The 102,930-nt window shown below is 53.0% G+C and overlaps 6 protein-coding genes across 8 annotated transcripts; 2 read left to right on the top strand and 4 right to left on the bottom strand.

The window, feature by feature from the left end:
- Positions 1-18,613: 18,613 nt before the first annotated feature.
- Positions 18,614-75,146, bottom strand: MTMR4 (myotubularin related protein 4). 2 transcript variants are annotated; one of them, XM_071447597.1, is made up of 19 exons: positions 75,065-75,146; positions 54,431-54,504; positions 44,041-44,130; positions 41,449-41,565; positions 40,727-40,809; positions 40,366-40,532; positions 38,458-38,554; positions 32,866-32,979; positions 27,464-27,660; positions 27,131-27,259; positions 26,019-26,130; positions 25,380-25,575; positions 24,744-24,929; positions 23,792-23,962; positions 23,529-23,683; positions 21,977-23,177; positions 21,534-21,644; positions 21,200-21,288; positions 18,614-20,823 (listed from the first exon to the last, which is right to left on the bottom strand). In XM_071447597.1, exons 2-19 carry the CDS (start codon positions 54,431-54,433, stop codon positions 20,646-20,648), a joined length of 3,396 nt encoding a protein of 1,131 aa, XP_071303698.1. In that variant the 5' UTR covers positions 54,434-54,504; positions 75,065-75,146; the 3' UTR covers positions 18,614-20,645. The 2 variants fall into 2 exon arrangements, with proteins under 2 accessions (XP_071303698.1, XP_071303697.1); XM_071447596.1 differs by lacking the exons at positions 54,431-54,504; positions 75,065-75,146 and adding an exon at positions 46,434-46,685.
- A 4,316-nt stretch (positions 75,147-79,462) lies between these two features.
- On the bottom strand, positions 79,463-82,499 carry ABHD11 (abhydrolase domain containing 11). Its single transcript, XM_071447911.1, has 6 exons — positions 82,339-82,499; positions 81,387-81,522; positions 81,116-81,289; positions 80,539-80,709; positions 80,261-80,442; positions 79,463-79,979 (listed from the first exon to the last, which is right to left on the bottom strand). Exons 1-6 carry the CDS (start codon positions 82,419-82,421, stop codon positions 79,841-79,843), a joined length of 885 nt encoding a protein of 294 aa, XP_071304012.1. The 5' UTR covers positions 82,422-82,499; the 3' UTR covers positions 79,463-79,840.
- A 1,046-nt stretch (positions 82,500-83,545) lies between these two features.
- LOC139599948 (claudin-3-like) lies at positions 83,546-84,190 on the bottom strand. The gene has a single exon (XM_071447700.1). It carries the CDS (start codon positions 84,188-84,190, stop codon positions 83,546-83,548), a length of 645 nt encoding a protein of 214 aa, XP_071303801.1.
- Positions 84,191-87,658: 3,468 nt separating this feature from the next.
- On the top strand, positions 87,659-95,587 carry LOC139599907 (claudin-4-like). Its single transcript, XM_071447623.1, has 2 exons — positions 87,659-87,809; positions 94,803-95,587. Exon 2 carries the CDS (start codon positions 94,812-94,814, stop codon positions 95,454-95,456), a length of 645 nt encoding a protein of 214 aa, XP_071303724.1. The 5' UTR covers positions 87,659-87,809; positions 94,803-94,811; the 3' UTR covers positions 95,457-95,587.
- On the top strand, positions 90,928-92,745 carry LOC139599903 (claudin-4-like). The gene has a single exon (XM_071447619.1). The coding sequence runs from the start codon at positions 90,999-91,001 to the stop codon at positions 91,929-91,931; it is 933 nt and encodes a 310-aa protein (XP_071303720.1). The 5' UTR covers positions 90,928-90,998; the 3' UTR covers positions 91,932-92,745.
- A 395-nt stretch (positions 95,588-95,982) lies between the features above and the next one.
- METTL27 (methyltransferase like 27) lies at positions 95,983-98,815 on the bottom strand. 2 transcript variants are annotated; one of them, XM_071447622.1, is made up of 6 exons: positions 98,586-98,815; positions 98,389-98,517; positions 98,076-98,211; positions 97,862-97,954; positions 97,109-97,372; positions 95,983-96,302 (listed from the first exon to the last, which is right to left on the bottom strand). In XM_071447622.1, exons 1-5 carry the CDS (start codon positions 98,691-98,693, stop codon positions 97,134-97,136), a joined length of 705 nt encoding a protein of 234 aa, XP_071303723.1. In that variant the 5' UTR covers positions 98,694-98,815; the 3' UTR covers positions 95,983-96,302; positions 97,109-97,133. The 2 variants fall into 2 exon arrangements, with proteins under 2 accessions (XP_071303723.1, XP_071303722.1); XM_071447621.1 differs by having other exon boundaries at positions 95,983-97,372; positions 98,586-98,812.
- Positions 98,816-102,930: the final 4,115 nt, after the last annotated feature.

Below are 102,930 nucleotides of genomic sequence, written 5' to 3'. Positions count from 1 at the left end.
TAGAGTCACTCACGGAAATGAATAAATTATGCCAACGAGAAGTCGGTCCCCTCTTTTGTAGACTTGTCGCTGTGCTATTTGTCGTGACAGCCACAACTACTGAAACACGACGCATGTTTTCAACTACAACACTCGATTATCTGCAATTAAAACACAGAGAAAATGCAATTCAACACCCATTTCTATTAAAAAACTTACTGCAGATTCAGTATAAAATGTCAAGTTATCTATTTAAATATCTATATACTTATCTAAATATCAATACACCTATGAAATGTCAATATACCTACAACTATATACATATAACCATATATGTAAATCTAACTATATACACAATATAACTATACACATATATCAATATAACTATATATAAAAATATAACTATCCTATAACTATAGACATATATATAACTATAGCTACATACACATATATAAATATAGCTGTGCACACATATAAATATAACTATATACATAGGGAGCCCAGCTGGCAGCTGCTGCACATTTTCACATGCTCTCTCTTGTTCCTTCCTTTCCAAAGCACCCCCACTTGAAAGGCACATCTGCCAGCAGATGGAGATCTAGGAAGAAGCAGGAATGCTGAGTAAATCTGGGGCCTTGTGTGTGTCCCCTGGCACACATATGGCGGGTGTGCTCCTATCAGGGACTAAAAAATACAGCTCCAAATTGGGAATCTGAGGCCTGCAGTTCAAAGTACAGGAATCCTTCTAGTTCTTCAAACTTTAAATGTAAAACAACAGCAACAAAACAAATTATCAGCAAAGTCCTCCCATGCTCCAAGATCTTTGCCTTGCCTTCCATGGGTACCAGCTGCCCACCGTTAATTAATCTAAAGGCTGGCAGGACCTGCAGGAATGTCCCACGTGGGACACACACACCTTCCCCAATCCATGAAGGGCTTGACTGCCTCAGCATTGCCAAGGCTAGTGCTAAGATCCTACGGAAAACTTGAGGTGTGACAGAGAGCACAAACAAGAGGCTCCTTTTTTTTGTAAATTATCCTAATTCAGGGCAATATAGGGATATTTCCAATGTCTGGTCAAGAAAGTGAACACACACCCTTAAGTCCCCACAGCAGCCCTGGGAATGGCACCCAGGAGAGCTTTAATCTTTCAGCAGAGACATTCACATCTGAGGCAAAGAACTGCAGCCCTTGTTCTTTCTCTGTACTGACAAAGACACTTCATTCTTCCTTAAATGTTTCAAACTGATGGGCGTTATGAGCTGAATTATTAACTAGCACCATTATCTGGAATCTACAAACTCCCCTTTGAAGTGAGCAACAGCTCTTCCAACTCCACCACCAGCTCCTGGATGCACAGCTGGGAGGGAAACAGCTTCCTACAAGGCCGAAGGTGGCTTTGGCTCTAAAATGTATCCAGAGGGCTCCTGGTGTCCTCTTATGTCTCACTAATCTGCGGACATTTAGGTTTCTCTTTTCATTACTAGATTAGAGGATTGTTTGCCCTCAGATATTCTGCTGCTGGTTTTTCTCATGTACTTCAGCATAGATATCAACAGGCTGGTACAACATTTACTTTGTGATTTGAGATGAAATATTTGGACTTCTACATCAACTTCATCAGTTTGGTGGGTTTTTTCCCAGTTATTTCCCGAGTCATCTCATTACTCAATGTTTCCCTTAGAGGACCGTTGCCTTCAGCAAACACATCTGTGGACATCGGCTCCATATTGTGACATCCAGGTTTCTGACAACTCCCAGAACTTCAGGTTTTAAGTACTAATTTAATTAATACCTTTTCCATGGAAGAGGAATTAGTGTTAGCATCTCTGCAGAAGCGTGTTGGTGAGAACACTAAGAGGCTGTACAAGTGTAATATCTTAACTGTAATATTTTAGGATTAACACTGCCATCAATAACTAAACTATTCCTATCTCCCCTTTCTTTAATAATCTCAAAGTAGTTTTCTTGGCAATCTCTTAAAAAAGTAAAATCTCTTTTTTACCAAGGGAGAGGAAATTGTTTCCGCTAGGTTTTCCTGCTGACTCTGTCCCTTCTAGAGATTCAGTCAGATGCTGAGTCTCTGAATATTCCCAAATCACACTGATGTTCTCCTTTAAAAAAAACTGAAAAAAACAAAAAAGGAAGGTGGGAAGGCGGGCAGGAAGGAAGGAAGGAAGGAAGGAAGGAAGGAAGGAAGGAAGGAAGGAAGGCCAAACATCACTCAATATTTCCCTGTAATCACTTCAGCATAAAATAATAACTATTCTACTCCACCCCAAAAGGGCATCTAAGCTGAGGTGAGCACTACCTGGATATGTTACATAATACATTAATAATTAGTAGTAATACATTAGTAACTCGGGACTGAGGGTGCCAGATGGAAACTCAAGCTCTTACAAAATTAAGCCCAACACAAAGTCAGAAAAGTAGAATTCACAAAGTTAGAGTACATGTCCTCACAATCTGAACTGTGCCCTCAGCCATCAAACTGGCCAGAAGAAATAAGCCAGAATCCCAGAATGGCTCAGGCTGAATGAGACAACAGAGGGTCACTGGTGCCACCTCCCTGCTCAGGCAGGGCCATGCCAGAGCACAGGGCACAGCATTGTGTGCACAGGGCTCTGCAGGATCCCCTGTCCCTGTGTGCAGGGAGGGGCAGAGAAGGGCCCAGGCTCTGTCCCTGGGCAGGGCCTGAGCCCAGAGCTGCCCCTGCCCAGGAGGCACAACTTCTGCCCTGGGCAGTGCCCAGCCCTGAGCAGGCTGCCCAGGGAGGGGCTGGAGTCTCCCTCAGCGGGGATCCTGCAGAGCCCTGTGCACACAATGCTGTGCCCTGTGCTCTGGCATGGCCCTGCCTGAGCAGGGAGGTGCCACCAGATGTGTCCCACTCATAAGTCCCACCAGATGAAACCAGTGTCCCAAGTTCCTTCCAACTTTACTAATTCTGTCATTCGGTGAGTCTGCTCAGTGTTAAATATATATATATATTGATATAATATGTGTATCATATTAATAGAATTACATTTGCATTATTTAACAGTGTTATATAACAATATTCCTAAAGACCTGTACAAATATAGTAACTGAATACTCCAGTTTGGGAAGAGAAGAAGAGTTAGAGAAAGGGTATTTCTGAAAAAAGAGAGAATCTGTCAAACAAAAGGGCTGAGAGTCCCTGAATTGCCCATCAACACAGAATAAGCTCCAGTCATTGAACCAGCTCATGTCCAGGACCACTGATCAGCCTTCTCAGAAGTTACCCAAGACATGGGCCCTCAAAACCAAACCATCTCTCCCCAAAACAGGGGGCTCACACACCTGATCCTTCAGTTCCTAGCAAGGAAATTTGGGCCCCAAACTCCAAACACAGAGAAAAAGCCCAGTATCTGAAGGAGCCAACAGGAGAGATGGAGCAAGAGTATTGCTGAGGGATAGAGGGACAGGATGAGGGGGAATGGCTTCCCACTGCCAGAGGGCAGGGTTAGATGGGATATTAGGAACGAATCTTTGGCTGTGAAGGTGGGCAGGCTCTGGCACAAAGGTGCCCAGAGCAACTGTGGCTGCCCTTGGATTCCTGGCAATGTAGGCCAGGTTGGACAGAGCTTGGAGCAGCCTGGGACAGTGGAAGGTGTCCCTGCCCATGGCAGGGGTGGGATTAGATGAACTTTAGGGCCCGTTCCAGCTCAAACCATTCCATGATTCTGTGACGTAGTTCTGTAGCTGCAGCTCAGGAGCTATCTGAGCTGGCAGTGTTTGGGGCTGGCCAGCACTGCACACAGGGAAGGGAGGCTGAGGGAAATCCCACCAGCTCCAGCACCAGCACAGGGACAAGCACTCTCCTGGAGCCTGCGTTTGGTGCCGTGTCAGGGACACCCAGCACCACCCCACTGCACAGGGCACTCCAAACCTTGTGTACAGGAACAGCAGGCACAGGTACACAAAATGCAACTGCAACTTGTCAGGCATCACCAAATATAAGCCTGTGAGGATGCTTTGTAACAATCAAATGTTATTAAATTATCATTTCCACAGAAAACACAAACATAATATCTGTTTAGCAGAAATAATCTGACCACTTATGCAAATTTTCAATTAAAATTTTTGCCTTCAGTGGCAAATCTCAAAATACTCTTCTATATAATATTAATACAACTTCTAAAAGCTTCCACTTCATCACCATGAATTCACCTGCACTCAGCTACCTGCCAAAAACATTTTCTTCCTCTTCAAGGATTTGTCCAGGTTTACAGGGGGATGACTCCCAAGGATGCTTTTGCCATTACAGAGTAGGTCTGAAAGCTGCTGAAATGTTCTCCTGTGATCACAAGCTGACACGGCACAGTCACCTCCAATGGCCTTTTTCTTTAGTAGAATTCATATAGATCAAACAACCTTCAGAGCAGAAAGAAGACAAGGAGAAGTTTCAAAACCAGCAAGTCCTACCCAAGGGAAACAATGAATCCCATTTTTACAACCAGTGTCTGTCCTGCTTCTTCTTCTGGAGATAAATCAGAGTTAAAGGACACTGGAAAGGTAATTTCTTTTGACAAAGATGAGTCATATAAATATGATAAAGAGAAACTCAGGTATACTTAAGATACATGTTTATTTTGGAAGAGATTTAGGGATGAAGGATTAGTCCTTAGTGCCTGATTATCCTCAGACTTTCTGGCTGAGATAATGGTTAATAAAAAGCTAATTTCATAGATGACTTAATGAAAACATGAAGCCACAGGACCACAGGATCACCTACAAGGGAAGTCAAGTCTTGCTGTGACCCATGCAGATGAGCCAGCCTGCAGACAGCCATCACCTGTGGAGGGGGGGAAAGGGAGGGGAAGAGAAAAGCTGGAATTGGAGAAGTTTAGAGGTGAAGTTAAGCAAAGTCTGTCCATTAAAGGCAAGCCGCTTTTATATTTTTGAAGTCTGGGTTTAAATGTAGTTCTTTTCATTTAATTTTTTTTCAGCTGTATTTTTTAAACGACAAACAAGGTGTTTCTCATTTACTTCATTGGCTGATATTATCTGAAGCAGCAGGATTTTAGTTAAGATCCTGGTTCCCAATTCAACTGTCCAGGGATGGATGAGCTCATCCTGCCAAAACCAAACCCATCCGCACTGCAACTTTTTCTGCCTCTTCTCAGGGACCTCAGCTCACACCTGCAGTATGACAGGTCATCTTCTGGGATGCAATACAGGATCTCACATGCATTTCAAACCAGAAAAAGTGCTCAAAGTGCAATTTAAATTCTTTCCGTTTCTCTAGCTAGGACAGACAAGAAGGGACAGGGGCAGCAGTAAAACAATGAAAAGGGACAAAAGATGGAGAAGTCAGGACTCAGAAGTCAGGACTCAAAAGACTGATGGTTTGCTATTCACTTGAGCTCAGGAGTAAAAATGGTCAAATTTAGCCAAAGCGGTGAAAGGGAAGATGGGAGTTTCATTGACAACCAGCCCTTTTCAGGGACTGCCATGACTAAACCAAAAGCTTTGGAATAATTTTCTATCTCAAACATCCATTCTGAGATTTGTGATTTGTGATTGTGACTCCCACCATTCTGATCCTTAAGTCCTGGATGGAAAAGAAGCTCATGATGAAAGCCAGAGGACAAAGGTGGACTGGGTGAAAAATAAATATTGGAATATCAATGGCTTGACTGGCTGCTGGCTATTCCCATCCTTACACCAACACATTATCCTAGCCATACCCTGGCCAAGTTGGATATGGTTGGATAAACTTGGATAAGCTTATATTTTAAAAAGAAATCATGAATAAAAGACAAAGGTTGATATTTGCAAGGTAGGAAACTGGATGATCAAGCTTGGGTAGGTCAAGCCTTTTTCAACACACATAAGCATAACTTGCTTTGCTTGTCCTTTGTGAGGGGAAAAGAAAGGATAAGCTTTATGCTGTAGTAGAAAAGGAAGCCCTTGCATTTTCACTTCAGATCTTTTGATATCTGATAAGCCAGGCCCTCCAAGTAAGGAGCACTTTCCTTACTTGGAATGATATAAAGCATTTAGAGTAAGTCCTGTTGTTCTCTTTAATAAGGCACCTTGGAGGTGGAGCTGATTCCAAAAGTCACCATAATTTTTCTCATTCATCAAGTGAAACTCAGGGCTGCAAAAAGCTGTCTGGGAAAAAAAGTGGAGCTATTTCCCAGTCTTTTTATAATAATAAAGAATCTCTTTTTGTCCAGGCAAGGACATTCTTCAAAGATAAACATAGACTCGTTAACTAAGATAAATTCTGGTGAAGTCAAGCAAAAAACTTTTGAAGAATAAACCACTGCACTGATGAGGACACCCACTATGCTGCTGCCCTGGAACCTCACTTGAATTACAGAACTGCTGTTTCATGTTCAGGGCTTCTTTGAAATAGATATTTGTAACCCACAATGCTTTCCCTTTTCTCAAGCAGATCCATTTTCAAATTTATAGCCTCCATTGCAGAACCAGAAGCCTCTAGTTCTCTCCTGCAGTCTCCCCTCTCTCCCCTCCTCCCTGGGCTCTCCTGGAAGGTGCTGCTGCCATGGCAGGGGAGCTGCAGAACCAGCATGGTCACTGAGAGGGCTGGGGGCTGAACAACCCCATGGGGGGGCTCAAGGATCTGAACACAGCCACCAGACTCCTAAAATCTGTGCTCAGTTTGCAGAGTGCTATGGCTTACTTTGATTTAACATTTCAAAAGTCACACAGTAAAATAAATTCCAGAAATGTGTTCTTACACAAGTGATTTGAAGACTGATTTCTTTGTCTTCAAAAACATTTATTCTAATATATGTTATATATTCTATTTATTGTATGTATATATATATATATATATATGTAGTATTTATTTTATATCTATTCTAATAAAAATTAAATTGGAAAATTGATCTACACACATATAGAAACTCCATAACCACAGTCCACAATCTTTAGTGTTTTACTATCAGCCTTTTGATTTAGCTGCTTGACTTTATCATCACAGCAAGCCACAGAAAGTGGATTCACATAGGAATGTGAATTCACAGTGAAACGAAACACTGATTTTATTCTAAAAATCAACTTTGTAGATGAGGCACTTTTCTGCAGGTATTACTTGGAGATACACAGAGATAATTTAAAAGCAAAGGCATTATTTGCAGGGCACACAGTCTTTATACTCTGCAATTGTTCTGAGCAAGAGAGAAATCCTTGATGAAATCAAATTTAGTCCAATGTCAATAATCAGTAAATGTAACAGGTATAACTTGAGATGGCAAACAGCTCAGATAATTAACTTGCAATGCCTGACACTTACATGAGATTTTATACGAGATCATTGCTACGATTACCAAGAAGGTTTTTAGTATCTCTGCCTATTGCCCTTTTTTATAGGATGTTGCTGTATTTTTGGGCTGTTTGGAGCAACAAACCGGGGAGCTGAACTACACAGAAAGAGCTGGTGGCCATCATTCCAAAGCAGCAGATGTGGGAATGACTCACATTACCCAAAAGCTAATTCTGAGCAGCTTTATGATGAAATCTGGGCATCTTTGAGAACATTCTGTGACCTGTGAACAGAACACAATTCTGGATACTGCCAAAACCCCTAAACGATATCTGTGAATCTCTCACTGCAAACTCCAAAATGTGTTTGTACCAGCAAACCTGAGAAACCAACAAAAGAAACCTTTGAAGGGCTCCAGTGAAGACAAAGTGAGTGAGCAATAGCAAGGGAGAAATTTCTTGTCGCTTGTTGGAATGATTCCAAGGGAAAACAAACAGATACTACAGAAAAACCCAATCTTCTAAGAAAAGAAAAGGAAAGATCTGAAGGGAAAAAGTGCTTGTGGAATAGGAGATAAGTGTTAGACATCAAATCCAGATCATATGGTATTAAAATCTATAAGTAAAAAGTCAAAACCACTGAAGGAAGTGTTTGCTGAGGGCAGAGATATCAAAGGGGAAGGTGGCAATTCATTTCTGACTTCAAGATTGAAGCAAGAGTCAACAAACAGACCCAGGAGACTTCACTCACATGCTCTCATCCTGCCCTCTTAATTTGAGAGAAGTTTCTAAGCTCTTTTGTCTAAGAGCTTGTGGTTGATCCAGACCTACCCAGGAGAAATTACCAGCTACAGCCCATTCTCTCACCAGCTGTCATGAAATACCTGACAGGGAACAATGATCTCCTTTGAGTACTATGGAAACAGGGATGAATGGCATTTTATGGAATAAATCAATATTTACTGATAAATTACAGAAAAAAACCTCAGCCCCTTCCTTCTTCCAGACAAAACAGATCATCCTTAAAACAAATTTGGTTTGGGTCAGAAAGGAGATGTACTTGGGCCCACAGAAGCTCTGGATGGACCCTGCATCTCAGCAAGAACATACCAGGGAAGGCACATGGATGGTGGACAGACCACTGTCCCGAAGAACAGCAAAGTAGGGCAGGATCTCCATTCCAGAGAAAATGCAACTGAGGGAACTGAGACAGAAGTGTTTAAAATCATGGGCCATGAGAGAGACATGGATGGAGACCCAGTCACACCAAAGCCAAGTGGCAATTGAATGCAGGAGGCTCAAGGGACAGGGGAAGGTGGCTCTGGGCACAAGAGCCCCATGGTGAAGTCCTTGGCACAGTCGTGCATGTGCCACTGTCCACATCAATTGGGACAAACAAATTCATGGAAATTAAATACACCAAGGGCTATTACATACAACTTATGGTTTATTAATTCCCTTAGCCCACATGGAATCACAGAATCATTTGGATTGGGAAAGCCCTCCCAGACCATGGAATCAAAGCTGCACCCAATCCCCACCTTCTCCCCAGCCCAGAGTGCTGAATGTCATGTCCAGGCCTTCCTTGGGCACCTCCAGGGACGGGAACTCCAGACCTCCCTGGGCAGCCTCTTCCAGTGCCTGACCACCCTGCCAGTGAGGAAATACACTCTGTTGGAGGTATTTTGGGAATGCATCAGTTCCCACTTGCTGTGCTCCTGCCTCCTCCTTGGGCATTGCTGTCCAAAGAGACAGTGAGCTTTGGGATGGGAGTTTGGTCTGACCAAGGCCAGAGTTCTTATCTTCAAAGAAGAGATCTGTTCATTGGAGAATTATTCAGACATTCACTAAATTCTGCTTTCTCAAAACTGGAAAAAACTGGATTAATTGGATAGAAATAAGCATGTGAAATCTAGCTGGAGGGTGATAACACTAACACCACATTCTTACAGACACCTTCCTCTTGAGACAACATTATTTTGTGTCTCTCAGTGTTCCAGTAAAGAACAAATCAATCATCACTTCAGCTGAAGACACAAAGGCTGCAGCTTTACCAGTGACTGTATCCAGTTCCACTCTCTGGCACAGAGGCTGTTAATACTGGGAAAATCTCTCACTCTTCCATTTTAGAACTGCCACATCCAAACAGCCTAGTGGGAATGGCCCCATGCCAAGCACTATACTAAGCGCAGCACTTTTGGGGAGAGCTCTCGCCAGTCCAATGGTCCAGTGATGAGGCTGAGCAAGATCCCCAGGCACTTCTCTTAGTGGAGTCTGCACTCAGGAGGGGCCCACATCGTACTGAGGGCTTTTCACAGGTCCCAGGGCTACCTGCAAGCTTAGGAAACTGGAAAGCCCAGAAATCCAGCCTTGGGGTCCCAGCACAGCAAGGACATGGACCTGTTTGAGCAAGTCCAGATGAGGCACCAAGATGATCAGAGGGATGGAGCAGCTCTGCTGGGAGGAAAGGCTGGGAGCGTTGGGATTGTTCAGCCTGGAGAAGAGAAGGCTTTGGGGTGACCTCATTGTGACCTTCCAGTGCCTGAAGGAGACAAGAAAAAAGATGGAGAGAGACTATTTACAAGGGCCTGGAGTCACAGAAGAGGGGATAATGGCTTCCCACTGCCAGAGGGCAGGGATAGATGAGATTTTGGGAAGAAACTTCTGGCTGTGAGGGTGGACAGGCTGCTCAGAGACATTGTGGCTGCCCTATCCCTGGAGATGTTCAAGGCCAGGACAGGGCTTGCAGCACTCTGGGGTAGTGGAAGGTGTCCCTGCTCATGACAGGGGTGGAATGGGATGAGCTTTAAGGTCCCTCCCAAATCAACCCATTCCATGTTTTTATGGTTCTAAATAATAAATGCAAATCCAACATGACCGGCATCAGATGTGTTCCAAGCTCAAAGTAGCACGTGCTACCTCATTTCTCCAAAGATCTGGAAATTGAAGGAATGTCCAGATCATTTCCAGGCATCGTGGGTAGGAATAGGCATAAAAAGGGATTATCACAGGCTCAACTGGGCCAAAGGACACAAGACTGACCCTCTCCAGCATCCCCCATCCCACTCGAGCACACACTACATGGGAAATACTGAGGAAGCAATTTAAGACCATCCTTTCACTGGGAACTTATAAAGTCAGGCCCAAAAGTTATGCTTAAGGGGAGGTAGTTACTCATCTGGGATTAACAGAACTCAAAGCTGTGCAGGAAATTAGGGAATGCAGCTGTGCCTGTTCCTGCCTGATCAATGAACACTCAGAATGGGTCTGCATACAAAATCTGCAAGCTCTGGTTCTATACCAACCAAAGGACTGATGAAAATGAAAATTATCTCTTCACTGAAATGAAGAAAGTCTCTTCAAGAAGAGAAAATGGGAGAGACAGTGTTGTCTGCACTTCGACAGCCAGGTGGGATTAATGCCTTCCTGCCACAGCCCCAGCGGTCTGGTAGCTGTCAACTCCCTGCACACTTGATGAATTAATAGGCTCATCAGAAAGAAATTAATTGTCTTCCAAAGGCATCCATCTAAGAAAGTTGGAGTGATTCAAGCTCTGGGAGGTGCCTGTTTCTCTCCACCGACTCTCTGTGCAATCTCTGTGCAAGCCCAGGCACATCCAACTGACTATTACACATTCAGATGAATCTTAGGCAAGATGAATCCTACAACGAGTTTTGCAAGTGCATTACTAATGCAGCTATTCTGCTTTTCTCAAGGGAAAATGTAGTGCTCTTCACGCTGTGTTAAAGCAGATGTTTTCAGCTGCTTCTTATTTTAATAATCCCCTTTTGGCCATGTGAATTTTAAGCCCTACATACAAAGACAATTATTTATCTTAGCAGGGGTGTATCACTCAGAGCACCACGACTGCTCTGAGGTTACCACTCACCATAAAGGTGATCATGGGCAAAAGAACCCTCGTCCACTGATGCATTTGAAGGCATGACTGGACTTGCAAGGTCAGGTGGAACCAATAACTCCAATTTCTCACATAGCCTCCTTGACTGATTTTTCGTTATTCTCTGATAATAAAGCTTCACTGCATTTCTCTGATCCAGCCCTACCTCTAGCAAAGGTTTTGCCAATAGTAGAAAGCAAACAGAACTAAATCCTTCAAATAATTATGTTCTAAAAGACCCAGGTAGGCATCTTTTGTTTTACTGCTCTCACAGTGAAAAACCCAGAGAAATCTTCTTGTTGCTGAAGTCAACAAAGAAATTTGAACACACATAAAAAGAAACCTTTTCACAAAGTTCTACTCTGAATTAATTTACTGAGACTTCAACAGTGATATGAAAAGAGTCAAGAATAAGATTGAAAAGATATCCTTTAGTCCCCTCACTTAGGAAATACAAATTTGAAGTATCACTTTGCAAATAAGCTAATTTTGGTGCTGTGCCCTTAAAATGAAGGGAATCTGGTTTTATGTGAACACAAGAATTAATAAGCTTTCAGCATTCTGTGTGTAACACTGCAGAGAAGGAAGGAGAGCTGAGAGATTAAGGGATACATGAAATCACAGAATTAAAAATGGTTTGGGTTGGAAGGGACCTTAAAGCCCATCCAGTTCCACCCATGCCATGGGCAGGGACACCTCCCACTGTCCCAGGCTGCTCCCAATGTCCAGCCTGGCCTTGGGCACTGCCAGGGATCCAGGGGCAGCCACAGCTGCTCTGGGCACCCTGTGCCAGGGCCTGCCCACCCTCACAGGGAAGAGCTTTTTTTTAGTAACTTGCTTCAGCTTCTCTTCTGAAGAATAAAAATAGTTCAGTGAGACTGAAAATTTTAGCAGAACCATTTTGGATGAAAGAAGTCATTATTTTTGTACTTTCTGCTCTTCAGTGCATAAAAAATACAAAAAGAAGTTAGACAAGAAAAAGAAATATTAGCAGAATGAACTGTTCCACATAATATTTTTGACTAATCTTTGCCTTTAAAAACATAACCTGGGAAAACATGAGACCAAGAACTCTTCAACATGTCATCAGTTCTTTATTGTCCTAATTTTGCTTAATTAAAAAAAATATTAATGTTAGCCTAACAGTGACTAGTTGTGGACAAATGTTTTTCTCCTTGCCCTTAATCCTCAGCAGGGACTGTCTGGAAATCACCAGGGAATGATAAAAATCTGGAGGTCCCGATGTTTCCAGGTGTGGGGTGCCTGGCTTCGTCTGACCCTTGCTGCTGGGCAAAGGCGGCAGCTGTGGCGTTTTCACCTCAGAGATACCTTTGGCCGGCTGGGTGCTGCAGCTGGGCACTCGGAACAAATCCAGGCAAAGTAGGAACTCAGTTTACCTGTGGTGGAAAAGGTTCAGGTGACAGTGAAGAGAAAGGAGAGGGTTCTATCGTGGAGTCTTAATCCAGAGTTTTATTTCATGGTAGACCTCTGAAACAGCTCCCAAGTAGAACACCAGGCTGCATGGTCTCGTGTCCTTTTAAGCCCGGGGACAGGGGGAGGGGAAGGGACAGGTAAGGGCCAACCAGGTGTGAGGAGGGGAAGGCTCAAGGGATATAGACTCTTGGACAGGCCAATGAGCCCGGACCTGAGGGGCATCTTTTGAACTTCTGCCAACCGCACAACGCCCTTGCTGGAATGTTAAGATTGATGGACAGCTCTTTGCAGGAGGGCAAAAGGGGAAGGGGGAAGGTTGGGACACCTGAGAGGTTGGGATAGGTGAAACAGGAAATCACACTGCAACATGGAGGAAGGACAGGAACACCAGAGAACCTTTTGGCTTCAAAGGTTTCTCTTCTGTTTAGACTTTCCACTTTCTATCCAATTCTCACTTGATATACACATGACAGAGCATTGCAGAAATATATGCAAAAATATCACTTTTAACTCTCTTTTTGACAAGCAAGTACAGAAATTGTTTTCATACCTGATGGGCCTGAGTCCTGCCCTGAGGATGTGCAGGGCTGGAGAACAGAAGTGGAGATGGGCTGAGCCTATTGCTGAAGCACAGCCGGAGTAGAAACTCCTTTATCTGGAAAAGTTTGGGAATGTTCCTGTCTCTGGGATGAGGTTGTTACGTAAAAGCATGGAAAGAAAGGAATAAAAGCGCCCTGAGCCCACAGTGCTGCAAGGGGTACACGAGCCAGTGAAACGAGTGCTGGGGAGAGGACTTTTCCCAGGCAGTGAAAGGCAGCAAGAGGAGCTGAGGCTCCACCAAGCTTTGGGGGAGCAGGAGCACCTTTGCTGCAGCTGACCCAGGACCAGGCTGTGTCCCCACCCTGAGCACATGGTGCTGCTGCAGTGGCAGGAGGGCAGTGCCAGCCCACCTCTGTGCAGCACTCAGTCTCCTCCAACCTCAGGAACAAGTCAGCAGTACTCAGAAATGCGCTGAAAATCCCACAGTGTAGGAGCCACTAAACCAAAGCAGTCATTCACAAAGTGATGGGTGTTAAACCCGACAACGTGGTAAAAACCAATTGAAATCACAAAGCCAGGCTTCACCAGAACACCAGTGCTAGCAGCTCCTGGACAACTTCAGGAAGAGCAATGTCCAAATCCTCTGGGTGACCCTGACAGCACTTTATGACAAAGCAGTTTCTCAAGAATAAAAATTCAAAGTCCACTTTTTTTCCAGTCAGCTCAACTAGTTCAGTTTAGACAAAAATATCCAAAACTTTGCAATTTTGTAGATACTCTCTTTATTTTTCTCTTAACCTCCTCTCTTGCTGATTATTTAATTAAATTAGCTCATAATCTGTGACACTTTGATTCCTATAAGAGGCTGTAGTGAATTTGTTCAGTCACTGACAGCAACACCCAGGATCCCTGTGCTTGCTGAATTCCTGCAAACACACCTGCATTCGTGCCTTTTCTGCAGAGATGTCACATGCCAAGTACGAATTTCAGGATAGTTTACACCAAAACGGTTCATCCAGCAGCTAGGCTTTCTCACCCTGGAGTTTTAAATGAATTTTTAAAAATAGCCTCACGTTTACCTCTATCTGTCCTCTGATAGGCCAGGTTAGACGGGGCTTGGAGCAACCTGGTCTAGTGGAAGGTGTCCCTGCCCATGGCAGAGGGATGGAACTGGATGGGCTTTAAGGCTCCTTCCATGCCAAACCATTCCATGATTCTACAATGGGAACTAACTCAAGATGGACAACTTACAGTCATCATTCTGCAAGTTCACATTAAATCATTAAAATTCACTAAATAAATAGAACTTGGTCCTGAAAATCTATTTAGAGTTAACATTTAGGACTGATTATTTCCTGCTCAGAAAGAGCAGAAAGTAAACATTTTTATTTCAATCAGTATTTTTACTATATATTAACAGAGAATGACCAGACATCTGAAAATCCCCTTGTTTATATTTTTCTTTTGGATAGGGAAATTATGATTGTCTAGTTTTAGCATATCAACAAGAAACCACAGGATGCCAAGCTAGGAAGAACAGTTGCTTGACAGGAGTTGCTCCTGGATGTTTAACAGAAAGTTAGTTCCATGTTGCAAGACATTTGGAACAGACTGACACTTTGCAAACAAAAATATCTTTTATCTCTCAAATTACCTCACATTTACAGCAAAGCCATGCCTAAATCATCAGGACAGGGAACTGTCAGCCTGTCAGAACTTGGCTGCGCATGAAACCCAATGTTTGCCTTGTTGTGTCTTTCTAGAAACTGTGACTCTGAGAACCAAAGCTCCCTAAAGCTGCATCCCATAGAAAGAGAGGCCAAAAAATCAAAAGACCCTGTCATAGGGTTTGCTCGACCACTGCCCTGCAGTGCATCAGGCAGAGCAGGCGGCACTGAAGTCTCTAATGACTCATCTTCATCTTAACAATGTTAATATCAAATCTTAACTTAAATTCTTCCTAACTTGGTATTGAGGCTAGTTTTTTGCTTTCTCAAATGCTTAGTTCTATTTTCTTGATATTACAGGTGAAGTCCCACATATACCAGAGAAAATACCTCAGGAATCAGATGGCAATTCCTGCTCTTAAACAATAACCAAAATTAAGGATTGGGATACTCTGACCAGTCCTAAAAGTGGATGGTGCTGCAGGAAGCAGGACGAAGGTGTCACAGCAGCACACGGACCTGTAGGGTACAGACAGACTGTACCCGGTAACCTGCACATCCACCTTCATGAAGAACAACTCCTTCCCTTCCCCGGGTGACCCGAGCAGCCCTCACAGCCCCGCCATACCCTCACAGCCCCGCCATGGCCTCACAGCCCTGCTATCCCCTCATAACCCCGCCATCGCCTCACAGCCCCGCCATACCCTCACAGCCCCGCCGTCCCTCACAGCCCTGCCATGGCCTCACAGCCCTGCTATCCCCTCATAACCCCGCCATCGCCTCACAGCCCCGCCATACCCTCAGAGCCCCGCCGTCCCCTCAGGCCACATCGCCCACATCGCCCCCCCCCCCCCCCCGCGCTGGCCGAGGCCCGGGGGTGCTCAGCGCCCTGAGGGAGGGGCTGAGGTAATATGGCAGGAAATGGGAGCTGCCATGAGGAGCGGCTGAGAGAGCTGGGAAGGGGCTGAGCCTGGAGAAAAGGAGGCTCAGGAGGGACCTTGTGGTTCTGTACAACTCCTGACAGGAGGGGACAGCCGGGCAGGTCGGGCTCTGCTCCCAGGGAACAGGGACAGGAGGAGAGGACATGGCCTCAGGCTGGGCCAGGGGAGGCTCAGGGTGGATTTTGGGGAAATTCCTTCCTGGAATTTGTTGTCCGGCCCTGGCACAGCTGCCCAGGGCAGGGGTGCAGTCCTCACCCTTGGAGAGGTTTAACAGCCGTGTGGATGTGGTACTTGGGGACATAGGTCATTGGTGGCCTTGGCAGTGATGGAGAACAGTTGGAATCAGTGATCTCAGAGGGTTTTTTTCAGTCTTAATTATTCTGTGATTCTGAAGCTGCATGAGCAGCCTAAGCTTGGTGAGGCTGAAGCTGTGCACTGCTTTTGTCAACGTTTTTTTGTTTCAATTAAACATACTGGAGGATGCATGCAGCATCTTTCATCTACAGACAATTATTTTATCTAGGGACACACAGAGACACCAGAGGTCCCATAAACAAATGGCAGCACCCCAAGTTCACTTTCACAGAAGCCCAAGATTTTGGGAGTGAAATGTGTGAACTATCACTGAAAGCGGACACACACTTCAGAAAGTTTGGAAATCCTTCCTGCCTGTGTCCCTCACTTTGAACTGTCTCCTGCACAGGACTCCCAGAGTTCGTTCACAAGGCCACACATCACCTTCCTCTTCCTCTTCTTCCTCCACATCCCCAGCCATTTCAGTGTTATCCATTAACACACCTGAGCAACCCCAGCCCTTGCCAGCCTGACCTGGCTTCTCACTACACTGAAATGTGTGTTTATTTTGTTCAGAGGCTGCTGAGATAGTGTGGCACATCACACGCAGCCCCAGTTGTTAATTCACCAAGGATTCCTGGCAGTTGGTGCATGGATGGGGAAGGCTTTGATGTCCCTGTTTGTGCTGGGTTCAGACCCATTTCAGCAGATATTGATTACCTCAGGTTGAACGTGTTGGCAATGAGGGCTTTATGTTCCTGTAGTGATAACACTTCCCTCCATGCTTAATAAGCAGGAGAGTTCAGTGCCCTTCGCTGGGGTGGCCAGGCTGACGTGACACTAGCCACAAGTGTCCTAGCAGCTTGTTACTTAATAAATACTGTTTATAAATAATGATTTATCTTTTAACTGTGCATGGGGGAATTCTGCTGTGGTATTTTCCCTGCTGGGGATAAGAAGCCAACAGGTCCCAGCAGTCAGCCTTTCGCTGACTCTCCAGATGACATTGGGACTGCTAAAGATGGAAGTTAATAATAAATGGCCTTTTCCTGCAAAAACGCTGGTCATGACTAATACTGAGCAGTGTTGCTGTGGCAGAGCACCCACCACAGCTGGGACCAGCGCCTCCAACAAGTGTCCTGCCACAGGCAATCTCAATGTGACCAGCCTGTCACACCTGTGGTGGCTGTGGTGGGCAGCAGGTCAAATGCTGGCCAGCCATGGTTAATGTGCCTGTTTGACCACACATCAGATTGGACTGGGCTGGAGCCCTGCTGAGGGTCAGCAGTCAGGGATTCTCTCTGAGGGTCAGCAGCTGCCTGAGGGAATTCCTCAAAGCCGAGCCCTTGCCTCCCTGGGGCAGTGACTGCACATTCCATAGAGAGGCTACCCCTCTAAACTCTCCATAATTCTCATGTCAGTTGGGTAGTACCAATTCCGTTTTACATCACAAATCTGTATTCAAGGGTTTGCAGGGCTATAATTTCACCGATTTATCTGGTTTCTAGAAATAATCTCATTTAAACACCTTCTTTCTCTCAGTTTTACAATCTCCAGCAAAAGCAGCTTCCTGAGCTGACCTCATGTGACTATGAGGAACAATGGTTCACATTTCAATGTGACAAACTGTCCTGTTCCCCACATTTCTGATACAAGGCCTTTAGGTATCACCTGTCTGACAGGAACACCTGAGCCGAATTGAGGGAGTAGTTTACCAGGGATCTGAATTTCAGTATCCCTGGATCTTTGAATTGAGGACAGACTTTCCAGGAGATTCTCTCTGGCTCCATCACAAAGTATAACTGACCTGCAGCACCATCCAGCTGACAAAGCACAACTCTCCCACCCACTATCCTGCACAGATGAACCACCCACACACCCACCTGGAACAGGTGGTAGAAAAACATCAGTAAGGAGTGAGGGGATCATAGAATCAAAGAATGGTTTGGTTGGAAGGACCTTGAAGCCCATCCAGTGCCACCTCTGCCATGGCAGGGACACTTTCCACTGTCCCAGGCTGCTCCAAGCCCCAATGTCCAGGCTGGCCTTGGGCACTGCCAGGGATCCAGGGGCAGCCACGGCTGCTCTGGGCACCCTGTGCCAGAGCCTGCCCACCCTCCCAGGGAACAATTCCTAATTCCCAATATCCCCTCTATCCCTGCCCTTTGGTAGTGGGAAGCCATTCCCCGTGTTCTGGCCCTCCATCTCTTGTCCAAAGTCCCTCTCTTGGAGCTCCTTTAGACACTGGGAGGGGCTCTATGGTCTCCCTGGAGTCTTCTCTTCTCCAGGTGAACAATCCCAACTCTCTCAACCTTTCCTCATAGCAGGGAATCCTGCCTAACAATGCTTCCTTAGAAAGAAAACAACTCCTTGAGTCCTTATAGGAGAGGCTGGAAGGCCCTGGTTATCCTGGGAAGGACATCCTGCAGGTTTGTTTGGAAGAGGGCAGAGGTGTTCTGTGCCCTACCTGTGATTCTGATTGTGAGAAGGGATATTAAATCCCTAACACACCTTAATCAAGGGAAAAGGTGGTGAGTAACAGCAGCTTGAAACCCCCTGGGCAAGCAGAACTCCCCACAGAGGAAAGAAGGGGCCAAACCCAGCAGCACTAATATAGAGATTTTATTTCGACTGTATCGAGTTGTACAGCACATTTTGTTTGTCACAATGCCATCAAACTGACTGGAGTTTTTGGCCAGCACATTGTGACGCTGAGACTCACAAGAGCTAAAAGCAGTTTGGACTAATGGCCTGAATGGGAGGGCCAGCAGTACCTGGTTTCTGGCTTCCTCATCACTTGCAGTCATTCCAACATGTGCAAAACAGGAGCAAATCCATGTTCCTTCTGCCAGGCCAATGATCACGCTTCCATGTCCAGCAACGACTGCAAGGTACAAGGCAGGGGAGAATCTGAAGCAAGGTGCCTTCTCTTCCCAGAGCCACGATGTTTGTTCCCAGTATGGAAAAGAAGCAGAGTCTAAGTACAGGGTCTTCAGAAGATGAGCTTCACTTACACAAAACCAGAGGCTGACAAGTCAAAGTGCAGGAAAGGGTCCTTATTTAATTCCTTCTGATGGAGATGATAAACCATTACTGAAAGATCTGGGAGATCACAACAGAGTCAAGTCCTTTGCCTTGTTAGCAGACCAAGGTCCTCCCTGCCACAAACCAAGTCTCAGCTCCTGAAGTGCAGAATATATTGGAAAGAAAACCTACATTTCTGCAAAGAAATGCTTCACTTTCAAACTCTTCTTCCTGACTAGTATCCACAGATGCCTTACAGAGGAGGCAGGATGGATGCTCCTCAAGGGATCCAGGGATTACAAGCCCACTGAAACCCACTTTATAAACCATTCTTCCTTTCTAAACCCAGTTCTTTGTCCTTAGGATGAGTTGGGATTCCTGCTCTCTAGTTTAAAGAAGAAGCAGAGAGGCATTTACAAGTTGGCAACTCTGAACTTTGACCACTGTACAAGGAGACAAAAAAGAAGTCAAATTCAAGAGGCATTTCAGGTAGCACTGGGGCAAGTCAGAGAGATTGTTTCCACCACTGAACAAATGCCACATGTCATGGTTATCACTGCAGCTGTACATCCTAAAGTGAAAAGCACAGACCGTAGTGTCTATGTCAGCCAGTGTCCTTCCCCACCCCCAATTTGGTATCGATGCTTCATTCTCCCTTCTTCGGGTTACATTAAGTGCACAGAAATATATAGCAGCATTTGGACTGAAACCCTCACATACACCAGACAGCACATTCCAGGAGGTAAAACAACACATTATGGCCTATACCCTCAAGGTATCAAGTTTTCAGGATAAAGAGCAGTAGGAAGTGGAGAGCTGAGGGCAGAAAAGGGGAGGAGGAGCAACACAGGAACATGAGTTCTGTTTCCATGCCAGGAGAGGATCGGGGTGCCATTCCTGTGTTAGCACCAGGCTGTGCACAACCGCAGACAAAGCAAAGGGGCAGAGCAGAAGTGAAAAGCCAATCTCTCATCTCCCCATGGTGTTGGGGGCAGGGACAAAGTCCAGTGCGACACTGATCCCAGCGGAGCCTGAAAATGGGCACGATCTGCTCAGCCCTTTTCAGCTGGAATGAATTTCTCTCCGGAGCCCGAGAGAAAATCAATTAGTGATGGCTAGTGAGTCTTGTTCACCAAGCTGATCGCAAATCACACTCATGGGAAGAAAATCTACAGATCTGCTCCAGGCTGAGGCCCTTCCAACGCCCATGGGACCATCAGGAGCTTGCCCTCTTCCTTCTCACACAGCAGCCTGCCTTTGGAGGGGGAGGTGGTTCTAAACATGCCTTTCTATTGCTCTGGGGGGACTTTGCACAGGCAAACAGCTGTGAAAACGTTGCTTTCCAGACCACAAAAGGAAGAGGTTGTGATCTTCTCTCAGCCCTAGGCCATCAGGGCTACAACACACGGGCCCACCAGCTCCAGGGTGGGGACACAGCAAACTTTGATCTGAGCTCCTCTGCTCCAGCCTGGCAGCGAGGCTGCTGCAGACAGTGCATTCCAGCTTGGTGTTCAAGTGTTGCACCAAAGGCCTTCACAGTTACCCTGGAGGCAGAGTCACCCTTCAAACCCATGAGAGAAAAGGCTGGGCTTAGACAGGTCCCTTGTCTGGCATTCAGCTGGAAGCTGTGGCAATGGGTTTCTTCATATGTTGGCTCATGAGCTCCCTGGCACGAGACACTTGGATATGGTCAAAACAGGAGTTACAAACGAGGACAGGGTCGTACAACTGCTGATCAGGGATGGGCAGCTTCAGATGGCAGCAGGTAGCACAGAACACATTCCCACAGTTCCTGTCAAGGAGCAAGAAAACCAGTGAGAAGAGAGCTGAGACCACCACAGCAGAACTTCAGCAAGTTCTGGTCCAGGTCAGGTCAAAGCACCAGCCTGACTGAGGATTGTAAATGTGTTTTTTATACTGTGGTCAGCAGTGCAAGCAAACTGCTAGTGCTGACAGGGACTCATTGCTGTCCCAGAAAGGGATCAAAGGCCTTGGAAAAATAGAAACAAGAACAATGTAGAATGGAACTGCAGGAAACTGATGAGGCCTAGCATGTAGTGGAAAGACCTAAAAGCTTCTCCTGGGAGCTGGAGGGAACAGACCTGGCAGAGGGGCATTTTGTGACACCAGGCTGAAAGGAGGATGGGCCAGAGCGCTGACATTTTTACCTGCAGTGGTGCCTCCGTTTGGCCAGCCAGAACTCACAGTCACAGTTGAAGCAGTGTGAGGCCATGTGGTCTGGGACCCACCGTGTGACCTAGGGCAGACACCAGTTAGCTTCCATCTGTAACACCCCCAGTGACAGCTCTGGGCAAACTGGGGGTGGCCTTGGGCCACACCTCACAGTGAGCCTACCCCACCTGAGCCATTAGCAGCAGAGGATGTGTCAAGGACATGCTCACTGCCTCACTTCCAGACCACTCTCTGCAGCTGTGCCCACCCAGGTCAGCTGCAAAAAATATTCCCTCCCACTGCATCACAGCTCCATCATGGGACACATACCTCAGTCTCCTTCTTATCCACAGGTTCCCAGCTTGCTTCTGACAAACAGTCCTCACTGTGGTCCGAACAGAAATCCTCCGTGTCACTGCCGTCTGATTCCTTAAGACACGTCTGCAAAACGAGACCAGGTCACCAAGCCCCTCTGCTGCTGGGCACACACTCCAGGGCATGCCCTGCTCCACACACTCTGTGCTGGTGAGGGGCACCCAGGTGGCTCTCGAGCCTCCAGACATGGGGCAAAGCATCCAGGAGTGTGTAGGAGTTTGGTCCTCGAGCAGCAGAGATACCTCTGGGTGGAGGAGGACATGGCCAGGACAGGGACACGACTGACAGAGGAACAATCTTTCCCACCCCCTCTCAAAGGTATGGAGAGCTGTGGGTTGGAGAGGAAGGTGTACAGAGGTACAGGGACCCGGCATGGGGTGTGAACGGCCTGTACTCACAAAGTCATCCTCGTAGTCCATGGGGGGCTCGGCTGGAGGGGCGCAGAAGTGGCGAATGTCCAGGCGCAGCTGCAGCTCCCGCACCTGCCGGCGCAGCTGCTCCACCTCCTGCTTGTAGCTGGCCTCGATCTGCCGCAGCCGGTGCTGGATCACATCCGTGGGGAAGGGCAGCCCATCGTCATCCGGGTAGACAGGAGGCACAGGAGAAGGACATTTTGGCGGCAGGTGCTTGGGACCAGAGGCTTGTTTCAGGTGACAGGGCAGCCACAAACGGCTGGGCTTCCCGAAATGTGCACTCACATGGCCAGCACAGGCCGAGGGCTTCCCACCTTCCCTGCCAGACCATGGGCCACTGAGGCACAGGCCTGGGGCCCGCAGGGGTTTGCTGCTCAGCCTCTTGCTGCAGCAGCCATAGGAGAGGAGGTGTCTGGGGGTGGGCTCCCCATTGGGGAGTGATGTCACCATGCCTTGAAAACTGTCCCAATTGCACCCCAGGAAGGAAAACTCGCTGCTTTGGCTCTGGGAAATGGGCTTACGCCATTGCTCCAGCGGGAGCCTCCCCGGCTGGCCAGGCTCCTCGAAGGGCATGCTCTGGCCAGCATCACCTCTGCCCTTGTCTGCATCTGGGCATGGGATACCCAGGGCAGGGCCTGGGACGTCCTGAGAAGGGGTGCCTGGTGCCAGGGACTCCTGGCTGGAAATGTCTGGGCAGGTGGTGATTCTTCTAGGACAGCCTCCTCTGTTGGACACAGTGCCAGCAGCCTTCAAAGGTTCCTGAGGACAGGTTTCCAACTGCCTTCCAGAACTGGTGGAAACCTTGTCACTGTTTTCCTGTCCAGAAGGATTAGGATCTGGACCTCTGCCATCCAGCTGCTCCATGAGTGTTCCATTTCCCTCTTCCACCTCCACAGGGACACTGCTGGCTGGCACAGCAGACTGGCTGCCCAGCTGCCTGCTCGGTCCTTCATGCTCAGCATGGCTGCTGCCTTGCACGGGAGGGTTCTCCTCCTCCCTGGGCTGTGCCTCTCCTGTGGTCACTGCAGCACCTTCACCCCCTTCAGTGTTGGCATGCCGGGCTTCCAGGCCCACCCGCACCTCCTGACAGTGGTTGTTCAGGTTGGGGTCACTGGATGTGCGGGTCAGAGGGCTGCTGGAGTCACAGGCTGAGAGCAGGTCATCCATAGATCTTGTCTTTGGTAATCTAGAACCCAAAAGCAAAGCAAATCTCACAATAAACCCCCCAAAACTTCCCTGGTTTCACTCAAAACTGAGATGAGGACAGGGAAATATTCCCCATTGCAGCTCCAGCAGTCAGTGGAGATGGGCAGTGCAGCTACAGGAGCTAAAATGCAAAACACCACAGTGTGGCCTCCTGCCTTTGGGGTGCAGTAGGGACCTCAACTCTTTCTCTAAGTGGCTGGGGCACTGCTACAGGGCTCTTGCTCCCACAAGGAAGATGAGAACAACAACAGAGAAACTACAAGAAACTACAAGAAGGGCAGGAAGATCTGTGGGTATGCAACATCTTGAGCCTGAAGCTTTAAGCTCTTACCTGTCCAAACACCTGCCACTGAAGTCCTGGCTCTGAGATCCGGGGGGCATGTAGATGTCCATGTCCTCCTGTCCCAGAGGATGTGGTGAGGAGGCCGGGAGGTACACGGCTGTCCAGAGGTGCAGAGCGCGCACGTGGCACACGGGATGCAGCACCTGCGACACCGCCCGCGTCAGAGGCCGATGCCTCGGAAACCCCTTCAGCCCCTCCCCAGTGCCTGCCAGGGGAAAAACCTGGAAAGCGGGGTCAGGAGCTCTACTGACCTGCTCGGATCCGGGCATGTAGAGCAGGTTGTGGAAGTTCTTGTTGCCAGCCCGCAGCAGGGACCACACGGAGCACGTGCGCTTGTAGATGTTGTGCATCTCACGCTCGCAGGGGCTGTTTCCCAGGAAGGTCCCATAGAGGCAGGAATACGTGTGCTGCACCAGCTTCACCTGTGGCAGGGAGGGGGAGCCACACTCAGAGCCACGGGCAAAAGGGGGCTCCTGCCTACAGGAGACATATCTTCCCCTCCTCTGGGATGACTCATGCACTGCCTTCCCTGGGCAACCTCACTGCTATCCTTGCTTCCACACTGGGCAGGACAGGGATCACTTCAATTGAAGGGGCAGTAATACTCAGCTGATACCAAACCCACCCCTCTAGAACCAAATGACTCTCTAGAACCTTGTTCCACATTTTTTGGTAAGACAGAGATTAATTCTTTTCCCCTATTTTTTAAAAAATATTTCAGACCCATATGGCTCTGAGGTATGCAAATCAAACCACTGCTGCTGCTGGCATCTGAATTCCCTGGGGGAAAGTGACTGGAGAAGGGATTCAGGAAAACCAGAGTACACAAACCCTCCACCACCCCTTCACGAGAGAAAAGATTTAAACTAAAAGAAAACAAATTTAGATGAGATGTTACAGAGAAATTGTTCCCTGTGAGGGTGGTGAGACCCTGGACCAGGCTGCCCAGAGAAGCTGTGGCTGTCCCATCCCTGAAAGTGTCCAAGGCTGGACAGAGCAATCTGGATTAGTGGAAGGTGTCCCTGCCCATGGCAGGGGATGGATGGAACAAGATGGGCTTTAAGTTCCCTTCCAACCCAAACCATTCTGGGATTCTGTGATCACATCACGATGTCCCAGGTTCTGCAGACCTCTTTTCTTTCAACTCCAGAACTGTCAAACATCACGACCTTCCCTCTGTCTCTGCTCACATGTATTTCTTACCAGAAAAGCTTCATTAAATTCGAAGAGGCAGGGAAATTGCTTCAAAAGCTGATGAACAGCATCCAGCCACTGGAGAAAAACTGGGCACTGCTCGTTCTGATCCTCCACCTTTTCCTGGTGTCCACAGCGATCCCCAAACTTGTGACCAAAGTCCAGCCAGTCCGATTCAACAAGCACCTGGAAGCCCTGTGATTAAAGGAAAGAATAACTGCAGAGACTTTGCCGAGGACATGTGGCAGGACAAAGCAAGCCCCATCCACGAGTAAAGGCTGGGAAGGAGGCTACTGCGGTGCCTGGCTTGGGAGCAAAGCTCACCAGGGTTGAAGGTTTCCACACACAAACTAACAGTTGTTATGTCTATGCAGTAACCAGCTCAGAGAATTCAGAGTAGGGAAGCAGCTGAACTTTGAGCACAAGAAGGTATTTCCCACAGCACTTCCTCAGTCTGGGCAGAGAAATGAGGAACAGTTCACCCAAAACAGGCAGGAAGAGAACAGGGAAAACTCAACACCCACCACAGCAGCTCAAAAACACCACTAAGCTTATTCCCAAATGCAGTGCTGCTCCTTTCCACGGGGATTCCAAGATAAAAGCTGCCTTTGAACAGACATGAACTGCACCAGAGCACAATCCTACCTCCATGGTCCTGTAGTAAGGGTCCAGGAGAATCTTTGCCAGTGCCACAATCTGCGGAGTCCTGTCCCAGCCGTCGGAGCAGTGAACCAGCACCGGACGCCCTTCTCTGTCCACGGCACTGGAGACCAGCACTGCTGCCTTCAGCATGACAGACAGATGCTGCAGCCACTTGGTGCTCTCCAGGGCTGAAAGCCAGCTGCAAAGGGGAAAAAAGGCAAGAATGGTTGCTTAGCTCTCTATTGTAGAAAAAAAATACATTTTACCTTCAGTTTTCCTGGAGTCCTCAGCAAAAACCAGTCTTTTCTAAAACATGTCCCAGAGGAGCCAGAGAGCCTCGAAAGAAGGGCAAAGAATCCAACCCCAAATTTAATTTTTCTCAAATACACCCACAATTTAGAAACCCCCAGAGGATACACACAACCAGGTGATGCTGAGACAGTGCCACAATCCCTTCTGGATTAATGGATCGAAATTAGCAGCATTCAAGCACTGTGAACACTTTCCCATCCCTCCATTTTCTTAGTTAGAAACCGGGGATAAAAAAAGGAAAACAGAGTGGAAACCCGCCCCCCCCCCCCCCCCCCCCCCCAGGTCACTGACAGATATGGCATCAAACTCAGCTAGAGAAGAGTTACTCACTTGCTGGGGTCTGGCACTTGACTGCAGACAGCACGCAGATACTGGAAGCTGTTCCGGATGGAGTGGATGTTGGCCATGCCCATGAACACGACTTCACAGTTGGGATAATACTCTGACACAAGAGACAGGAACATTTAGAGAGAGCTAAGGAGCTACAGAACATTCTGAGCTGGAAGGGACCCACAAGGGTCATCAAATCCAACTCTGCTGCTACTGCAGCAACTGCCTCCACACCCCAGTGCAGCCACCCCTCTCACACTACCCCTGGCGCTCATGGAGTCACTAAGGTTGGGAAAAACCTCCAAGGTCATTGAGTCAAACCATTTCCCAGCACTGCCAAGGCCACCATGTCCCCAAGTGCCATATCCATGGACCTGTTAAACCCCTCCACAGAGGGGGACTCTTAACACTGCCCTGGGCAGCTGTGACAGGGCCTGACAACACTTCACTGAATAAATTTTCCCCATATCCAACCTAAACCTCCCCTGGCACAGTTTGATGCCACTTCTGCTCATCCTGTGCCTTGTTCCGTGGGAGCAGAGCCTAACTCTCACCTGGCTGTCCCCTCCTGTCAGGGAGTTGTGCAGAGCCACAGGGTCCTCCCTGAACCTCCTTTTCTCCAAGCTGAGCCCCTTCCCCAGCTCCCTCAGCTGCTCCTGGTGCTCTAGACCCTTCCCTAGCTCCATTTCCTCTTCGTGGTCTTTCTTGTGGCCAGATAAGGGGGACTGTCACTGCCCTGTGACCACTTTATTGCTGGTACAGCTCAGGTGCCACTGACCTGCTGCTCACCTGGGCACACCTAGGCCCATGTTCAGCTGCTGCCAACCAGCATCCCCAGGTCCTTTTCTACTGGGCAGCTTTCCAGCCACTCTGCCCCAGCCTGGAACATTCCAGTGGGGCTGTTTTGAACCAAATGCAGGACCTAGCACTTGGCCTTATTGAACCTCATCCAACTGGCCTTGGCGTGTTGATCTAGCCCCTCCAGATGCCTGTGTGGGAACATGCTCCCAGAGACCAAGCACCAAAATGCTGTCCCGGTCCCCAGCAGTGCCCTAAGAGCCACTGCCACGATCAAGAGGAAGATGCTCTGGGATGTTCTTGGCCCTTGGTACCTTCGCATTCGCAGCCGCCTCCCTTGGCCCTGTTGGCCACGGCTGCCGTGTAGGACCTGGCATCGAGGATCAGCAGCTTCTGAGGGGTTCCTGCATTCTCCACACCTGAACACGCAGTCAAGGATGAGTCTGCAGGGACACACAAGGACTGAGCTCCTGGCACCTCCCTCCCTCCCCCCAGTGCCACCATGAGCCCAGAGAGCCACCCACACACCACAGTTAATGTGGCACAGGTTCTCCCCCTGGACACTGGGGTAAAGCCCTGCCTTGGGACAGCCCTGGCAGCCCCTGTGCCATGTCCCCATTCAGGAGGGCTGGCAGGAGCCATCTCACCGAAGTCAGTGTCGCAGGGCTCGTTGCCGTCGCTGCTCCCGGCCTGTGGCGCGGCACCCGACGCCCTCGCCCCGGGGTTCAAGGCACAGGCTTTGGCAATGGATGTCACCAGGTACTCGTCGTCGGCGTTCCGCCAGCCCCACCAGCTGATCTCGGGCTGGCTGCAGCGCGCGATCACCGCCCCGTTGCGCACGTGTCTGCAGGAACACACACACAGAGCCTCGCTGAGCCCCCGGGAGCGCGGGGCCGGCCCGGGACAGCTCCCTGTGCACAGCCACACCTGAGCTACTCCTGGCTGCAGCTGCTCTATCTACAGCACTGACTCTCACTGAGAAGTGAAAGAGAGCAAGGAATCTCAATAACCATTTTTCATCACTTCAGCACTGACAGAGAGGCTAAACCAGCCTCATACTTTTATTTACAATAATATAAAATCATCTAGGTTGGAAAAGACCTTCAAGATCCCAAGTCCCATCTCTGACTTCTATTTATATATATTAATATATCCTGTAACCCATAAATATATAAAAGAGATATTTTTGTATATAGATATGACTGTATTTATAAATTAAACCAGAGAGAAGAACTTAAAATCATTATGGTTGTATTTTGGGAAAGTAATAGTTATTTCATAGAATCATGGAATAATTTGGGTTGGAAGGGAGGTTGAAGATCAACTTGTTTGACCCCCCTGCCATGGGCAGGGACACCTTCCACTTTATTTTAAGGCTATTCTGTTCTCTCCTTCTCCTTCTTTTTTTCCTTCCTCCAATTCCAGACCCATTGTTAAACCATTTCACTTATCACCTGTAAGTTGGGAAGATGAGCTCACTTGGCATCAGACCAGGGAGTTTCTGGGTGGAGGCCTGAGCTGTTGTTTATCAACAACCCCTAAATGTGAACCCTACCCTGGCTGTGCTTACTGGCGAGGAGGCCTGAAGTAGGAATCAGTGCATTTCACACATGAACACACTGGTCAAGTCATTCCCAACTGGCCTGGGAAGGGAAGGGACTGTGATGTGACAAAGCTGCTGATAGAGAATGACCCAGAGAGTGTGAAATTTAGCATTAATAAGTGAAGAGTATTTACAGATGATCAAAGCATAACCCCAGCTGTGACATGGAGCAGTTTGGTGCAGATCCCAAAGGCTTTGAAGTCACTGGGAAGCTCTCAAAAGCCTCAACTCAGTGCTCAAGAGAAGCATGAAGGTTAAGGACGTGCTAACAGTAACTGGGAAAGGAGTATGAAAAAAAAATATTATGGCTTCACATCTTAACCATCCTAAAATGACACAAACTTGTCTCAAAAAGGATCATGTAGTCAAACCAAGCTCCAGAGATGGGTGGCACAGACACAAGCAAGCACTGGAATGGTCATGCCATATTTCAGAAACACAAGTATTTCTTGGACAACAAACTAAACCAAGAGTGGACTCACAGCCACAGTGCAATGTGGAACTACCAACTGGTTCCAACACTTGGTGGCAGGTTCACCAAGTGACCATGAGACAGTCACCCATTCTCCCAAATGGGTGTAGGAAATCTAAGATTTCCTACAGATGCTCCAAAGATGCACCAGGAAAGAGCACCTGCATCCCTATCTCGTTTGTTACATTTCCCTGAGGTGCTGCTCCTGCTGCCTGGTCCTTCCTGGAGATGGGAAAATGAACTCAACAGCCCTGAACCAGACCCACATACCAACCATGCTCAGCCATCCCACCACCCGTCCTGCAGCATTTATCTGGAGACCACAGAGTCAAGGAACGGTTTGTGATGGAAGGAACCTTAAAGCCCATCCCATTCCACCCCCTTCATGGGCAGAGACGTCTTCCACTGTCCCAGGTTTCTCCAAACCCCATTCAACCTGGCCTTGGACACTTCCAGGGATCCAGGGGCAGCCACAGCTGCTCTGGGCACCCTGTGCCAGGACCTCACCACCCTCACAGGGAACAATTCCTTCCCAATATCTCATGTCACCCTGCTCTCTGTCAGTTTATGTAGCTTTCTTAATGACATCTCACAGATAATAACAATGAAGACTTTAAACTGAAGCCTCCCAAAGAAATAATGTTCATGTTTGGCCAAGTCAAAACACCGTGGAGACCCTTTACTTTAAGTGCTGCTCTGTTTTGCAAGGTGACTTGCACAGCAGTCGCTCCCAGGAGATCTATTCCTGCCTTCAGGATCACTCAAGGATGGATAACAGAGAGCAGCAAAGGCTTTGTTTATAGTAGTAAATGAAACAGAGCCAAGGTGTGGACTTAAGCACCAGCCTGTGATCATCCAAGCCTGTTTGTGAGACACCCACAGTTCCTGGCCTGTGCCAAGCAACACTTTCCCAGACAGCGCTTGAGCACGTTTTTGGGAAGGGCAGGTGCTGTGCCAGGGACTGCTCCCAGCAGGCAGCTTGGGGAGCAGGACAGGGTGTGGGGCACTGCAGCTGTTCCGGGCAAAGCTGCCGATGTCGCCACGGTCGCGCTGAACTCACAAAACTCTTGGTAACACAAACCTCTGAGCACTGAACAACGGCTGGGGACCTTCAAGGGACACGGTGACCTGCCAGTAAACAAGGAAATGTGGCAGCACCAATGCGTGTGAAGCCACCAGCAAGCAGAAAGTACAGCAGGTGCCAGGAGAGGAACCAAAACCACAGCTGAGCTTGCAAGGAGATTCCCAGGGCAGGGGAGCACCAGAACCTGACTGTGCCTTCCCTGCACATCTCCCCAGCACGAGCACAGGAACCATTTAAGGCCTTTTCTTACCTGGGAGTTTTGGGGAGGTTTTTCTCAAAGGAAAAAGTTTCTTTCTTGAAACTGGAATGTCAGAAAGTGCCAGAGTGTTTTAACTAATATGGAGCAAATGATTCTTTAGGGATCCTCAGTTTAGTTTTGTCTAAACGACTCAAGACCCTTTCATGGTCCAAAGCTGCAATATGAAGTGCCTCTGTAGTTTTTCAGTTGAGTTTTTCCTCACAGAATTATTCTGAGCACAAGGCTAGAGCACATCTGATACTGTCAGCACGTGCCATTTAACCTCCAACAATCCTCCACAATGGATTAATATCTAGTTTAGTGGAAGGCAGCAGCAGGGGGGCTGGAAGTAGACAATTCTCAAGGTCCTTTCCAACCCAAATCATTCCATGATTCTATGATCTCCCAGGAATCTCTGTTATTTCCCGGACAAGTCAAGGAGCTCGGCTTAAAGCACAAGAAAGAGCCTGGAGAGGGTTTACTGAGCTGAGCCTAAAGGTTCCCAACTGAGATGTTTGTGTGTATAAATGCTCCATTTCCCACATCACTGGGATAAACTCCCGTTTCACTGTTGCAGGATGTGAGAGCCCGAGAGCGAGGCTCAGCCATGGGGTGGAGCAGTGCCCGCTGTCCCCTGGCAGGGGATGCTGAGCATTGGGAGGAGCATTCCTGCTGCCACAGGCCCGAGGTCTCCTCAAGGTGGCTGAGCAGACACAGCCAGAACTGCCACACCATGCCCGTCTGCCTCTCTACTTAGCTAAATAATTGATTGCATCCTTTGTCTTGTTTTAGAAGTGGATTGTGCCTGGAGGCTTCTGCATCTCTCCTGTGCGTCTCCACTGAGGACTGAGATGGAGACCTGAATTTCTGTTTTACTTAATAGCTAATTTATACTTTTTTCAAGAAATCTGATAATGGGATACCTTTGGTGTCATGTTTTACAGCTCTGACTGTGACCAGTGAGATCAGCCTTATCCAAAAGCTCTGAGGTCTATCAGAGTCCCTTGGGATGCAGGCACCCATCCATTCTCTCCTGAGCTCCGAGTGAGGAGGGGGAGCTGAGTGTCAGGCTTTTCATTTCCACACAGCGCAAGGCACCGCAGAAGCAGCCTTGACCCTCGAGGACCCTCCTGCTCCAAAGACTTCAATCTTGAGGGCAAAGACTAAAAAAAGTGCATGAAAATCAGAGATACATGGGCAAGCACTTGCCCCATCTTGTAACATCACTTGTCAGCGTCTTCTAATCTGATTCCAGGCTGCAAAGGGTTGTACTCAGCTCATAAATTACTGGGTACCATTACAGAGATGTAAAGCAAGGAACAAAATAATTGCTGGAGTAGGAAAAAGACATGGCTTTGCCCTTGGGTGGGTAGGCACAGTGGGACAAGCTCCAGCACCAGGCCATTTTTAGCAAAAGGAATCACAAATACAATTAAGTTCTTAGCTGAGTTGGCTACAAGGAGGGAAAGGCTCCATCCGATAAGTTATGCTCATTCCCACTCTGCTGTAGAGCTGAGTTCTAGAAGGAACACACAGTGTTTTGCCACATCCAACAGCAAGCCAAGAAGTGTGCTGATGCAGAGTTAAGGTACCTGTAAATTCACTGGCTTTGCTTCCTGACTTTCCTATTTTCCAATACAGCTCTGATCTTTTAAGGTTTTTTTATATTTGGATTTGGTGTCTGCTAACACACAGTCTAAGGCTACAAACCATAATGTACATTTTACAACAGCACAACTGCCTGGGTGCCCCTTTCCATCAGCCTCCCGTTGGTTTCAAACACATCAGTCTCCTGGGAGACACATTTAATGAGGAACCAGCCCCTACTTTGCAGAGCCCTGCTCCATTGACTGTGTGGCCTCCTGCATCCCCCTCTAGATTATTTCTGGAAGGCAGGTCAGGGAATAGTTCATAGAATTACAGATTATTCTAAACTCGAAGGGACTCCCAAGGATCATCCAGTCCAACCCCTGGCCCTGCACAGACACCCCAACAATCCCACCCTGGGCATCCCTGGCAGCTCCTGGAGCTCTGGCAGCCTCAGGGCTGTGCCCATTCCCTAGGGAGCCTGGGCAGTGCTCAGCACCCACCGGAGAAAGAAACTTTCCCTGAGATCCACCCTAAATGTCCCTGACACAGCCATTCCCTTGGGTCCTGTCCCTGGTCATCAAAGGGCAGAGATCAGAGCTGCCCCTCCACTGCCCCTTGTGAGAAGCTGCAGATTTGGGCATTCCCAGGTCTGTCCAGGCCTGCACACCCTACTGAGCACAGGGCACCCAGCAGGCTCCTTTTGGCTCAGATTTCTTTTCAAAGTAGCAGCCAGACAAGGACCAACGTGTGGAAAGATTTTGAAACTCTGAGAGAACTTTATTTTGACCTCATCTTGCAACATCTCCCGTAGGAGGAAAGTCACCCACACCTTCAAATCTGACTGAGAACAGCAAAGGACAGTTCTGGAACACTGCTTCTCTCTTCTGGAAAACACCCTGCTGCAGATGGTGCTAGGAGAAGGAGCCCTGGGAGCGTCTCCTTTGCAGGCAGGAGGCAAAGGATAAACAGCTCTCCTGCCATCCCTGTCCAAAGCCCCTGCAAGACTATGAGGACACGACAGCTGTGATGGGTTTGGGGGAGGGAATTTGGGTTTGCATTTACCTGTACACCACCACAGGGATCCTCTTCCATGACCTGAATGAAGCCACATTCTCCAGCTCCTTGTCAGTGATCCAGACAGGGACCAGCAGCTTCTGGGGATAACTGGAACAAAGTCTGGAGAAGAGAAAGCATGAAAGGCAAGATGAAGACTGAGCAATCAAAAATCTGCCCCAGAGCAGCTCACATTTCCCCAAACTCAACATGCAGGATTTTGTCTCTTCCTCCTCATATCTGTCTCAGGACAGTGAGACAAAATGTGCTGTCAGGAATGAGCTGAGAGAAGACAACCTCCTTTCACCCCAGGCCTCATCTCTGGCCTCCTACTAAGTATCCTAGTACTTCTCAGGATGCCTTTGGAACAACCACTGGATTTAAGAATTCATGAGGCTTTAGGGGAATAGTCAATAATTTACATGAAGTTTTTGTTTTCTTGCAGCAGGTACACACAGAGCTTCTGGTAAAGAATGGCCAACCACTTTCTGCCTGAGAGAACAGGATACATTGTTCAGTGAGAAAGACACAAATCTGCCCAGAAATTTAGCAGTGGGGACTTGGGGGTATGCAAATAAAGTGACAGGAGTGATATCTACATCATAACTTGTTTGATTGGGTGCCAGAAATCAAATTCTTGTAGCTATCTGAACATGTACCAGCACTGAGAGGAGAACTCCGAGAAGAGAGAGCACTGCCAGAGGGCAGGGTGACATGGGATATTGGGGAAAAATTGTTCACTGGGAGAGTGGAGAGACCCTGGCACAGGGTGCCCAGAGAAGCTGTGGCTGCCCCTGGATCCCTGGCAGTGCCCAAGGCCAGGCTGGACAGGGCTTGGAGCACCCTGGGATAGGGGAAGGTGTCCCTGCCATGGCAGGGGGTGGAATTGGATGGGCTTTAAGGTTCCTTACACCACAAACCATTCTGGAATTGTTGCACACACAAAATTCCAGGAGTGCAGGGGAGGCTTTCTGGCTCCTGCAGCTCCTCCCCTGCCCCTGCTGCTCCCAGCACAGGCCAAGGGCAGGCTCAGACACAGCAGTGCCTGGGAGCTGGACCAGCTGAGCCCCTGCAGCCAGGCAGGCACAGGAGGGTACACGGCAAGGAACATCAAAGAGCAGCTCTGGCTCGAGGTTATCCCACATCATTTAGCAGGAATGTTTCAGGGCAGATGGGGAGCAATGTAAGGAGGGTGAAAGGATCCAGCCAGTAAGCTCCGGAGGGTGGTCTGGTGTTCCTGAGCCCAGGATATTCCAGCTGATGGCAACAGGCACAATTCAGTATTAGTTTATAGTGCTAGTGAAGAACTGCCTGCCACGCTGGAAAATGGCACTCCAGTGTCTAGACAGCTCCTCTGAGAGCCCCAGGCAGAAAGCAATGGTGGCTAAGGGATAAAAACAACTGGGTGAGGATGAGGAATTCAGGAAGCAAAATTAAAGCTGTCAGTTAAGAAGGTGAAGTCCAGGTTATTTGTGGTAGGATGTCTGGGCTTGGACATCTCTGAAATGCCTAAGATTCCATAAGTAAAGGTGGTCACGAAATTAGAGAAGCAGTGAAGCATGACTGAAGATGCAGGAATGTGGGAGAGGGTTAGCACCTGTTCAGGTCTGGAGGAACTTCTGGAATAGCTGAGTCTATACATGAACAGGCTCTGCTGAAGTGCAAACAGTTCCCTGGCACCTCAGATGAAACATGGGTGATGTCTTAAAAGTACAGATTGGGGAGAGGTAGTCCAGAAGAGGCTCAGGAGTGTATCTTCCAAGAGTTAAATCACTAAAACTCTGTAGCCTTAGGGAAACAGTAAGATAGAAATCAATAAAATTCAGGTAGGAAACAGGACATCTTTAAGAAGTGAAGCCAAATTCAAGCAGGGTGCATAGAAACAGGGAATAAGGTTAAGACAAAGAGACATGTCTTTCTAGGCTAGAATTCCAGAGGAATACAGTAGAGGAAGTGAAAACCCAGGATAAGCAACTCTGTTGGCTTAACAATATCTTATAAACTGATACAAGGAAGGATATCTGTGGCACCTTAAGTTTCAGGGTACAAGCTTTATAGGAAGGCTGAGCTTGTGAACAAAGTGTGGGCAACTTCCAGGGGAAGGTGGGAGTGACAGTGTGATGCTCAGAGTGACCAGCATCCACCAGAATGTGCATGGATCAAATCCCAAGACTGAAGAGAAACAGGACAGCATTGAGGCAACACTACCAACCCCTGGAGTGACAGTAATGGCATCCACAGGGGCTGGAAGAGAAGCAGAAAGGCTGCAAGGGCAGAAATTCCCATGGGAGACTTGTTTTGCTTCCACACAGGTCTGAACCAAAGGTGACATTTTCAGACACACCCAGATGTTTCTTGGTGCTACCATCAAGTCTCTGACTCTTCCTTTGGACCTAAGCTGCTCCAAAGTAGAATAACTGAAAATTCCCTTTGTTACAGCATTCATCACTCAGTAGATTCAGTAATGTTTTTAGAGAGGATAAGGCTCCCACAACAGCAGCAACAACAACACAAAGGGTTAAGTTCAGGGCACCTGAGGTTTGAGTCAACATGGCTGTTGGGAGGGAGGTCACTCTTCCTGTGTGAGAGCTACCTGAAACATCAGTGAATGAGCAGACAGGGCAAATTTAGATTTTCAGAAGGGGTTGTTTGAAATTTTTTGTGTGCCTGTGTTTTTTAACAGGTATGTCCCCACAAAGCTGAAGAATGCTCCTCTTAAGAAACAGCTGCTCTTGAGAAGATAAAAAATAGTTCAGAACCTCAACGATCATTTTTCACCACAATGGGAGTCCTAAAGGGAACCACCTGCAGTGGGGTGGCCTGGAAAGCCCCGGGACTAGCTTGAGCCAGACAACAAAGGGTAACAGCCTTGAACTGTGAGGTTTGATGGCAGGAGAGGGCGGCTGGAACGACACAGGAATCAGCACCTGTGAATGAGGATCATGGAGAACCTTCTTACCACAGAGATAACAATGAAGAGGAGAGGAATCATGGAATACCCTGGTTTGGAAGGGATCCATGAGGATCGAGTCCAGCCCCTGGCCCCGCACAGGACACCCCAACAAGCCCATCCTGTCCCTGAGAGCCTTGTCCAAGCTCTTGTTTTACAGAAGGCAAACACATGTACCACTAACAGTCCTCACAGACTTACTGTCCACGTGTTCCTGTGGGAAATCTAAGCAGGGACAGTAATTATCCCTTTCCAATGGTATGGATACTATTAAAATTTATAGAGAAGTGTAAAAAAGAAAAAATTTGAATTAAGAGCAGTCTCAGAGACCAGTAGGCAACACCATCTGGCTAAAGCAGTAACAGAACTCCAGGCAAACTTTCTTCTCATAAACTCAAAAGTTAAATAAAATCACAACCGTAAAAAGAGGAAACCTAAAAATGAGCATCAACATTGGAGGCAAAGTGGTTTTGGTGTTTTCCTTTTTCTGAAGGAACCACATGTGTACCAAACGCACCAGTACTAAGGCTGATATAAAACAACTACCTCAGAGAGCCTGTGTGGACCAGATGGGCAATGCTGGAGTGATCCCATTTCCCTAGGTATAACATCCCTGAAGATGTGAGAGCCAGGGAGAGACCATGTAATAATTTTATTATCACTGTAGACTTTTATCAAGACTGAAGGAGTGGTTATTATAAGCTTGTATAGCTCTCACTTTACAATGGCTGTCGCCAGGAAGGAGATAATAGTTCCCAGATAAGGACATCTCAGAACAGACTTGAAAGACAAGGAACAAAGCCATTACCTTGGAGTATCCTGTCTTTAACAACACTGTTTTGCCAATGCAGGGAAATAAAAGATAAAAGGACTATAAACAGTTAAAAAGTAACCTGATCCCTGTGAATAGAGGCAGGTGGTTATGATCAAAAGCCAGGGCAGGATTTAAAGCCACACTCCCCCCGCAGCAAGAGAGAACTGGTTTGAGTCGCACAAGGCAATTGCACCACCCCTGAGATCCCGGGATGTCTGCAGGAAGCTGGGACCTGCGAGGATCTCCAGGGAGGAACTTGGCAGGTAGAGGGAAGCAAAGCCAGGGCCACACCCAGATTGCTGAGGTTTGTTTTAAGTCCTTTCTTCCCTGGTTTGGTTGGAAATCAAACACCTGTCTTCAGAGAAGGTGGTTAATGGCTGTGGATTATTGGCCATGAAGCAAAGCACAGATGGTCAATGGAAGCTGAACTTTCTGAAATAGTCAGAGGGAACCACACCCCAAGGCCCAGCAGGGAAGAAGACCCTACATACAGAGACTCTGTCTAGGGCAGGAACCCACAGGCTGTGCACTCTAAAACAGAGCAGTTCAGGAGAACAACTTTTATTTGACAACCTTGGAGAAACTGTGTAAATGCCAGCAAAGTCATGTGAACAGTCCCAAAGCAATGATGTAGTCAGTAGGGCAGAGGTAAAATGGAAATCACCCCCCAAATTTAGTGCTTATGGCCTGGATTCTTCAGGAAAAGAGAAGAAGCAGCAAGCTCCAAAACTGGGATTTCCACAGTCCAGTGTGTCTGAGATTTCTCATGGTCTCCACAGGAAACCAGTGACCTAGAACTGTCCAATCCATAGGTGATGGGGATGTCTGGACTGGCTGGGACAGAGAGGAGAGGCTGAGGGATACTAGTGGTTTCAAGAACAGGATTATAGGAAATGCACAAATGAGTATGTCCATCAAAGTTTGAAATCCCATTGGCTTAATGCCACCTGCTGCAAACAGTGCAGCTGCCCTTTTCCGAGAGTCCTGTGCTCCTGCCGGAATAGAAGGCGGGTTGGCAACACTGATTAGTAGCAAAAGGTCTTTTCTACTGTGAGAGTGGGAAAACCTTGCAGAGATTTCAACCCCAATGCCTACAGGGAAGACTTTCAACACTGGCTCAACTGAAACGTGACATCACAGTGATGGAGAACCCCCTGTGGGGACGTGCCCAGCACACCACCATGTTCCCAGGGAATGCTCTTTTCCCTTCCACATTGTGAAGCTCCCAAGCTGCACTTTGGGGCTGCCACCTCTTGTTCTGCCATGTGCCACTGCCAGAAGTTTTACTCCATGCCCTTTTTTGAATGCCTTGCCAGTAGCTGAACAGATCACCCTTCAGCTTCTCCTGCTCTGACTGAACAAGCCTCGCTCATTCCCAGACTCCTGAGCCTGCCAACAGCTCTCCACTGGCTAACCCCAGCTCCTCACAGAGCTGAACATCTGCCTGAGTGTATGAAAACTGTGGCTGTTATATCAAACTGAGCATTTTAGAGAGGAGAACTGACCAGAAAGACAAACCCACAATGGATGGACCTCCAGACTCCCAAGACTCCCAATGTTTTCCATGAGGAATATGAGCCACCACATGATAAACTACCTGAGTCAGCATTTACAGTTCCTGCTAGCTCTGATGTTTGGACTGTATTCTCTTTCCAAATCCACGATGTGAAAGGCAGAAAGAAAAGGGATCTGGCTCATTCTCTGATCAGCCTGGGGGCTGTCAAGGCTAGGAAGGAGGATTAGCTGGAGTTTGACTCACCCACTGCTCTGCATGGGGTTTACCAAGGGAAAAGTAAGGCAAGAGGAGAGTGGGGAGGGGCTGTGATGAAACACTCACTTGTAGTTGTTGTTGATGTCAGAGACACGCCAGGCGTTCTGCAGGTCGAAGCCCATCCTCACCAGCTCCATCTCAAACCGGAACCTCACGTGGTCCCCTGAGGAACAGAGCATGGGAAGTTACTGACAGCACAGAGGAACCTGATCCTGTTTGTGGAACTCCACAGCAACTGTCACATGCTGAAGAGAGTCACAAAACCACAGAAAGGTTTGGGTCAGCAAGGATCTGAAGCTCATCCTGTTCCACTCCCTGCCATGGCAGGGACACCTCCCACTGTCCCAGGCTTCTCCAAGCCCCGTCCAGCCTGGCCTTGGACACTTCCAGGGATCCAGGGGCAGCCACAGCTGCTCTGGACACCCTGTGCCAGGGCCTCTCCATTCCCTGATTCAAGAATTCCTTTTAACATCCCATCTAACCCTGCCCTCTGTCACTTTAACACTGTTCCCCCATGTCCTATCACTACCCACCCATACAGAAAATCTCTCCCTCTTTTTTATAATCCCCTTTAGGCCCTGGAAGTGGCTCTGAGCTCTCCCTGGAGCCTACTCCTCTCCAGGTGAACACCACCGTCTCTCTCAGCCTGGCTCTAGAGCAGAGGAGCTCCAGCCCTGGGAGCATCTTTTTGGCAAGGAGAAACTCATGGGCAACTGGATGGCAGAAATAATTGTGCTTCAGAAGCCAGGAAGACTTGACCCTCACAGGGGGTACTGCTGCTTGTTTTGTCAAGTCAGGTCTCATCTCAGGGCACATAAACAGCCTCTCCATCTCAAGGGGCTGTATGGGGCTTAATTTAACCTACTTCTGCCCATCTGGCAGAGACAGCTTCCAAAGTGGGTGTCAGGAACCCTATGGCAAGGTGCACTGAGCACCCACCTGAGGCAGTTCCTTCCTCCAGACTGCTCTCAGACGCTGACTCAAGGTTTCCTCTCTCATGTTTTAGCCTTGCCTGACTAATTCTGGATGCCTTTGTTGCTCCAGTGTCAAATCTTATTAATAAATAAATACTGCAAAGCTCTTTACCTCAACCATATCCTGCAGCAACAACTTGAATTGGTGAGTTTATTTACACTAAACACTTTCCCTAAAGGAAACACAGCAAATATCTCTGATTGCTGGGGTTTGGGGCATGGTAAGGAGACAGAGCTTACCTTTCCTCTATCAGCTTCTCTTGGAATAGCTGTACTACTGAAGCCCACCCCTCCATCTCACTTGTCTTTGGACATTTGATTCAGGCTACTGCTGCTCTCCTCTAGGATCAGCTCATTTTTCAGTCTAAAGCCAGGTTTCTCACTCATTTTAATTCCATTTTTAAAAACCTTCATCATTGATAAGACAAAGCAACTGCAACTTTGTGTTCCCAGGAAGGGAAACTCCCAGTCCACACGAGGGCACCAGCACAGCTCTGGTTTTCTCTTCATGGACTCAAAGCTTTGATTTGCTTTGATTTTCTCTTCATGGACTCATCCTGTGCGAGGATGAGCCAGAGTTCTCCACCGACCTGATCCTGGGAATGTCACAGCATTTTTGGGTGTTGGTGAAGAGATGCAGATGGGCTCATATTAATTAGGCTGCCTCAAAACTGATGCTGTTTGCCACTCCAGGACAGGACTGCCTGAGGTCTCTATCACAGTGATTAGAGAACTTAAGCATGGGATGTTTTCTCTCAAGGAGAAAGGGAAAAGCTGCTTCTGTGTTGCTGGTTCAGAAAGTTTTTTGTTGTGTTTGTTACTAATTCCTTTCACTGTGCTTCTTATCCAGCAGGATATGGCCATCAGCTGGATCTCTAGGCCAGGCACAGGATGACCCAGGGAGGCAAATTTGAAACTGGACAGGGTTTAGGAACAAGAGCTCAATTGCAGTGCAGTGCTGCTTGCCAGAGCAGCAGGAAGGGCCAGGCCAGGAGCTCACCAGGACGGCAGAGATGTGCATGTTGATCCTCCTCATCCACACACACCCCCAAGCACCAGGCATGGTAGGCAAATGCAAAGAGGTCCTCAGGCTTGGCAGGGCGGGCAATGGCTCGAGTCAGCCTCTTCAGCCACTCCTGGCACTGCTTGAAGGTGGAGAAATGGCACCTGCAAACCCAAAGGCAAATCACCCTTAGTGGGGACATTCACCCAGCCAGGACTGAGACAGGAAAAGGAACACGGCCCCAAGCCTTAAAACCCTGACCAAGGGCAGCTCAATTCCAAAGGCATCACAGGGGGAGCCACCAGAGCTGGTCCAGCCTGCAGCACCAGCAGCTGCACCACAGCAATAAACCAGATACCTGATCACTTTGGAGTCTTTGCAGATGATGTGAAGCTGGAACATATCCCGACACTCCACGCTTTCCATCATCCTCAAAGGCACCTGCAAGGGAGGGACAGATGTAGGGCATGACACCACAGGCCAGAGTAGCCCCAGCAGCCATGCCTGCAGGCTCCTCATGCTGCAGACAGTTCCACTCGTCACGAGCTGCTTCTGTGAACTACAATCCCACTCCCAGGGTTATGGAGCTCCATGAGTCAGCACAGAGCTCTTCCATGATAATTATTCTGATTTCTGTTTTCTCCCTTGGTGATCTCCCACTTGGGGCCAGTTCCTGACTCAACCACATCCAGTCAAGCACAGGTAACTGAGCCAAATAACAGCTGCACTAAGGGACAGCAAATCAAGGCAGTGAGAGAAAGCCTCAAACGCCCACTGCCTGACTCTGCTTTGGTGAGATGTCTCATTAAAATTGGCCTGCAAGAGACCTCAACAGCCTTAAAACTACCAAAGTTATTGCTTGAATTTAAAGAAAATAGCAAAGGAAAGACCTAATTACTATCCAAAGGAAAACCCCATCCTCACACTTAAATACAGTAACAAAATATCAACCGCACGCCCAGGCCTGGCATCCTCCAAGAGGTACCCTCCTGTGCCACAGCCCCCAGGAACGGGGTATTCCCACCCCTCCCTGCTCTGAAACCCTGGGAGAGGTGATGGTGCAGGCAGAGCCAGACTCACATTGATCACAGAGTCCTTGAATTTGATATGCAGGCGGTAGTTGGAGATGGCGATCACAGCGTCGTTGGCATGGCCCAGGTACTCCACCCCCTCGCCCTGCAACACAGTGAATGGCACCTGGAAGGGAGACAGCACCAGGTCAGGTCACACAGGTACCTTGTGCAATGGAATTCCCAGAGCCACTCTTCCCACTGCCTCCACAGTGCATCTCCCACGTGCTCCCCATGCCCTGAGAGCAGGACGGACCACGGGCACCGCTGCCCAGCCCCGCACACGGAGCCAGCAGCAGCTCCTGAAGGATCACCTGTGTGCCAGGCACACCTGGCAGCGAGGGGGGGCCGGGGGACAGAGGGACAACTGCTCTTCAGAGAGGGGAAACCAGCTCTGGCACAAGAGGCATGGAGAGGGACATGACCGCAGGACAGCTCAGAGAGAAGAGGGCAGTGCTCTGCACAGCTCCTGAAAGAGCCCAGCACCGTGGGGAAGCACTGGAAGGGGCTGCCCAGGGAGGTGGTGGTGTCACCATCCCTGGAGGTGTCCAAGGAACAACTGGATGCGGCACTCAGGGCTCTGGGCAGGGTGACAATGTGGGGATCAGCCACAGGTTGGACATGATGGTCTTGGGGGTCTTTTCCAGCCTCAGTGATTCTGGGATTCTGTCCCAGGGCAGTGTCACTTATGTGATCCAGCTGTGCCATTTAAACATGGGGTGCCCTCAGCTGCCCTGTGAGACTCAGTAGTACCATCCAGGTAAACAAATGAACAGAAGTTGTACCCAGTTTCTGCTAACAAGGCTCTCAGGGATTCTGTGTATAGTTATTTATATGATTGAGGAAGCTTGTCCTGATTAAACTGCAAGAAAGCTTCATTAAAGTTACCTCCATAATCAAGTATCTGTTTTTCCCCATCAGTCTGGACACGTCATAGTTGTTTTTAAAACGTGGGATCCTGGCAGACAGTCAAGTTTGACTTTTTTTATATTAAAAAAAAAAAGGCAGAACAGCCTAAAATTCACCAGGCCTCTTTGTTCCTTAGCTAATCAGGTTCCTCCTGCTCCCTGAATGCCACCTACACCAGGTCATGTTGGTAACCAATTATGCAAAAAATGTCATGACAATTTATCATTTCAGACAGAGCTGAAACCTGCCAGACAGGGCAGCTGATGACACAATTCATTACACTGTAATTAGTACAAGTCAGACCACCTTCTCTTTATTTTGAAGTTGTTTCTATGGCTTGGGTATAAAAACCTGAACTTCAAACTTCAAGTGACAAGTGTACTAACAACTTCTCCTTTCTTTGTACAAAAATAACCATCCTAGCCTGGCATCTGTCCGAACACTCTTGAAAAATATTAATTATTTGCCTAAGAGAATATGCTCTCTTTATTTCTGCAGTTGATTTCTGCAGGCTTGCCAGAGCTGTTTTTATCTGGCATGTGTCTCTCCTGCTTACGTGGCTCTTTCACACAGCAACAGAAGGGAGACAGAACAGGAAGGGGCTGGTAAGGCTGCAAGAAGCGATGGAGGGAAATCCTGGAATAAACCAGCAGGTGCCCCAATACAGCTTGTTATCAACTGCTGGCATCCCTCTAGAGCCACAGGATCCTGGAATGGTTTGGGCTGGGAGTGACATCCCAACCCAAGCTGATCCAGTTCCACACACTGCCATGGGCAGAGACACCTACTGGGCCAGGTGCCAAGTCCCATCCAAGCTGGTCTTGAACACTCTGCTTTACAATAAATTAACAATTTACTGAAGGCAAATTACTCTAGGGAGGGTAGAACTTTACTTCTCCAAACAGCAAACTAAGGCAGAGTGTGCTCTTCTCCAGAAGTCTCAGCTCAGAGTTGCCTCAGCAGCTTCACCCCCCAAAGCCACAGCCCTGCAGGCCTGACCCTGCACAACCCCCCAGCCTGCAGCTGTTCCTTCAAGCCAATAGCTCTCAGTCCTCCTTTTCCCCAGCACTGTTTGCCAAGGCAGTGACAGTCTCAGAACAAACTCAAAACACTGCAGCAGCAAGAACAAGGTGAGCCTGGCTCCAGCCCCAGGAGGAGGACGGTGAGCACCACCGTGTTAAAGGAAGCACCAATTCCCAGGAGGGAATGCTGCCCTTGCTGCACAGCAGCAACAGCATCCAGGGCTCTTCCCAGGGCTTTCTGCAGCAGGAGACTAGCACCATATGGAGGTTCCTTCTTCCAGCCACCATGCAGCAGGAAAATGCCAGGGGCAAGGTGCTCGAGGGGAGAGCAGGCAGTGAGGCAGTGCAGCTGCACAGAGCACGGCCCCCACACTACTCCTGTCCCAGAATCTCCCTGGATGCAGGCTGCAGGGCAAGGGCAGGCAGCAGCGCTTCCCCCGGGGAATGCCAGGGCTGGCTGTGCCACTGCAGCAGCTCCAGCTGCATCCTGCCAGGGCTGGGTAGCCAGGGCCAGGGCCTGGGAAGAGCTGGCCTGGCCCCCATGCACAGGGAGTTGCTGCCCCGAGTGTGCCCCCAGCCCGTGGCCTCCAGGATGTGCTGGGCCGGAGAGCTGCTCTGCAGAGCCCAGCCTGCCACATCCCAGAGCTGTTTGGGTGTTTTTACTTCCTTACCTGCAGTGACTCCTCCTCCTTTATGAGCTCCTTTGGAGGGAACAAGTCCTTGGCCTGGATGTACTCCAAACTGGGAGGGCCTTCCTCACCCTGCATTGCAAACAGAGCACACAGTCAGACAGCCTTGACCAGAACACACTGTGAAAGCCAAAAATTGAAGCTGCTGGATACTCTTGGCAGCCCAGGAGCTTGGGGATACCTGTGCATGGAAATGCCTTTTCTGCCTCCAGACCCCAGCAGTTCCTCTGGCTGTTCAGAGTGCCCACATCACAGTGAAATGCTGAAACCTCCAAGTCCCACCTCTTCCAGCTGAGTGGTGTTTGGAAAGCCAAGCAGACACACCTTGGCCACAGGGGACTGATGTGACAGTAACTTGTCACATCAGCTGTTCCCGTTACATGGCACCAGAGCAGACACACCATGACACAGAGGGTTTCCATCCACAGGCCAATGTCAGCCTACTCTTCCTCCTCTTAAGGACTGCTTTGTTTTAGAAGTTTTCGTTTTCACTCTCACACCAAAGTCTGGGAAGAGCTTGAATCTTCGGCAGGAGAAGATACAACTGTGAACAACCTACAACCCTATAACAACTGCACCCCAGTGCACATAATTCACAACAGGCACTACTGATTGGTGCCAGCACCAAGTCCAGGGCAGCTGGATATGTCCAGCCTGTTTGGATGGACACCCAAGAAAACCCACAGAGGCCTCAGGATGGTCACACAGAACCTGCACATGCCATCCTTGACAAAGTGGAGTGTATGTCTCAGTTTCGAACATGAGAATCTCCATGCATTCATACAATCAGAGTGTCTTGAGCTGGAAAGCATAAGGATCATCAATTCCCACTCCTGGCCCTGCACGGGACACCCCAAATCCCACCATGTGTCTCAGAGGATTGTCCCAATGCTCCTTGAGCGCTGGTATGAACAATTGGTACCAATTTTCACCAGCCCTCACCCAGGCCCTGTCACATCACTGAACTGCTGCCAAAGGAGTGGCACCCAGACATTCAGCTGCAGATGCTCACTGTTGGGAGTCCAGGATGCTGCTAATTCCACATGTATTTGGTGTGGGAAGGTCTTCTTCAGAAGGCTGCTTGCTCTCTAACTCTAGCTCTAGGCTCTAGCATTTACCAGGAAATGCTGTGTTCTGCAAGCACTGAGTAATATTTTAAAATGACATATCTTTCTGGATATGTCACCCAAGCCAGAATCCCAATTTCAACCTGAAAAAAGGAGATCCCAATCCTTCTGGCTCAGGAATATTTCAAATGATGCTGAATTCTCTTGTGTTTCTGACAGGGGCTGAAACCTCAGCGCCTGCAGGAAGAGCCTGGCCTGAGGTGCTCCCTGGACCTCAGACAGGGGCAGCCAGACCCCTCCCACCTCACATCCAAGAAACCTGCACACATGTAACATGCTCTTAGAGCCTTCATAAAACTCAGCATCAGCCCCAGCTGGAGGGAAAGGCACTGCCCCTGTCACCATGCTCTGAGAGACACAGGGCACAGCACCAGCTACAGCAGCAGCCAATGCTCACTGGAGACCACGGGGGGCTCGGGGCCCCTCCTGCCAGTGGCTCACTCCAAGGCTGAGGCGCCAGCTCAGGGGAGCACAAAGGGAAGGTGTGTGCCCGTGTGCCGGTGCAGCAGCCAGGAAGCAGAGATCCTCTCCCATCCTCACTTTGCAGTTTGCAGGGAAATCCCAGGGAGCAGCAGGAACTGGAACAGGGCGGCCCGAGCTCTCCACCCGCCTGGGTGTCCTTGAGTCCCTCCTCGCCTGCAGCACAGGGCAGGCGGAGGCTGAGCATCCCCTCCCGCCACAGCCCCATCCCCGGTACCGGCAGGGCGGGGGTCAGCATCCTGCTCTCTTCACAAGCCTCTTGAAGCCCTCGGAGCCCATCTGGCCAGGAGTGCCCTGGGGGGTGGAGGGTGGGTCTGCAGGAAGGGTCAGAGCAGGAAACCCCCTCTCGCTGAAGGTATAAAAGGTGCCGAGTGCAGGACCCCTCAGCTCAGCTCAGCACAGCACCGAAGGGGTCCTGCACAGCCGCAGCCAGGGAGGGGGCGCGGGGCTCCCGGGGCTCGGATGCTCTCGCACGGTAATTTCTCAGCTTCAGGCAGGGCGCAGAGCCTGCGGGGCCCAGCAGAGTGGCCAAGGCCTGCCGGGGCTCAGCCCGCGGCGCCGGGCACTGCTGTGCCCTTGGGCCCGGACAGGGCAGCAGGGACGGCCCACGGTGTCCTCCGGCGGCATGTGGGAGCCAGGAGAAGGGGATCCCCCTTCTCCCCGGGCAGATGCAGAGAATGCCTTCACCGGCATGTGAGTTGGAGAGCGCAGCTGGCTTATGGCCCCGCTTCCATGAAGGAGAGAAGGGGAATAAAAAGCAGCACTTACAAAGCAGTTGAGCATGGAGCAGGAGACGCGGCCTGGCAGACTCATGTTCATTTTCCGAGACTGCAGCAGGGCCGGGCAGGCACAAGCAGCATCTCCTCCCTCCGGCTGCGAGCTGCGGCCCCGGCACTGCGGCAGCGTCCCCGCTCCGCCGGGAAGGGCAGGAGCATCCCGGCCGCCGGCGGCCCGAGCAGGTGCCGGTGCCGCCGCCGACAATGGAGGGAGGGCGGGCGGAGGACGGGCAGACTCCACCTCCCTCCCAGGGCCGCCGAGCGCGGCTCTGCCATCTGAGCGTCTCCGTGACGGGCGAGACAGAAAATGGAGCGGGCGGCGGGATCGCGGGCGCTGCCCGTTCCTCGGCCGGGAGCGGCATTCCCGGCCCATGGCGCTGCTCCCGCCGGCACCTGCCTCGTGCCGCACTGATGGCGGCACTGGGAGCGCCGGGAACAATAGCGGGAGGGCTGCTTCGTGCCCCGGCACTGCGCCCTCTGCCCCAAGCCCTCCACCCTGGCACCCCGGCACGGAGCCTTCTGACACGAGCCCACTGACCCCACACCAACGCCTCCACACCAGCACTGAGGCCTCTGCTCCAAGACCCCGGCCGCAGCTCTGTGCCCTCTGCTCCGAGCCCTCTACTCTGGCATGAAGCCCTCTGCCCTGAGCCCTTCAACCCTGTGCCGACCCCTCCACCTCAGCATCAAGCCCTTGGCGCAAGGCCTCGGCACCAGCACCGACCCCTCTGCCCCCAGCCCTGCACTCCAATGCCAAGCCCTCAGCCCTGGCCCTGCTCGCAGAAGCTCAGCCAGGATGTGCCACTGCACCCCTGAGCCTGCTCTCCTCCAGCAGTCCTCTGTGCATGGACCAGGAGATGAGGATAAAGGGGCTGCCTGCTGCATCTCACCGTTCAACACTCCCAAGACTATAAGTCCTCCATTCCAGGAGCTTCATGTGCACAGGGACTAGTCAGATGTCCCTGGCTCCCACCAGCACCTGTGTGCTGGAGCCTGTGCTCTGGAGTGGACAAGGCTCCTCTTGCTGACCACTTGGACACTTAGCTCCCATGTGAAGTTTCTCCAGCTCCCGTTGGAAATGCTCACAGACACAGGGTAAGGCCATGGGCATAGGAAATGCTGTGGTTGAGCACCCACCTCCCCACACCAGCCCCCTACAAGCTCACTTTTACTACCTGCTGTTCATCAAGCCCAGGAGCAAACAGCTCCCGGGTCACAGTCTATCTCAGGAACCACAGAAGCAGCTTCTTGGGCAAACCCATATTCATTTCTACCATCAGCTGCTGCTCTGCCCCCACCACTGAGCCAGAGGGAGAATCTCTGTTAAAATGCAAAATTAAAACCTGACCCTTCATCAGTCCTCAAAGGCCCCACTATCTGGCTCAAATCACAACTTTTTGCTCCCAAAACACAAATGCAAACAGAGCACAGCCTGTAGCCACTGAGCTCCTCTTAGATGTGTTTGCCCCAAAGACACCACAGACAGCTCTCCCCAGCAATACCAATGGGATCTCAAAGAGCTTTTCTCAACTCAGATAAAAGACTTCAGCATTTCTCTGCAAAATTGTTCAAGATTACATTATTCAGAGCTGCCTTGGCTAAAGGGACAGCTTTGTGACACCCAGACATGCTGCCCACTGTTACTTGCAGAGCAAAATTCAGTTCCATGACAAAACAATCCCACAGACTCACATGGTTACACTAGGTTCACTACTTAGGATTAAAGACTTAGAAGAACACATAGCCACACCTGCAGATAAGCCATGAAATCCCATTTCACCCTCGTGTTGCCCCACTCCACCATTTACACGGAGCACAGAGGGTGGATGTTAGGCATTGCTCATCCTTGGGGCACCTGAACCAGCCAGCACCCACAAACCAGAACACAAGAACAGAGGGTTATGGACACAAACAGAGGATTACACATAAGGACAGAGGGTTATGGATGAGGTTACAGATTTGTCTTGGCCAAAAGTGAGTGGCAGGCGAGGTGCCCTGCTCCCTGCAGGTGACCTTTGCCTGGGTCACTGGAGGGAATTCTGAGAGAAGACAGAGCAGCTAAAGCTGAAGGAACCTTTTATACTAGAGAGAAAGTGTGGCTAAAAACACTGTAAAGCCAATATTTATTGGGGTTTTGACATGTATCGGGGAAAAGCAACATAGCACATTTGGGGAACAGCTGAAGTCCGGGAGTCTCTTGGGCAGAGTGTGAGCACACATTGCTGTTAAGTGCACACAGCACAAGACCAGTCTCTAACACACAAAACCACTGACAAGGTAGGTAAGAGGTTTGCTCCAACCAACAGTAAGATTTTTAGGGCCAAGGCTCAGTTCAGGGCTTGGCACAGGAATTGTTTGCATTGTAACCCCCCTAAGCTGCAGCTGTGCAGGGTTAAAGGGCTGCTTGTCAGATCAGTACTCTGAATTTCCAACTGAAGCTGACCTGAACGTCCACAAATAGAACTTCTGCTTTCACTGAAATATTTCTGCACTTTTAGTATCAGAAAAAGACTCACACACGACTTAGAAACTTCTGCCCAAGCACTGAGCCTGCTGCAGAGCAGAAACCTTGCTCTGAAGTTCAGTGGCTTCACAGACTTTCAAGAGGAACTTGATTTAGACTCTCCTTTCACTTCCTTCAAGAGTTCCCAAAATACCTGCCCTCCTTTCCCTCCAGTGACCCAGGCAAAGGCAGGAGTGGTGCTGGGCAGCCCAGCACAGGACTGCACAGTGCTCCAGACTCCTTAGCTGGCTTAGCCAGAGGGAATTCCTAAATGCCACCTCGGATGCCTCCCCAGCTGGGCTCTCTTCTCCACTGTCACAGAGGAAGAGAAAGTTATTTCACAGAACTGGGCTCCTCTGAGTGTTCTCAGTGTGTGTGTTCATGTAGGCACAGAGAGAAATCTCCTTCATCATCTCCCAACCACCTTTACAAGTGTTTCTCAGTTCTGAGGAAGAGAAGCTGAATATTATGTGGGCAGCATGTTCTTAAGGGCAGCTGGAAGTGATTCGCCCCTTTTCCCTCCCACTAGCAATGCCCACTGTTCCTATGCTGCTCCTCCCACCCCTCCAGACATCCCTGGATCCACACTGCAGGTAAACAGCTTGCAGCCTTCTCCTGAAGGTCCCAAAAGGGATTTAGAGGCTTGGAGATGATACAGTGCTTGGCAAAGATAGGACTGGCACTCAAGGGGCCATCCTGCAGCCTCCAAAGGAGATGATATTCCTCATGGAGACACACCTACATGCACCAGGAGCCCTGCAGCACAGGGTTCACAGGGAACATCTGGTCCCACTTGCCCAAGGAATCTGCATTGGAGCATGGGATGGGCATCAGGATGCTGAAATCTCTCTTGTGGTCTGGAGCCAGTCAGCATCCTGAAATGAATCATTTTGCCAGTGGCTGGTCCAACTTTCTGCAAGTTTGGGAAAGTGGGGGCAAGGGAGCAGTTAATTCCCACCGGGCCACGTCCCTTCTAACCCAAACCATTCCATGATTCTAAGAGAAAAACTGCTCTCATTCACTGCAGGGAGTTGCCAGCACACCTGACTCAGCCTTCCACAGACATGTACACCCTTCCCAGCCCTGGCATAGCTTTATCCTCTATTTCTTTTTGGAACCACAAATAAAATTGCTCTCTCCTTAGAAGGCACCACACCCATCTCTTCTATAGATTAAGGGTGGGCTTCTCCTCACCCCAGCACAGGCCATCATCCTACAGATGGAGGGGAGGGGAGGGGAGGCAAGGGCTGGCAGAAATGTGCATGCACAGCCCTGTCCCTAATAGCACATCCACTGCACAGACTGCCCTGATCTGCCTCCAGCTGGAGAAAACCGACAGAAAAATTGGCAGGAGCAGGTGACTGCCCTGGAAAGGGAATTCCAGGACATGAGAAGTCAGTGGGAGCCAGGGAAGCTCTGTCTGACAGCCAGGGGCACCAGCAGCAGAGGGGCCATCAGGATACTCTACTTTAGATCCTTCCAGGTGTGAATATTTATTTTCAGTGACGATCAAACTAGGAACTGGTTATCTAGATCTTTTTTTTTTCCAGGTGAGATGGGGAAGGAAGAAACTTGCATCATTTATCTTATTCTAAAAGTTAAAATTCATTCTCTTTCTGCCTGGCAGATGCCTACATTGGGTGAGATGAGCTGCCCTCAGACATGTATTTCTCTCTCTCCATAAGCTGATGCTGAGACTGATGAGCTGTGGCCAAAGGCACTTCTTGTTCTGCCTCCCCTGCTTCTGTTGCACAAAGGGCATCTTTGTTTCAGGTCCCCTTACATAAATAGTTAATTTCCTCAAAGGCTAGGGAGGTTTGTGGGTGAACTGAAAGGCTGCGGAGCCTGAGGTGGAAACCCTTAAGCCTGTGCAAAGAGAAGTTACTGTTTTATACCCCATAAATCAAGACTGGGATGGTGGGTGTCATCTTTTAATCTGGATAGGATGATAGAATAATTCATAGATCTGTAATACTGCATTTGGTATTTGTTCAGAAAGGTGCCCAGAGGTGAGCATGGAACTGAACATGCAGCAAGAAACCTTTGAGGAGAGGGACAAAAGGGCACAAGTCATGGGCTGTCAACTCCATGCACCAGCACAAGTGGATGAGGGGTGGCTGCCAATGCCCACCTCGGGTAAGTCATGGGCCCCTCCACAGGTAAGAACCAGATGCACACAGTACCAGTATCCCAGCAGTCAGGAGAGGGAGCTGAGCACTGAGTGCCAGCAGAGCACCTGCACCAACCCACCTGCCAGATTCGTTTTAAGTAATGTATTAAGGTACTAAGTGCTTGTTGGGGCTCCATTAGCCAGAGATCAGGATTAAACCAACACTACTGCTGTCTTCAAGGTCATCCCCATCAGCAGCTAGTTTTGGGGAAAAGTGGGAAGAGTTATGCAATCCAAGCTGTTAACACTAGACCACGAATGTGGAGCAGCAGAAAGGGAAGCAGATCATGAGGCACATCTGGGGTGCTGCTGAGTAAGGGCAAAGCTTTTGGGCCTGCCCTTGCTAACCACAGGACCCTGGTGCGGTGGCCTCAGCCTCCCGTGAGCACAGGGAATTAAGGAAGCACTCAGTGTGGCTGCAGGGAACAGGGATCCAGCCAGCCCCGAGGCACCCCCTAACCCACAGCCCACCTCCAGCCCTCCCTGTGACTAACTCAGGAGCCACAGCCCTCTGGAGAGGTCACAGAAGGACTCCAAGGAGGCTGTCAGGAGTTTCCATCAGCTCTCTGCCTTCAGCTGCTGACAAAAGCTCAGGTAAGGGGGTGGAGGTAAGTGCTTATTTCTACAGCTTGCAATTACAAGTTGCTTTCTCTCCCTTGCCATGGGAGACAAAAAGCCCATAGTCTCTTCCCAAAACAGTGGGTGAAATGGGAAGGGCTTTTGGTGGTTGGTTTATTTTTTCCAAAATGAAAAAATAATTTTTAAAAAATCACAAGAACATTTTAATGAAATATTTAAAAAAACAAAACCAACCTTCTCAGAAGATCCTTTAAAATGGTAAAGGCATCTTAGGGTACTGATAAGGAAACCCTCTCATGCAGAAGAAATCAAACAATGATTACACCCAAGGGTGGGCAGAGCCAGGTCAGGGTAAGGTGTGTCCAGACACAAGAAAGGAGTTCAGGGAAAAGCAAAGCTTCCATGTTTTAGTAAATCCAAATTTCCAGTCTCTGCACTCAAAAAACCAAACAAAAAACCCCAACAAAAAACCAACAAGAAAAACAACAAAAATCCAACCGAGCAAACCAAACCCTGTCCCCAAAAAACTTCAAACCCCCCCCCCCAAAAAAACAAACCACAGATCCAGGCAGGGGTGATGAGAACAAAAGATGGCTTTGCTACAAAGAATTTAAAAGGCTCTTCAGATGTCTATGGGGAATGTGTGGAGATCTACAAAAGGGGAGGAGATGCTCACAGGCAGCACCACACTTTATTGTTATTCCCAATACAAGACCAGTCAAAACAATATGGGGCTGGTTCCAAAACAAAGCAAGAGGTGTTCGGCAGCACAACTCTGACACAGCTGCAAATCTTCACCTGGTTTTTAAAAGCCTGATGATTTCATGGAAGGAAAACCTACCAAGGGCTCATAAAACATCAATAAATAGTTTCTGGATTACCAAGTCCCTGAGCTGCAGGTCCTGCCAGGTGAGAGCACACACCTGAGTCACAAACCCCTGCAGCATTCACTAGGCCCTGTCACTCAGGTGTCTGACCAGCCTTGCCCTCAGGGGGCTCAGTCTGGCCTTCTCTGTTTTTCCTGGGGAGATTTTTGATGCATTTTCATGTGTTTATTCCCATTTTTTCATTCATATCTGATTGCATCCCTCTCACCTCAGTCCCACCCACAGGAGCCATTGGGTTTCACGCCTCCAACGTGACACCAGGGCAGCTCCAAGCTGCAGTGTGAGGCCCTTTCTCAGGTTTTGACAGGTGAGGACTTTCACCTCCCCACCCCAGACTAAGTTCCTCACCCTGCAGTGTGGGGATGAGTTCTCCCAGCAGAAGCACAGGAAATCTTGAGGCAGCATCAGAGAGCATGAGGACAGGGGCTACAGCAAAAATGCTGAGTGTGTAGCTACTCAAGCTGAGAGCTTAACTCATGCAGAGAGCATGTTTCCTTTCCTATTCCAGTTGTTAGCAAAATACATCGGGGACAATCCCTCAGGAGACGTCACCATTTCCTCAAGCACTCTACCAGATTTTCATCTTTTTTTTTCTAATGTGTTTAACCTAAATGTTCATGTCCTCAGTCTGAATTTCCAGCCCTTTGTCTGTCTCTACAGTTCTCCTCAGCACCTCTTCCCCCACATCAACACGAAGCTGGTGCTGGTCCATGTCACTGCAGCAAGTTCAGGCTCTGCCCACCCACAGCCCACATGCAGATCACCCCTCTTCAAACTACCCCCCTCAGGACACTCTCAGCACATCTTTCAATATTCCCAGTCTCCAGCTTTTTTCTCCCAGCAGATCCCTTGTATTTTGGGTTATTTCTTGCTGGTGGTATTAGAGGCCCTTTATCCAAGTTTATCAGCAATCTGGCTGCTTTGGCTGTGGTTCAGATTCTTTGCTACCACATTTTTCTGTGACTAATTCTTGTGAAATTTCTGCTTCTTTGGTGGCACCAGAGCTGTTATTAACATGCTGTGAAATCCTTCACTGAGAGGCGACAGAGGAACACAATGAGAAACCCCAGCAGTAAGTTTTAAAGAAAAAATAAATCAGTAAGCCACTGAAAAACTGCATGACTATGTCAGTAGTACAGGGAGACAGAAGGGGTTTCAGTCTTACTTTTTTTCCCAATATATTCCAGTAAGAGATTTAGGAATAAATGTCTCCTGTTAACAGCATCTTGATGACAGTGATAAATCCTTTCTATTATATTATTGTATATAATACACAATACTGTTGCACTCTTCTTGCCCATTCTTGTATTTCTTCTCCTACATTTAGCAGCAGTACAAGATTTGGACACACAAAGAACAAGACCACCCACAGAGGACAGAGGCAGACCAGATTCATGGAATCATTAGGGTTGGAAAAGCTCTCTTAAGATCAATGAGTCCAACCACCCCCAAAGCACTGTCAAGGCCACCACTAAACCGTGTCCTCAAGTGCCACATGCACAGGGTTGTTAAACCCCTCCAGGCACAGAGACACTGACCCTGCCCTGGGCAGCTGCACCAGGGCTGGACAACCCTTTCAGTGAGAAATTTTCCCAAAATCCCCCCTGATCCTCCCCTGGCCCAGCCTGAAGCCGTTCCCTCTCCTCCTGTCCCTGTTCCCTGGGAGCACAGCCCGACCCCCCCGGCTGTCCCCTCCTGGCAGGAGCTGTGCAGAGCCACAAGGGCCCCCCTGAGCCTCCTTTGCTCCAGGCTGAGCCCCTACCCAGCTTCCTCAGCTGCTCCTGGGGCTTCAGACCCTTCCCAGCTCCTCAATGTCCATCCTGTAGAGATGAAATAAGACATGGACTCACCATCCTCAGACACCGTCCAAACCCTCCTGGTTCAATCACAGCTCAGTCTCTTCTTGTTCTTCTACAAGTCTCACCTGCAGCAAAGAGGAGACAACCCAGAGCAGAAGTTTAGCTTATACGAATTTAGTTAAGAAATTGAATTTACAGGAATGGTACTTCAGTGTCAACACAGAGGGGAAAAAAAAAAATCAAGACCCCTGAGGCCAGTGCCCAGTCTCTCCCTATCCCTGCCAACCTCTGCTTTGTGCCCTTTCCAGGAGCTGCTGGAAACCAGATTCAGCATCAGGGGGAGCCACCAAATCCTTTTGGTCACTCACTCACACAGCACCCAGGACTTGTCACATAAGCCTACAAGAGCCTGTGCCCCACAAGCACAAAACCCCCACTTTGGGGGAACACAGGAGGGAGCTGAAGGAAGACAGGCTTGGTCATTGTGGTTCAAGGACCTGGGGAAGATCCTTCACAGGAAACCTGAGTGTTTGGAGAAGATCACTGTGGTCCTGGGAGTAAAACACCTCTAAAACCAATTGGGTCCTGCCTGGGAGGTGGGGCAGGATGCAAGCACTCCAAGTACCAGGAAAAACAGCAAGTCCTTCTGCCAGCTTTGCCCTGCTTGAGGGAGGTTACATGGGGCATCTGTAGGAAGGGGAAAGCCAAGCAGCAAGACTTGAACAAGGTCCTGCTCCAAGATCTTTTCCAACAGGACCAGATGCTCCCACAGGTGATCCTGGGAACTCCATGGAGGAAGAGACCCTTCCTCAAAGTTTTCAGGTGTCTCCAAGATCAGTTGATCACCAGCATCTCTCTCATCTGCCCACACTTTGCCTCTGTTTTGCTCTTCCAGCCCCCCAGAGGGGATGGAATTATCTACAATTAAACGCTGGCACCAGGGATGGGCTGAGCCCTGGGCACTCCTGTCCTGGTACCACTCATGTGCCTGAGCAGCCTCCCACTGCCTCATCCCTGGCAGTGTCCAAGGTCAGGCTGGATGAGGCTTGGAGCAACCTGGGATAGTGGAAGGTGTCCCTGCCTATCGCAGGGGGTGGGATGGGCTTTAAGGCCCCTTCCCACCCAAACCATTCTGGGATTCTGTGAAACAGCACAGAAATCTGCATGTGTGTGTCCCAATGTTTTTTAAATACATTTTAAACAGGGATCTTCAGTATTTCAGTGTAGGTTGAGGATGGCTCAGAGCTCACCAACCCAACCTGATTTCTGCCAGTATCCTGTAGCATGTCAGAACTCCGGGAATGCTCAAGGTCTTCCGTAAATTTTGCCACCATTAATTTTAACCTTTCTCCTCCTCAGGTGAAATACAAATGCCAACAAATGTGCAATTGGAGATTATCTAAACATCTCACACAACACATCCCAGCTGGGAATCCCCCTCCTTCCACCACTCAGGAATTGTGTTGGCTACAGAAGAGTTCTGAATACCTGCCCAAGGCTTTCCTTTGCTCAGGGATTTCCTTCCCAGCCCATAATTAAGTCAGGTTTGACACCCACACATCAGAAGGCCAAGCTGAATGCCAGCATGGAGGAGTCATTGCTGAGATGTGATTCCCACAGTGAGGCAGCTGCTCCCACCCTGCTCCTGCCGTGCCCAGGCTGGAATCGTTATCCTTGGCCTTTCAGATCATCTCTCACATCCCGCGATGCATTTGACAGGAAAGGACAGGAGAAAGGCATGGGAGGTCAGAAAGGACTCCAGTCTTGTGCAATGTATCTCTACATTAATTCTTATCTTTCTGGGGCCATGGAGCTGCTCTGAGGGCTGGAGCCCGGCAGGGAGAGCTGGGGGTGTTCACCTGAAGAAGGAAAGGATCCAGGGAGAGCTCAGAGCCCCTTCCAGAGCCTGAGGGGGCTCCAGGAGAGCTGAACAAGGCATGGAGGGACAGGACACAGGGAATGGTTTCCCACTGCCAGAATACAGGGATGGATGAGATGTTGGGAATTAGGAATTGTTCCCTGTGAGGGTGGGCAGGCCCTGGCACAGGGTGCCCAGAGAAGCTGTGGCTGCCCCTGGATCCCAGGAAGTGCCCAAGGCCAGGCTGGACAGGGCTTGCAGTAGCCTGGGACAGTGGGAGGTGTCCCTGCCATGGCAGGGGGTAGAACAAGATGATAAGTAAGGAATCTTCCAACCCAAACCATTCTGTCACATTACCTTACATTTAAAAGCAGATCACCAAGTTCCAGGAAACTATGAAACTGTGATTCCCACACATTGGGAATCAAATTTCCTATGAAAACAGAAAAAAACAAGCAGTGCACTATCACCCTTCAAACCCAGATCAGTCTGGCTCTTTTGAACTATAAAGGCCTTTTTCCCACTACTTAGCAAATAATCTCACATATCAGACTTCACAAAGGAAAGAGCCTCCAGCAGGAGCTACCAGGAGAGTCACTGCCAACTGGTGACTTGCAAGTGATGTGAGAAGCACAATTAGTTTGTAGGTAAGAAAGGGAAGAAAAATGTTAAATATCCTTTTTTTCACTAAATCTGAAGATACTTGAATTATTGACAACACTGAACAACAGGAGTACTGTTCCTGCAGTGTGCTTTGGACCAATCTATGCAATCATTGCTAATGGCCAGTGCGGTTTCTCGGTTCCTTCCTTGTACAAGTCAGTAATGACCAGAAACTGAAACTCTGTGGCTTCATCATGACTGAGGAGGCTCCTCCTCACTCCCATCCCCCAGCTCTCTGGACAGCCAGTTGCCCAAGAGGAAGGCAATCCATGGCAGCAGGACTCCTGGCCCCATGAGCTCAGCCTGCTGGAATGCTGCTGCTCCTGTGTCCCCAGGGCCTTCCTCCTCCAGTGGGAGCAGGGACAAAGCTGAAGGGATTCCTGAGGATTAATGGGGTGAGAAAAAGTCAGGAGATACTACCAAAATCCAAGTGCTGCTTGTACCTCTGGGGAGCCTCCAGCCTTACCCAAATGACACTCAGCCCAGGCCACCAGGCAGTCTTGCTCAAGCACTTGTGCAGCTCCACGTGCTCCTGTGCTGGCATCTCAAATGCATCCCTCTGTTTCAGGGCTGGCCATGGCCATCCTCCTTTCAAAGGCTGCTGTGTCCCACTGGCTGCTGGCTCTGCCCCTGTGGCCTCTAGCCCAGGGGTCTCCAGCCCTTGGGAGAGTGGTGGTAGCTCTGCACCCAGCAATGATGTCCAGCACCTCTCTAGGCTGCACCCACCAACTTCTCCTGTGGAAGCCAGGTTTGGCACCTCCTCAAGGAGCTGCCTCCCATGCGAGAGGCTGGATTACCCTAAAATCCAGGATAGAAGTTCTCCTTAAAACCTTGGTGACAGGGGATGGGCTGGGGATGGGCTGGGGCTGGCCACCTGCTATGCCAAGGTGGAGGCTGATGCTACAGAATTAAATGAAGAAGGGACCAGGGACAGAGAAAGCCAAGACAAAAAGGATAGCACTGAAAAGACGATAAAAGAGAACAATGGCCTTTCACACACAGATGGAATCACTTAATCACAAAATGCTTTTGATTAAAAGGGACCTTAAAGGTCATCTTGTTCCAGCTCCTGCCATGGGCAAAAGCAGGTTGCTCCAAGCCCCATCCTGCCTGGCCTTGGACACTTCCAGGGATCCAGGGGCAGCCACAGCCTCTCTGGGCAACCTGTGCCAGGCCTGCCCACACTCACAGAGAAGAATTCCTTCCCAATACATCTAACCTAAATTTCCTCTCTCAGTTTGAACCCATTCCTCCTTGTCCTCTCACTGGCACACCAATAGGTCATGTCGAGTTTTTTCATGTTCAGTCACCCCAAAGCCCAGAGCCTCAGGCTTTTCTGGTGCTGTGCAGTCACAGGCAGAGCACGGGGCCAGCAGCTGCCTGCCCTCCCCATAGCTCACTGGAGGAGGCACAGGAGGGAGGCACTGGTGCTGCTGGTGGGGCTGGTAAGGTGATGTGACCCGACACTGCTGGGCTGGGGGAAGTAGAGAAAATAATTAATTTCTCTTGGGCATTTTTATAGCTTGTAACCCACTCTGGAACTCTCAGTCTGGGAGACAAACCCTCAGATAATAAAGCCGTGTCAGAGTTGAGAACACTCGTAAAACTCTTCATTTGCTCTCCTGTAGCCTCCTGCTTGAGTGAGTCACACCACACTTCCTTATGCAACCACACTGCTGCCTCTAGGGATCTTTGGCCCTCCTGGTGAGAAACAGAGGGGGAGGGACTGGAGCAATGTGGAAACCTCTGTCCCCGTTCCCTGCAGATGGTGGAAGATGCTGCTGGAAGAACCTGGCCAGGACCACCAAGCTCTGACTGCATCCTCCAGGATGCTCAGCCTTCATCCCTGGCCAGACTGTCACACACACACACACCAGGAAAGGACTGCTCCTTTTCCAAATGGCAGCTCTGGCCTGCAACACGCAGGTCCCCTCTCAGCTGCAATCCAAGCCAGGATGTGACAGGAACTGGGAATCGCAGCAATCCCCACAAACAACTGGGCTGTCAAAACCCAGGAGAATCATTTCCTATCCCTCAGGTCTCATGGAGGAGCAACAAAAGCACGGTGCTGTGAATTTACAGGAACCTCTGAAAAAAGCTGAAAGCCCTGCTTCTAGTACAGTGGGATGAACAAGTGTGGGGAACACAGAATAATGAGGAACAGCACCCGATCCCTGCCATCACTGCCAGCACAGCACGAACAGGGGTCCTGTGGGAAGGAGGGAGGGTGCCCATACAAGATACACACATGGAGCTGTGGGAAGCTGGGAAAGGGAGCAAGAGCTGGCTAAGGCTTCCTGGTTGCAGGAGTGTCATGGGTGCCCCAGGCGAGGTGGGTGGCCCCTGGCAGCTCCTCACTCCCTGCTAGGAGACTCGATTTTAATTGCTCATAAAACTCCAGCCATTGTTTGCAGTTGGAGCAGAGCTCTCTGCACTCAGCATCTGCCCCAGGCAGAGATTTTTGCTTTAATTTCAGCTAAAATGGTAGAGTTGGTGCTGGTACACTTAAAGGGGAAGAACAAGTCCAATATTAAACAGGGGATGTTAGAAGGAAAAAACCAGGAAACCTATTAGCCTTATTGTGATCCCAAGTGAAACAGAAACAGCTATCTCAAGCCTCCCACTAATTAGAGGCTAAAAATGTAATTGTCAGACCTCACAGCTACATGCAAAGCAGATTGTATGGGCTGGTCTTTGTTATTTTAAACAAAATTACAGCTAAGAGGGCTGTTTCTAATGATGGCCATGACCAGCTACTCTTCAACAACAAAACTCTTTTACTGCTGAATAACTATTAAAAAGAAAAGATCGGGCTACCAGAGCCCCCAAATGTCACAGCAATACGAGATGATGGTGACAAGTTGCCAAAGTATTCAGATTGCTCTGCAGCATGAAGGGATAATATATGGTCTAACCAAGGGGAAAAGAATTCCAGGATGAAGAATTACCCATGGATGAAGGGCTGCTGGAAGTCCAGATTAGAGGATCTCACAGGCATCCCCATATGAGCTGCTCAGCGGGGACTGGCAAAAAATCCACCGCAAAAATATATAATAGCAGTGATGAGAGAGGGGACTGATGGGTGGCACTTCTGTCCCCAGCACTGCTGGGACCATGGCTACAACTGCCAGAGCTCAGCCAGCACACTTGGAGCAGGAAGACCAATGCCATGTACTGATCCAAAGCAAAACCAGCTCACCTATGCAGCTTAAAAACCCAAAGATAATAAAATAAAAGAATTCTTCAATATACTGCAGTATTTATGCTAAGTATTGGTCCTGCTGACAAGGACAGATCTCAATCCAATTACTGGTGGATGAAGTTTCAGAATGGAATCAATTCCATCAAGCTTGTGGGAAAAGTTGTCCTTTTTATTGCTTGGAGTGTTTAAAACTCCATTAAATAGCTGGTTTTAGTCCAGGTCTGAATACATGAATCTCCACAGGCTCTGGGTAAGCAGAGCTGCCCATGGCGCCCTTGGCACACCCCAACCTCCAGGTGCTCCTCCCAGGATCAGTGACTTGGGCTCACAGACTGAGTCTCATGTTCAAAGTTATCCTACCTGGGAGATGTGGGGAGGACAAGAGGAATTACCCCAGGGGAGGGGGCCACCTGCCATTACACTGCATGGCCCATCCTGAGTTCCAGGGGATGGCCTCAGGCCAACACAGAGCAAGACATGGCCACTGCCTCACTTAGCCCATGGCACAGAACCACATCCCACCCCACCTCACCCACAGCCACCAGGAGAAGGTCAAACTTGCAAATTCTTCCTGGCTGTCCAAGCCAGGAGTCAGGTCATAATTAAAATACCCTGAAAGCATTTTTGTTCATATTTCAAAGTAATCATGACTTCTTTGAAGGCTGCTGAGGCTTCAGCTGAATTCCAAGCGGGAACATCTAAGTTTCAAACACGGAATTGTTCCCAAGAGCTCAGGCCAGGACACATAAATCAGCTCTCTGCAGGACTGCAGGGTTCAGGGAAAGGTGCCGTAGCCAGGAATGCTCCTGACTGCACAGCACCATCCTACGGGGGAAAAGCCCTCAAAAACACACCCACATGTGGCCAGTGCTGGGCACTCATGCCCATTCCCAGGGCAAGCACACACAGCTGTACAGGGAGGATGCTGGAGGCTGGGCTCAGCCACAGAGGGACACGGGGAACACACGGACAGATTATCCAGGCCTGTAACTGACAGCCAGGCACAGGCGAGAGGGACAGAATCTGCCTGTGCCAGCTGCAAAGGAGGGCAAGAGATGTGTGAGGATAAGGTTACACAGGGCAACAGGACAGAAACCAGAGCCCTGCTGGGACAGCAAATCCCCAAGGAAGAGCGGGAGGAGCAGCAGAGCAAAGGAGAGAACGGGCAGAGCGAGTTCAGGATTTCAGGAGCACAACTGCCATGGAGTCAAATCTCCCAAATGGTGAAGGTGGGGAGAATAACATGGAGATTTAGCCAAGCTCAGGGTTTTTGCAGCAGCAGGCTGAGGAGATGAGGGACTTCACTTTGACTGGGCTGTGTCCAAGAGACTTATCACGGAAGTGGGGAAAAAAAATAGGCATAGGAGGTGAGCAGGAGCAAAGGTGAGCTTTGCTTTTAACAGGAGAGAAGCTACACAGCATGGAGAAGGATTCAGAGGCAGCTGAGAAACTGAGCAAGGGGGGAAGAAGAAAAGTGCAACAGGGAGGAACAGACAGCACAGGGGCAGAGATCAGAGGACAAACCAGAACTCGTGCCTGGTGCAGGGAAAAGAGCAGAGTGCCAGGAGGAATGCAGAGAGGCAGGAGGGAATGCTGACACCGTATTTTGTCCTTCCCCCTCTAAAGAAATAAGGTCCTCTGCAGTAAAAAAGAAGGGGAAAGAAGGTTGGAGAAATCAGAGGGGTGCCTGGAGCAGCCACAGGCTTAATGCCCAATAAAAGCAAAGCTCTGGTTTAGTAAAACCCAGAGCAGCTCTGCCAGGAGCCCTGAGCCTGCACAACTGTAGGCAGGCCTGGACCCCAGAGCTGCCATGGACGCACCACTGCCAAAAGGGAGAATGAACAGGAGTAATTTTGGAAAAGGAAATACATGAGGTAGCTGAAGATCACAGAGCTTGGGAAGAACAATGCAGACTCTGGGGCAGAGTTGCTGGTAGGGAACAGGGGTCACTGAGCTGAGCAGACACCACTGGAGCAGGAGCAGCACTGGGCTACAGGCAGTTTTGGGGTTTGTGCTGCTGAACAGTGTAGAACTGAGGACTGCTGAGGATGGAAGAACAGCGGAAGCTTTGGAAGGAAAGATGCAGGAATGTAGAAGAGGGTGTGGAAAGAGCTGGAGGGGGAAACAGGCAAACAAGACTAGATCTTGGAGGAGGAAAACACCACTAAAATTTAAAAAACGCTGAACTCAATAGGCTGGGCCGGGATACACCTGGAGCCAAGACCTGCCAGCCACCTCTGTGTCAGGCTCAGGGGACAGTTCAGCCTGGGGACACTGTCAAAGCAGGGTAATGACAACTTGTTTTGCAGAAGAGTGAAGGAACCAGGGAGGGGGAGATCCTTATGGTGCATCCAAGCTCCAGGACCATGTTCCCAGCAGCATTTTGTCTGTCCCATCCTTTTCTCTGCCACATCTTGCTCTGCCAGGATTCAGGAGAGATGGATACACACATGAGCCAGAAAACAGTTTATACCATGTGCAAGATGGAACAAAATTATCTTTAAGGTCCTTTTCAAACCTTGCATTATGTGAGTCTGTGAGATGGGGGTGCACAGGCAGATTCTGACAGACCCCAGCTGCAGGGTCCAGCAGTGTCACCCAGATGCCATCAAGATGTATGGGATAATGAGGGAAGAGAACAGAGCCCAGCACTTTGCCAGCAAACGAGCACTGCTATCCATCTCTGCAATGATTTTAAGCATAATTAATTTCAGCAGCCTGCCTGCCAGCTGACACTGCTCTTTGCATTAATGACAGTGAAATCGGAGTTTCAAGGGGAACGCAATGACGGTGAAGGAAGCAGAGCCAGGAGCAGGAGTTTCGAAGCTCATCTCCCCTCTCCTCCCGAGGCTGTGGCTCTGCCGGCGCCGCAGCCCCGGGGCTGGGGCAGCCGGTGGCACCAGGTGGCAGCAGCACACCGGGGATGGTCCCCTGACAGCTCAGCGTCTGCCTCCTCCTTCGGGCTCGGAAGGAGCGGGGCCTGGCGGAGGCGCTGCCATCACCGCACTGATTCCTTCCCATCCCAGCCAGCCCGAGGCAGCCGCAGACAGGGACAGACCCCTCAGCCTTTTCCACGGGGGCACGCGGAAGAGCCACGGACCAAGAGAGCCCTGCTGCTCCCGTGCCATGCCCACCCTACAGGCCTTTCATCCCAAGCTGCAAGAGAAGGAATTAAAAGCCAAAGCTCCAAGCTGAACTCCATAACCAAGGGACTGACAGAGACAGGAAGCACAGCTTTGGCAAACATTTTCAAAGTTCCCTGTAACTCCAGCCTGTAGTTCTCCAGCTTTGTTTGCTTTTCTTTAAAAAAGCAGTTGGGACATTTCAAGTCACAATTAAGGCTTTATTCAAGTGCGAACAATTGCCTGGTCCCTACCCAGAGCAGTGCAGACGGACCCATCCCAGCTGCCATCCAGGCTCCTGCCTGCTCCCGGCGTCCTGCAGCTCGGAAGGGAGGGATGTGCAGGCCGGGGCTCCCTGTCATGCTGCCCTGGCCCCTCCCTCCACACCGTGCACTGACTTCAGCTCAGTCTCAGGAAGGAAGCAGCAACAGCTTCAAGGAAACGGTGCCTGCACTACCGAGGTCACATCCCAAGTCGCCAGGCCAGAGAAGTGCTGTCTAAACTGGTCTTTATGCAAACACTCAGCTCTCATTATGCACAAGGAGAATTCCCCTTTAACTCCTATCAGCCTGGAGAGTCTCTGACAGCCACAGTTTTTCTGAAAGGCAATCTTTGTGACTGCAGAAAAAACCTGAGATATGTGACCAAACACACCAAAGACATCCAAAGACATCTGAAATCCAAAGACAAAGTCCTGAAGTGTGCCACTTCCCCTCCCTACCCCACTACAGGTTTTCCCAGCCAAGCTCAGGGCTTTCGCAAGCACCCTGGCATTCAACACGTGAGTACTTTAAAATAATTTCAACCAAACAGCAGCAACACAATGTCAGTCCTGTTATTATTACAAATGTAACTATTATTATTTTATACAAGTGCATAAACATACCCATGTGGTATTACTTTAGGAGTCCTAAGGTTTCTGAGGCATGTTACTGCAGCCAGAGGACAGGATGGATGGGGGGAACTAGGTAAAGGGCAGTCAGGACACCTCTGGCATCCAAAGTGGTGCCTGCCTGCAAGGATCTGGAATCTCCCCTAGGACAGTCAATAGAAACAGTGTCTGAAAGCAGAAAATACTGCTTTTACTCCAGGTGATCACAATAACACTGCTGGGATTCACAGCCCTGTGACAGACACTTCAGGTGCGGCTGAGGCTCCTCAGCTCTGGAAGCTCATTTTGCTGGCTGGAGGCAGACCCCAGGCCAGAGCTCAAGTGCCACCATTCACCACAGGCAAAATTTCTAGGAAAGCCTGTGTTCTCCAAGGGTAGTTTTCTTCCATAGGAATAAAATGAAGCATCTTTTAGTAACCCACATAAACACATATGTGAAAAAGCTGTGACCGAAACCATCAGCAGGTCTGAGAGGACAAGGAAGCATCAGTACTTATTCTCTTGACTCACCCAGACCAAGCCCAGTTTCCCCAGCAGCCTCCTCACAAGTGACAAGGAGAATCCTGTGCCAGGCCCTGCAGCACTGACCCTTGAAACATGGCTGGGAACACACAGCTCTGCTGAACACTCCTCCCCGCTCCTGGGGGAAAGCCAGTTCCTCTCCAAAACTTGCAATAATTGTGCCATCACAGGAAGAACCTCTAAAACAGAGCAATGAACATCTGCTCAGGGCTTTTACCATCAAGCTACAGAAGACCACAAGAAGAGATGAAAACCCTTGAGTTATTAATAAGCTAAGAGCTCACTTTCAATTGCAAGTCCAACCTGAGCATGGTCAGAGCTGTTTGCTCCCATGGAAACCCTGAGTTTGCAGGCACTATCTCCTGATGGTTTGTTAGGTCTACAGCCTGAACATCCTCCTTCCCAAGGAACCCTCTCAGGGTTTTGTGTTGCCACAGCTGTTCTTCACAACCAGGCAATGAACTAGAACTTGGAAACTTGGCCTTCATGAAGCTTTTCTGGGGGTGGTATCCCTCCTAAAACCAAGCAAAACCTTGCCTGGTGTTTAACAATTCCCCTTTCCCACCCCAAGCCCCCAAAGTTTAAGAAGGTTAAATCAGAGCCTTTGGTCTTTAATTTCCAAGTATCTGGAGCCTTTCAAAACTGGTTTGCACTTCAGCAATGGAAAATCCCATGGAGGTAGTGCCTTGCACACTGACCTGCTTTCATTAATAACCTCACCTCAAAGGATGTGGGCAGGTCAGCAAGTTCAGCTGAGCTTAAGTGCTCCCATCTCGTGCTCTCTCTAAGCACAAGCTTAACTGCTTCTAAAAACAGCACTGGCCATGCCTGCTGCTCCAAAGGCACTCATAGAAAGGGAAATCCCCAGCCAATTGATACAGGGGAAGAGAAGGCAATTTGATATATATAGCAAGTCCCCAGCTTATCTAGCAGCAAGAGCTGCTCAAATTCACACACACTGTCCCTTCCCTGCTTCCAGCAGGACGAGGGATGAGGGTGGCCACATGCTGAGCTCAGTACTGAGAGGAGCCAGAAGATTTAGTCTCATCTGCTGCAACTCACAGAAGGAACAGAGCCTGGGATTTCTTCCCCTTCATAGTTGACTATAATAAAACTCATTAAGGATCAAATTCCTACCTCTGCAAGGTTTAGGACAAGACTGCAATGCATCAGACTTTATCTAACCCAAAGACAAATCTCAGGAAGCACTGGGATTTTTATCATCTTTGCCCAAACACAGTTCCCTTCCTCCTGACAGTGCATCACTGACATGCACTGATGGAACCCCACAGTCACCAACACCAGTGGCAGCTCTATCAGCGATTCCAGCTGAATCCAGGCTTTCCCCAGTGCTGTGTTTTGACTCCAGCCCATGCTGGCACACAGGCCAGCATCCTGGGCTCCAGCCCCACAGCTTCTGGAGAACAGGCAGAATGGAAAGCTGGAGTTGCAGCACTCAGTGAAACATCTCACCTCCCAGCTCCTATTGCTCCAGTATCAAGCCTTTGCTGTAAGGAGGAAGCAGGAGTGGCAGCACAGGGGCAGTGGGATCCTACCCGCTGGGCTGCTGCTCCCCAGGGAATTCCAAGGAGGAACTGGCTGCTCATTCCAGCTTTGGTTTTGAGTGCTTTGTCATTAGTAAAACATGCTGAAAATGTGACTTCCTCTCTCATGAGGCCTATTGAACCTTTTCACAGAAGTCTAAGGAACTTCCTCTTGTATTTCAATAAAAGACAAGCTCACAGGAAGAACAGTTCCTCTCATGATTCTGGGAATTCCTCTAGTAAAAACACATTGAAGAAGGAACGATGCAGTGGAACAAAGAGAAAGGAAGGTGGGGGATTCACTTGTCCATAAATCTGTGGTTTATTATAAAACAAAACTATTAATCCACTTCACAGCACAGAACCACTTTTACTTCCTCTTTTGTCTCATTTAGCAATGGCAACAAAAGCTTTCTGCAGTTTCCTAATGAGCTAAATCTGCACAGAACCTCTGCATTCAAGAGTTTCACATTAAAAAATAATCTCAATTTGATCTCCTTGCTGAACAAAACAGGCTCTGTCTGGGATCATCTTAGCCAGATCCAAAGGTGCTTAGCTACCCACTTTGGTTTGGAAATGCAGACATGAGACAGCAGAGAGGGATCCATCTGCTCACTGGCATACTGGGAAGACTGGCACTCCCTGGAGAGTCCTGATAGATTAACTCTGCAATTCCAGAAAGGGGAAAGAGCAAAGAACAGGGTAAGGAAGATATAACCTCCTGGCAGCCCAAGGAAGTGCAAAGGACAGCAGGGAGTGATATGAGTCGCTCGCTGGCACACCCCAGCCCTGGCATCCACTTCCCATGGATCTGCATCCAGCCTGTGCTGGCTGCCTGCCGGTAACGTGGCATTCCCTCTGGCAGCTGCCTGCAATATGTCTCCAGGCTGCCCTATAACAAGCACAGTACCTTGGATGCTGGGAGCTACCGGCTCCCTGAGGAACACTCAGTGGTATGAGTCAGCCAAAGGCACCAGAAAAGGACATGACCAATTCTTCAGGCCAAAGCAGGCCCATTCATTCAGTTCTTCTAATCATGTATTGTCTCAAAGTCCTGCAGAGGTTTCTCTGCAGCCCCTGCTCCTCCCTACATCCATCAAATCTCAGCCTGAGGCAGCTCTACTAATTACCCCTTCGTGCACCAAGACTCATTCCTCACCTTCAGCAAGCAGCAAAGCTCCTCTGCAACACAGTTCTTTGTGCTCCCAATCAGCTGTGGGAGACAAAGGATCTGCTCTTCCAGAGTGATAATTCCCAGTATCACCACATCACACAGAAACAGCCAGCATCCCTGTGGAAGGTTTATGGCAAAGATGAACTGTGCCCAGGTCACCGCTTCAAAAGACGCTGCCCCAAACACCCCCTGTTGTTCTCACCGGGCACGGTGAACACCCACTCCAAGGATCCCAAGTGCCAGGAGGAGCAGAAGTGGAGCTGTCACAAAGCAAAGCTGCTGCAGCAACAGCTTTGCTGAAGGGACCACTGACACAGCCCTGAGGGATGGTGCAGCAAAGATGCAGGGAATACCTGGGACTCACCCTCGGGGATTTCTGCACCCTCCCTCCAGTGCCTGGGAGTCTCCCACAGCCCCTTCCCTCACCACAGCAGTTCTAAAGAAAAGATCCTCTATTCCTGTCATTATGTGCCCTTTAGGATGTACCAAAGGTTCAACATCCCCTAGAAAATAGGGACTTCACAGCACAAACAAGCAGTTCTCCTTGGAAATCAAGGGACTTTCTCTTCCCACAGGCAGCTATATCCAAACAAGAATGCTCAGGGCACAGCAATAACAAACATTCAGAGGCCAATGCAATTTCACCTGAGTTAAGAGGCAGCAAGGCCCTGAGCAGGGCAGCAGTGAGGGAGCTGGAGTGCAAAGAGGAAGGAAATGGTTATCCTGGCTATGATAAAACTCCCTCAACATAATAACAAAATAAAGGCACTGTACCCTGTGAGCTGTAGCATCAACCAAGGCCTGGCACTGTCAGAGCTGGCATTAGTACCAAAATTCCCAATCAGCTGCTTACCAATCAGCTCAGCTAGGTTACAACTTCTTTGGGAAGAGCCACTGCTGACCTCAGCTCGTCCCTCCCCCTGCACATGGTGTTATTCCCTCTTTCTGCAGAAGGGAAAGGGGCAACAGGCAGAGCCCCTGGCACTTAGTGGAAACCAGGTCTAGAGGAGATGTTTTCTTGCTGCAAGCAAGACGAGAATCCTCATTGCCCAGACTCCCTCTCACTGTACCCACTTCCCCTGGCTGGGTTTGCACATACTTTCATGGCCTCAAGATATCACCTGTTTGTCAGAGAAGTATGTAGACACAAGGAACCTTCTCTTCTTAGAGAAGTTACCTCTTGTGAAGGGGTGGATATGAAAAGCACAAGCCAGGACTTCCTGACAACAAAATATTAAGCACTGGCACTTTCCAGGAGCAGCAGATCTTCCTTCCACAGGAGGCAGGTGATGAAGAGCCCAGTGCAGGTGAGACAGATACTTGCAGAGGACTGAGAGGAACCAGGCACATTGTTTAGGAGCACAAAGGATCCAAACACACAGAAGGAAAAGCTGATACTCCAGAAAGAAGAGGCAGAGTTAATCCCTCTGCAGGGCTCCCAGCCATTCCACGGTACATTGGGATTGGAGGGAAATGGCTGCCCTGGATCACACAGCAGACACTCATCACGCCAGAAGTCAGCAGCAGTTCCTCAAGTCACAAGGGCCACAGCTTTTAAAAAATAAAGCAGCACTGAACTATAGCATCAAATTAAACAAATCCCACATAGAGAGGACATAAGTCTCGGGCTGTAAGAAACCCTGAAGAAGCACTGGAGAGGGAATGTATGGCTGAAAAGGGTCCAGACCTACCCAAAGGCACAGGAAAGTTGACAAGAGGACACAAACCATGAACTGTACTTCAGCACAGCCAGAGGGAAGTTTAATATCCCAGGTCACTGGGAATGTACCACAGACACAGCATCCTCAGTAGTACATAAAGCAGCTTGAAAAACAAGTCTCTAGTGTTTCCAGAGGAGCTCACCAACTCCCACTTCGCTGTGTTTCTTCCCACTAAACCTCCAAATACTTCACAGCTGTTCTTGCCCCATCCCAACACACACACTGTCCTGGCACATACAGGCTGCTCCATCCCACATCCAACTTCAGTGTCTCTGGGCCCCGTGACTGAAGAGACTCATTTCTACTGCCCCAAGCCTGAACTCCAGGGCAGCACAGGCTTTTTGGCCTGTGTCCAGATGCCGTGGGCTTGCTCCAAAGTTTTCAGCAAGAACAGAACATTTTAGCCTTTGGGAAGTTCAGTCTGCCATTTGAGAAGGAAGGCAGAAGTGCCTCTGGCATGGGTGCAGCTGCAGGCCTGACCTGGGGGAGGCAGGAAGGGGGTGCTGTCTGGCTGGAAAGCAGAAGTGAATATAAGCCCAAACGATGCTGACTGGGGTGAGAAGCAACAACTTCAGGGCTCCTCACATCCTCCTAAAGCTCCTCCTGAGCACCCCAGGTGACGAGGCACCTGCAGGGTGATGAAGCTGCCAGGTGGTGCTGGCAGCCAAGCTGAGCTGCAGGAGGCACGGGCATGACCCAGGCTCCAGGCTGGCAGCCAGCCATGCTCTCCCAGGGTACCCTCAGTGAGACATTCTCCAAACTGGGTGTAGGTGCCCATAAATGAGATACTAAACAGGACAACGGCTGCTCTCGTTCCCATTAGAATAGTGAAACAGATCCCACCTGGCTCACACTGGTGTCCCTGAGTGCTATGTGCCAGTCATGCTCCTGCTATAAGGAGACTTCTGCTGAGTCCTTTGAAAGATTGAAAAAAAAAAATTATTGCAAATCCAGGCAGCACAGTTGAAACAACAGAGACAATTGAATAGATTCATGCTGGATTGCCACAAGGCACTCATCCACTCGGGGGAAGCTATCTACTTCAACAAGTTTCTAGAATAAAACAAACCAACAAAACCCTCTGAAGTTTCCAGAAGCAACAATGCAAACAGCAACCCTCGCTCGCTCGGAGTGATCCCCAGCTTCAGCAGGGACCATCAGGGAAAGGCTGGCAGAGCCTAAGCAATTGAACTAACTGTAGAATAGAAATGCTTTGAAGGTCCTTACCATAAAGCTGTCACTCACAGGCAGTGCCATGTCCAAGCACATTCTGAGAACAATTCCACATTTTCATTTTGCAGTGAAGAACTGGTCAAATTTGAAAACGAACAAGGACTCCACTTCCCAGCCAGTGCTGTTCTGACAGCATGAAATGGCAGAAAGCTGAGCTCCAGAGAATACCCCAGTGCAATTCTGGGCTTAAGTTCAGCTACAAGACTTTGCCCCCGAGCAGATAAGTTGTGAGCCATGTCTACCTCTGTCCCTGCTGCAGGCACAGGCTCCTCTGAAGCGGGGAGGAGCTGACAGTGGTCAGCAGCCTCAGCAAGAGTCACCAGATTTGGCTCTTGCTCCATCTCAGACAGAGGTACCCAATATGTCGCCTGTACTTTGTTATCAGAACATTCCCACCTATCTTATTTCTAGCAAACCCCATTCCCAAGGCTTAGGAAAACCATAATCCTAACTGCCATCCTTCCTGTCAATGCTGGGCCTTTCTCTGCAGTAGGATCAGACCCACACCCCTGCAAGAGACAGCGCAGTGTTTCTGTCCCCCAGGAAAATAAATGTTGGCAAAAGCAGAACTCTGTCCTGCGTGGCCAGGCCAGCCGACCATCCTGGGTGTGCAGTGCCTGAGATCAGCTGTATCTCACAGCTGCTGAGCAAACACTCCACCTAGAAGTGAAGCAATAGGATCCACGAGGGAAGGGAGATCAGGAATGCTCTCCATCAGAGACTAAAGGGAATAAAGCGCCTAAAAAGCTCACAACATAAAAGGAAACCTCTGAGGCCAGAAACTTGATACATGTTGAAACAGAATATACTGACACATAACTCTCTCGGGATAGGCCCTGGGGCAGGCTTCTCCCTCTTGAAGAAGAAATTTGAGGGCATCTCCCAACTGAGAAAGAGCAATACAAAGTAATAAGTAACAACAAAGGCCTTACCGCTGTTAAAAGCGGGAACTGTCAGATTAGTTCTGCTGGTGCTCTGTCCCACTAAAGTCACCTCTGTCTGGAAAGGCCCAGGCTGCTCCCAGACCCACCACACACAGATCACTGCACAAGGACATTGCAAAACACACCCCGTGAAAACCATCCCCACCCCACTGGGAAGAGGCTCCTCCAGCTCCGAGGCAAACCAGGTATGTCAGAGCGACCAGAGGCTGCACATCAAACCTCAGCATGTGTGTCAGAATCTCTCAGAAGCCCAGGACTGACTAACCTAGAGAGAAAGAAAAGAAAGTTGGAAGGAAATAGGTAAGGGGGAATGTGTGCAACGCAAAGAGGACTCCAAGAGCTCAGGCTTTGGTACAAGGGTGGCCCAGTACCAGCACAGGCCTCTGGCAGGAACACAGGCTCATTTCAAACAGGATTCAGCCACTGAACATGTCTCAGATTCATTTCAGCTCACACTCCCAGAAAAGAGCTGGTTTCCCGGAGCTGGGCCAGCACATCCAGCAGCACAGTGCACTGCTGCTGCGGGAGCCTCCCAGTCAATCCCCTCTCTGAGGCTCTGGCTGCAAAGCCAAAACACCTTGCACCAGGGCAGTTTCCTTCCAGGCAGAAATTCACCATCTCAAGGGAAAGCATCCACCTTTCCTTGGATTTGGCTCTGGGCTGCAAGGTGCGGATGCAGTTGTACTCATTGCTTTGGACAGAACAGGGACCAAATCACGCTGGAAAGTAGGCCTCAGCAGGCATTTGCTATTTATAAGCTAATCATCTGATCTCTCAGGAGGGAAATCCTACCCTTTGGGGCTGTTGGGAGTGTGTGGAACTGCGGGAATGTCAGGGAGGAACAGGAGGGAAGTGATTACACCGGCCAGAGCGTGCTCCAAGTGACCAGACAAAATTCCTCCCTGCTCCATCACAGCCCCAGCACCCTCCTGAAGAACAGGCAGTGATTATGAGCAGGGATTAAACTGTTACACTAATTTGCTAAGAGCAAAGTAATTTTTTAAATAGCTCTCATCTCCATTCATCATTATCTAAAAAGGGCCCTGATCTAGTTCTGCAAAGAGCGACAAGTCTCACAGTAAGAGACTACTAGAAATCCAAAAACACATGGGGAAACTGGCTGGCTGGAGCTGCCTTGGAAGGGGAAAGGTATGAGCTTTCATAACTCTTTGATAATTATTAATTCCTTGTGGGAGCATGTCCTGGAAAGTTGAGTATGATGTGCAAGTATGCAACACTGATTTCTTTCCTCCTGTTCACATTTCTCTCTCATAAAAATAAGCTGGGTTAGATGACACTGCTGGATTTTCCTGTGAAACAATGCTCAGTCATTTCCAACACCACTGCACACACTCAGCGCAACCACCCACACCCCAAAACAATCTCAGTTCTCTCTATCCTCCTTTTTCCTCACCTACCAAAGTATTACTGAGAACAACCCTCTCCCTCCACCGACAGCAGCCTCTGAAACAAACTAGAGACAGCAAAGAGGGATGGAAATAGCTCCGTCTCAAACAGCACAGACTAAAAGAACATCTCTTGGAGGAGAAGGCCCAATTCCTAGAGCAATCCTCACCAACAGGGCAGACTAGAGTCACCCAGGCCTGGCACCTGCCTCCAGGTGAGCAGAGCTCAGCGAGACACAGCCACCAGGCTGAGGAAAGGCTGCTCACATCATCCCTGTGCTCCCCAGTACTGGCACAAGGGAGACTTTGAGAAGCCCCATGTAAACAAAAAACAAAAGCAGGACAGTGCATATTTGGCAGATTGAGATCACAACAAAAAGCCGGCACAGCAGCATTCTCCAAAGTCTCTGTGGCAAGATCTGCCCCTAAAGCTTCCCTTGATTTTGGGTTTTGGGTTTCGTTTTTTTTCCTTTTAGCTTGTTACAACCAAATCTGATGGGTAAATGACACTATTGTTGAGACAGATGGGCTGGACCCTGCCACAAAACCCACAGCAGTGACACCTCTGAGGAAATGTCCCAGTCGAGGCTCTCTCAAAAAATTAAATAGCTGTCACAACCAGACAAACAGATTCCTGAGAATGCAGCAAAGAAAAGGGGAACTCAGATGTTCCTAGAAATTTATAAGTGAAACATTTAAATTTATTTCCCAGTTTACTTAGATGTCCATCTTCCAGCAAACTCCCTTAAAGACACCACAGCCACCTCACAGACCCCCAAGCAGAGCAGACCCCAAACTCCTGGGACTGTGAGCCCAGCTGCTTTTATTAAAAAAAAGAAAAACATGGAGCCTCCATGTAAAAGCTGGCAGCCAATACAAAGTCATCATGACTTAGGGAAGTTAGTTCTCATGCTTGCATCTCTATCACCTAAAGATATACATTTTGGATTCCATGTACACATACCCTGACCAGCCAGACTGAATTCCCAGTCTCCAGCCTCTGTTCTCCACAAGCAGATGCAGACTGGTCAGATCTTCTCTCAAGTTCTTGCTGGAGAATGCAGATGGAGCTCTCTCAGCATTACATAGCAGCTTTTTTCACCTTTATTCCCACCTCATACATGTCCAAACTCTGCCCAGCTTTCCACCAGCTTTGAACTACACACAAACACCAAACCTGAGCACAGCAGCTTTTGCACCAGCTTTTTTGTGGGAGCTGAGTTAACACTCCCTCTCCTCCTCCTCAGTGAGGTACCAAAGACCACCTCCAGCCTAGCTCCCTGTGTTCAACACATTCATGAACCCAGGCAAAAATTCCTGTTTCCCAGGACAGAACCCACTTCTCCCTCCCTTGTTTCTCTGCTCCCATTTCAGACTCTTCCTGAAGAGTCTACTTCTTTGCTTTCTCTGGTAAAACATATGTGGTCTCCCCGAAGTCCAGTGCCAAACTAACCAGGCCAAAGTGTCAGATTCTCATTTCCCCTTTTTTACTCAGCACCCTGAGTTGCTCATGCAGTTTCTCAGCTTTTACCTGTCAGCTTCCTTCAAGTCATTGCCAAAATCACCATCAGGATCTTTATGGGACAGTTAACACAACATGCTCAATAATGTTCTAGGACCCCCGTTTTAACATTAATTATTTTGAGTTCATTCCACTTCAGTTAATTCAGCAGAAAACCCCAAAGGCATCACATCAGCTGCTTTGGTGCTTTAGGGAAAGCAATGTATACAATACAGTTAGCTGAGGAGGTTCTAAATAAATGTCAAACCTGCATCACCATCTCCACACCAAACTTCAGCCAGCCACAGTTCCAAACCAGCACGGAACCAGCTCCTACCCAACACGGAGGGGAGGCACCTGCTCCAAACACAGCCGTGTGTGGCCTCCAGGGGGGCACCGAGCAAACCCCACCGCATACGAAAAAGAACCAGCTCCGTGCCGCTACTCCGGATCTCTGCGGCACAAGAATCTCCCACCCGCCAGGCACTTCCAGGCGGGATCTGCACGGCCCCAGCGCGGGTGGACAGGAGAGGCGGGCGAGCCGCCCTCAGCCTCGGCCCGGGGAAGGGCTCAGGCCCCGCGGCAGGGCCGGAGCGGGCAGGGCCGGCCCCAGCGGGAGTTCCGCACCCCGTTCCTCGGTCTGACTGTGACCCCGCCTCCGCCCGCCGGCGACACCACGGAACCTCCGGTGCAGCCCGGCCCGCAGGGCCGCCGCCGCCGCCTCAGCGCTGCTGCCACCGGGCGGTGCCGCCCCTCACGGACAGGCCCCGGGGAGGCCGCGCTCACCGGGCGGCGGGGAGAAGGAGCGGAGCCGCGGCGGGCGGCGGCCCGAGGAGCGGCGCTGGGCGCCAGGGCGGCGGGAGAGGAGCGGGGGCGGAGAGTCCCGGGCAGCCCCAGCCTCACCTGTCCCGGCGGGTCCCGCCCGGCTCCGGCCGCGCCGCTCCCGCCTCTGCCGCGTGCAGCTCCCGCCCGGCCCCCCCCGCCGGCCCGCGCGCCCCGACCAATCAGCGCCAGGCACCGCCGGCGCCACCGACCAATCAGCAGAAAGAACGCGTCCCCGCCCAGCGCCACCGGCCGCCAGGCCGCGCCTACCCACCCTCCCGCCAGGCCTATCCCGTGACACGAGAGGGGGCGGTGCCCGCCGCCCGACGACCAATGAGAAATCACAGCGCGTCCCGCCGCAGCCAATCGGCGGCCGCATGGCGCCGCTCCTCAGACAGGGCGGGCGGGCGGCGAGAATGGGGGTGGCTGGGCCGTCCCGTCACGTGATCGCCCGCTGTCAGGAGCCCCCGAGGGCTCCCGGAGCCTGACGGAGCCCTCAGTTCCTCGGTGCCAGGCAGCGCCCAGGGAACAGCCCCGGGGCATCGGTGCGGCGCGGCCGCCTCCGGTGCCTCGGCCGGTACAGGGTGGCGCGGGGTCGCTGCCTCCGGGCCAGGCCTCGCGTTCTACGGAATGGTCAAGAGATCGTGAGGCCGCCCCGCTCAGCCTCGGGCAGCTGCTGCTTCTCTCGGCCTGGATGTGCTGGGGCTGGATGGCCTCTGCCCCTCCCCTCGTCCCTGCGTTTCCCGATCCGTGCCGTTACTTGTGCCGTTCACATCCCCAGCCTGCCTGCGGGCCAGCCCCACTCATGTAGTCAGGGGGCAATCTCAGGCTTCCTCACAGCCTGGATTTTACCTTCCAGGATCCTGCGGGCTGCATCACAGAGTAGCTGAAACTGGAAGGGCCCTGGGGAGATCACCCAGTCCAACCCCGCTGCCGAGGCAGAGTCACCCAGAGCAGGTGACAGGAATGCGTCTGGGTGCGTTTGGAATGTCTCCAGAGAGGGAGACCCCACGGCCTCTCTGGGCAGCTGTTCCAGTGCTCCCAGCTGCCAGCACCAGGTGCTGCTGCCGGAGGCGGTGTCTCTCTGCAGCCTCTGGAAAGGATGAGCTGAGGCCAGCCCCAGACGGGTCTGGAGGGTTTGGGGATGTGGACAAAGGGGTGTTGGTCCTCGACAGAGGACAACCATCCCTGTCTGGTGCCAGCTGTGAGTGGAGCTGTCCCGGGCCTGCCTCTGGGCGGTGCAGAGGCACCTCTACCTCCTTGGCCCACAGATGTTGAATCTTTGCAAATGCATTGCTTTGGACAATTTCCCTGGGAAAAATGTGTGGGAAAATAGGGAGGTGAGTGATGGCAGGAAAAGCCTCTGGGCTGGAAAATGAAGGAGGGAGCAGCACCCTGGGTTGGCAATAGAGCAGGGGGAGCAGGTAGAGAGGTGATAGGAAAAATGCAGCACCTGGAGGGAGCTAGGTGGTGGGGCAGCTGGAGCTATGGTGTGGGGCCATCCTGAAGAGGAGCTGCTCCAGAATGTGCAGAAAGAGTTTGTGGAGCATGTAAGAAACCCACTGATCTCTGGGATGCTGGACAATCTGCTGACCCAAGGGGTTCTGAGCCTCAGTCAGGTGGAAGAGGTTCAGGATCAATGCAAGATGCACGTGGATAAGGCTTGGCTCTTCAAACACTGTGCTTCAGAAAGGGCACCAAGGCCAGCCAGATCTTCAGGGACAGCCTCAGGATGGTGGAGCAGCTGGGTCTGAGCTGACTCAGGTGAGAGATGAAGGGCTGTGGTCCGCTCCTGGCCAGAGCCTCCAGTGGGATGCTGGAACAGCCCTGGGGAGCGTCTGAGGCTCAAGGGCAAGGGGCACAGTTGGGTATCACTGCCCTGAGACCCCCTTGCCACCCTGTGATGATGGAGCTCTTGGGGGTGGCTGCCCCCTCTGGGCCTGAACAGGAGCCCCCAAGGGGCCCTGCCCTGCATCACCCCTCTTGCTGCAGACACTTCCCAGTGTAACTGAGGGGCTTTCTGCTTGCAGGGCCCTCTGCTGTGCCACTGGCCTTTCCTAACACTGAGGTGCCCCCTTAGCCCCCGTTGGCATCCAGGGCCAGCACTGGATCCAGCAGTACTCCCTGAGTGAGTTCTGCGACATCAGGGACAGAAGGAGCCCACATGCTGTGGGCAGAGTAGATGAGAGGAGGGCTGGAGCATAGCCCAGCCCCCCTGATGGAGCAGGCATGGGCTGAGGGGAGCCAGGGGTCTGCCGACCAAGGAGCAGGGCAGGAGATCACAGAATAAACTAGATTGGAAAAGACCTTTGAGGTCATTGATTCCAGCCTTTCCTGCAGGGAACCCCACTACCGGGGTGCGCGGCTGTTCAGGACGCCCGCACATCCCTCCAGCAGCACCAGGGCCAGAGCTTTGTGACCGCCCTCCCTGGCGCCTCCCTGGAGGCGGGGCTCCCGCCCCCACCCCTCCCCGGCTCTGCCTTCGCTCCTTCGTCTGCCAATTTTATCTCCCCCGCGAACCACTGCGGTGGAAATTGGCTTCTCCTGCTGGGTCTCAGATGGCTCCAGGCCATCATGGCTGCTGGGAGAACAGGAAAGCAGAGGCTTGAAGAAAGCATTCACATCACTTGTGTTTTCCCTAGGATGCCCTGTCCTTTTTCTGTGCTGTTGGCCAGATGGGCCAAATAGAATGACCTTGGAGAAGGTGTCCCAGTGTCCCGGTCTGGCACCCAGCATTAATCACTGTTACAGTGAGGGATGACAGTGAAGTCACACTGGACATCTTCTGTCACCCCAGATCCCATGTCCCGCATGTCATCAACAGGCTCTATTTCTACCCAATGCCTGATAGAGCAGTTTTGAAGCCATGCCTGCAACAGCCACGTAGAGGTCTTCCTAAAGGTGGCGTTTGTGGTTCACTGCAGTTGTGCCAAGGATCAGACATCCTGCTTGGAGCAGAGCTCAGGCCAGGACAGGTCTTTTCTTGGCAGGCTCCTTGGGAGCAGGCTGTCAAAAAGGGCTCTGGTTTTGCCTGGGGAGTCAGCTGGATCTCTGGAGGCATCAGCAGCCTGACACTTGGCAGCCACAGAGTCCAGTGAGTTTGTGCAGCCCATGGCATCCCTCGTGCCACCAGACAGATGCCTGGACATGCCCCTGGGACATCTCTTGAATCTCCTGTACCCTTCCCATGCAGGAACAGAGCTGCTCTCATTTCTCCCTGCTGTCTCTCTCACCCCAGGTCCAACAATGCTTCCCTGTGCTCTCTCAGCAGATGCCATCACAAGGATGGACTACAATGTAGCTCTACCTCTAGAAAGCTCTACCTCTCCTCAGGCCACTGATCTCCTGCCATGGTGAGACTCTTCACCTTGCACGTTGTAGCTGCCTTTTGTCTGTGCCCCAAACCTGGTACCTGGCCAGCAGGAAGGAGTGGGGAGAAATCCCCCACAGATCCTGGGCTCCAGAGCTTGTGGCTTAGTCCAAAGGTCTTGTGTGCTGATAGCTGAGGCCAGACCCCACCTCCAGCTGGCTGGTGGTACCCAAGGAACTCATTTCAGTAGCTTGTGACTCTGGAGCTTATTGGTCTGATATTCTTCACAGGAAAAAAGTAATACACAGAGAGCAAAAGTGTTTGAATTGAGGTTGATAGAGTAGAAACCTCAAGGCCAATGCAGCCCAGCTCGAGAGGAGAGGAGAGGAGAGGAGAGGAGAGGAGAGGAGAGGAGAGGGAGAGGGAAAGGAAGAGGGACAAGAACAGCTCTGCAGAAACACAGCAAATCTCCAAAGCAGTCCCCGGTGTCCGCTCTGCTAGGCAACTACAGCCAGACCTGGAATAAAGCATCCTCAGTTTTCTGCCCTCCCTCCCTTTTGGGGCCTCCAAACAACCCCAAATTAAGCAGACTCATCCCAGGGAGCAGCAGACACCTGGCTCTGGAGCAGCAAAAGCAGAGATGGTTAGTGTGTCTCTCTACTATCCACACACACAGTGTGTCCCCAGTTGTTACAGAGATGATTTGTCACCCCCATGGTCACTTCTGCCCTGTCCCTGGCTTTACCAGTTGTCCAATAAAGGGATTTTTGCAGCAGACACCCTGCTCCTCTGCCTCCAGCCTGTGGTGGGTGGGTGTTATGCTGCCTCAGGGGGATGCACAGCAGGTGGGAGGGGAGAAATTGTTGGGAGCACAGGGATGAAGCCACCCTGCCTTTGGGACAGCCTGGGCAAACATGCTCCTTGCTCAGGAGGCAGATTCCCTCACTCCCCAATCCTCACACTCCCCCAGGCATAGAGCAAAATTGCAATTTCCACTGGAAACCAAGAAAGATCCTCAAACCTGTGTCTCACATGCACTGCTCCCACAGCTTGTCACATTAGGGCCCAGTCTAGCTGTCAACTCCCACCAGCTTCCCTGCTGCCAACTGAGAACCCCCTCCTCTGCCCCCCACACATGCCCTGCCCACCATGGTCACATCCAACCCCTGTTCTGCCTTGGCATGGATTCAGCTTTATTGCACATTCTGCAAAGTCACAGCCAGATCCATGGAAGGGTCTGGCAGCAGGAAAACAAGAGGGCTCTCCTGCCCCCTCCGTGTGCCTGGCACCCCTGTGCAGCCAGGACAGTGTCCTGAGCCAGTGGCACCCCATCTCCCTGAGAAGTGGCAGGAGATCTCACAGGATGCAGGTGCCTCTCTGCTCTGGCTGCAGGAGAATCAGGATGGGAGAAGGTCTTGCAGGCAGGATCAGACTGCAGTGAGGGCAGCCAGTCCCAGCTGAGCCCATCCTCAGAGCCCGAGTCCTGCATCACTGTCCAGAGCTCCTCAGGACCCACATGGTCCTTGCACAAACCCTGGTCCCCAGTGCTACAGCTGTGGCAGGAAATTGAGGACAGCAGTGATGAATTCTTCAAATTTATCCTGATGGACTATGTGGCCTGCACCTTTAATGTACTGGATCTCTGCCTTGGGGAAGAGACGTTGGATCTCTGGGTAGTCTCTGGAGCTGCAGGACAAGGGAACATGCCATGATAAGAGGTCCCTCCTGGTGTCTTCCCTCACCCTCCCCAAGCAGAGGATGATCCCAGATATGACTCCTTTCCTGCTGGGAAAGCCCAGGGGGGCCCCAGGTTCCCCCTCGCTCCAGTGTGTCGGTGTCACTGGCTGCTGGAGGAACAGCCCTTGCTCAGGACCTTCCTCATGCCAGGGGCTCCTCCCACTCTTGGCAGCTGCAAAGAGCACAAAAGGTCAAACCACAGACCTGGAACTACTTCTATCCAGTCTCACCTGATATAGGGCGAGTCGGACCCTCCCAAGAAAAGTGCAGGACCAGGATATGGCTTTTGGAACACAGGGAAGTTCATGATATCTGCCAGGTGCCGGGAAATAGCCTCCAGGTTCACCCGCCACACGTAGCAGCCCTTCACCTCCACCAGGTTGGTGAGGAGGAACTGTCTCATCTGTGGGAGCTGCCATGGAAGGGGATCATGCACTCTTCAGTAAGAGCAACAAAACAGGATGTCCTGGCACCCTCCATCCTCCCCATCTCTCACGGGATTTCCTACCTTGACCACGGGCTGCAGCTGGTCATCTGCCAGCTGGCGTGCTGCTGAGCGGGACAGCCCCGCTGGGACCTTCACCTCCTTCATGGCCGAGATGTAGGCAGAGAATTCGGACACGGGGGCGGTTGAGCCAGGACCAATGTCTACGGAGATGAGGCGCTCCACCAGGTCTGGCTGGAGACACAAGCAGGGTAGATCAGATGTCAGGATCTTCCAAGATCTCCCCAGTGAGAGTGGGCACAGGGCTCCACTCCCAGTCAGATTCCCTGGAGGCTCTTTGCTCCCTCCTGTCTCAGTAGAGACCTCCATGTGCCCTTCCCAGAGTCGTCCTCAGCACAGATCTCCAAGCTCCCTCACAATCGGTGCTGGAGGGACAGGGCAGAGCATGGGCTGGTGGACATAGATTTGCTCCTGCTCCTGCAGCCTGGCTTACACCACCCACCCCGATATAGACAAGTCCCTGTGGAGCTGGGGGCAAAGCTGGCCCCGGTGAACAGTCTCAGAAGGTTCTATCCCCTCTACAGCCCCCCCTGGAACTTCCTGAGCCTGTGACCCCACTCCCAGCCCCGTGCCTGCTGACCCGCTGCAAGGCCAGAGTCATGGCTGTCTTGCCCCCCATGCTGTGTCCCACGAGGATGCACTTGGTGATGCCCAGGCGGCTCAGGAGGTGCTGCACGTCCAGGCTCATCGCTTCATACGTCATCACGGGGCTGTGGGGGCTGCTGCCGTGGTTCCGGGCGTCCACTGTCAGCACCTGCCTGGGCAGGAGCAGCGTGTCACCCCAGGCACTGCCCAACATGACTCCAGACCTCTCCCTGATGCTGCGCCTCCCCCCACGTCCTGGGTCTCACCTTGCCGCTACCACGGCGCGCCAGGGTCTTGGCGACCGTCTGGAAGTTGCTGTGGCTACCAAAGAGCCCGTGGAGCAGGACGAGGGGTGGCCGATCCCTGCGACCTTCCACTTCCACGTGGGTCAGGGGCACTGCACTGCAGGGAGACAGGAATGGGGTAAGGCCAGAGGTGCAGGGGGGAAGTGAGCCTTGCCCTTCTGCCCAGCCCTGATGAGGCACATTTGGAGTGTTGTGTCCAGCCCTGGGCTCCTCAGGAAATGGGAGACATGGAGCTCCTGGAGCGGGGCCAGCTCAGGCTGTGAGGATGAGGAGGGCCTGGAGCATCTCTGTGCCCAGGAAAGGCTGAGGGAGCTGGGGCTGCTCAGCCTGGAGAGGAGCCCCAGCTGAGAGGGGCCCTCAGCCCTGGGTGTCCTTGTGTGCAGGGAGGGGCAGAGCAGGGCCCGGGCTCGGCTCCAGGCCCAGCAGTGGCACCAGAGCCACGGGCAGGGCCTGAGCCCAGAGCTGCCCCTGCCCAGGAGGCACAACTTCTGCCCTGGGCAGTGCCCAGCCCTGAGCAGGCTGCCCAGGGAGGGGCTGGAGTCTCCCTCAGCCGGGATCCTGCAGAGCCCTGTGCACACAATGCTGTGCCCTGTGCTCTGGCATGGCCCTGCCTGAGCAGGGAGGTGCCACCAGGGACCCTCTGGGCCCCTCCCAGCCTGGCCCACTGGGACTCTGAGAGCGCGGCCAGGGCTGGGCCAAGGGCAGGCAGGGAGGGAGGCGTGGCCACAGGGGGCGTGGCCAACTCGTCCACCAGCCGTGTAGGGCACCTCGGTGCAAGAGGCGTGGTTTGAGGGAGGCGCGGCCAGCTCCCGTGTGGCGGCCACGCCCCTGCTCGCGGGATCCCCCCCTGGGGATCCTTCCCGGGACCGCTCCCGCCACCCCCGTCCCGCCCCGCGCGCGGCCGGGCCCTTACGTGGCCACGGAGCGGGCGGCAGCAGCGACGGGCGGCGGGAGGGGCGGCGGGGCGGGGGCGCCGAGCAGCCGGCGGAGCATCATGGCGGCTGCGGCGGTGGCGCGCGGGCCGTGACGCGATGTGCTCGAGTCGCCCCGCCCCGCTGGCGGCGGGCGCCCCCCCGCGGCAGGACGGCGGCAGCGCGCGCACGGGGAGGGTCACGGCGGGGCCGCCCCGGAGCGGGCAGCGGGCAGGGGTGTTGGGGCTCGGGGAAAGTGAGCCGGGCGGGGCGGCTCCCTGCGGGCGGCGGGGGCTCCGCACGGCCCTTCCGCCCGCTGTCGCCCGTAGGCACAGCGGGACGGGCCGGCTCGGCCCCGCACTCACCACCGCCGGCCTCGCTTTCCCCAGGACCGGCCCCGCGCTCCTGCGGCGGCTCCTGCCCCTTTGTCCCTGGCCGCTGGAGCGTGGCGGCGGGCGGGAGGGAGCGGCCGAGCAGGGCGGCCTCGCCCCAGCGCGGCTCCCGGGCGAGGGAAGCGCCTCGCGGCCCCCCCGGCGGCCCCAGACTTTGGACTGCGGGCAGGGAGTGTCCCTGCGGCATCCAGCGGCTCCTGCGCTGCTTCCCGCCCCGACCGTTCCCGGAGAGCTGCCCCTGGAATGCAGGGGGACAACGGGTCTCCACCCCGAGCAGGGACGCCCGGCGCACTGCGGCTGAGCCCTCTGCCCACAGCCCGGTGCCACTCGGGTGCCGCCGTAGCGGGGTGTGTAGGGGGTGCCTTGAGGAGCTGGACCGCCGTGTTCCCCCTCCCCGTGCCCACCTCGATCGTGCCGCACATCTCAAGGACACTCGGGTACCAAAACAGGACACGTTTATTGACAAATGTAACCGGTACAGACCACGCGTAACAGGGACAGACGGTGCCGGGCCAGCAGCGATGGGGGGACACAGCAGGGGGCCCCGTCCCCATCCCGTCCTCATCCCGCCCCATCGGCATGGCAGGACCTCGCCGAGTGCCGCTTCTCCCGCCGACCCGAAACTGCCTCGTGTTTAACCGAAACTGTTTCTATTTACACAGCCCGGCCCTGACCCCGCGGCCGTCCCCGTCCCCTCCTTCGCGCCCCCCCCCGCCCCGGCGCTGCCGCCCCCGGGCCCCACGGAGGGCAATGAGGGTCCCAGGGTGGGTGGGTGGGGTGGGGGATATCGAGGGGGGCCGGGGGACCCCGGGGGAGCTCAGACATAGTTCCTCTTGTCGTAGCTGGTGACGGCGGAGCGTGGGGCGGAGTAGGCCACCTTGCTTGTGGGGTACCTGTCGTCTTTGGGGGGGCAGGAGCAGCAGAGCAGGCCCCCTCCCAGCAGCAGGAGTGCAGAGGCCGCCCAGCCCACGTAGAGCGAGGTGCCCAGCTCCCGTTTCTGTGCTTCGATCACCAGCGGGTTGTAGAAATCCCGGATGATGGTGTTGGCCGACCAGCAGACAGGGATGAGGGTCAAGACACCAGAGAGGAGGAAGATGACGCCGGAGACAATGGTGATCTTGGCTTTGGTGCTCTCATCCTCCACGCAGCGGGTGCACTGGGCGCCCACGATGGCCACCATTAAGCCCAGGACGGCCAAGATGATGGCCACCACCAGCAGGGCGCGGGCAGCTTGCAGGTCCTGAGGGAGGGCCAGCATGGAGTCGTAGACCTTGCACTGCATCTGCCCCGTGCTCTGCACCACGCAGTTCATCCACAGCCCTTCCCAGATGATCTGGGCCGTCACGATGTTGTTGCCGATGAAGGCCGACACCTTCCACATGGGCAGCGCGCAGCAGATGATGCTGCACAACCAACCCAGCACAGACAAGGCCACACCGCCGATCTCCAGCCCCATCGACATGGTGGACGGTTCAGTGACGCGCTCCAGGCGATGGCGGAGAAGAACCCACGGACCGAGACCGTCGCCACCACCCGCCGCCGCTCGCAGCCGGGGGATCGGCTTACACCTGTGCGCAGTGCTATTTATATGGGCTGGCCCCGGGGTGGGGTTTCAGTGCTGGCTGCTGGACGCTCCTCTCTGCTCCTCCGTCACCGTCACCTGTGTCCCACACCCTCCCCTTTGTTTGCAGAGATGGCGCTGGGTAACCAGAGAAGGGCGGGAGGAGGAGAAACGCCACCTGCCACAGCCATCGCCTGGTTTCGGCCGATGGGTATCAGGAAGCACTACCACCATGCTCATTCCCACCAAACCCCTTCTGTGAACCTGGAAATCCCAAGGGTTCACCTTTCCCCCGTGGAGGAAATGTGGCTGGTCAGGGTTTGTTGATTTCTGTAGTGTTGCCAGTGCTCACGTTTAACTGGGGTTCGATGAGCGTTGGGCACCTTTGCACCACCGTGCAAAGTGCAACCCCTCCGCCATGCTGTGAGGTTTGTGTCACCATTCCAGGGGACCTGTGGGCGCTCCTGGCCCAGCAGGAACCCCTTCAGCCTGGCCCCTCCTGTTCCCACCCTGCTGGGCCAGGAGCACAGTCAGAGATCCTCTGACTGACTGATAAATATCTTTACTCATCCAGCACAAGTCTTGTGACCTTGAAGGAAGCAGATAATGCACGTAACCACCCTAGCAGCATCACCCTGACAACCTGAGCTGGCACCCGGCAACTGGAAAAATATCCCAAGGCATGAGCAATCCCTTCAGACCTGGCAGCAACAGCCCCATGGCTGTGGGGTGCATGTTTCCCCCCCCCCCCAGCCTTGCATGCTGGGGGTAGTGCCAGTGCTTCCAGTCCCCCTCCCCCAGGAATGTGGTTGCTGGACACAGGCTTGCTCCTACCTGTTCCCCTGCCTGCTCCAAAAATCTCCTCTACAACTTATTAACTACTCAAGAGCGCGGTGGGATGCTGGCAGCTGGCGCCGTGCAGTTGGGATGGGGGGGAACCCTGCAGCTGCCTGGCTGTACCCCACAGTATCCTGACATCCCATCCCACAGCCAGAGGGCTTGGAGTTGGGTGCCCCCAGAGTATCCCAACACCCCATAGCCAGAGGGGCTGTATTTGGGTGCCACACAGTGCTCTGATACCCAGTATCTGGTGGGTCACCTATTGCCCTGCAGCACCCTGAACCCCCATAGCCAACGGGGTCACCTCACAGCACCCTGATATCCAATATATATCTGGGTCAGCTGTTGTCACCCCATGTCACCCCAGCACCCCATATCCACCCAGCTTGTCCTCCAGCCCCCTGCAGCACCCCATGTCTGACCTCCACCACACTGTGACACCCCAATACCCCCATATCTAGCCTCTGCCAACCCACGGCATCCCAAAAATATCCTGTACTTGGCTGGGTGAGCTTCTGGCACCCCCCTGTACTGTGATCACCCCCCCGAGGACACCAAAAATCCCCACAGCCAGCTGGGGGTACCCAGGGCAGGCCCAGCCCGTGCAAGCAGCCCCCAGGGTTCTGTGCCCTTGCTGGGGGTCCCGGCCCTCGGGGGCACCTCGGGCTGGGTGTCCATGGTGCAGTGCTGTCACAGGGCTGGCCCGCCGGGCTGCCAGCGGCCAGCAGAGGGGGGGCCGGGCTGCCGAGGGCCCCCACCTGTGCAGGCAGGGGAGGGCCCACAGCCCCGGGGTGCAGGAGTGCACACGTGCGTGGCTGAACACACACAGACTGACACACAGACAGGAACAGGCACACAGACACACAGACAGGTACAGGCACACACACATATACACACACACCCACACCCACAGACACACACAGAGACACCACAAACACAGACAGGTACAGGCACACACACACACACACACACACACACACAGACACCACAAACACACAGGTGCAGGCACACACACACACACACACACAGACGCCACAAACACACAGTACAGGCACACACACACAGACACCACAAACACACAGGTGCAGGCGCACACACACATACACACACACCCTCTGCTGGCAGCAGCACCCCGGCATGCAGCTGCGCTCAGAAACACATGGACACGTAGACACACAGACACACAGCGACAGACTCGGACACACAGACACATGGAGACAGACAGACAGACATATTGACTGACAGATACACACAGAGACTCACCAACAGATTCACAGACACACACAGACTCACAGACACGTAGATTCAGACACACACACACAGACTCACAGACAGACTCAGACTCACACAGACAGACACTGACACAGAAGCAGAGGTGAACAGGCAGTGGTACAGCTGCACACATACACACCCTGCCCCAGTGCACATGAGGCTGTGGGCAGGGGTTCCCCTGGCAGGGCTCTGGGCCTGGAGGGGACCCCAGGCAGGGTGGTAGGGTGTGGGGATGCCCCAAGCAGGGCTTTGGGGCAGGGTTATACCCCAGACAGGGCTGGGATATACGGAAGGGGGGTTGGCACCCCAGACAGGGTTGTGGGGCACAGAAATAGGGGCAGGGCTATACCCCCAGGTCTGTGGAACAATGAGAATACTCAATAGCAGGGCATGGGGCAGGGAAGATAACCCACACAGGAGTGGGAGGTAGGAGAGGAGGATACCTCTGGATAGGGATATGGGACAGGGAAGATATTCTAGGTAGAGCTGTGGGGCAGGGGAAGAGTGGGATACTCGAGGCAGGTGTATGGGATAGGAGCTACTGGGGCAGAGCTGGGGTGGGACAGGGCAGTGAAACACCACAGCCCCCGACCCTGCAATCAGAGCCCCACACGCAGCGTCCACACTTTGTCATCCCAAATTGCCCAAAGTACAGGCTGTGCCCAGTGTTGTGCCGGCCTGGGGCAGCTGCCGCCGCCTGACTCACGACAGAGGAAGGGGCAAATCACCGGGGTTTCGGGGTGCTGGCCACCCCCGGCAGGACACATTCTTGTGGTGAGCAAACCAGCTCACTGGTGTTTACTGAGGAGCTGAGCAGGACCAGCATCCCTGGGGGATTCTGGAGAGCACCCCCATCCCAACCGCTGCATCTCCCTCCCCAGTGCAGTCCCTCTGCACTTCCACACAGCTGGGGAGGGATGAGGAGTATCCAAGTCCCTCGAGATGGGGACAAAGTGTGGTGGCTGCAAGAACTCCGTGGTGACACGGGGACAGGTTTGCTCCACAGTGATGCAGAGACCCCGAACAAATGTCAGACCCAAAGGTCACGGGAGCATCACCGGTTTGGTGGCCCCAGTGGAAGGACACCTGCCCTGACAGGGGGGACACCCACTGCAGCATCCCCCATCCATGCACCCGGCACCCGGCATCACCCCGGGGGTGCGCGGGGGGTGACGGCAGAAACCGCCCCGGGCGCCGCGGGGCCGCGTCCCACTCACGTGTGCGGCGGGGCTGGGGTGTTCCCGCCGCTGCGGTCGGGAATGCCGGCGCTTTTCCCCCGGGGGAGCGGGGCCGGGGCGGTAAATGCCGCCTCGGCTGCTTATATTTCAGGCGCGGGGCTGCTGGCTCTGCCCCGGCCAGGGCACACAGGCAGCCCATTGTTGGAGCCCCTTCGGCACGGCGGGAGCAGGTGAGGCGGCTCCGAGCATCAATGGCAGCTCTGTCTGCCGGCGGGGCGGGGAGGTGGCTGCGGCACACAGGGGCTGGGGGCAGCGGGGGACATGGACCAGCAGGATGTGTCAGGGGGCTGGTGGTTCGCTGCGGGATGCTGGACCATGCCTGGGGCATCCCCACCCCGACAGATCTGATCGTCTTCCCCAGGGCTTTGCCGCGACATCCCGCTTCCTCCGAGCATCGCCGGTGGGGACACCCCCATTGCACCGCCCGTGACCCCCTTCCTGATCCATCATCTCCCCCATCCCTTCGCCAACTACCTTGGCAGCGCTTAGGGGTGTTTTCCCTGTCGGGAGCCACTTGTTGCATAGAAACTGGACAGAGTTTTGACTTTCAGAGCGACTTCAGGCCGAAGGTCCCTTCTCTCCCTGCAGGGACCCCACAGGTCCCGGCGTGCGGCTCCCCTCCCGATAAGACTTTGCTTTCCCCTAGCGATAAATAACCTGACTGTGCATTTTTGAGTCGGTCGGAGGGATTTATGTTGGGCAAGGATGTTTTTTGGGAACATTCAGTCTCTGGGCTGTCGGTAACTAATCCTCAGCCTCCAGCGGGGAGAAGCTGCCCCGCTCCTCACAGCCTGAGTGGGAGGGTTGTTGGCCGTGCCTTGCTTGGCAGATGTGAAACCAGAGATCTCAGTGGATCATCATTTGCTGGCAAGTCTCACCTGCCTCTTTGGGACCTTGAGGTAGCCAGGTTGGTGGGTCCATGTGTGGGTCCCGGGGGATGAGGGGATCTTGGCTCAGTGGTGTGGGGTATGTGAGGTGGGACTGACACTCATGTCCTGGGTGGAGGTGTCCCCAAGAGCTTTTTGGCAGGAGATTCATGCCCCAAGCCCTCTCCCTGTGGGGTGTCCTCAACCCTGGCAAGGCCAGGGTGACACAGCTCTGCTGTGCACCCAGCAGTGCCTGGCATTGTGGTGACACTGTGTTTAATGTCACCTTCCTGCCTGGGAATGGCCTCACTGCCCAGCTGAGGGGCTGTAGTGTGTCCCCATGCTAGTGAACACAAGAAAAGTGTCAGAAGGTGTTTCCTGATGGATGTGCCAGAACGGGAGCTCTGCCCTCACAAACCCTGTTAGTGCAGTGTAACAGGGATGGGAACCCAGGCTCCTGCATGTCCTTCAAATCCCACTGCATTTGGAGCAGGGCATCCACAGCTGTCTGGAGATGCTGGGGCAAGTGCCGGGTGGTGAAGGTTCAGGATGGGTTGAGTGTGTTGAGCATCAGGATGTGTTGAGTGTGTTGTTTTGGGGTGGAGGAGCTTCCTGCTGAGCAAGTGGGCTGTGGTCCCAGCAGGACATGTGCCTGTGCCATGGCTTCTTGCAGGTGACACTGGGGAAAATCTGGGACTGGGGTCCTACAGGATGCACTGGGAATGAGCATTGGGATAGGGCTGTGGGGTTGGTGTCCGTGTGGGGCTGGTGTCTGTGGAGTGGTTGTCCTGGATGGCATGTCCTGAGGCGCTTGGTGATCCCACCTGTGCTGCACCACCATCCTGAGGCTCCAAGGGCTCTGGGGTCGGCTGCTGCTCCTCCATGCCAAGCCGGTGTCTGTCAGTCCTGCTGTCCGGCAGTGCTGGGGACACGGGGCCAGCAGTGCTCTCCGGGTGGGTGTGTCACTTGGGAATGTGGGGAAGGGCACAGGGGCTGCCCCTGCGCGGCAGCTGCCAGGTGGAATATATGTCACGTTCCAGCATTAATTACAGTAATTGGCTGTCAGAGGCTGTGCTGGCGCCTGCTCTGCCTCCGAGGGGGAGAATGAGCAGCTCAAGCTTTGATGCTCCGTGCGCGGGGGAGTCCCTGTCCCCACCTTGCCATTTGTCCCCAGCCCAGAGACATGTCCCCACGCGCCTGCGGGGACACTGTGCCGCTGTGAGCCACACACACACACGTGGGCGTGTGCCTCTCTCCAACCCCAAATACTGCGGTGGTTACAGCAGCCGGCTGGGAGGTGAAAGCCTCAGGCAGAGTCTGGCCCCGGCGGGGATGCTCCGGAGCCTTGTAGATTAAAGGGAGCCCTTGACCACAAGGTTCTGGCCGCAGGGTAGACACACTGGTATGTGAACAATGCGGGCGCTCCAGCAGGACAGAAGGACAGAGCCTGGGCAGCTCCTCTGGCACAAGTCAGGCAGGCAGGACCATGAACATCTCCTTAGGCTGGGGTCTGCTGTGAGACATGAGTGTCCCCAGGCATCCTCCTGGCACCATAGTGCATGGGCCACCAGGCTTGTCCCACCACACTGGGGCATGATGCCCAGGGACATCCTGGCACGAGCAGTAGCAGCTCCAGAGTCCGTCACACCAAGCAATAAGAACAAATGATTGAATCGTGATGGTAACCCAGTGCTCAGGAAAACTAAGATTATCTCAGTGCCTCTTATCTTTTCCTGGGGCCCAGGATTAAGCTAGGGTGATGAAACAGTGCAATGTCCGTCTGTCTGTCTGTGCCGTCTGTCTGGTGTTGTGCTGTGCCTGTGCAGGGGCTTGGAGGGAGTAGGGAGGGAGCCCGTGTGGGAGTCATGGATTAAAAGAGGACAGGTCAGCAGCAGCAGGGCATCAGTGTTGGCATTGGTATTGGCACCGGCACTGGGATCAGTGGGTGTGGCTCTAGGACAGCTCGAGGCTGCATTTGCCCCTCGTAGCCCCAACCCACCCAACCCCACCACACAGGCAGTGGGACATGGGCAGAGCTGGGGCTGAGGGTGGCTGTGTGAACCCTGGCTTGGCACTGAAGCACAGGTCAGCTGGGTTTGGGGTCTCCCCCCCTGTTGCCCCAGGCAGTGCCGTCTCTCCTTTGTGGGGAAATGGCAGCCGCTCCAACCGGTTTGTGGGTCTGGGCGGTGGCACCTCCTGCCCGAGGCCTAATGGAGGGCTGCAAGTGCTGGTATGGATGCCAAGGAGCAAACAAGAGCCGCTTGTGTCCTGCCGGGCATGGAGCCCAGCGGCCAGAGGGAACAATGTGCTCCTCCCCTGGCATGGGGCCATGGGGGGCCAGAGGCTGGGCTATGAGCTGGAGGGAAGTTGAGGCATGAAGACGTGAAGGGACCCCATCCAAGTGATGGAGCAGAGGGTTCTGGCAGGGATGGCAGAGCTATCCTGGTGCCTGGACACTGGCTCTTCCCCTTTAGCATCCCGGGCTGAGCCCCAATGCTGCCCTGGGCATGTCCTGCCTGCCCACAGCAATGGGATGCACTCCTGCACCTGGGTGGCCTGGTTCCAGTCCCCTGCATCCTCCTCCGTGGGAGCAGCTGGGATATTAAGTGTCATCACTGCAGGGAGAAATACAAGTGGAAGAATCCCGGGAAACTGGTTCTACCCCTCCGTCCAGTGCCGGCGGCAGGCCGGCGGCTGCGGCAGCGCTCCTCCCTCGGCAAAGGCATAAAATGCCTGCCATGGTCCCGGCAGCCGGCACTGCGCGGCGGGAGGCGGGCAGGGAACAGGCAGCGAGCGATGGCCTCCATGGGGATGCAGGTGCTGGGCATCGCCCTCTCTGTCATCGGCTGGCTGGCCTCCATCCTCTGCTGCGCGCTTCCCATGTGGCGGGAGACGGCCTTCGTCGGGAACAACATCGTGGTGGCGCAGATCATCTGGGAAGGGCTGTGGATGAGCTGCGTGGTGCAGAGCACAGGGCAGATGCAGTGCAAGGTCTACGACTCGCTGCTGGCCCTGCCGCAGGACCTGCAAGCCGCCCGTGCCATGGTGGTGGTGGCCATCGTCCTGGCCATCCTGGGCACCCTGCTGGCCGTCACCGGTGGCAAATGCACCAATTGTGTGGAGGATGACACTGCCAAAGCCAAGGTCATGATCCTCTCCGGCATCATCTTCATCGTCGCCGGTATCCTCATCCTCATCCCCATCTCGTGGTCAGCCAACAGCATCATCCAGGACTTCTACAACCCGCTGGTCTCTGACTCGCAGAAGCGGGACCTGGGCTCGTCCCTCTACGTGGGCTGGGCGGCCTCGGCGCTCCTGCTGCTTGGGGGGGGGATCCTGTGCTGCACCTGCCCCCCCCGCGGGGAGAAGCCCTACTCGGCCAAGTTCACGGCTGCTCGCTCGTTGCCAGCCAGCAACTACGTGTAGGAGGCGCCGCGCCTGCCTGGACCCCCCGGCCGCTCCAGGGCACAGGGACCTCCCAGGACACGCAACCTCCCCGGCTGGGCTGGGACTGGCCGGGCGCCGGGGCGGTGCGAGGGAAGGCAGACAGAGCCGCCTTTGTTCCACCGGGGTTGAAGCCGGTTCTCTAATCGCGGTTGAGACAGGGGACAAGGAGATCCTGTCCTGGCTGTCTGCGGTGGGGGCTCTGCTCCCCCCGGAGCATCCAGCTGAGGCATCTTCTCCGAGACATCACCTGATCTCCTCCTCGAGCATTTCCTGGCTCCCGGTATCGGGGTGTGCCATGTGGTGACACAGCTCCCAGGAGCCCGTCCCACGGGTGGCACAGGGCTCTCTTTCCCCTCGTGAAGCTCCCCGGGACGTGTCTGTCCCTCGGGGTGGGTGGCGGTGTCGGTGCTGATAGGGACCGCGAACCTGTCCCACGTGGTCACAGGGACGTAGTGGTTCTGCAAACCCCGGCAGGGTCTTGAGGGGTGACAGGGGCTGTCACCTGCCTGTTATCTAAATTTTGACTTTGACCTACTTTCGGGGCTCGGAGCGGCCGTACAGAGTGTGATTTCTCGCGGCAGCTCCCCAGGGCGGGGGCATCATTATCCTGGGAGTGGGAAGGCAGCGGCCGTGCTGGGAAAACCGGTCGGGGAGGCAGGGCGGGAGCGGGGCTGTGCCCCCGCGTCTTGGGGGGCGTCTCCCGGACCCGACCGCATCCATCGCCCCAGAGTGGGACGCCCGGGGCCGGGAGCGCAGTCTCATGGTACCCCTGACTGTGCTGCCGTCCCTGCCCGTGTTCAGCCTTCCCGCATTAAACGGCAGCTGCTCAGACCCCGCTGTGCCTCGTGTTCTTTACGCTCTCCAACACCCGCCTCGGTGGTGGGGCAGCCCCGGTGCTCCTGTGCCCTGGGCTCCCGTCCTCCCGAGAGATCACCCAAATCTGTTCTTCGGAGTCTCCTGAGATTCCCGCCGCCTGTTCCAGCCCTGGCGTTCCCTCCCCGTGCCCCTCCCCGGCCGCTCCGGGGGTGACAGCGGCTGCTGCTGCGGCACAGAGCCTTGGCGGCGCCGGACGGGGTGCAGGGCTGTCCCACGCCTGTCCCACGCCTGACCCGCTGCGATCTCCCCACCCGAACGGGAAGAAGGTGGCGGGCGCCGGCCGGGGCGGGTCGGGGCGCGCTGGCCCCGGTGCCACCCCCCAGCCCCGGCTGGGAGCGCCCCGCGGCCGGCGTGGGCAGCGCCGGCTGCTTTGCCTATCTCGCTTCCGGCACGGCAAGTGCTGCTCTGCCTTGGGAACATCCTTCCTTCCCACCTCGTGGTTTGCGGGGACGGGGGTGACTACGCCTAGGTCTGGGTATCTCTTCTGGATCTGAGGGCTGGAAGGCTCCCAGCTCCTCAGTCCCTTCACTGGGCCCGGGAATGGTGGAAAATATGCCTGTAACCCTGTGGTGCCGGTGGGCAGGTGAGAATGTGAGCTCAATGCCCTGTCGAGCATCCCTGGGGATCCGTGGAGGCACCACTTGTCCCCCTGCAGGCGGTCGTAGGCCCTATTTGGGATGTCTTGTGTGGCCAGGTCCCGCTGGCTGGGGAAGGGTGCCTGGGATGGTGCCCACCATCCCGGCCCCTGCCTGCCTGCAGCATGGGAGAAGGGGCTATGATTTTGGCCCAAAGGGTCTTTCATGGCCCGGAGGATGCCAAGTCCAGTGCTGGGTGTCCATCAAGCTCCTGAGGGATAAAAGGTGCTGGGTAAGAAGTGGGGATACAGTGGGAGAGGAGAGGCTGGAGAAACCAAAACTGAGACAGGGGAAATGATGGTGAAACCTCTGGCAGGAGCCACAGGGTGTGCCAGGCACAACCGATACCCGCTGAGCTCGGGGCCATAAAACCCCAGCTGGTCCCAGCTGCCAAGCACAGCACGGGCACCCAGGGGTGAACTCTGCTCCTTGAGGGGCTGAGCTGGATATGGGCTGAGCCAGGGCCACAGCAGTCACACGTGGCCATGGTGGAGCTGCCAGTGTGCCCAGCATGTGTCCCTATACCAACGACCCCTCTCCCAGGGATGCCACTTGTGGTGACCCCATAGCCCCTCACCAGGGTTTGCCCTCTTGGGGCTGCTCCTTGGGCTTCTCTGGGATGGTATCGCAGAAGGTCCGAGTCCCAGACCTGGGATCGGGGCAGAGCTCAGCTCTGACCCATTTCCCTTTTCTCCTGGAGAGGATATCCTGGGTCCAAAGGGCACCGTAGGATGGCTGTGAGGGCAAAGCCAGAACGGGAGCAGGCAGTGCTGAGTGGTGTGAGGGGCTGCCTTCTCTGCCGTGCCCTGTGCCCTTCCCTGTGCCCCTGGCACAAGGCTTGTGGCCAGGGAGGCTGAGCACCTGTGGTGGAGTGGGACATGGGGTGGGCACCGGGGGGTGGCCACCAGGGCAGGACATGGGATGAGTGTGAGGTCGGGGGTTTGCACTCTGCAGCACTGGGGGATGGGCCCACCTAGCCCCCCATCCTGCCCCCCAAAAGCCATGCCTTCCCTGACACTTGCCATGGCCTGGAAAGGGGGGATGGCAGAGGCTGTGCTGCACTGTGGGGACAGTGTAGGGGCCAGTGTGACACATGGGGGCTCCTGCACCTTGGCCTGCTTGGGGCCTGGGTCCTCAGTACCACATGTGTCCCCATCCTGTCCTGCAGCACCGCCCCATGCCACTCGTGTCCCTGTGCCCTTCAAGTCCCCGTGTCCCCCATGTCCCCATGCTGTCCTGCAGCCATTCCCATCCTGGGGGGGAGCAGGACATACCAGACGAAGCTCATGCTGTCCCTGGCTGTGGGCTGTGCCTGTGACACCCGTGCCTGTCCCCGCAGGAGCTGTTGATGGCGATGATGACGATGCAGACGGGAGGATTGATGATGGCCGCACTGGGCTGGCTGGGCTCCATCCTCACCTGTGCCCTGCCCATGTGGAAGGTGACGGCCTTCATCGGCTCCAACATTGTGGTGGCCCAGGTGTTCTGGGAAGGGCTGTGGATGAACTGCGTCTATGAGAGCACGGGGCAGATGCAGTGCAAGGCCTACGACTCGCTGCTGGAGCTCACCTCTGACCTGCAAGCTGCTCGTGCCCTGGTGGTCACCTCCATCTTCGTGGCCTGCCTTGCCTTCTTCATCGCCCTCTCGGGAGCTGACTGCACCCGCTGTGTGGATGACAACGGCACCAAGAGCAGAATCTCTGCAGTGGCAGGTGTCATCTTCATCATGGCCAGCATCATGCTGCTCATCCCTGTTTCCTGGTCTGCCAACAGCATCGTCAGCAACTTCTACAACCCCATGGTGCCTGAGGCCCTCAAGAGAGAGCTGGGGGCTGCCCTCTACATCGGCTGGGCCTCCAGTGCCCTGCAGCTCTTCGGTGGGGGTGTCCTGTGCTGCTCAGGATCCCAGTCCCAGCAGGACCCCTACCCCAAGAAGTACAGGGCAGTGAAAACCTGTGGCCCAATGGGCTATGCCATGAAGGACTATGTGTGAGCCACTGTGCCCAGGTGCCAGCCCAAGGCAGAGCACCACTGTCCCTGTCCTGCATCCCCGTCCCACACCCTGCCCCTGCACTGCCTCCTCCTGCCCATCCCCATGCTGGCTGACCCCCAGCACGGTCCCCACATGTGCCCTTCCCCAGGGCAGGGACTATAAACATCCTGGTGCCACCAAGGCTGCCTGGGCTCATTTTGAACAGCGCGGTGTGGGGAGGATGGTGACGCGTCCTGGGGGTGCTGTGCCCTGCCAGCTGCTGTGTTCCAGCACCTAGAACATCCCCATCTTCCCAAGGGGATCAGCAGCAGTCAGCCAGCTCCTGGCATTCCTTGCAGCAGGAAACAGAGGCAGGGAGAGGATGCTGAGAGCTAAGAGAGGCATGGGGGGACACCAGGTGCTCTGAGCCCCCATGGACTGGGAGAGGACCCCAGATAAAGGCGGAATCCCCCCTCCCAAGCTCCTGGCTACCCACCCTGGAGGGTGCACATTCCCATTGCTCTGGGAACAACACACAGCCGATAGACAGCAGGGACAGGGCTTTATTGAACAGGCAAGTGTAGGGCTGGGGACAGCCACAACCCCCAGCTGCCCAGGGGACAGTGTTGGAGACAAGTGGGGAGGGAGCAGTAGGACAGCTACTGATGGGCACAGGGACCCCAAAACATGGGGGACAAAGCAGAAGGGTGACAAGAGCCATGGGGAGGGCGAGTGTGGAAGATGTGGGATGCCCTGGGTGAGGAACAGGGACAGACACAGCCATTGCCTCACACTGAGAACAGCTCCTGAGGGGAAGGATGCAACCTCTTCTCCAGGAACATGGGAACAGGATAAGCAGGAACAGGTCTGAGGGAAGGGAAAAATGAAAAAAACCAAATATTCCAGGAAGAGATTTGGGTAAAAAACTTCCCAAGGGAGCAGTGGAGGAGGAATTGTGAAGGCAGCCCAGCAAGGGGCTGGGGGAACAGGCTGGGCAGGCAGTGCTGGATGGCTCCTGGGTGGGGAGCAGCTGCCAGCTCCCCAAATCCCTTCCAAACTCATTTCCCCTCCCTGAACATTAACTACAAAGCTGTGGGAAAATGAGAATCAAGCAGCTGTTGTGGGATGCAAGGCAGATGTGGCACTTGGAAAGCCTCTCCAGCTGGGAGTCACCTTGGCATTGCTGCTTTGACTCTGGATGTGGAGGCTCCTGCACCTCAGGGCTGGCTCAGTCCCTAGGGAGGATGAGAGGCCATAGGACACAGCAGTGTGGACCCACCTCCAGCAGTCCCCAGCTAAAGACTCTGGGGGTAGGAGATGAAGAAGGATCCAGATTTTGACCATGAGTGCTGAGATGGGCGAGGTAGGGAGAAATCCCAGACTGGACATGCCTTGGAACAGACATGTGGGTCTGTGAGATGTCACGGTGAACGCTGAGGTGTTTGGGTCAATACCTAAATGTCAGAGCTAAAGGTGGCACCCAGGAGACCCTGGTGAATCCAGGAAACCCTTCCCATGCTGTGCAGCAGACAAGGGCCCCAAGCCCAGACCTTAGTGAGAAGGAACCAAGGAAGGGAATGGGGAAATTCCCTCAGAATATTGTCACCCCCAGCAGCTGCCCTGCTGCAGGAGGGGGCCACTGGGCTCTGTTTTACAAAGGGTCAAGTGCTCACCCCCCCTCCAGAGCCATGCTAGCTCTCAGCCCTCCTCGAGGTTGGGAACAGGGCACTTCTGGTAGATGTAGACCACCCCGGAGATGTAGCCAGTGCCCTGGGTGCTCTCCTCCTCGGAGGTGGCCCTCTCCCAATACTCCACTTCCTGGGCCAGCAGCTTTTGCCAGGCTCCTCTCTGCTCCAGCTGCCCCAGTGCTGCCTCCAGCTCCGCCTTGTACCGCAGGTTCGAGGGGTTGCTCCTCGTCGTCAGGCACAGGAAGCCGCCTGCGGGACAGGAGACAGGTAACACTGACACAGAGCTTCCCTCTCTGGGGACCGCATCCCCCGGAAAGGGTGGGGACACGGGGAGGCACTGAGAGCCTGCCAGGAGTCAGCGGGCAGGGGACGGACAGGGCAGGGAACGGGCACAGACAGGGCACGGACAGGGCAGTGGGCAGGGGATAGGCAGGACAGCAGGCAGAGATGGGCAGCACAGGGGGCCGGCAGGGGATGGGTGGGATGTCCCGCCTGAGCACAGGCTGTCACACACCAACACCCTTACTGCCACCTCCTACCTTGTCCCGCTGCCCAGACCTGGCAGTGGGCAGGGTCAGGGACCCCGTGAATCGCCCGTCCCTGGCAGCAGGGACAAGGCCGTGTTCCAGCTGTGCCACGGGTCCAGCGTTCAGTGAGGGACTCACATCCACCGGGGCTCGGTGTCCCATCCCAGCACGCCGGAGGTCCCGGCGTGGAGGGGAAACGGCCCCCCCTTACCCGGCTTGGTGACCCGCAGCAGCTCCGGCAGCACCGTGCTCGGCACCTGCCCCTCGCCCAGGGCCCCCACCACCGTCACGGCGTCGTAGTGCTCTGCGAGGACACGGGGCATCACCGGGGGACCGTCCGGGGCTCCCCCGCCCGGTGCCGGCCGGTCACCCGTGGGACACGTGGGTGTCACCGAGGGTCCCGGGGGTCCGCCCCCTCCCGTTACCTGCGGGCGCGGGCAGCGGCTCCCTGCCCAGGACGCAGAGCCGCAGCTCCTGGTAGAGCCCGGTGCTCCGCGCCCGCTCCAGCATCCCCGCGCTGCCGTCCACGCCGTCCAGGCAGCGGAACCCGCGCCGGTGGAGCTGCGGGGACAGAGGCATCGTCAGTCCCGCCCCGTCCCGTCCCGTTATCCCCGGCCCGTCCCGTCCCGTCCCGTCCCGTTACACCCGGCCCGGCCCGCCCTGTCCCGTCCCGTTACCCCCGGCCCGTCCCGGCCCGCCCCGTCCCGTCCCGTTACCCCCGGCCCGTCCCGCCGGTACCTCCCGCGCTACGAGCCCGGTGCCACAGGCCACATCGAGCAGCCGCGCCTCCGCACGCGGCGCGGGGAAGGCGAAGGCGAGCGAGGCGGCGGCGAGATACGGTGCCCGGTACTCCAGAGCCGCCACATCCTGCGGGGACACGGCGGTCAGCGGGGACACCCACGGCCCCGTCCCCGTTCCCTCTGTGTCCCCGGTACCTGCTCGTAGAGGGCGGCCCAGCCGTCGTAGAGCCGCAGCCGTTCGGGCAGCGCCGAGCCCCGGTGCACCGCAGCCACGCGGTCCCGCACGGCAGCCGGCAGCCCCATCGCGGTACCGCTCGGTACCGTCCGGGCCAACTAACCCGCGCCGGGCGCCCCCCTCGCGCCGATTGAGCCGGAGGCTCCGCCCCGGACACGCCCCTAAAGAACACTGGCTCCGCCTCCCGCTCGCGACGCGCCCCCAGTGCCTCATTGGCTTCTCTGCTCGCCCAGGACACGCCCCCAAGCGCGTTTCCACAATGACCCCGCCCAGGACCGCCCCACAGAACACGCGACCCCGCCCCGGCCAATTGGTTGGGGGCGCCCGCCCCGGCCACGCCCCCGCGCTCCATTGGCCGCCGGAGCTGCCCCTCGGGGCGTTGGGAGCGACCAAGTGCGCCGGGCAGCTGGGGGGGAAGGACCCGGTGTCCTGAGACCTGACCAAACGTCCGAGTGGTGACCAATGGCCCAGGGAGGCGTCAGGTGTCCTGGGGGACTGACCAAGTCCAGCAATGGTGACCTCAAATACCCCAGGGCCGTGACACCGAATCCCCGCGGGGAGCGGCACCGGGGGCCCCAGGGCCCCTGTCTCCAGCAGTGTCCACTGTTCCTGCTGCTCTGTCACCTGCAGGGGTCAGTGCCCATTGCGTCACTCATGTCCCAGGCGCGGGGACAGTGTCCTGGACAGGTCACCTCGTGCCCGGGCCCTGGCCCCAGCCCCACACGACCCCAGCGCTGCTGCGTTGTCATCTCCATCCTGCCCTCGCATCTCCTTCCTCCACTCCGACCGTCACCCAGCGTGGCCACCACCCGCGCCCGCCGTGTCGCACCATGTGCGGCAGTGACAACCCAGGACTGCCCCCGGCGAGGAGGCCACCCGCTACCAGGCAGCTCCTGCTTGTCCTGACCGGCCCGTGCCGCCCCTCGGGCCGGGAGTCATTCTGCGCTGCCCCGTGGGGACAAGGGACAGGGGACAAGAGCGGGCCGCGGCTGGGAGGGAGGAGGCGCGGGCTGGGTCCTGCGAGGAGCGGAGAGCTGGGGTTGCTGATGGCTGCCGGGTCCTTCCAGCTCGCGGTGTGCCATCAGTGTGTGACCTGGGTGAGGTTCGGGTTTGGCTCAGAGCAAGAACAGCCCTGGGACCCCGCGCGATGCACGGGGCGGGGCAGGATGTCACCTCCCGGTCACAATTCTCGGGAGTGCCTGATCCAGGTGCCCAACGTTTGTGAGGTTCCGTATCCAGCTTCGTTATCCCTCCAAGGGCTCTCCCTGCGAGGTCACTGCGGGAGTCCCCGTTAACCTTTGGTGTCGCTGCGAGGGCCAGGGACAAGCTCTGGGACAAGCCACAGCCGTGCCCATCGCCTCCGGCTGTTCCCAGAGCGAAACAGACGGATCCAGCCGCTAATTAGTGACGGATTCAGCTGCTCATTAATGACGGGAAGAAAATGCGGTGCCCTGACGGAGCCGGTGGCCGCTCCGAGGCCGCGCTGGTGGCCTCGTCACCTCCTCTGTCCCTCCCTGGGGACCTGTCCGTGTCATAGGCGGGGACAGCTCAGCCCGCGGCCGGTCAGTGCTGGCCGGGACCCTCGAGAGGGAGCCCTTCGCCCACGGGACGGACCCTGCGCCCCGCCGCGCTCCGCACTCACGCCCGGGAGGCGCTCGGGGTTTCTGGCGGAGCGTTAGAGCACAGAGCGGGGCTGGGGGCGGCCAGGGCTCGGCCCGGGACAGCAGCGACCGTGCCACCCACCCCAGGGCACAGGGATGGCTCCCGGGCTGGCGCTGCAGTGCTGTGACAGCTCCTGTCACTGTCCATGGGCATTTTGTCCCCCCTGCTGCCACCAGCGTGGGCCCAATCCTGTCCCTCGTGCTTGGCGTCCTTGGGAGGGCTGTGGCCTCCAGCAAGGGCTCTCTCAGTCTCGCCATGGTTCCCACCACTAAGTGAACCTTCCTTGAGGAAGCAGCGCCAGCACCCCCTGTCCTTGTTCTGCTGGCCCCAGGGGCCACCGGGCCTCGCCTTCTGCAGCCTTGACCTGTACGGATGCAGCCCCGAATCTGCCGGTGCTATTCCCATCCCCTTCCCGTGGCTGGCTGGCTCTGTCACAGCACAGCTATGCAAACATCTGCACCCCGTGCCAGCCCCACAGCTCTGGGCTGTCTGAGACCCAGCATGGCCCTGCTGGGGTCTGCACAGGGCCTGTTGCCAGCGTTGGATGTCCTGGGCTGTCCCTGCTCACGTCAGGGGACAGAGGTGGCAGCAGGTAGTGGCAGGCTGGAGTGTCCCATGGCCGGTGCCGGTGTGAGGCTGGACTTTGTCCTGACACGTGGCCTGGTGCTGGCGGGCTCCCACTGGGTCACAGGACGTTCCTCTCTGATGGTGCAGTTCCTTGGGGTGCTGTCCTTGTCCCCTTCCTGGGGACATGGGTCTCTCTGTGCCCTGATGGGGTGCTGGGACACTGGAGCTCAGCTCATCTGCCCTGATGGAGTCCCTGAAAGGGACCTGGGGGAACATGTGCCCCCAAGGCAGGGGCTGAGCTTCCCTGAGTGTGTCTGACCCGGCTATTCCCTGAGTGTGCTCCTGCATCACTGCCAGCCTCTGCACGTGTGTCGCCTGCCTCCCATCCTCCCTGCAGCCCCCGTGGGCCGTGCTGCCCTCCCTCCCTCCCGCACCCCATTGCAGATCCTTCTTGCGTCCCAAATCCTTCATGCTCCTTTTCCCTGAACTCCCAGCATATGGACTCCACCCCTCCCTTTGTGCTCCTGCTGCACAGAGCTCCACACCCCCTCTGCCCCTCAGCTCCACACATTCATAGGGGCATGGTGCTCCCACACTGGATATTCCCATTTCTTCTTATCCCCATCCCAAATGCCAGTGGCTTCATTCACAGTGTGTGTTCTGGCTGCAGTTCTTAGCTGAGCTCAGCCTCTTCCTCACCTCTGAGCAGCCTCACAAACCACATCCACACCCCCAACTCATGGACCTCACTCCTTGTTCCCCTTCCCCCTTGTTCCCTCTTGTCTCCATTGTCACCTGCTCCTTTCCCCTGACTGGGGACTTCCCACCCTGACCATATCCAAGACACCCAGAGACCTCAGGTTCCACCCACCACACGTCTCCCGTTTCTCTGTCACACCCCATCACCTCCTGGACTCATCTTCTGTCCCTCACAGCCCTTCCTGCAGCCAGCTGAGTTCCCCTGGTGCTGCCTCCCTGTTCCCATTCCCGCAGGCAGTGCCATGACATCACTGACACCTTGGCACACCTCAGGCCAGTGACTCAGCGTCCCTCCCGGGACAGCACCTCTGGAACTCATCACCTTCGTGGAACAGCACCCTCCTGACTCAGAGTCCTTCGTGGAACAGCATCCTTGTGACTCAGTGTCCTCAGGTCCACCCCAGGAGCTCCCTGTTCCAACCCTGGGGCACAACGTGACTCACTGGTCACATCCCTGCCACTCCTGTCATTCCAGGTATGGCTGCCCCACAGTCCTCTGGCTCGATGCAAGCCCACCCGACCATGTCCCCAGATCCCCCCGACCACCTGCCCTGCCACCAGCCTGGCTACCCAGAGCACTCCTGCACCCCGCTCCGGATCCCCTCCCCGGGACTCCCCTCTTTGGTCCCTGCATCTTGGGAAGTGACTGCCACCTCCTGGGAGGAACGAGGGACAGGCTGGGTGAGATGCTAGAGGTGGAAGTTGCAGTGAAGCCCAGCTCAGTAATAAGGTACTAACTTTCACTGGAGCAGGAATTAATGAGTGGATTAGTGGCTAGAAATAAACAAAGGATTTCTTGTGGATTGTAAAAGATGACTCAGTGCTTTCGGGAAAGCTGGCTGCTCTCCAAGGGATCTCGGTGATCCCAGGGCAGTCTGGACCTTACCTGTTGGGCTCATCCTGATGGTCCTAAAGCACTTCTGGACCTTTGGTGATGTCAAGCCACCTCAACTCTGTCTGCACAAGGGCTGAGGTGTTGTTTGGGTATCTGAATCCTAAAAAGCAGTTTGTAACTTCCTCCACCAACTTCCAACTCTATGGATATTCAGGAAGGAGGATGGGCTGCTGTGCCCAATTGCTGTTATTTGTTTTATCCCCAGGCTCTTCTAGTATTTCCTGGAGACCAGTCTTTCCTTTCTCAGGGGCATCCCTGAATCCCAGCTGTGATGTGGGCCCTACAGATTGCCACTGGCAGGAGAGATGGAGAATCCCTATGCTGCTTCATCCCCTGCCCATCCTGCCCAAATGAGGAGTTGAGGGGGGGCCCCCGTGGGAGTGAAGCCAAACAGGTCAAACCATTATCACTGTCTTGAGCTG

The sequence above is a fragment of the Agelaius tricolor genome, unplaced genomic scaffold (genome assembly GCF_023055355.1).
Source record: "Agelaius tricolor isolate 1412-34295 unplaced genomic scaffold, bAgeTri1.0.p SCAF_25, whole genome shotgun sequence".
Classification (NCBI taxonomy): domain Eukaryota; kingdom Metazoa; phylum Chordata; class Aves; order Passeriformes; family Icteridae; genus Agelaius; species Agelaius tricolor.
This window is presented reverse-complemented; position numbering and strand designations above follow the sequence as displayed.

Bases quoted from the DNA above. Each gene is read 5' to 3' on its own strand.
- ABHD11 (XM_071447911.1), bottom strand. From the start codon at position 82,421: ATGATGCTCCGCCGGCTGCTCGGCGCCCCCGCCCCGCCGCCCCTCCCG. The intron at 80,710-81,115 runs GTCAGCAGGCAC...TTGTGTCTCCAG, and splicing joins TGACTCTGGCCTTGCAGCGG to CCAGACCTGGTGGAGCGCCT. The intron at 80,443-80,538 runs GTAGGAAATCCC...CTTCCATGGCAG, and splicing joins AGCTGCAGCCCGTGGTCAAG to CTCCCACAGATGAGACAGTT.
- MTMR4 (XM_071447596.1), bottom strand. From the start codon at position 46,484: ATGAACATGAGTCTGCCAGGCCGCGTCTCCTGCTCCATGCTCAACTGC. The intron at 26,131-27,130 runs GTACCAAGGGCC...CTCTTGTGTCAG, and splicing joins AGGCGGCTGCGAATGCGAAG to AGTATTATCCCAACTGTGAA. The intron at 24,930-25,379 runs GTAGGATTGTGC...CTTTAATCACAG, and splicing joins CTTACTACAGGACCATGGAG to GGCTTCCAGGTGCTTGTTGA.
- LOC139599907 (XM_071447623.1), top strand. From the start codon at position 94,812: ATGGCGATGATGACGATGCAGACGGGAGGATTGATGATGGCCGCACTG.
- LOC139599948 (XM_071447700.1), bottom strand. From the start codon at position 84,190: ATGTCGATGGGGCTGGAGATCGGCGGTGTGGCCTTGTCTGTGCTGGGT.
- METTL27 (XM_071447622.1), bottom strand. From the start codon at position 98,693: ATGGGGCTGCCGGCTGCCGTGCGGGACCGCGTGGCTGCGGTGCACCGG. The intron at 98,212-98,388 runs GTACCGGCGGGA...CTGTCCCCGCAG, and splicing joins CCGGGCTCGTAGCGCGGGAG to CTCCACCGGCGCGGGTTCCG. The intron at 97,955-98,075 runs GTAACGGGAGGG...GTGTCCTCGCAG, and splicing joins GCCGCTGCCCGCGCCCGCAG to AGCACTACGACGCCGTGACG.
- LOC139599903 (XM_071447619.1), top strand. From the start codon at position 90,999: ATGCTGCCCTGGGCATGTCCTGCCTGCCCACAGCAATGGGATGCACTC.